This window comes from Rosa chinensis, chromosome 1 (assembly GCF_002994745.2).
Source record: "Rosa chinensis cultivar Old Blush chromosome 1, RchiOBHm-V2, whole genome shotgun sequence".
Taxonomy (NCBI): domain Eukaryota; kingdom Viridiplantae; phylum Streptophyta; class Magnoliopsida; order Rosales; family Rosaceae; genus Rosa; species Rosa chinensis.
Genome location: NC_037088.1, coordinates 46,301,627 through 46,437,831, shown reverse-complemented (window position 1 = coordinate 46,437,831; position 136,205 = coordinate 46,301,627). Strand labels below are relative to the sequence as shown.

At 37.7% G+C, this 136,205-nt stretch overlaps 10 protein-coding genes, 3 long non-coding RNA genes and 1 pseudogene across 29 annotated transcripts; 5 read left to right on the top strand and 9 right to left on the bottom strand.

Annotated features, from left to right (window-relative positions):
- Positions 1–7,083: 7,083 nt before the first annotated feature.
- On the bottom strand, positions 7,084–8,777 carry LOC121050980. The gene is made up of 3 exons (XR_005804612.1): positions 8,552–8,777; positions 7,420–8,213; positions 7,084–7,207 (listed from the first exon to the last, which is right to left on the bottom strand). It is a non-coding gene; the product is annotated as an uncharacterized LOC121050980 (long non-coding RNA).
- An 8,295-nt stretch (positions 8,778–17,072) lies between these two features.
- Positions 17,073–18,757, top strand: LOC112182289 (cytosolic sulfotransferase 15). Its single transcript, XM_024320726.2, has one exon. The coding sequence runs from the start codon at positions 17,620–17,622 to the stop codon at positions 18,628–18,630; it is 1,011 nt and encodes a 336-aa protein (XP_024176494.1). The 5' UTR covers positions 17,073–17,619; the 3' UTR covers positions 18,631–18,757.
- A 9,794-nt stretch (positions 18,758–28,551) lies between these two features.
- Positions 28,552–29,847, bottom strand: LOC112181945 (elicitor-responsive protein 3). The gene is made up of 5 exons (XM_024320350.2): positions 29,673–29,847; positions 29,414–29,479; positions 29,178–29,304; positions 28,952–29,078; positions 28,552–28,737 (listed from the first exon to the last, which is right to left on the bottom strand). The coding sequence occupies exons 1-5, from the start codon at positions 29,737–29,739 to the stop codon at positions 28,729–28,731; spliced, it is 396 nt and encodes a 131-aa protein (XP_024176118.1). The 5' UTR covers positions 29,740–29,847; the 3' UTR covers positions 28,552–28,728.
- A 16,482-nt stretch (positions 29,848–46,329) lies between these two features.
- Positions 46,330–48,226, top strand: LOC112189215. Of its 2 annotated transcripts, XR_005805383.1 has the most exons (5): positions 46,330–46,505; positions 46,587–46,678; positions 46,771–46,801; positions 47,622–47,710; positions 47,801–48,226. It is a non-coding gene; the product is annotated as an uncharacterized LOC112189215 (long non-coding RNA). The 2 variants fall into 2 exon arrangements; XR_002931783.2 differs by having other exon boundaries at positions 47,622–48,226.
- Positions 48,227–66,620: 18,394 nt separating this feature from the next.
- LOC121051274 lies at positions 66,621–70,971 on the top strand. The gene is made up of 5 exons (XM_040513464.1): positions 66,621–66,747; positions 67,706–67,991; positions 68,653–68,754; positions 70,251–70,355; positions 70,456–70,971. The coding sequence occupies exons 2-5, from the start codon at positions 67,908–67,910 to the stop codon at positions 70,771–70,773; spliced, it is 609 nt and encodes a 202-aa protein (XP_040369398.1). The 5' UTR covers positions 66,621–66,747; positions 67,706–67,907; the 3' UTR covers positions 70,774–70,971.
- Positions 70,972–71,651: 680 nt separating this feature from the next.
- LOC112180862 lies at positions 71,652–75,540 on the top strand. Of its 3 annotated transcripts, none has more exons than XM_024319430.2 (5): positions 71,652–71,760; positions 72,752–73,026; positions 74,079–74,180; positions 74,781–74,904; positions 75,255–75,540. In XM_024319430.2, the coding sequence occupies exons 2-5, from the start codon at positions 72,943–72,945 to the stop codon at positions 75,443–75,445; spliced, it is 501 nt and encodes a 166-aa protein (XP_024175198.1). In that variant the 5' UTR covers positions 71,652–71,760; positions 72,752–72,942; the 3' UTR covers positions 75,446–75,540. The 3 variants fall into 3 exon arrangements, with proteins under 3 accessions (XP_024175198.1, XP_040373041.1, XP_040373039.1); XM_040517107.1 differs by having other exon boundaries at positions 71,673–71,760; positions 72,763–73,026; XM_040517105.1 differs by having other exon boundaries at positions 71,722–71,760; positions 72,695–73,026.
- Positions 75,541–75,815: 275 nt separating this feature from the next.
- Positions 75,816–78,255, bottom strand: LOC112180838 (proline-rich protein HaeIII subfamily 1). Its single transcript, XM_024319401.2, has 5 exons — positions 78,104–78,255; positions 77,302–77,367; positions 77,081–77,210; positions 76,836–76,971; positions 75,816–76,621 (listed from the first exon to the last, which is right to left on the bottom strand). The coding sequence occupies exons 1-5, from the start codon at positions 78,168–78,170 to the stop codon at positions 76,040–76,042; spliced, it is 981 nt and encodes a 326-aa protein (XP_024175169.1). The 5' UTR covers positions 78,171–78,255; the 3' UTR covers positions 75,816–76,039.
- Positions 78,256–79,284: 1,029 nt separating this feature from the next.
- LOC112180881 (elicitor-responsive protein 3) lies at positions 79,285–81,144 on the bottom strand. Of its 2 annotated transcripts, none has more exons than XM_024319455.2 (5): positions 80,929–81,144; positions 80,208–80,273; positions 79,992–80,118; positions 79,735–79,867; positions 79,285–79,601 (listed from the first exon to the last, which is right to left on the bottom strand). In XM_024319455.2, the coding sequence occupies exons 1-5, from the start codon at positions 80,993–80,995 to the stop codon at positions 79,515–79,517; spliced, it is 480 nt and encodes a 159-aa protein (XP_024175223.1). In that variant the 5' UTR covers positions 80,996–81,144; the 3' UTR covers positions 79,285–79,514. The 2 variants fall into 2 exon arrangements, with proteins under 2 accessions (XP_024175223.1, XP_024175231.1); XM_024319463.2 differs by having other exon boundaries at positions 79,285–79,598; positions 80,929–81,139.
- A 996-nt stretch (positions 81,145–82,140) lies between these two features.
- Positions 82,141–84,958, bottom strand: LOC112180847 (16 kDa phloem protein 2). The gene is made up of 5 exons (XM_024319413.2): positions 84,712–84,958; positions 83,933–83,998; positions 83,684–83,813; positions 83,410–83,527; positions 82,141–82,693 (listed from the first exon to the last, which is right to left on the bottom strand). The coding sequence occupies exons 1-5, from the start codon at positions 84,776–84,778 to the stop codon at positions 82,352–82,354; spliced, it is 723 nt and encodes a 240-aa protein (XP_024175181.1). The 5' UTR covers positions 84,779–84,958; the 3' UTR covers positions 82,141–82,351.
- Positions 84,959–89,091: 4,133 nt separating this feature from the next.
- On the bottom strand, positions 89,092–94,309 carry LOC112183834. 13 transcript variants are annotated; one of them, XR_005804962.1, is made up of 11 exons: positions 93,833–94,309; positions 93,562–93,700; positions 93,243–93,308; positions 93,094–93,149; positions 92,291–92,391; positions 91,062–91,147; positions 90,204–90,316; positions 89,842–90,043; positions 89,685–89,751; positions 89,505–89,603; positions 89,092–89,407 (listed from the first exon to the last, which is right to left on the bottom strand). It is a non-coding gene; the product is annotated as an uncharacterized LOC112183834 (long non-coding RNA). The 13 variants fall into 13 exon arrangements; XR_005804963.1 differs by having other exon boundaries at positions 89,842–90,021; XR_002929975.2 differs by having other exon boundaries at positions 89,842–89,995; positions 93,833–94,308.
- A 3,150-nt stretch (positions 94,310–97,459) lies between these two features.
- On the bottom strand, positions 97,460–99,052 carry LOC112181751 (16 kDa phloem protein 2). The gene is made up of 5 exons (XM_024320151.2): positions 98,866–99,052; positions 98,431–98,496; positions 98,189–98,315; positions 97,940–98,066; positions 97,460–97,689 (listed from the first exon to the last, which is right to left on the bottom strand). The coding sequence occupies exons 1-5, from the start codon at positions 98,933–98,935 to the stop codon at positions 97,681–97,683; spliced, it is 399 nt and encodes a 132-aa protein (XP_024175919.1). The 5' UTR covers positions 98,936–99,052; the 3' UTR covers positions 97,460–97,680.
- A 2,062-nt stretch (positions 99,053–101,114) lies between these two features.
- LOC112181752 (elicitor-responsive protein 3) lies at positions 101,115–102,331 on the bottom strand. Its single transcript, XM_024320152.2, has 5 exons — positions 102,163–102,331; positions 101,912–101,977; positions 101,676–101,802; positions 101,454–101,580; positions 101,115–101,242 (listed from the first exon to the last, which is right to left on the bottom strand). Exons 1-5 carry the CDS (start codon positions 102,227–102,229, stop codon positions 101,234–101,236), a joined length of 396 nt encoding a protein of 131 aa, XP_024175920.1. The 5' UTR covers positions 102,230–102,331; the 3' UTR covers positions 101,115–101,233.
- Positions 102,332–113,260: 10,929 nt separating this feature from the next.
- LOC112181753 lies at positions 113,261–115,371 on the bottom strand (annotated as a pseudogene).
- Positions 115,372–118,255: 2,884 nt separating this feature from the next.
- Positions 118,256–121,587, top strand: LOC121049490 (transcription factor MYB3R-3-like). Its single transcript, XM_040507002.1, has 8 exons — positions 118,256–118,374; positions 118,688–118,742; positions 119,050–119,107; positions 119,330–119,424; positions 119,511–119,614; positions 119,735–119,863; positions 120,287–120,918; positions 120,993–121,587. The coding sequence occupies exons 1-8, from the start codon at positions 118,256–118,258 to the stop codon at positions 121,463–121,465; spliced, it is 1,665 nt and encodes a 554-aa protein (XP_040362936.1). The 3' UTR covers positions 121,466–121,587.
- The last annotated feature ends 14,618 nt before the right edge of the window (positions 121,588–136,205 follow it).

Below are 136,205 nucleotides of genomic sequence, written 5' to 3'. Positions count from 1 at the left end.
TACCCATTCTTGCCTTACCGAGTGACTTGGACTTTGTTTGGGCAATGAAATTCCGATGCCGAGTATCAGGAGTTGTTGGACTCGCATGCAGGTCTACTAGAATGCCTTCTGAACAAGTATTTCAACGAACGAACATGAGAGAAATATCAACATCTTTGAACAATTGGCAATTGTTCAAAGATGTTAAGAGTCATGCTAAACCAGCTTTGAACAATTGGCAATTGTTCAAAGATGTTGAGAGTCATGAAACATATAACTCAATTCAGCTTTGCAATTGTCAATTGCAAAGCTGAGTTGAGTTATATGTGACAATTGCAAAGCTGAGTTGAGTTATATGTTTCATGAATATTGTTTGAGAGTCATGCTAAACCATTCTTACAATCCTACTTTGCACGCCTTAACGACTACCCACATAGCTAAGCACACTCACTCATAGAGATTTTTTAGAGATCTAAAAGACCAAAAGAACTTTTGAATTTTTAAAAAATAATGATTACGATATAAAAAATTTCAAAAAAAAAAAAAGAAAAGGAATAATTGTATTGGGTGTTCTAAAAGCACTTGAAAATGATTTGAGAAGCATTTGACAAACGTTTCCTGTGTAACAATCTTTTTGCAAGATTTAAAAAGTTTTCGTAAGCAATTCATAAGCAATCTCAAACAATCAAACGTTCTCCATATATCTTATGCATATCTCGTGGTGCCACATACCCACTCGACCAAAGTGGAGGACATCTACAACTTAATATTAAGGGTCATCTAGGAGCTAAAGTAAAATTAAAATTACCTCACCCTTCCTACATACTTACAGGCTCCCTAGTATGAACCTTAGTCATTATCACTTTATCTACATTGGTCCTACGTACAAATGTAACATGTTTTTCATTACTAAGCTTGTGAAATGTGAAGTACTAGCTCCCAAACTTCATTCTCACTTGCCAAGACTCATAAAATTTTAGGGGAAATGATCATTTACCCAATTTTAGCTTAAAAATTGCCCACTTACCCAAACACTTTAAGAGTTTGCTCACTTACTCAAACACTCTTAAGAGATTATTTCCCTAATACCCAATTAAGTATTTTTTTAATTCATTTTTATTTATTTTTGGGACAATTTTGCCCTCTCCTTCTTTGTCACTTAAAGAAAGAAGTCATTAGAGACCTTGCTTGACTCTGGTGGCGGTCCGGTGACCGGACTCCGGCTACCGGTGACCGGAATCCGGCTACCGGACTGGTGACCGGATTCTAGCGTCTGAATTTATTAGCCCCTAATAATATTGAGTAACCATATTATTGTCCCCCAGTAATCATATTATTGCCCCCCAATACTCATATTATTGCTTCCAATAATCATATTATTGCCCTCCAGTGAATTGTATAAACTCCCAAAACTAAAATGAATACACTACAGGCACAATTGATCAATTTATATGCATATTATTGCCCCTCAATACTCATATTATTGCCTCCCAATAATCATATTATTGCCCCACAATAGACATGTATACTTAATAAAACTTTTTTTTTCATTCTTCTTTCTTCTTTCCGTGTAAGCCTTCTCCCAAATTTACCAAAAAAAAAAAAAAAATCTGAACCACGCCGTCCAACAAAGTGACGTCGTCCAAGCCCTGCCAGCGAAATCCAGACCCGATTTCGGCGTGGAGCTTTGAGCTTCCCGGACCTCTGATGAACAAAAAAAAAAAAAGTGCTCTGGGCACCCAGAAATTGCTCCACAATAGCGTCCAAATGGAGGAGCGTGGAGTTGACGCGCGACTGGGCGAGTTTGAGCTCGCAGACCTTGGCGCTGACGTGGTGGGCTAGGTCGCAGGTGGAGGAAACGTTGGAGAGGACGTGGTCGGCGTCGGACTTGACGATGTCGAGGATCTAGGAGGATTTATGGAGATTGGAGAGGTGCTTGTCGAGGTTAGAGCGCTAGGAGAGGAGGTGGTCGAGGTTGAGATCTAGGGCGCGTTGGTAGGCTATGCACTCATGGAGGAGGCGCGTCATGGATAAATGGGCCGCCGGAGCTGCCATGGCTGAGAGAGAGAGAGAGAGAGAGAGAGAGAGAGAGAGAGAGAGAGAGAGAGAGAGAGAGAGAGAGAGAGAGAGAGATATGAGTGTAATTTATAAATTAAAATGAGGGCAATACTGTTAAACACTGTTTGATTGGGTAAATGGGGTTAAAAAACTCTTAGTGGAGTAAGTGGATAATTTTTAGGCTAAAAATGGGTAAGTAGTCACGGCCCCAAAATTTTAAGCACCATTATCGTCAGGCATCCATTAAAAGTTGTGCAATCACAATGCCTTAAAAACATAGAGTGCTTCCCTAGAAAGATATTGGGCCTAGACCTGCTACGTAGAAAGGACGATCATGCTCAACCATCAAAGGCATACCTATTAGTCAACAAGAATTCCACCTCAATAGATATGTACGTTTAGAAACATAGGGAAAGATAAACACATTTTACAACCTTTTTATTTTTATTTTTTTTGAGTAAATCATCTCATATAATCATTCAAAACATCTCATGCCAAAATGACACATTACATACAATTCCACTGCTAGAGACAAAATAAAGCATATAAGAATCATCATTGTACGTAGGACAAAATTGGCAAGCATGTCGATGTTTAGTGAAAACTTGAAAAAAAAATTGATAAAAATAGTGGGAAAATGAGCTAAGGTTACACATAAAATAGAATTGACAAAAACTTGGACAATAATTTGGTATTATTTGTTTGGCTCCAAAACCAGTTGGCGTGCAAACTGTCTCTTTTGAGCGTGTGCGCAGGCGTGCCAGCACCGTGGGGTGCAATCGTCGGGGGAGTCCCTTTACTTGACTTCTTCTTCAAGCGTTGTGGGCAAGGAGAGCACCAACCTCGCCACAAGGTTCTTCTCTAGCCTTCCGAGAAAGGACTTCTTGCCTTACGAATAAGGACTTTGGACGTGATCTCTTCGCGTCACCGAATCGATACTCAACGTTGTAGGCTGAGCAGAGCAATCACTGGGAAGTTTGGAGAAAGCACGGGTTGTGCTAAAGCGTGACTTTAGCTTCGCTGGGTTGCGAGGGCGTTACCCTTGCTTCGCTGGTAGTATTGGTGGCAGTCGGCTCTTGGAGAGATTAGGACTGGAAGCACGGTCGCCGGGTTTCAACAAGGTTGAAGGTTTGCTCCGAGGAGGCTTTATAATCGCTGGGATTGATTGATTTGAGAGAGGTCTCTCCTTTGTCCTTTAACCCTGGTATTTATACACCTAGGGTTTCGACTGTTCCTTGCTATAGAAGGATTATTGATTGAAGTTTCCTATTCAATTTCTGCTACTAGCTTGATTCCAATAAGGTTTCGTTTTCCTTATGGATCACGGAATGGGCGAAGCTATACCCCAAACCCAAGTAGGCTTATTTTTGGGCCGCAGGTATCGGCCCATTGAGTTAAATCCACTCAAGGATCTTGCCAAAAATACTTTTGGGCTCAAACATTATTGATGTCTCATGTCCAATACGTTATGATCATTTGAAATTTTTAACGTGGCAGATACAATCAACATTTCACAAGTGTTTAAAAGTGATAGATGGATAAATTCAAGTGGGTATACATGAATAGGCTAAGGTTACACACAAGATAAAATTGACAAAAATGTGGACCAATAAACTAGTTTTATTGACGTGTCATGTTTAACGCATCAATATAATTCACTTTTCAAAAAATTTAATGTAGCAGACACAATCAACATATGAAAAGTGTCTAAAAGTGACAGATTGATAAATATATGTTGGTATAGATATGTGAATAGGCTCAGGTTACAGACAAGATGAAATTGACAAAAACATGGACCAATAAAACTGGTTTTATTGATGTGTCATGTCTAATGCATCAATATAATTTACCATTTGAAATTTTTAACAGATTAGACACAATCAACATTTAACAAGTCTCTAAAATTGTGTATTGATACGTGTATTAATAATACATAATAACAAAAAATTATGTTATATTTCTGTAATAAGCTTCTATTAGGTCTCATGTGCATTCATCTTTTTCATAGAGTTCGTATGCATAAGAATATTTGTTGTTGCAACTAATCCTGAGCTTTGTTTTATTTTATATCCGAAGCATGTCTCTCTTTGAATCACTAAGTTTTACAAAAAAAAAAAAAAAAAATTTCTTTTATTTTTCTTCACTTTTTCGCTCTCTTTTTTCTTATAAAAAAAACCCTAGGAAAGGAAAACGCAAACAGGGAGTCGCTCATGTCCAGCGGCGCGCCCTCACGGTGTCATCGTCGGACGGAATAGAAGGGACCTAGTGTCCTGGTGTAAGCGGTCTGGTGGGAGAAGCATTTGTGGGGAGTTGACGGTGCTCTCCAAAGGCGTGCAGGTGGGGTCGTTCTATCCTTCAGTGGCGCGCGGATGGCGTTGTGGTTGGAGGGATCAAAGGCTTCCAAGCGGTGGTGACTGGGTGGCGTCACTGGATTCCTCTGGTGTCCGACCCGATCAAGTTTCTTCGATCGGGTTTGGGTCATTGTGCTTGGATATGGGGAGGGGTGGCCCAGCTTGCTGGAATGGTTTGGGGGGGGGGGGGGGGGGGGGGGGGGGCTGGAGGGTCAGATAGCGCCTGCACGTCGTCAAGTTGGCAGCGAATGTTGAAGTGCGACAATGATGATGGGGATGCCTAGGTTCAAGGTGGCGGAGACTATATGTGTAGCAGGGATTAGCTAGCTTTTTCTCGGTGCAGACTAGTTGGTGGATCTGTGTTTTGATCCAATAGGATCGCAGCGCAAATCCATTGGAGATTGGGGTTTCAATTTCTGCAGCAACGATGGTTAGAGGAGGGTGGATGGCAATAGGTTGTTGGGCGGTGGGTATGGCGGCCCGCAGCATGGATGGGGGTTGGGCCAGGTTTATTGTTTGTTAAGCTCTTGGTGGTGGACAGTTTTTACTAGTTTTTAGGGTTTGGTTTCTTTTGTTTTGTTTTTGAGCAATAAGTCACTTTCAAGGTTTTGTTTTAAGTATTAGCTGTTGAGTCAAGGGCACTACAATTTTGGCATAGACAATCTTCTATTCGACTGTCTAGAGGTCGGTCCTGTTCTGGAGTTGGGTAAGCAACGGTGGCTAAAATGTCTGGCGGTGGCATACTGGCATAGACAATCATCTTTGACCTTCTAGTGGGATTGTTCCTGTTGATTTCGGGTGGAGGTGATGGCGATTTGGAGCATGTGTGGATTGACGTTGTTGACATTTAAGTGGCAATGGTTTTGGGTTTAATTTAGTCTCAGGTCTGACAGTCCAGCTTTTCACTTTGGTTGGGTTCGAAGTCACAACAAGTGTAGACTTGGTCGATCAAAGGCAGGTCATGAGGACTCTGGGTGAAGAGTTAGTGTTGACAAAGTTATATGTCAAGGATTCACTGCTCCTGCGCATATTGTCTTTGCCTTTTAATTGTAGTGCAAGTTCTAAGTCTGTAGTTGAGTCAGGGCCTTTTTTGGCTCCATCAGTCAGTCATTTTGGAGTTCCAGTGTGAAGTCCAGTGGCCATTTTTGTGTATGAGATGTTGCCAAAACCCATTGTATCTAGTTCATTATTAATGAAGTTTATTCTTGATCAAAAAAAAGTTTTACAAAAAAAATTTGCTTCAAATTAGTCCTATGAGGATCGATTTAGTTAGTGAGATCAATCAGATCAACGATCTACCAAATGTAAAAATGGTATTCCCATGAGGTGAACCTCCTCAAATGCCTCTGTAAGTATATGATTCATTTTAAAATAAATGATATACTTACAGAGGCATTCATCGTATTCTCCTTCAGTTTCTTTCCCCATCCTCTTCTTTTTTTCCAAGTCCATCATCAATTCATCATCTTCTTCTTTCATACTACAATTCCATCATCGTTTTCTAGTCATCCAGCATAAACCCTCGATTCAATTCAAACCTAAAACCCCCAATTTCCTGATTCAACTTCTTCTTCAATTTGATCAATTACCCTAATTTTCAATCTACCCCCAAGACCCAACTCAATTTCCTCCAAAAATTTGCAATCCTGCTCTTCCAATCAGACCCAGAATGTGAAAATCGAATCTTTTCTCTAATAATGGGCACAAAATGATGACGATAGAGATTGAGATGTCCTAAAGGAAGAGCTCCATGTTTCTAATTTCAATTAAGGACTGCAGATGGGGGAAAGTGTGATCGATATTGTGCTCGGAGGCGGAGATTAATTTCTAGATCTGGTTATTCCCCGAAATTGAGTTGAAATTCGAGCCAAAATTTCAATATACCAATCTGTCAATAACTGCCGGCAGCGGCTCAGTTTCAGTTGCATATTTGGGAAACTGACCAACATCAGTCGTTACCCGGTTGACAAAATTTTTCATCAGTTTTCAACCAGATCCTCCCTTATCATCGTTAGTTAATGCAATCCTCACCAACCCCACAAATTAAAGACAAAATCAATCACAAACAAAAAAGTACACCACTTAATAATTCACTTTCAGTGACTTCTTTTTTGAGTTAATTAGATCTAAGTCCAAAATTCATACAGATTATTAGATTTAGTCCGGTTGATTTTTTTTGTTATTCGCGGTCCTATGACTCAGCTGCCATGTTGGATTCTTTTCCATTTCTATTTTGCTGACTCAACACCGCCAATTTTCATTTTCGTGGATTCCAAATATACCCTTATTTAATACCGTAATAGCTGAAAATAGTATTTTTATATAGAGGTAACACATTCATGTCTAATCCAATTGAAATTATGACTGCCACAGTTAATTCCATAATTTGAGCGTCTACAATTATGATATAATTTATATATATATATATACACACACACACACGTACACACACATATATATGCTACATATGTAAAGATTTCAATCACTCCTTGAATTGAGGTAATCGTTTTATTATTCAGAATTAATTTTTGTCTACCATATAGAAAATTATAATGAAATAGCTTAATCCAAAGTATAATTGAGAGTGGACCGTCTGGAAAAATAGAACATTAGACACAAGTTTCAAACTCAGCAGAACAAAAAAACAAACACATCATCCGATTATGCCCAATTTCAAACTCAATAGATACCCAAACACCTAGACCAGAGGCATAACTGTACACCCGATGAATTCAGACAAGAAAGAACCCAGACCTTACCTCTGACAGTGGTACTTTCATCTTCAGAGTCAACTATAGCAAAAGCCAGGGGATATATACCTGTACATTAGACACAAGTTAAAAAAAAATTACGAAAAGTTGTCGATTTCAGCAGGGTCCATATATAAATTTGTCAAGAAGGAAGATTGGTTCTTTCATCTGTGTACGTAAATTTGGACTACATACAGTTTAGATAGAGGTAACACTGGCCAAAAAAATATAGGCAACAATGAGTGCACTACCTTAACAATAGATATGGAAAGTGTTTATACCTTGGTTACCATTATTCCCAGTTGCGCCCAGCAAATGTCCTTTGTATTTATTTTTTATATGGGATCCATCAAGACAAAGGAATGGTCTGCAAAATTTGTAACCTTCTATGGAGGCATGGTATGATATGAAGAGTCTGGTTTGTCTTCATCAATGCATCAACATACCATAGCAACTGAGTATACGACGATTCCTCATCGCCGTGAACTTGAATTTTTGCCAACTCTTTACCGTTCCATGCATTATAATAAGATATATCCAATCCATAGTTGTGCTTGAAATCTTTTACGATTTCAATAGGCTTCATCAATGGTTTGCTTCGAATTTGGTCTGCTACAACTGACGACACAATCTTTGAACCCATCAAAACACTTTTCCGGAGTCGAATTGTTAAGGTAGTGCACTCCTTGTTGCCTATATTTTTTTGTTACCTCTATCCTCTTTCTTCTTCTTCTGATCTAGGTTAATTTCTTCCCCCATGAGTGTTAAGCCAAACAACTCAGAGATGTCTTTGCTGGTTATAGTACCGGTGAACTCCCCAAAATTAAAACTTTTGTTTTGCTGGTTAAAACACTTCAAGAGAGCCACTATTTCCAAATCAGATTTTTTGCAAGCAGATTCTATTAATGTACCATTGTAATACGCCATAAACAAGCTCCCAAATGGTGTTCTCTGGATCAAAACTAGTTTCTCTTGTGTTATGTCTGCTCTAAGCTCATCCGTCATCACACGTCCAAACTTCAATAAATCACACCTGTACTCTAGATAGGGATACTCCTTCTTTGCCATAAATCACCTGCAAAACTTGAAAGTTAAATTGATCCATAATCGGATAAACATTTGATAAAGACCATATTGAAGAAAAGAAAACCTTTGATTACCAAAGCAACCTCTGTACCATGCAACAACATTAACAAAATACAAAATAGGTCATTGATTTCCACAAGACCCAATACACCCAAACTACTACCTTTGTTAGTGAAGCTACCTCTGCACCAGGCAAGAAGCAGAACAAAAAAACAAACACATCATCCGATTATGCCCAATTTCAAACTCAATAGATACCCAAACACCTAGACCAGAGGCATAACTGTACACCCGCTGAATTCAGACAAGAAAGAACCCAGACCTTACCTCTGACAGCGGTACCCAGATGAATTCCAAAAAGCCCTCCAGGGGAGGAACTAGGTGGGCGAGTAGGATTTGTTCTGCGGCCATCGTCAAATTAATTTCGAAACGTAAACCGACTAAGTAATTATTGTCCCGTAATCTCTTCTCCGAAATTGAAATCATAACGGTGGCTTGCAATTACGACGGAGATAGTTTACATTGATGATCAATGGGGTGGCCGGACGTTAGGAAGAAGGGAGATGGCGTGAAATCCTCTTTCCCAGTTTTTGGATATGTTATAAATCCCTAAATTAAAATGGCATGCTCTGTAAATTTCTGGATAAACATAGGTAGAGAATTTGCTTACCTGGCTAGTAGGCTGACTGGGTGGACCGCAAATAGTAAAAATTTTGTTAGTGGACTGCATCCAATATTGTAGGGTGGAAATGGACCTATAATCAATTAACTCTTTTTTTTTATAACTTACTATTCAGCGAGTGACATATTAAACAGTTATATTTCTCTCCCAGAAGAAGAAGAAGAAAAAACAACAATAACAATTTTAGCTACGGTAGAAGACCAAGTTTAAGGAAAACAATCTTCCTTATTTTAAAATATGGTGGTATTAGTTGGACTTCTAAATTTGATATTTAGACATTTTCTACTTATTAAACCTCCAATTCACTTTTTTTAATACTTTTTTTTTTTAAGGAAAGACGACAGACTATATTAAGTGATAACAAAAGGTTACATGGAGTAATGCAAAAGCATCGAAATAAAACAATAAGAAAAATGAGATGCACAGACGCATCTATAATAAAGGAAAAATAATAAAGGATAATCAGACGCACAGACGCATCTAGAATGAAAGGTGACCAGGATGTGACTTGATGTAGAACGACATCGCTGCACTGCACATGTCACAAAAGCAGTGTAAATGTAATAGTAACCGTAACAGTAACCGGTGATATGATCACCTAGGAGAGGTGATTCGCCTACCAAGAGTTTGAAAGTAACCGAGGGTGTCAGAAACTTGAAAATTAGCAAACGAACTCCTAAGAACCAGAACCAATACCATATCAATATGAGCAGGTGTCTCGGATCCAAGATCCGGATTTGTAAGCCACCAGGATCCCAAATACGGATCCAAATCTGGCCCGAGACCAAAGTCAAGTTTGCCAAAGCAACCTTGACAAAAGCCCAAGCCCATTTGAATCTGATTAAGGCACCCAAGCTCATGGACACCCTAGCATCAGCTCCTCTCCGGGCACAAGAGAGCCTCCGTACCCAAACACCACTGATCTGAGGAGCCTTACAGAAATCCTCATCCGAATTCCACCAGAGAAGGCTGATCCCACCCTCGTCACCACGACGCCAAACACTTTTACCAGCGCCCTCTTTGGCCTGGATCCTGTTACGAAACAGGATTGTGAAAATGCTCTGCCATAACCAATTCCCTCTCAGATTGGAGGGGCTCTGACTAGCCGAGCCTGAACCCGACAAGCCCATGGCAGCAGCTCTACGCCACCGCGATGGGCAAACTCGAGTTCCTCACCCAACCTCCTCGCCGCATCCCAAAACTTGATATCAATCGAGCCTGGCTTGGCCAGAATCTCGGCTCCGTCCCAACATCCTGGCCCATTTGAAAGCGCCCTCGCCTCCATCCGTGGGGGCGAACTCTAACAGAACCCGATCCAATCCTAGCTCAGACGAATCCGTGAACCGCCCAGGATCCCAAATCTTCCAATCACTAGCAAACACCAGTTCAGTTGGCAGCCGAACGGAGTTCAACCTCAAACCTCGAAGCAAACCAAATTGAGAAGGAGAAAGAGCTCCTGATCTCGACGTCAATGAGAGAAACAAAGAGACAGGAGGGACGGACTGAACTGTACTCGATAACTGCGACCCCATAGGAAGGGCCAGAATTTTTCTCCATCGAAGATGAAGGCAAGTGCAGAGAAGCTTGGCCATCACCGGCGCTCTCAAAAACTCTAGCAGAGAGGGTATTTTTACTTTTTTGAATACTTGAAAAGCTAAGTACATCTCCATAATTTTATCAAAACACCATTGAACAATTAAATATGGATCTTCAATAATTTTTTTTTTTAAATAAGGGCCGATACAGCTGCTCTCAAGTCTTGATTAATGAAACTGAAGAATACATGGGGAAAGAGACATGGTGCCTAAATCCCGGATTACAATATGCATCAAGAGAACTTCTTGAGATAATAGCAAGAGTAATCTCAACTAAAACAATGTATTCAAGCAAGCACCAATTAGCAAAGGGTGCTCTACTGACTGCTCCATTTATTTATTTATATCTATAATTCAACCACGGAGAATTTTGTAAGGGAGTTCCCTACATTTTTGGTGTACTTTCATCCAATGGCAGAACCAAAATTGATTCTTGGAGAGGCCAAAGAAGTAGACAATTATAAAGTAACAAAAATCCAATTAAATTATATATTTGTTTCTTTTTTGTTGCAATATGAATGGTTGTAAAAAAGATCTTTGTTTTCAGATAAATAATATATATTGATTAAATCTAATTAAAAAGAGTTGACCTTGGATCTTAATTAGTAATATCTACACCAAAATATTCAATGTCTTTTTTTTTTTTTTTTTGAAAAATGACTGGTGCGGCTGCCTTCAAGCCTTGATTAATGAATTTGTGAATTTGCATAATACAAGGGAGGACGCAGAGCCTAAACCCCATATTATAATAGCATAAAGAGAACATCCTGAATATTCAATGTATTTAGTTTAAGGAAATTTTAAATCAGATTGTTTTTATTTTACTTCTGTATCAAATTAGGAGATCATGTGTAGAAATTAATTAATTTTACTAAATTGTTTTGGGTAACTTATATTAATAGGGAAGTAAGAAGAGGGATTGTTTAATTTTTTTTTTTCTCTTTCTTTGTTTTTGTTTGTCTTTTCATATAAGTTGACAAAATCTAATAACAATTAAAAAAAATGGAGATCCAAATATCAAATTTATAGGTCCAACTAAAACCACCCTAATTAAAGTAGAGGTATATTATACAAATTTGAGAGGCTGTAATTGTGAGCTAGTGGCCAATGCTACTAGCCAAATACCTAATTTTGTTGAAGGAAATCACAATTTAGTGTGCATAGTCCAAACAAGTTTATGTATCCTAGTTGGAATAGTGGTAGAATCTTCTAGACATTCCTAGGAGAAATAAATTTCTCACATTTTTTGAGAAATTTTTCTATCCTACAGTAGAACCATGTCAGCATGCTAATATGATTTAACTTACCGGCCAGTAAAAAATTGACACCTAGATTCGTATTTAATATAATTAAAATACAATTGTTTTGTTATATTAGGAAAAGGCCTTTTTGCGTCTTTTGGTATTGGCTCCTACCTCTCAGATTTGCACCTCTTCACGATCCCCACCGTCTCAATATCGACCACTTCTGCAACTCTTTATACTAAGATTATGCAGGGAGTTGTTAACATGTAAAGCATTCCCAAATCTAAAACCATTAATTGATATTTTTATGCAGTTCTTTTGATCAAGTAGTCTGTCCAATTTCAAGGATGTAGTTTCAAGTTTTGGCTTTAAATTGTTTCATAAATTCATAGACTGTATTATTGAGATAGTGACATTTTTGGGTTAGTAGCAAGAGGTAAATCTATGGAATTCGAATCTTATTGATTGAATCAAGTTTGATTATTTTGTTTATCTCACCGATGAACACAAATCTTTGCCATCGAACTTCTCATCATTCTCCCATTCCCAGCCCTAGGCACTCCAACCCACTCTTTCATCTTCACTCTCCCTTTCCTCTTCACCTCTTCCCACCGCCTTTGGACCCACTGGCGAACGCACGTGAGGACGAATGGGGGTTGGTGCCCCCAGTGAACTTTTTTGGTTTACTAAGCAGCTTCATATATATGCTATGTTCATTGGCGTTTGCCCCCAGAGGAAAAGGAATATGCTGCCCCATGAATATTGTGTAATTTGCTGCCTCACAACAACTAAACAAAGAAAACTTACACATGCAAATATATGCAAAGTATTTGGCTTGTCTACGAGTCTGCAGGTCTTTCTCTTCTTAATTTTATATTTCTAATTTATGAGAGTTTCACATACTATTTACTAGGACACTAGGTGCATGATTTCATAATTAATCAATTTTGACTTTTTTTTTAAGAAGCACATGATGATTACTAACATTAAATTGTAACAAGGTTTTAAACATCTTCTATGCTAGCAATATCGAAAGATTCAAAAATTATGTTTCATTCATTGTAAATGTACCCGATTGAAAAATCAGAACTTTCATTTGCATCTTCCTCTCCCTAATCTACCCCTCTATGTACTTTTTGCGATCGTTTCAATACCACTTCTACAGCAAGCAAGATGCAAATTTTTCCAATAATTATCGCCCAAGACTCCAAATTGAAGGCGAGAACTGAAAAGATTCAGTTTTTACTAAGTGTTGGAAAACAGCAGCAATGAAAGATGTAGACTATCATTCTAGCATTTCTACAAATAAGCTTTTGTTCTCTTTTAATTGAAGCAGATGGTGTCTTGCAGCCATATTGTTAATATATGGCTTCATCATTATGATCAGACTAATGAGTTTCGGAGAAGAGAGAGAGATGATACCATCATTTTAGAAACTTTATTTTTGCTCTGGTAATAAGATCTAATACTCAGCTCCAGCACCCTACTTTTATTATTGTATTTGGACTAGATGGTTTCGGTTTGCTTGTCAGCTTGATTCCTCAAATAATCTACTTCCAGTTGTTTATGATATTAATTATTTGGGTGCTTTATTCGCAATTCATGTACTAAATGAAAATTGATCAATCTATTTGATATAAAATGTACTTATTGAAGTTTTGTTTTATTAATCGAAGTTTTATTTTATAGTCGTTTATTTTTTTTTACTGCCCCCATTGACATATTTTTATGCGTCCGCCACTGTTTGGACCTGCGACTTCATTTTCAGCTGCATCGCAGGCTTCATCGTGATCTTCCTCAACATCTTGCAGGACCAATTGGTCTTCTACATCAACCCCACTGATGCTATCTAGAAATACGTCCCTCGCAAGAGCAAGTTCCACCTTAAGAGAGACCATTCAAAGTGTTGTGTTGTCGAGAGAGCAGGTTCCAACATAATGATCTCGACGGAGATGGCGTTGTGTCGCCGTCTCCTCTAGACGTGGTAACTGTAAGAAGATGAAGGGAACCTAACAAGGTCTTTACCCAAAATAACTAAACAAAGAAATTTCAATTAACCTAAATACAAGGCTATGTGTCAAAATATCATTGGTAAGGCAAACCATGTCAGCAACTGACATGGTTTGACTGTAGGATAGAAAAATTTCTCATATTTTCTAGTCTGTATTAGAATATGATTGTAATACACAATAACAACTTGATGGGACAAGTTTTAATTTCCAGAGACTAAAGCAGTTCTTCATCTTGGCTTTAAGAGATTCTGCTGCTCCTTGTTTTAAGCCTGGGATTGCATCCCAGTCTACTCTTCCCATTTTTACAGTGCTTGAGTTGTCTCCTTTAAGTGCCCGGGCTCCCATTTACATTCCAGTACATTGGAAACGTCCCTGAGCTCCTTGGTTAAAGGTTAACACTGATGGGTCTTTTCAAGATGAAGATCACGGAGGCTTTGGTGGTGTTTTTAGGGATTGCAATGGTTATTTTAAGGATGCTTATGCTTCAAAGTCGCTAGGCAAGAGTGCTATTGAGGTAGAGTTGCTGGCTGTCATTAAAGCCATACAGATTGCCAAAGCTCGCCAGTGGGATAATATATGGCTGGAGACGGACTCTGCACTTGTCATCCATTATTTTAATTCACCTCATTTGATCCCTTGGAAGCTATGTGTGCCTTGGTTAAATTGCTTGCACACTGCAAAGCAATTCAACTTTAGGATTTCGCATGTCACATAGGTAATAGTTGGTGGGAGGCTCTTCCAGATTTTATTGCTGATATTTATGGTGGGGATCTTATTTCTTCAGTTTTCTATCGTGTTTCTTAGTTTCATTGTACATTTGTATTGTGTTCTGTGGCTGTATTGTTGGTTCTTTATTTTCTTTGTTGTTGGATTTTCAGGGTGTGGATTTAGCCTAGTCCTCCCTCCCTTCCTTTGTACTTTCTTTTCCATATTAATAAAATCTCGGCTAAGGGCAAGGAGTTAGCTCTTATGTCGCTTCTATAAAAAAAAAAAATAAATAAAAATAAAAAACTTCTCTTAAATCTCTCCTCTCTTCTTCTTCTTCTTCTTCTATTGTTCTAAAAAAAGAAGGCATTACCCACTATTTGTTTTGCCACGTTTTGAGTTATGTGCTCACAAGACATAAAACAGTGCACTGCGATTGTATCACGAATGGCCTGGTTTCATGGGTAATAAATAAAGAGTATTTCTAAATATATCTAACAAATATCCAAGTACACCTAGCAGATTTTTTACACCAAGTAAACGAAGGCATTACCCACGATTTGTTTTGCCACGTTTTGAGTTATGTGCTCACAAGACATAAAAAAGTGCACTGCGATTGTCTCACGAATGGCCTGGTTTCATGGGTAATAAATAAAGAGTATTTCTAAATATATCTAACAAATATCCAAGTACACCTAGCAGATTTTTTACACCAAGCAAAATCATAGATTTCTGACTGCGCCGAGCAAGTTTTCTCTAACATATCGATCTGGGATCTCGTAGCCGATGGATTTCTTGTTGGAGTTTCTCTGTTTCTACCCGTCTATTGGCTCTTCTTTCGTCATATATTTCTGCATATTCTTCTTTGGTTTTGAGTAAACAGTGTGAGCCCAGGCAATGGCGGATCCAGGATTGAAACCTTGGGCGGGCGTGGATTTCTTAAACACAAAAAAAAATATATATATATATATATATATTATGGAGAATCTCGACGGTGCAAGATAATTTTATTAATTTAAAAAAGCCACAATTTTATATGCCCAATGAAAATAAAAGAAAAAAGTACCTTGGAAAGCAGTAGATTTTAGCTACTCTAATAATGGACTCAAGCTTTTGCCATTCACTTTGTGTTCCAGTTCGTAGTTCCAATTCATAGTGCCATTCACAATTAAATAAACAAACAAAAAGAAGCCTCCTATTTGAAGCACAAAGTTGATTAGCACAACACTTTAATTAAGCCCAAACTTGACAGAGCATCGTTATACAACTTGATTAAACCCAAACTTGATTACTCATTAGCACAACAAAATTGCTGCGTTATACTTTAATTAAACCCACTGAAGAAGTGCAAATGAGCCTTAAAATTACACAAAAAACTAAAACCTCAAAAAGGTCTAAACTCTAAACTAAGAAACTAGCTTCATCCCACAATATAACTGCAAAGGGTATAAGGAATCGGTAACAATTTCACCATAATCAGACTAACAAGGTCAACCATATAAATTCCCTGCTAACCAATTACTCAAGTCTCAAATCATCTTTACCAATTACCTTTTTACCACACAGTACAAAACACCAAGTAGCAAAAAATGTCCAAAGCAACCAACTTTATCCACAAAAACTAAATCTTTACAAGACCCAATAACGCATATGCAACAGAAATGAATTAGGAGTTTAGGGTTGAGAACAACCTTGGGAGCGACGGTGGTGGACTGGTGACGGGCTAGCGGCCTTGACGATTAGGCAGCGAAAGGAGTGGTTCAATGACACTACAGTCTGCAGCTGGAGAACCAAACTTGCTGTTTGAGGGTCTAAGCCCTTCGAATGAGGCCAAGCTCCTGGTCGAGATAGCACAACAATTGTCAATTGATAAGTATTGAAATCAATTGCAGATTTGCAGAACAAGGAGACGGAGAGAATGCTGCATATCAGATTTTCAGAGCAAGAGAATTTGATGTCTTGATGTCTTCATCTCTGAGAGAAGTGGAGAAGGGCAGAGAAGGCGAGAGGAGGAGGACGACTGGAGGAGAGTGCCGAACTGGGCAGATTGAATAGCCCGAAGTCGTTTTTTGCTCTGGAGTCGGGAGAGTAGGGTACTTTGGGTGGCTTAAAAAATGTATACATCTAATTTGTTTTTTTTAGACCCAAAAATCTCGAACGGGCTGGAGCCCGCCCAAGCTTCTACTTGGATCCGCCAGTGAGCCCAGGCTTTATATATTTCTTCCAACTTGTTATGTCGATGTGGATGCGCCTTTGTTGATTTGTTGCTTGGATGACTCAAGTTCTTGGTCTATCCGTAGATCTAGAAGCATCGATGCCGATCTCATTGAAGGTTACTGTTTCTGCACTAACTGCACAAGACATCGTTTCTTCCTTCTTAACAGACTCCCAACAGAGATTTGTGGCTTGCCAAGACCCCAATAAAATCAATCTTTAGGTGCCAGTAAGCACCACTTCACATCGATCTCTTGGATGATAGAATCTGCATATATCGATCTTTTACCACTTTATTTGCTATTTTAGTTGACAATTTAATCATTGCCATATTTCCTTTTAGGATTTCAGCAGAAGAAAACTAATCGAATGGGATTGGTTCAAGGGATCAAACTAACATCATCAAATTTGGTCATTCAAGGGATCAAGATCTTCAGATCGAACTAATAAATGACAAAGGAACATAAATGTAAATGAAAATTAAAGACAGAAATAAATGGATGAATTAATATGGGAATATGAACAGCTTTCAGGTGGCAGAGTGGGTGGCCATGCTTGATAAATGTCGCTGTATTGTGGCGGAGCTCTATGCACACAAAATTTTGCAGCCAATAAAGGAAGTTCAAGCCGACATACTCGAATGAATGTTACATATATTTTGATGGACGATGCACGATTGAATGTCATTCATCCACTTTGTGCTTGTTAGTAAGGCAACGTCTTTGTCAAATTAATATAACATGACGAAATTCTTGTGTATAGAGAGAGCTGTAGAGCTGTTTTTTTTTTTTTCCTTCCCTCCTTTTCGTGAAGTTCAGTGCGTAGTTACCTAGAGCGTGCTGCTACCTTATTGACTATATATCCATGTGGGTGTCTCTGTGAGCTGATTTACAGGCCAGGTCTAGTTTCTAACTAGCTACCACTACCAGTTCAATATATTACTATGACTGAAAATCAGCCGCCTGACCATGAAGAAAAAAACCTCAGCAGTGAGTGTAAGGAACTCCTTTCTGTCCCCAAAGAAAGAGGCTGGATAACCCATCTGCGCCAATATCAATTCCAAGGTTTTTGGTGCCCATCAGCAGAAGTATTCCAAGCCGTAATCTCTTTCCAAAAGCACTTCCATGCTAAAGACTCCGACGTGGTTGTGGCCAGCCTACCCAAATCCGGCACAACATGGTTAAAAGCCTTGACTTTTGCTATTTTGAATCGACACCGTTTCGAAATACAGACCCATCCCTTGCTCACTTCCAACTCCCACAATCTTGTGCTATTTTTTGAGTTGGATCTCTATACAAGCAACCTAGTTCCTGATTTCTCATCCAAGTTTCCTGAGCCAAGACTCTTTGCGACCCATATTCCCTTTCCTTCTTTGGGTACAATTAAAGAGTCCAATTCAAAGATCATTTATGTTTGCAGAAATCCATTCGACTCATTTGTTTCTGCCTGGCATTTCGTTAACGAAGTCCGTCCGCAATCTTCATCTCCATTGTCGCTTGATGAGGCCTTTGATATGTATTGCCAAGGCATGAGTGCGTTTGGTCCATTTTGGGATCACATTTTGGGGTACTGGAAAGAGAGCTTGAAGAGACCTAACAATGTGTTATTCTTGAAGTACGAGGACATGAAGGAAGATGGTGTAGTTCACTTGAAGGCATTGGCTAAGTTTTTAGACTGCCCTTTCACTGAGGAGGAGGAGAGAAACGGTGTGATTGAAGCAATAGCAAAGCTCTGTTCTTTTGAGGCCATGAAAAAGTTGGAGATCAACAAAACTGGAACGTTTGTCATGAACTGGGAGAACAAGACCCTGTTCAGAAAAGCTGAGGTGGGAGATTGGGTTAACTATTTGACCCCTAAGATGGAGGAGAGAATGTCTAAAGTCATAGAAGAAAAGTTGGGTGGTTCAGGCTTGACTTTCAAAGTGATTCCCGAGCTAGCAGATCCTGTCCAGTAGAGCTAGTTCGGGGTCCCTTTTAACGTAGCTCTCTGGTTAATTTCACCATTGATATACCATCGCTTTTGTGTTTACTTTCCTGCAATGGGCTTTAGCATTTCAATTAATAAATGTATGGTTTCCTGCTTATAATGCTCTTGTTGTAAGTGTACGGTTTACCTTTCTGTTAAATAAATGTAATATTTCTTTCCAAATCGTGTGTAATGCCATTATAATGTAATATTTCCTGATTGCAATTGCGTAATGCCATTGAGCTAGGTTTCCAGGAATGGCACTTTTTTTTTTTTTTTGAGGGGAATGGAATCTGGTTCCAATATATTACGACGTCACAGCGTCAAGCTAGAAGGTTCCGAGAAACCACTCATAGTACAAATACAAGCACAATACAGACTGCGCAAAGCAGCCAAACTCCTACCAAACTGCACAAAGCAACCAAATTATTACTAGCCAAAACGAGAAAAAGAAAATGCAACAAGTAAAAAACTCATCACCTAACCAACCCTAAATCGAAGCAACTGACAGAACAAGCACTGACGGCTAAGACCTGTATGGTGTACATCACCACTTGTGAAATCAACACACAGCAACGATCAAGGCCAAAATAGGAGATGAGCCGAGCCAAGCTCAATTATTCGAAACAAGAAAATGGAAAAAACTACTACTCTCCCAAAAACCTAAACCAGGCCCGATCCAAGAAAAGAAAGGGAATAAGAGAATGGGCTGCCCAGCCAAACCACTAAGAGCGGCCCAGGCAGGCGGAGGCCCACTGGCCAAGGCCCATCTCTGACCCCTCTCCTTCCCAGACCCAACTGCTTCAGACTCCAAGAGAGCAGCCTCCATTCACCAGTCCGGCGGCCAGCCGTGGACCTCCACCATGGCCATGGTCAAGACTGGACTTCGATCAAACGGCCTGTGCAACCCCGCCGCCTCCTCGCTGCCGAGCTCGGCTGGATGGATCAGAAACAGGATCCAAACACCGTCTCAACCCGAAACCACGAACGGAGCCGAACACACCTGGAGCAAACAACGTCGTCGACCGCCCCTGCCCACGCCGCGATCAAAGACTGTCACCGCTTGGATCAAAGCCTGCCAACACGATCTGAGAAGCCACCAAACCAGGAGCCCCGCCGCACCCACGATCAGAGAAGCCTCCGATCGAAAACTTCTGCCGCACCCCACGATCGTCGCCAAGAACCCACCTCGCGCCGTCGCCGTACCTCGTCACGGTCGTCCACTTACCTGAGGGGAAAGCGCCGCCGCCACTCCACAAAACCTAGGTTTCCCCCGTCGAGGTCACTCCGCAAAACTCGGAGGCCTCCTTCTAGGAATGGCACTTTGATGACACACCTACAATAAAATTAAAAAAAAAAAAAAAGGTTCATTATCTTAAAATTTTTGCAACAAGATCGAAATCCCAATTGAAGACAAAAGAGTGAAGGATCTCAAATTGAAGATGAAAATGTTTGCTCAAAAGTTGGTCAGCCACTGGATTTGAGATTCTCCAGGCTAGTAAGCTAGTAATGTACAAGGATCTTTATTTTTCCCTTGTGTTAAACATTTTCCCATAATCCATTTTTTTACACATCTCGAAATCATTTAAATTTCTAGATCTAGAAAACTACTTTGAACGAGAATTTCAATCATTCTTTTGAAATGTATCGTACTTTTCTATGTAAAAGCTGTGACCCAGTCTATTTATTCATTACTTTGACATGAAATTTTATAAATTAACGTATGACTTGGTCAGCATATGGGTTGTGCGTATGTCTTTTGAATTTCATATATCTATATCCTATAAAATTATTGAATACGCTCACTTCTCATTCCGAATATATCATGTCATTTGTCTTCTTTGCACGGTAGAAAATACCCCAGATAAATTTTTATGGTGTTGATTCTCATAAAAACCTTGTATTATATATCATAAAAGAATCGTTGCTAATTAATTCTCAAAATCAATTTTAGTTCCCTTTGTTTACACCCAATGCACAACTATTGTTCTCACCCTTCTTTAAGGACCATGACAGAATAGCGCAATGCTCCATTCTTTGTTTGGTTGCTTTTGATATTGAAAGGCATATAGAAGCGAAATCACCCAAATCTTTTCTCTTTCTGGTTCATGTGGCTTGTTACCTTATCTGGCTACTGTCTATCAGGGAAGGATTCAAGACTCGGGGTGGGCTGGAAAATTTCATTTCCTTAACTAAAGTGATATCTATCGCAATGCCAATATTTAGTAGCATATTAGACCTATGTTATTGAGATGTTAAATAGATTACCAGAAAAGAAAATCATTTGAAATCATTTTTTATTGAATAGAAATAAATTTGAGAGAATATCATACCGAGAGAAGTATTATTTTCCAAAAAGAAAAAAAAAACACACACACATTAAACCTATTTAATAGAGGTATGAGTGGAAGAAAATAGGAAAAACTAATTAAACATATCGTATGGTATGAGGCTATGAGTGGAAGGAAATAGGAATAAGTAAAAGAAATAAAGAAGAAGAAGAAGAAGGAGAAGGAGGAGAAGGAATAAGTAAAAGAAATATGAGTGAGTGGAAGGCAATAGGAATAAGTAGAAGAAGAAGAACAACAACAACAAAGAGTAGGCGGAGAATGAATAAGTAAAAAGAATATGAGTGAGTGGAAGGCAATAGGAATAAGTTGAAGAAATATGAGTGGAAGGCAAAAGGAATGAGTAAAAGAAATAAAGAAGAAGAAGGAGAAGGAGGAGAAGGAATAAGTAAAAGAAACATGTGTGAGTGGAAGGCAATAGGAATAGGAATAGGAATAGGTATAAGTTGAAGAAGAAGAAGGAGGAATAAGTAAAAGAAATATGAGTGAGTGGAAGGCAATAGGAATAAGAATAGGAATAGGAATAAGTTGAAGAAGTCGAAGGAGGAATAAGTAAAAAAAAAAAATGTGTGAGTGAAAGGCAATAAGAATAAAAGAAATAAAGAAGGAGGAGGAGGAGGATGAATAAGTAAAGGGTCTTTTTAAATGTACTTAGCAAATATCTAAGTATACCCAGCAAATTTATAAATTTCTAACTACACCCAGCAAGTTTTCCTGTAATACTCTTTTCTTTCAAAACCCACTTAGAAATAGAAAAATGAAGTCTAATATCAATACCATTACTTCAGCCTGAATGGCATCTCACACAATTTGTTCAACAGTATCTTAATTTCATCTAGTTTAGTTGACAAAATAATGTTATAAGCTCCCAAGTAATATTTACTTCATTCTCACCATGATCTGAAGCTTTGATAAAACAAAAGAGAACTAAGATTGTATACATAAAAACTTGAATGGAGCACCTACATAAGTAAGCCACATTAGCCACATCACTATGAAGCTATCTTGTTTTGAAAGCTATAATCAACACTTGGTTGACACCGAAACCTCAGCAGGTTCATTGGAGGCTTTTCCAACTTGGCAGTATCATATTGCATGATAGCATCAGTACTATTCAAACGGGCGGATACAGAATCTTCAATTTCTTTAAGCCTCATCAGGATTGGTTCTGAATATGAGAGGTATATCAATTTTTTCCTACTAACAAAGTTGCAAAGGTAAGCAACACCCATATTTGTGAAATTTCGTTTTCTTCAAGAGAACATATCTTCCAATCCAAACTAGAAACCAAGCTATGCAGTTGAGTTAGGTTAAAGTCGAGATCAGTGAGAGAATTTTAAACCCCAGAAACATCATTCTTAATTGAATTTGAGAGACCATTTTGTTCCAACACTTTATCATCCAAATTCTAAATTCTTAACTGATGGGTGTACGTGTTTGGTTTACTTCCTCAGGATGTATGAGTTTTGCAGGGTGTGTGAATTTGCTGGGCTTAATTAAAGAAAAGGGTATGATAGGAAAAGTAGTCGGGTGCAGTTAGAGATTTACAAGTTTACTGGGTGTAAAAAATTTGCTAGATATACTTAGATATTTGCTGGGTACATTTAGAAAGAAGTAAAATAAATATGAGTGAGTGAAATGGTGTGTGATGGGTCCAAATCTATCATCTCTCTGTAGGGATAAAACAAACTCATATCAATCGTACATCTGAATTACCAAAATATATCTTTTACACTAATCCAATGGCGTTGCGTTGGCACAAAGCAATATTTAACTAACAAGTTCACGGCAAATGAGATGTCCGGTCTTGTGCGTTGAGCTAAGTACAATAATGCGTCTATTGTACTTAAGCATAGCACTTTTGCCTTTAGCACGTCTTTGTCATCATCCTTTGGACGAAGAGAATCCTTTTCAGGATCAAGACTACGGACGATCATGGGGTGCTTGAAGGCTTGACCTTGTCAAAATGCCTAAGCATCTATCAACACGATGCTCAAGTTCCAAACTGAGACATAATCGTGTTCTCCCAAAATCCTTCATCTCAAACTTAGATTTCAAGTGTTTAGCGGTTTCCCTTAACTCTTTAAGGGCTTCTAATGAAGATCATGTCCAACATGAAATGCGATAGAATCCAAAACTTGTTATGGAAACGCATGGGCATATCTATTCCCAATCAAGTAGTCACTTTAGTGAGCATTTCAACCTTATTGTAAACGTGCTCCGTGGTCTAGAGCCACTTGACTTGGGTAAATGAAGTTCACCATCAACCTTCATGTACATTCCATATCTAGATCCCCATAGAGATACGTAGTGACCACATTTATAAGCTGCATGTTCAGTTATTCAGAAACTACCAAACTGACAGGGTAGTGGAGTGCAATGACATCCATTACAAGAAAATATGTCTCATCGTAGTGGATTCCAGGAAGTTTTGTGAGAAGCCTTGTGCCATAAGGCGAGATTACCATATCTTTTTCTCATCACGCTTTCTAATGAAGACCCATTAGTCAACAGGATTTATGTCAGGTGGTGTTGGCATCACTAGCTCGAAAACCTTCCTCTTCATTAGAGAATCCAACTTAACCTGGATCACATCTTTTCATTTAGGCCAAATCTCTCTACATTGGCATTCATTCATCAACTGAGTGTGGTTCAATATCATCAGACTCAACAAACTCATGCGCAACAAAATACGCGATTACATAATCAATTATGATGGAGTTTCTATTTCACGTCTCATGTACACTAGTGTAATTTTCAAAGAGCTCTATATTCTCAAGAATAGGTTCTAACATTGAGGCGTCCCTCAACAATAACCATACTCCAAAAGATTCTCATGAGACGGATTTTGAGTGTTGATGATTAAAGGATTAGAATGTGCCAAAGTATTCTTCAAACCCATGGGCCTTCTACGCATCTTAGCTGGGGCTATGGCCTATAACGCCAGAGTGCCACTCTCTATGGCGTTGGCGCTATGCCTACCTCAGTGTAGGGTGGCGCTACGTCCTCTCGTAGGGACATCCTTCCTTACAAGCATGTTTGCAGCAAATATGTGTGATCTCGTCACTTTAATGGGGATCGAGATAAGACATAGTGGGGACAGACCATGACAATTCTTGTCCTTCCTGTTGAACATCCGTGTTCTGATCTCCCCTTAACGACGGGAAGACTATCTCATCAAAGTGACAATCCTCAAATCTAGAGGTAAGGAGATCGCCTTGCAAGGGCATTAAGTGGCGGACGATTGTTGGAGTCTCAAATCCAACTGAGTTGCTTATTCGTCTGTAAGAACCCATCATAGTGCGCTGTGGCAGCGCAATTGGCACCTAAATGGCTCACTTAAATGTGCGTAAGTACGAAGTACTTGTACCCAGTCACTAGCTGTAAAGCAGAGATAGATTGAGTAGCAGTGGGTGGTAGACGAATTGGCATAGCTGCATGCGATATTGCATCACCAAGAGAATATAGGGAGATTGGTGTGCATTATCAATATCCTGGCTACCATCGTAGTTGTTTCCATGAGACCATTTGATTGTGTACATGAGAATATGATGTCCAACATTAATCCCAGTGATATGCAATAACCATCGAAAGTCTTCGATGTAAACTCTCTAGCAATGTCAAATCCAATTGACTGAATATGATGATCTGGGGAGCGAGCCCGTTATCATATGATATATGCTAGGAGTGTAGCATAAGCAGCGTGTTTGCTTGTCAACCAACATCATGAGATTGTTTTATGAGATATTTAAAACATCCGCAAGTTGGTTGAACTAGTCCACAGAATCCCCACGAACTCTATGTAAGAACAGAATGAGTATTTTCATATCCTTTTCATGGGACGGTCTTAGTCCTAATTTCCCTAAGGAACATGCTTTGTAAAACGAGCGAGAGGCTTTAAAAGCAACCAATAAGGATTTTGGTTGGGCCTAAGCATCTGAAACACTATTTGATGTAAATTTGGTGATTGCAACATCACCTAGGGCACCATCACCAGGATGGATGCCATCCATAGCGTCATGGATAGGGACTATGCCAGCCCTAGGTTGGTGGTGGACGGCGGCGGTGCCAAAGTTAGCGGCGATGTTCACACTTAGTCCAGGAATCAACTTTTAATTCACGCTTCATTTCGCTCAAGAGAATGGATGTCTGTGTGAAGTCTTTAGTAGATGGATCATCATATCCTAAACAGGATGACTTATCCTGTCATGACAAAGCCAATATGTGTCTAAATCCAAGAGATCATCTCTCATAACTTTATCGGATTTAATAGCTTGAATATATAGTGACATAGAGTCTACTAGAGAGACACATAAATTTCTCTAAGATGCGCTTTTGTTTGCAATCATTAGAGGTATTGGAAAGGAACTCATTTCCGTTCTCTACATGCGATTTCGCATGGAATCAGTTGGCTATTCAAAGGTCAGATTTACCCTAGAAGCGTAGGGAGTTTCTGTGACAATAGCCAAGGTGCCTTTGGCAAGGGGAACTTGGGCTATTCCATGTCCTTGAATTAATACTGATGGCCCAGCCATCATAGTCACAAAGTAATATGCTCAGAATCAAAATGAAGTTATAATGAAAAGAACTGGAAATTTTATTAATAAGCTAATGGAGTACATCATTGTCTCTTAACCATTAAGAGAATCTAATCCAAATGCTAGCTAATACAAAACAAAGGTAGTCGTTTGACTTCTTTCGATAACTCCAAAATAAATATGACCAGGTGAGTAGAGAGATGTCGGTGGAGCAAGGCTCACTTAAGTATCACTTATCTCAAAACCTTCCTAAACATCATACTCATTTTGGATGAGCCTATGTGAAGAAAACTAAACCAATGGAATTTATTACAAAGTATATGGCAATTGCCTATTACATCTCTTGGAAAAATAAAGACTTAAACAGAATTGGTGATCTATTGATCCCAGCCAGATTTGTAATCTTCAACCCTTTACTCTAGATCATCTTCTTGATCTTCTTACTCCACATAGTGAGCTTCTCTTGCTTCACAATATGGTTTGTAGGCGGTGACAATTTCTTTACAAGCTCTACAAATGTGTGCCCAATGACCGGATAATCCACATCAAGAACATACATCTCTGTGTTCAGACTCCATTGATTGAGGCTCTTTGAAAGCGACATTTGGATGGCTCTTAGTGTTGGTGGCGCCACCAACATGGCCAAAGGCATTGCCTCCCTTTCTCTTTCTACGTTGACCTCTTCGGTTCCGTGTTCGTCTATTTTGGTGATTACCTTCCTCATTAGAGCTACAATATGGACTAGAATGTCCATAATTATCCCTAGATTGAGGGTTTCGCTCTTGGCCCCCTCCATCAGCGGCGCGACTATAATTGGACTCTAGAAGATGCTCTGTTCCCACGGTTCTCGAATTATAGTTCTTCACAAGGATGTTGTCATGCTTTTCAGAGACATTTATAGCTCCAATAAGCTCATGAAATCTTGTGATCCGTTCTGCAGTAACATCAATTTGATAGTTCTTTGCAACCATCAAAGCATAGACAGGGAAGGTAGAGAGAGTCATCTCAATCAACATCACATCTGTGATATCTTTTCCATTAAATTCCATCATGGATTTAATGTGAAGTGCTTCCGAGTTGTAGTCAATAACTGACTTGAAATCACAGAAGCGGAGACTATGTCATCTCACTTCTAGTTCAAGAAGCAGGGAGTCACAGTCGTCGCCAAATCTTTCTTTGAGTGAGATCCACAGCCTTCTGGGGTCTGTTTCATTCATATACTCATACTAGAGCGAATCATCCATATGATGAGTTATTAGGATGATGGCTTTCGCCTTATTTGCCTCTAAGGCTGCTCTATTTGCTTCCAAAGTTTGTGCCTGCTCAATAGTTAGCACGTCCTCACTAGGCTCGAGAATCGTATTCAGGATTCCATCAGCCTTGAGATGTTGGCGGACATCACCAACCCACTTGTGATATCCAGAGCCAATTGTTTCCAATAGAGCGAAGTCCAGTTTATTCAGGTTACTCATCTTGAAAGAGAACAAGAAAATAGGGTTAGTTTCGGAGCTTAAAAAGGTACCATGAAAAATTTATAAAATTTCTGAGCGTAGTCGCTCTAAAGAAATTATGAATTTCCTAGCATAATCGCTTCCAAGAAATTAGAGATTTCTGAGCGTAGTTGCTTCCAAGAAATTTGATTCCAAGAGGTATTGGATTAGATCGAAACAATGATGTAAGTGGTCGATCATAAATTCTCTCCAAACTCTAAGATTGGAGATCTCAACAGGTTCTGAGCTTGGAGTGAGCATGAACACCCACAGTTTAACTTCTAGTCTCCCCTATGAAAAAGAAGGGGGGGGGGGTAGAAGAAGGGAGGTTGCAAGTCCTCGAGAAAAAGAAGAAAAAATGAATAAAAACTCAAAAACGGGAACTTTTAGTAAAAATGACCTCGAAATATGTCTCCGAAAAATTTGGCTGGAAAAAGTCACCAGAAAAGTGGTAGGAAAAGTTGCCAGCGGTGGCCTGTTGCGGGAGTTGACGTGGAGTGCTAACGTGGCTTGATGACGTGGCGTGCTGACGTGTCGCCTAGGTGGGCCTGCTTCAGTGGGCCGCGGCTTGGGCTGCCTCCTTTTTTTTTTCTCTTTTCTTCTTCTGCTGGTTTTTTCTGCAGGATGTTGTGGTTGCCGGTTCAGTAACTTGTAGACTGGTTTTTGGGTTTCTTCTTCCAGTTCGTGAATCAGTGCTGCTGGAAAAGTTTGGTAGCAATCGGAGGTCTAGAAGGTGCTGAACCAGTAGAGTATTTGCTGCGGGTGGTTTGGAGCTTCCGATGGCCGGTTCGGTAGGTTTTCGGCTAGTTCTAGTTGTTCTGCCACCGGTTCTGAATTCCTGGGTCGAAGGCTTCAAGTTAAGTGGCGGAGGCAGAAAATGTTTCAAGGTTTTGTATTCGGATTTAGGGTTTTAGCTTCTTGAATCAGGGTTTGGCTATTTGTTTTAGGGTTAGGGTTTCATGCTAATAACGTGTTTAAGGAAAACTAAACTGGGAGAGAATTGAGCCTTACTTTTATTGATAATAGGGGCATCTTTATATAGAGGATTACAAGGTATAGAATCAGAGCTGTACAAAGAAAGATAATCGTACAATTAATCGGATATCTATGAATTTCTCCGAGAATATCTCTAATTCAAAACCCTATTACAACTAGATTAAGTAACCTAGAGTTTGGACCAGACACATATTCTGAATTTACTTGAACAACTCCAACAATGTCATTTAAAGTTTAGCAAAATTTAGACATTTTACTGTTTAGCGAAAACAAATTGTCCAATGTATTAAGATAGATTCCTGAGGGCTGGCTCACTTTGATAATATTTGTGATTGTACTGTTATGATTGATCAATGGGTTGCTTAGACTTGAACAGATTGATATGTTTTCTAGTTCCCTAATACTTTTGAATTAGCCAGCGAGCATATCAATCTATGTAAACAATCAGTATTAGGAAAATTGACTGATTTTTTTAATCCACCAAAAAGTCGATGCACATAGAGATCGATGGGTTTGAACACAGAGTACAGAACAACAATGACCAGTAAAATAATATTTTTATTCCTCTCTCAGCTAGAGGAAATGAGCATATCATACATTAATATTACAATGAGTGCCACAAGGTGGTTCTTAAAAAGTTGATGATTGTTTCCATCCACCGTATATAGCTCTCTCCTCAGCGGCACCAGTATATTGTCTAGAAGGAAAAGGTGCTTCAATAGTTCTGCAACAATGTATAAGACAGTCAGTCAAAAAAGCACTATAAGAATATAGGGTTTGTGCTTTGAATTTGCAATGTGATGTTCAATACAAAATGGGGTAGGCTTTAATTCTCATAAAAATAAAAGTTTATGGGAAAAATTGAAAGTGAATGATAGACAAACTACGTTGGAGGAATTAATTAGGAGTAGCGGTGAACTTTTGATTAGTGATAGTACCTGAGGATCAGGAGTAAAATTGAGTCCTATTTTGATTTCTCCGCGATATTTCTGGTGCTTGTTGACAACATTGTATGAAGTTGGTGGAAGGCTTCCATGAATGAACAATGCTGGGTCTAGAGGAATGCTGCAAGCAACCACATATAAAATTGATATCTAATTAACTACTTTCACGAACAAAATTACAGATGAATGAAAATATATGAGGTAATTAGTCGACACTCACGTTGCTTCTCCAACAAAATCATCTGCGGTAAAGGTACCTTTGTCCATTATTTTCAAACGAAGTTCGGACACATCATCAGTCACTGTGAATAAGAAGCTTTCATTCCATTCTGGGTTAGATCCTTGGCCTGCAAAAATGCATGTACAATATACTTCCAGCAGTCACACAACTGCACACATCAAATTTAACCCTTGAAGATCCAAAAGTTTAAAACAAATGGATTGCAATCGAGGTACCTTTGGCCACAGTGCTTATTTTCTCTTGGGTCTTCACAGAGAAAATGACATAGGGATCCATTTTAGCTGCCATAAAAGCATTTAACTCATGACATAAGCATATTCAGAGAATCTGAACGCAGAAAATTGCCCAAATTTGAAAGGAAGAGAGCATATATTATATTGTATTACCAAGTTCATTATGTTATATATGGATCTAAGTGTAAGCTTACTGAGAGAGAGAGAGAGAGAGAGAGAGAGAGAGAGCGAGCAAGCTTACTGAGAAAATCAGTGTTGTGGAGGTGTTTGGCATTAACAAGAATAACTTCAAGAGTCCCGTAACCCATGTTTGGATAGCGGAGATGAAAACCAAAGAAGATCGACGACTGTAATTTTACAGAAAGCTGAGAAAGAAAAGAGAGCAGTGAACGACTGACTTGGTTGCTGCAGTTTATATAGGCGAGGAGTTCACGAGGAATTCATTTGCCTGCTCTGACTCCTTTTAACAGGGATTTTCCACTTTCCGTTATACACGATGCCCGTTTCATTTCTTACTCTGACCAAAAATTTTGAACAATGAACTTTTTTTCTTACTTTTTGAATCCTTGTTTTTGTGAAACAATAAAGTAATGATTGAATTACATTTGCATCAGTTCTTCTAAATTTAACTATTGCCATAAAAGAAAATCAGTCAATTTTTTACACCTTTTTAAGTTTGTCTAATGACCGATGATATAGCATCAATGAGGCGGTGAGATGAATAAACAAAATTGTGTTTTAAATAACACATTAATAGGCGGCTAGTCTTTCTGATATAAGATACAATTTGTACATGGTTCGAAAGTAATATTATCAAACTGTCTTCCTAATTTGAAGTTTGAGTGTTTGACATTACAGTGCTAGATTGTCTTTGACACAAAAATGTTACTTTATAGGCATAATTGTCAAAGTACCCCCTAAACTTAGCAACAATTGTCAATTTACACTCCCAAAGTGCAATTCCAAAAATTAACACCCTAAACTTGACGAAAACTGCCGATTTGCAGCCACTCCGTCATATTTAACGTTTTCCATCCAAATATAAGTGGTAATATGATCATTTTATTTATTTCTTTAAATAATAAAAATAAATAAAAAACAATTTTTTAGAGGGAGATTCATGCCCTTCCTTCACTTATTTATTTATTTACTTTTATACAATTTTATCTACTTATTTACGAAATCGCCGCCGAAAACGACGGAAGTAGCATGCGTTTCTGAGACATCAACCGGCCACATACATAGAAAAAAAGATCTTGGATTGCATCCTCACCCCTAGCTAGGTGCACGATGGCTTCCTGCGCCGCCATCTTAGATAGAAACTCGATCAGTTTTCCCGCTAGAGAGAAAAGTCGACTTTTTTAATAAAAGAAATAAAATAATAATAAAATAAAATAAAATAAAATAAAATAAAATAAATGAATAAATAAAAGATTCTCATAAAAACCTTGTATTATCTATACTATTATTAAGAGAAGAGGTTTTGTTAGCCAAAATCAAAAATTTTGACAGAAATAACCTTAAGAGATTAAAATACTTTGAGAATTAATTAAATCACAAGGGCTATTACGACAATTACAAATTATATTTTTATTAATAAAAATAAACAAAATAAATCCCACAACCCACTAACTTCTCTTTGCAATAACAGTTTTCTTCCATTATCGTTTCTTTTTTATTTTCTGAAGAAAAAAAATTAAAAAAAAAATTACATGCACATGCAGAGCATGTGTGGAGCAAGGCTAGTATATAATAAGAGAATCGTTGCTAATTAATTCTAAAAACCAATTTTAGTTTCCTTTGTTTACGCCCAATGCACCAATTATTGTTCTCACCCTTCTTTAAGGAGCATGACAGAATAGCACAATGCTCCATTCTTTGTTTGATTGCTTTTGATATTGAAAGGCGTATAGCAGCGAAATCACCCAAATCTTTTCTCTTTCTGGTTCATGTGGCTTGTTACCCTATTTGGCTATTGTCTACCGGTGGAGGATTCAGGATTTAAACTTTGGGTAGGCTAGAAAATTTCATTTTCTTAACTAAAGTGATACATATCGCAATGTCAATATTTAACTAAAGTATATTAGACCTATTTTATTCAGATGTTAAATAGATTACCAGAAAAGAAAATTATTTGAAATCATTTTTCATTGAATAAAAATAAATTTGAGAGAATAACATACCGAGAGAAATATTATTTAAAAAAAAAAAAACATTAAACCTATTTAATAGAGGTATGAGTGAAAGATAATAGGAAAAAGTAATTAAATATATCGTATGGTATGAGGCTATGAGTGGAAGGCAATAGGAATAAGCAAAAGAAATAAAGAAGAAGAAGACGAAGGAGAAGGAGGAGAAGGAATAAATAAAAGAAATATGAGTGAGTGGAAGGCAATAGGAATAAGTAAAAGAAATAAAGAAGAAGAAGACGAAGGAGAAGGAGGAGAAGGAATAAGTAAAAGAAATATGAGTGAGTGGAAGGCAATAGGAATAAGTAAAAGAATTATGAGTGGAAGGCAATAGGAATGAGTAAAAGAAATAAAGAAGAAGAAGAAAGAGGCAGAGGAGGAGAAGGAATAAGTAAAAAAAAAAATGAGTGAGCGGAAGGCAATAAGAATAAGTAAAAGAACTCTTTATAAGGAGGAGGAGGAGGAATAAATAAATGGTCTTTCTAAATGTACCCAGCAAATATCTAAATATAGCCAGCAAATTTATAAATTTCTAACCACACCCAGCAAGTTTTCCTGTAATACCCTTTCCTTTCAAAACCCACTTAGAAACATAAAAATGAAGTCTAATATCAATACCATTACTACAGCCTTGATGGCATCTCACACAATTTGTTCGACAATATCTTAATTTCATCTAGTTCAGTTGACAAAATAATGTTATAAGATCCCAAGTAATATTTATGTCATTCTCACCATGATCCGAAGTTTCGATAAAACAAAGGAGAACTAAGATTGTATACATACAAACTTGAATGAATCACCGACATAAGTAAGCCACATTAGCCACATGGCTATGAAGCTATCTTGTTTTGAAAGCTACAATCAATACTTGGTTGACACTGAGACCTCAACAGGTTCATTGGACGCTTTCCAGCTTGGTAGTATCATCTTGCACGATAGCATCAGTACTATTCGAACGGGCGAACACAGAATCTTCAATTTCTTTCAGCCCCATCAGGCTTGGTTTTGAATATGAGAGGTATATAATTTTTTTTTTTTTTTTGCTAACAAAGCAGTGGCGGAGCCAATGAAGGATGAGTGGGGGCCACTACCCCTAGTGAAATCATAAATTTTGTTAATTGAGCTTCTTTTGGCCCCTATAGCTATCGATTAGGCATATATTAATAGTATGGGCATGCTAGACTTGCGTCTGTGTGAGTCAAAGTACTCCTCCAAATGGACCACTTTTCGTAACATTAAATTAAATAAGACTAAGAGCACCTCTAATAGTAAAAGCTATTTTTTTAGCTAAATCATCTAAAAGTTAAATTTAAGTAGTAAATTTCTAACTTTTCCTCCAGCAGTGTTGGCTAAACTAAAAAAATTGAACGTGGAGTGTTTAACTTTTTATTATTTTCTCTAAATTTAGCTAGAGATTTTAGCAAAAGCCAAATTTGACTTTCATATAGCTATTTTGCTAGAGTGCTAAACTATCTCAAATTAGCCAAATTTATAACTTTTTGTTGAAATAGATAGTCTGTTGGAGATGCTCTAAATGTACTTATTTGTTTGCGATACATTTTCTTCTACTTTTGCCTCATATGATCATTTCAGTTCCATTATTTTTCCATACTTCCTCAGAGGTTGTTTTTTCATAATCTTTTGTTCCTCTCATATAGAGTATACTCTTAATTTTACATTCTTTTCTAAAGACAATTTATAGGAAGAGAAACAGAGTGCAGAGGATGGACGGAGACTCCGTTGTTGATATTGGTTGTGAGAGGTGATGTTGTCCGATCTACTCATCTTCAATGAGATCAAGACATTGTCGGCCGGATGTGAATAAGGACTATTTTTTTTTTTTTTTGAGATTTAATTAATGAAACTGGTTTTGGAGTGGTGTATGGAGATTCTAATAATAACCCACATTTTTTTTTCTGAGATTTTATTCTTTTGTTAAGATTGAGTTACAAATTGAAGATATAGATGAATTTTATCCAAATCAGAGCTTGAAGAGACTAAGAATTAGATATTTGGAAAAAAAAGATTGATGTGGATTCTAAATTGAGGAAGAATGGAGAGAACAGAATAAAGACCATTAGAGAGAGAGATCTCTCTGAGTTCATAGGTAGTGGAGAGGTAGAAAAGGAAAGAAATTTTTTTGCCCCCGTTTATATATATTCCTACCTCCGCCATTGTAACAAAGTTGCAAAGTAGCAACACCCATATTTGCAAAATTCTGTTTTCTTCAAGAGAACATATCTTCCGATCCAAACCAGAAACCAAGCTATGCAGTTGAGACAGGTTAAAGTCGAGATCAGTGAGAGAATTTTAAACCCCAGAAACATCATTCTTAATTGAATTTGAGAGATCATTTTGTTCCAGCACTTTATCATCCAAATTCTAAATTCTTAATGCTGGGTGTACGTGTTTGGTTTACTTCCTTAGGATGTATGAGTTTTGTTGGGTGTGTGAATTTGCTGGGTATGATGGGAAAACTAGCTGAGTGTAGTTAGAGAATTATAAGTTTGCTGGGTGTAAAAAATTTGTTTAGTGTACTTACGTATTTGCTGGGTACACTTAGAAAGACTCATAAGTAAAATAACTATGAGTTAGGTATTTGCTGGGTACATTTAGAAAGACTCATAAGTAAAATAAATATGAGTGAGTGGAAGGCAATAGGAATAAGTAAACAAAAAAAGAAACATAAGAGGGCTTGAACTTGGGTTGCTTTGATGATAGCAAAGCCTGTCAGCCAACTGTGCAGGAACCTACATAATGTACATTACATATACTGAATCTCGAACCCACCCAATGGTTTAAGCCCACCCAGGTGGTATACGTAGATCCGGCCCTGCTGTCTACATGTGTTTTACACTTTTACTCTTCTCAAGTGAACTGAGAAAACAATGTAAACAAATTATGGATAAACATGGTCATCAAATATTTGCTATTTTTTTTATTAAAGAATCTAGCTTATTTTAGACTAACTATATATGTTGCCAAAAATCCATGAGCCGTGTTAAGAATGAACTCGTTTGGTTTTTACTAGGGCTGGGATTTGGAACCGTAAAACCGAAGGAACAGCACCGAACCGCACCGAAAGTCTCGGTTCGGTTCGGTTCTATGACATATGTGTTTGCAATTTTCTTGGTTCGGTTCTTGGTGTTGTTTTCACGGTTCGGTTCCGGTGCTTGTTTTTAAAACCTCCTTAGAACCGAAATATAGATGTCAGTGTATAATTGGATAATAAGGCTGAGCTTATTTATGTAAAATAGACCATTTCTCATGTGATCAGTCACTACTTGTATGCGATCAGAACCTTCCATTTTATCTCATAATCTCCTGTCCATTCAATCAAAACCTTAAAAATTTATCTCTTCCCTCTAACTCTCACTCTCTCAGTCTCTATCCTAGATCAGATCTGTCACGCCCCTGATTTTACACACATGAAAATCGATATATATAACCCCATAATTATATATGCGTGAACGTCCAGTCATCAATACAAAATACCTGGAATCTTTTTCCCTTTAACTTACACAGATATTGATGCCCTGAACCCTCAAAGTTAATATAAACTCGCTCCATAGAGTTATATATTACAATGCTTACGAAATAAATTGTCAACAACAAAAAAAAACGTAAATGCAGCTCAGAGTAACTATACAACGGAAGTCCTTAACAACGGTAAAGTCACAAAGATAGCTTCCTACCATAAAGCTGCACAGGCGTCACCTCAGCTTCAGCCACGATCTCCTCGACCTGCAGGATTAACCCCTACACCATTCCATTGAATAGTGCACCGGGTTCCACACAACAAACCCGGTAAGCTTATGAAGCTCGTATGAGTAACTCAAAACCAATTACACAAATTTCACAAAAGCCTTCTGCTCATAACCTCAATCCTAGCATCCAATTACACAAATTTAGGTCAAACAAGACTTCCTCAAGAAATGTTTAACGCCATCCTAACGCACTATGGCGAATTCCAACATCACACTCATTTCCCATTTCCCCCCCTAGGAGTTTTTGTCATCAACATGACATCAAAGGTGAAGAACAATGAATCACCTTCCTATCCTCACTACAGAGTACAGTTCATAACCGCTATGGCTCTTAATGTAAATCAAACCATCAATCAATACAATCAAGGAGAAATCAAGGAAATCACATATCAAAACAAGCAAAACAATTCATAGTAACCCCTGCATATAATTTAGTTCAGGAGGTCACATTAAGTCAAACAATTCAAGACAAGGTAGTCATCGAAGTCCCACACTCTGACGTCTGTAGGTAGCCCCAACCATCACAGCAGTCCTCTCGATCTTTGTTAACTTAATAACAATTCAGCTCCGCTACCGAGCAGTCATCACACTGATCATCGCACAGATTTCCACCGATCATCACCTAGATTTGCATCATCCTACTAATCATCACTTAGATTTCAAGGATCATCACATAGATTCACGCAGATATCGCCACTCATCGCCCAGATAGCGATCATCACATAGATTTCGTTGGTCATCACATAGATAGCGATCATCACATAGATTTCGCTGGTCATCACATAGATAGCGATCATCACATAGATTTCGCTGGTCATCACATAGATAGCGATCATCACATAGATTTCGCTGGTCATCACATAGATAGCGATCATCACATAGATTTCGCTGGTCATCACATAGATAGCGATCATCACATAGATTTCGCTGGTCATCACATAGATATTTCTATACAAGCTTTACATGACAATCATCACAAAGATTCACCATACTGATGTCATCGATTCATTACACAAATATTCTTACATAAGCTTTTCATGACAATCATCACAAAGATTCACCACGAAGTCACTAATACATGAATATATATGTATATATATATACCCCATAATATATATATAGACACACATAGTCATCCATTCATAAATGCCACTAATACCAACTATAGTCGTAGTTAACCTAATAACTCCAAGACAATAGGGTAGTCATGCTCATAACAAATATCGATCATATTCATAACAAATATTGATCCTGCTCATAACAAATATCAATCCTGTTCATAACAAATATCGATTCTACTCATAGCAAACATCGATCCTGCTCATAACACATATCGATCATACTCATAACAATTATCGTGAGATTTCCCCAACAAACGATAAAGGTAATTCGTTCACAAATGAACCTTGTGAGATTACTCACCTCGAAACTCCCGCTGCGTCTTCAATTCAGGACAAGGCAGCCAATCCACAAAATAGCCGTCCAAGGAGTACTACGTCACGTACCTAAGGAATTACAGCTCTCATTCAGTCAACGAATCACAAGGGGTTCGAAACCCTAAATCGAACCAAAGTTCCCAAGGTGACGCCAAATGAGGCGAAACCGCATCCGAGGCCTCCCAAAGTCCCCGGAATATGTCCACAATCGATGTGACCAAACCACAAGTCGATCGGACGCTCGAATCCTCAAGGATCGAATAAATCGATCGGTATGAAACGGCAAAAATCATAACAATTCCATACGAACTCCAAAATTTGCATATTATATATCGAAACGCTCGTATCAACGAGTAGAACATATATAATACCAAAACCAATTCCTTAAGTGGCCGGAACACCGCCGGAACGCCACCACAGACGGTGGTGCACCGCCGCCGGCCAAAAACTCATTATTTCACAAAACTCCCAACATCAAAAAGCTTCATCTAAGCATGCTTGTGAACTTTCATAACTGGATCGAAGTCAGAAAACAAGCTTAAGGGATCGAAAACTACCTCACAAGCCGTGAACAGTGATCCAATCCGAGTTGATCGAAGTTTCACGTGAATCGATCCAAACAACCACCAAGGATCGATCAGCGAAGCTATTCTGAGCTCAACCAAGGAATCGTTGAAGCCATGAAGTCGCCGGAGTTGTGTTTTCTGGCCGGGTCCGAAAACACAAGGCTGCACCGCCTTGCAGCGCCGCCGTGGAGAAGAATCGGCGATAGAGACCACCAGAGGGACGACCAGACGGAGTAGACGACCCTGCTGGTCAAGTTTCACGGCCGGAGACCGCCGCAGTTGGCCGGAAAAGTCGGGTCGGATCGGCCGGGTTCGGGTCGGGTCAGGCGGTTTTCTTCGATACTGAAGGTATCGACCGAGAGAGAAAAAGGGAGAGAAAAAAAATGAGTTTCCGGAAATGGAAGGAAATGAAAATAGTAAGTTTCTCCTTCGGGAAACTTCTATTTATACTAAAATGGAAATTCCTTCCAATGGCCATAACTTTCTCATACGAACTCCGATTCTCGCGTTCTACATATCCACGAACTCGTATCGACGCGCTCTACAACTTTCGTGAAGGAAGTTTTCGGAGAATCCCAACGTATAAAAAGTCAACCTTTTCAAACCCCCTAAAACCATACTTTTCGAATAAAAATTCGTCCGAAACACTTCCGCTCCGTCCACAAGCCACGAAATCGTCCAACTGTTATAAAATTAATTCCGGAAAATCCTCGGAAAATAATTACGAATTTCCGGGGCATCACAAGATCTGACTCTGACTCTCTCACTCTCTCAGCCGGTCAGATCCAGACGAGCGAGGCCAAGTATTCCAGACGAGCGCGAATAACCCAGACGAGCGCGACTAACCCAGAAACATCGCATCTGCGATTTGGTTGATGCAACTCCGCCTGGGATTTGGTTGATGATCCGTCTTCGATTTGGGCCATGGGTCAATGTAAGCTTTCAATCCTTTCATTTTTCTCGCTATACTCTCATCGCTTTGCAATTTCCCGTGAAATCTGACTACTTTTTCCTTTTCGTTTGAACCCAGTCTTGCAGTGAGTGCAGTCCAGCGACCATAGCATGTGGCCCTGTGATTTCGAGTGAAATTGTTAAGCTCCAGAGTCCATAGCCTGTGATGCCCATGAGCACTTCGATTGAAATTGGTAAGCTCCAGAATCCCTAGTGAAATTTGAGATTTGATGCCCTAGAGTTAATTCTGCTACTTTAATTTGTGTTATGTGCCAATTGGGTCTCTGGTTTATATAAATATATGTTCTTTGTATAGTTTTCGAGAAAAATTTAGTTTCTTGGAATTGTGATGATTATAAGTTTATAACTGAATGTGGTTTGAGCCACTGTGGTGGTTAATTCTGTTGATTGCATATTTGCATTGCTTATACTAATTATATTAAACTCTTACTGCTGATGCCGGGTTTTAACTATTTGAGTGGGCACAGTTAGGAAAATGGATACAGTTATTGACTATAATATATGAAAAGATACTGCTGCTCTGCAATTATATCTTCAGTGAATGCTTTCATTGTATACAACTATCTTAAATAGATTGGTCTTTAATTGTGGCTGTTTCCTGTCTGATTTCATCTTCATTATGCATTCATTTGTCAATTTCAAAGAGCAGTTTGCATGTGTTTGTCAATTTCAAAGAGCAGTTTTCATCTTCATTATACATTTCATGTGTCTCCCGCTGTTGATTTGTTTCCTTTACAACGGCAGGTTTGTGGGAAACTTGCTAAAAGGGCAGACTGTTGGTGTGATTGGAGCTGGTCGTACAGGGTCTGCATATGCCAGAATGATGGTAATTTCCTTGGTCCAACATCTTGAAGCTCTGGCTAGATAGATATGATCCTGGTTGCATGATATTTATGTTAGTCTAGCGATTAGCATACACTGACCTAGTAACAGGACCTTGAAGTTGAAAGTATTTGATGCTAATTCTTAATCTAGAGATACTTAGTTGGTATTGTGCAACCACATAACTGAGTCATAAGAAGATTTAGGAAACTATTGGTACCTATCCATGCTCCACTGCATTTAACGTGCAATCATTAACTACAATTCTATTCATAGTTGAACTTAATGCTTGGACAAATCACTTATATAATTTCGACTATGTGATGGATAAATCTACTAAATCAAATGCACACTATATTCAGTTCCGATCACAGTACTATTCTTAACTCTTTTTTGCACTTCTTTAATTACCTGGTCCACCATTTGGGTCGTTGTTTCCTTTCTTTGCTGATTCTTTACTGGCTCTCACTAATGATCCTATTCCTGATCACACTACTGCTGCATCTGGATCTGCACCAAGTGGCAGAGCAACCAAGAGTTCTGAAGCTTCGGCTTCAGCCCCTACAACCAAGAAGAAAAAGCAGAAAAAATTATCCAAATTGGACAGTCTATTGTTTATTTTTATTTGCTGCAATTTACTGGGAATGTGTATTATTTTGTTGCATTGTTTATTTTTATTTGCTGCAGTTTGCATTGTTCTGTAATCTGCTATTTTGCAGTTCTGCAGATTTTGAGTGTTGAGTGTTTGACAGTTTGAGAGTTTTGGGAGTTTGCAGGAAACTGCAATTTGTAGTTGTATTGCTGAGTGTTGAGTGTTGAGTGCTTGACAGTTTGAGAGTTTTGAGTGTTTGATGGTTTAACTTTAATGCTTTCATCAGTTTCATCTTTCATGCTTTCACAGTTTGGGGAATTGCTTATTTGATATGTTGATGTTGATTGTTGATTGTTGATTGTTGAATATGTAGATTGTAGATAATGTTGAGTTTGAATGCGTGAATAGATTGTGCAATATTGAATCATTTGAATGTATGTATGGAAATCAGGAAAACTGGAAACTAGAAACTAGAAACTGCTAAAAAAGCAGTGTTTCTATATGGAACCGAGTTTGGAACCGAAAAACCGAGCTTGGAACCGAACTGATATTGGAACCGAAAAACCGAGAAACCCACCCGAGAATGGTCGGTTCGGTTCTTGATAAAAAAAAATAGCAAACCCGAACCGAAAACACTTGTCGGTTCCGGATCCGGGTTCAGTCATTGAAACTACAAAACCGACCCGAGGCCAGCCCTAGTTTTTATGACATTGTTTCTGTGATATCAATCACTGAGGCAACCCCCACAACTTTAATCTCCAAATTCACAATGCGATAGAAGGTAGCACGAGCTAGATCAAGTTCCCAGTTTTATTCCGCTTGAACTCTGGAGTTAGGTTTTCTTCGGCTTGAACTCCGGAGCACGAGCAGTGTAGATCAAGTTCCCAGGATCCTGCGGTACTTCAGGTTTCTTCCGCTCTGCACTAGGATCCATCAAGTATCACCTCTGCATGCAAGTATGTCCGGTTTCAAAGAAATGTGATTAACGAAAACCAAAATAAATGAAAATCGTAAACAATGTAAACTATATATGCACTTATGCAGTACCAGATCGAGTTCATTCAGCTAGCAGTAGAATTAACAATTAAGTGTCTCTGCATAATGATGACATAGTCAATCCCACTTACCTTTAGCACCCATAAAACTTCAGTTGCGAGGATCATGCGCTGCAAAATTTCTAACCAATGTGTAATGGTACTTTCTCGTCTTCATCAAAGTGTAGAAAGCATCATATGTACGTTATTGACAAAATCCGTACACTAAACAAGAGATTTGAGAGTTGAAAATGTTGAGGCACCATTAGCTTTCTTTGCAGCAGCTTGCAACTTGCAGCTTGTATCCAATCTTCAAGCTGAGGAGGGGTGTTAGAGTTACTATTCCATTCAGTCATTTCTTTGTTACTGTACGTGGTAATCAGTTGTTGATTAAGCTGGTTATTTAGTTGTTAGCTATTTGTTAGTTTGTCAGCTGTATGCCACGTATAAGTCATCTGCAGCTCCTTAGCTAACTATAAGCATCTATACAAACTCATCTCTATCAGTAATGAAGCCCCATTTCTTCTTCGAATTTTTTGTTTTCTTTCATTTTCTCTCTATTTCCTTTAGTTCTTTCAGAAAACCACCATCAGCTTAATATATTTTCAAGGTTGATGCGAGTCATGAGTCTATGAGTCTACAACTGATGTTTAAGGTTCAAAAACATATCTCCATTTGTACAAGATGCATGAAATGAACACAATTCATAAATCAGATGAGATATTGTTTTTATGAGATCAAGGTCTCATAACCACGAACCAGATGTCCAACATAAAATACTTGGGCTAGGTTCTCAATATTGAGTTCTAATCCCTTACACCTCATAACGATCATGATACTGAAAAGAGCTAGCTAACTCTAATTTCCAGCTGATCTAACTCATAAATTAGAGCCATAAAGTTACAAATTGAGGTACCCGGCCGAATAATTTTAATCTACCTCCAACTTTATAATTTGGCAACAGGCTTATGATAGGATGTAGCAAAAGCAGTGAAAAATTGAAAACTGAGTTCCCAGTTTTCTAACTTGGGAATCTACTCGCTATCGAAGTTAGATTTCTCCATTCCACACTACAGATGCATCAACTATCACCTCCGCCAATAAGTAAGTCGCATTTCAACGATCAGCCATGAATGAAAAGTGCGAACAATGCAAACATTCATGCCACGATGACTAGGGTTTGAGATCGCAGATCTAGCACTCACTCATGAGTAAAATGTTCTTGTATCTAAAAGATACATATGAAAGTTCCTTTAAACATCTTTCCTTTGTGCAGTATTCCACCCACCTATTTGGGTATCTTTGATCATTTCCTGTGTTTAATAAAATTCTAAATGTAGCTAGAAGCTACATAGTAAGTGGTCAAACATATTATCTATACGTCTGTTGCCTCTGAAAATCACCTCGGCCTATACAACCGAGGGATCAAGGAACAAATGTCCTTCTCAATGAATAGAATGCTGAGCGTGCCAGCACACGGCCAGAAGGCCAAGTGTGCAACTGTAGGTGTAGTGGGTGTAAATCTGACTTATCAAGCAATTGTTAGCCGAGGAAGGAACTTATTCTCGACTGCAGTTCGATGCCTCTAGATTAAGGACTTGGTGGCTGAAGGTCGGGTGAGTTAGGTGCGGTTATGAGAATATGAGTACATATAAGATTAATAGCTACTATGCAACTACGAACAGTAAATAGCATGATCAAACAAGTAAAGCATAAAGACAATAAGGAGCAAATAAAAGATAAATAACAACAAAACTGAAATCTGGAATGGCTGAAAATTATCAACTATTGTTTGAAAGAAAACAAAGAGAACAATTCAAAATCGATACTAGGCTACAAGAAAGGTAAAGTAACTGAGATTGTAACTAGCAGAGCAAATAAACTAAGGAAACAGACGGAAATTCTACCTATGCAAAAGGTAAAACGAAATAAGAAAAGCTTGATGGATTGAGTTTCTGGAGTTGTGTCTGTTGTCTTCTGTCGATGCTTCTATTTATATCAGCTTCTTTGTGACTTGAACTGATCTCTTGACTCTTTGAAGTTGAGTGGAATTCGGCCTCCTCTTGGCTCAGTGACTCTATCTTGATTCGGCTTCAATACTTATCGTCGGCTGACTTGACGCTGGACTCTATCCGGATTGGCTTAGATGGACGTCATCAACAGCATGCAATTAATCTTGAAGTAGGCTATCGTGGATTGAACTCTCCTCATCGGCTGACAGGAACTTCAACTCGATTGAAATACTACTTGATCAAATTTCACCTTTATCACTTATCGGCCTCTCTGACAATCGGCCATTATCTTTCTAAGTTGAGTTCGGATTGGAAACCAATTAGAGTATTGGCCAATGGGCTTTTAGACAATAAACCAATGACTACGGGCCGGCCGATAACCAATGGCCTAACTTTCGAAACCCTCTATCGGCCTAGTTCTTATGTGACTTGTCTTGGACCAAAATGAATTGTCCAATTATTCATTGGCCAATATCTCTATCTATCGGCCCTCAATTACCTTTTGAGCGGCTCATTGTAACTAGAAATCAATCTAATTACGCACATTAGCTATGTCTGAGTGGACATGCAAATGTGGGTACAAACAACGTCTAGGATATATGATCCTATACTTGAACAAATAACTTACAGGCTGTACTCGCCATTTTGACTGCCTATATATCCCTTATGGAAACTTCTACTGCTAAGTTCTCACACCTCATATCTTATCTTTTTACCAATTTACCTTCTCGATTCCAATTGTAGAAACCATGCAGAATAGATTATAGGCCAGCCAACCTTCTGCCCAGCCACATAGGTCAACCCTCCAACGTCAAGACGTTCATGTCCCCATTCTTTCCCTTGTACGACCACACATTAGCCAAACACCACGCATTCATGGTTGTGGGCTTGTGGCCAGAAGGTGGCCAATACAGTGCAATGTGGCTAAACGGGGCACAACCTTGGAGGTCAGCCCTTCGACTCCTAGACATGCATAACTCCGTTCTTTCCCTCAGACCACCGCACATTCATGAGCGTGGGCTCGGGGTCAGAAAGAGACCAAAGCACTGCAGTCTATGTGACCAAACAAGACACAACGTTTGCACCTGCAGTGAGAATAGCTCTCATGAGCGTCAGCTCGTGGCCAAAAGGAGGGCAATAACACACTGCGGACAATGTAGCCAAATGGGACACAACTTTCGCACCTGCAGTCAGAACAGGTCTTGATTTTTTCATTTTATTCAAGTTCTGGTGTTTTTTTGTTCTTCAAAATTAGTTCCAGACCCTTGTTGAAGAGATAAAAGAGCAAGACAGGTTCATTTGAGCATGTTGTACATCAATCAACATGTTAAATAGAGTCATATCACTCACATGGCATAGATTCATAGCAGTTGATGAAATGAGATATGTTGCCCATGTTTGAAATGGATTGTTTGTCAATAATGTTAATACCTTGCTGCCAAATTGCAACATTTTTTTCTTCTGTAATTTACAATGTACTACGAGAAATACTACTCATACTCTCATAGCAGCTTCTATTGAAGTTTGAATTTTCTTCTACACTATCAAGCTTTCTTTTTTGGTTGAGAGTTGTAATATATGAGATTTGGCAAATGGTTTTTTTTTAATTAAGAGCACAGCTTTCATTAAACATGCTCAAGGGAGCCTTGTACAATCATGTTAGAGTACATCAGTGATGCATTCCGGTGGTTGATCAAACCATACACTAGCATGAGTAGCCTTAAAACCTACTGTTGCTAATCGATGTGCAACTCCATTAGAGGTTCTAGAAGTATGTCTAATTTGTACTCCTGCCAGTTGACTCCAGACTTGATGTATATCATCTATAATTCCTCCATTTGCTAGAAGACTATGATCCTGACACTGTATTTCAGAAAAGGCCTCAAGGCAATCATTGTATACCATTACATCATGTTCTTGGAGGGAGTGGAGCAAATCCAAGCCTTCTCTTAGTGCCAGCAACTCGCATTGCTTTGGGGAAGTAGTATGGGGTATAGGCCTCATGAAAGCAGCCTTGCAAAGTCCGTTGGCATCTTGCAGCACTCCACCAATGCCTCCTTGAGAATGATTTGGGAGAAAAGCTGCATCGACATTTAAGGTACGGCGCTTTTCTGCAGCGGGTGTCCACCTATTCTGTCTCGGTGCAGATGGTTTTTTATCAACACCATGTACTTTCTGAAAGTCTTCCGGCCAAGCAAAACTGCTTAGAATCAGGTCTGGAGTAGTTTGGATTTTGTTTTGCCACAAACAATTGTTCTGGTTTCTCCATAGCGCCCATATAATCATGAGGAGTTTCTCAAATACATCATACTTTAGTTGCATAGCTCTTTCCAACATCCATTCTTTAAAATCAAGAGAATCTAGAATATTGCCTTATAGGTTAAAAGGAGGAGCAAATAAAATGCTTTCTACAAGAGGGCACTTACAAAAAGTACAAGTGTGAGACTGACTCAACTTTAGAGTTACAAAGTAGGCAGTTTACCTCCCCGCCCTTGAGTAATAGCCACTTCTTGTTGGTAGCAAGTTATTGCATGCCCGCCATATGCAAATATGGACTTTGCCCGGAACCTTTGCCTTCCACAACTTTCTCCAAAGTTCCTTGAAAGGGTCACCATTTGCAGTGGAAGTTAAAACATTTGGAAGGACTTGTTATCTAGCTATCCAATATGCAGACTTGACGGAATAATAACCTCTTTTCTCCAGGCTCCAAATAAGTTTATCCGGGCAAGTTCTTCTACTTAAAGGTATACTCAAAATCCTGGCAGCAATATGTGATGGAAAGAGAGCATTTAATGAGGCTGGAATCCATTGCCTAGTATCCTCATTAATCAAGTCTTCTACAAACTGCATCTCGGTGTTTGGAGGCTTGTGAATCAAGAAAGGTGATGTCACTGGAAGCCACTTATCAGTCCATATATGCACCTGCTTTCCATCTCTAATTTTCCATTGCACTCCTGCTCTTAGAACTACCCTACCATTCAAGATGCTCCTCCAAGAGAAGGATGGAGAGTCTCCCACTTTCGCTTCCCAAAAGGAGCAATGTGGGAAATATCTTGCTCTGTATAACCGAGCAATCAACGACTGGGGTTTTGAGACTGTTGAGCAAAAATTGTAAATAAAATGTACTCAACACAATCTCACTCTATTTCATTAATGGAAATAGAGTTTTTATTATGTTAAGTTCATACCCATTCGAGATAAAAAGTATCCCTTAATTACAATCACATGTGTTAAGGGAAGACCCTTTGATTCCAAATACAAAGACAAAAATTCCACGGAGAGGAATGTGTTTGTTTGATTTTGTGGCTGCACCCAGAGTGTTTATTAGGCTGCCTACGTATCCCAGAAGGGATCAAGCCACTCGTAGTTCAGATTTTTGGGAAGGTTTGGATGCTTCGATGGGTAAATGACCCAGCTTATCTATCTATTAGACAAAATGAGCTCCAAAAAAAAAAAATATATATATATATATATATATGGTAGACGTCTTCTCTAACTTGGATGATTAGATAAGCTTCATATCCCTTTGAGAATATCTCTGGTGTGGCCATCAGCTTAGGATAGAGGTTGAATTGGAAATGGAGATTAATTCAGTCAGCCCATCTCGGAGACGAAGTCTCCATGTCCGGCCCTTATATATAAAGGGGGTCCCAGTCTTGATTGTGCACCTCACTCAACTGGGTAATGACTTCTTCTTCTTGAGCTTCTTTGGTTCGAAGAGAGATCTTTCTAACAATTAATTTGCTTGTTTTCATTTACCAGCACTCTATCCAAAGTTCAGGGCATTTCTGGAGTTTGCATAAGACCACTTACTTTGCTAGGATTGCATTTTGTGCTTCTCTTCCGAGCACTTGGTGAGTACTAGGATGGGCATTGTGACTTATTGTCCTGTAGCTACTACATGAATTTCGAGTGCTTAATTAACAATCTTGTTCTTTGTGTGCAGGAACAACAAACTGATCGTGGCTTCTCAAAAGGTGAGTCAGCGTTCAATCCTGCATTTCCATCGCTTCATGAAAAATGCAAAGCTTGGTTGCTTCTTATCATTCTTTATGTGCCACGAATGCCTCTTGATTTTTTGTCTTTAGCTCCCATTTGTGAACAAAGATGCAGCCCACCATAGTTGAATAATTGTGCTATTAATTATATGTGAGTTTTTGTCTTCATCTGTATTGTATATTGATCAGCTTTCCACACAAGATAAGATCACAAAGAGGTGAGCTTGCTGCTGCAACGCCACCGCTTTGATCTTTGTTTATTTTATATCAAGGCTCAAAGTTCAAATGCTTTCTCAACACCAGCGCTTGTCTTCTTCTTCTTTATTGCTTCAAACTTGTCTACCATGATAAATTATTGTATGCCTTAATATGCAGGTGACAACTCAAGCCACACATTAATCATCAAGGTAGATTAGTAGCCTTGCATTATGCTTTGAATATTGCTTTTGTTTTCTTTTGATTGAGAAGAGTCCACGTAATAGGCACTGGTGTTGAACTTGCATGTCATGAGAACTTGCAGCAACGAGCAACCTTTCTTGCTCAGCTTTTATATATCTATTTTTGTGGTTCTGCAAGGCACCTGGAGATAGCCATGTTCTTTGTCATCTAGTTTTCATTCAAAAAGAACAAAGTTGCAGCACACACATACTGACAACTATGGCTTCAAAGATTACTTTGTCATGAATGTCATCTTTTTCTTCCCTTTTTTAGACTGAGGAATTGAACATGATGAATCATTTTTGTAGCCATTCTTTATACTCTCCTTTTGATAGAGTCTTTATATATGTACATGTTGTAGGTGCAAGTGAAGGCAGGGACTTTGACAGCTAGTGCAGGCAGGAACTTTGACAGCAAAAGCCAAATCATCGCTAGGATTTGGTGGACAAGGTGAGTCCAAAGTTATCATAGAGAAGTGGGAAAGCTTCTACCTCACAGCTTGGTCTCAAGTCTCTGATTTATTTCCTCCTTGCTTGCAAGTTGCTAGAAGTACTTCCAAGAGAACATCAAGGGTGAGCGTTCCTCTCCAGACACGAATTTTGAAGATTTGTGTGGTTTGTCCTGCTTGGTCAATTCTTTGTTCGGCTTGTTTGCAAGGCCATATGTCTTTATCACAGTTAACAAAAGGCAGAAAGCAGGAGACTTTTGTAGGGACTGTTGTTGACTTTCAGAACAGATGACATGACACTCTACCGATTGGTCATATACTCGTTGATACACATGTATTGTATACGAGATTGTGTTTGAGCCCAAAATAAATATTTTTCCCGACATGGGGGACTCGACGAAATCTAGGCCAATATTCGGTGGCCCAAGCTATTTATTTCCGACAAGTTCGGAATATATTGTTTAGAGGCCAAATAAGGCCTACTTGGAGATCAAGCAATCGTGAGGCAAATCGTGATATTCATGGATTTACTAGTAATTATCAAGAGATGTGATGATTAATGGTGGTTTGCTTGGTTGTCAAGACTGTGCAAAACGGGAGCATAAAATATACAGGCTGTGTGTATGGCCGAGATTACGCGAGCGCGAGCAAGATGGGTTGATATATAATTGCCCATGCAATTAAGGTGGACATGGAATAAGGGAAGCCATGCAATTAATCATGCTTAATAGCAATCATCAATGCCCATGCAATTAAGGTGGACATGGAATAAGGGAAGCCATGCAATTAATCATGCTTAATAGCAATCATCAAGGAATATAGTTATATATATATATATTGCATGGATGGCTGGACGTACAACATAGAAGGACATAATTATATATCCTTATTAGTTGTAACCATATATATATATATATATATATATATATAAGAAGTGCGCGGAGGATCATATAGTATATATGGTGGGTATATACAATTAAACATGGCAGACAAGTTGTCCTCTTCTACTTCGAGGTAGTCCACGGCTCCACGCAATTAAGTCCAATAGTGGACCAATTAAGCAGAAAATCAAGGGCCTCCCACATACGTGGCAATCAGGGAATGAAGTTGGATGTACGTTAAATGGAAGGGACACCATCACCTCTTAATTGCAATAATATATATATATTCTTTCTGATTTGCATGCCGCCGCGAGCTACAAGAGTCCTCGCGAAGATATATATCAATATAGGATACGTACATATCCTACCACTGCATCCAAGAGGAAGATTACGTCTGAGACTCTAAGAGGCAATTAATCTCTGCCTATATTCTAGCGGTGACAGAGGCTAATAATATTAATTATCGCCTATGATAATATCAGAATTGTTAAGAGTTTTGATTTGATTCAAGGCCAATAACTGTGGCCTAAAAAATAGTATTTCATTCATATTTGGAAGGAGAATCTGCAGCAGCCTATATATAGGGGCTGAAGACGATACAGAAAAAGACCTCTCTCTCTAATCAATCAATCCCAGCGATTGCAAAGCCTCCCCGGAGCAAACCCTCAACCTTGTTGAAACCCGGTGACCGCCCGCCAGTCCTAGTCTCCTCGCGAGCCGACTGTCAGCCTCACCAGATCAACCCGGCGACCGTACTTCCAGTCCCAGTCTCCCCAGGAGCCGACTGCAAGCACAACCGCCACTGTTACTTCCAGCGAAGCAAGGGTAACGCCCTCGCAACCCAGCGAAGCTAAAGTCACGCTTTAGCAAACCCGTGCTTCTTTCAACTTCCCAGTGATTGCTCTGCTTAGTCTGCAACACTAAGTATCGATTCGGTGAACGCAAAGAGACCACAACCAAAGCCCTTATCCAGTAAGGCAGAAAGTCCTTTTCCGAAAGGCAAGAAAAGAACCCTGTGACGAGGTTGGTGCTCTCCTCGTCCACAGCGCTTGAAGAAGAAGTCAGGTCATGGGACTACCCCAACTACTGCACCCCGCGGTGCTGGCACGCCTGCGCAACCACTCGCCCAAAAGAGACTGTTTGCACACCAGCTGGTTTTGGAGCCAAACATTTTGGCACGCCCAGTGGGACAAAGCTAGAGTCTTTTGTATTCACCATCATTGGGATGCCAGAGGAAAATCTTTACCAAAGGAGATTCCTAAAGTGAAAAGATGGCCAATGTTGCCACCAATGACGACACTACGACAGAAGAGGCTTTTGTTTCGAAGCCTATCCCGGAAGGAGCGACCATTGAGGAAACACTCGCGATCCTCATGGAGAATGTCGAGAATCATCTCAAGAAGATGAAAACTGAGCTTGCCAGGGAAACCGCGAAGGCGAATCGACTCACACGCGAAATGGACGAGAATGCTCAGAAAGCTAAAGAGCTCGAGCAAAGGAAACAGCGCGATCGAGAAGCTGAACAACGCAATCGAGAGCTTACCCAGTGGAGGAAACAGGAAGACCAAGAGTGGGCAAGACAATATCAGCATATCCTGGATTGTATAGCGACCTCGCGCAAGGGAGATTCCAGCTTGACTACTCAAGTCGGTTCACAGCAAGGCGAATTGGAAAGCCAAAAATCTTCGCGCGAAGAGGTTGTTTCTGAGGTTGAATTGCCTACAGATGGCAATAAACCTAAATGCCTCATTGATGAGTCACGGCCTTACATAGAGGCTTTGCATGGAGAAGATGGTCAACAAGATTGTTCCTCTGACAATATAATTGTTTCAGAACAAATATATGATTTCTCCACTGATCAAGCCAAATACGTGGCTGTTAATCAGATGCATGGGGGGCATGATATTGTCCAGGTTCACCCCCTTAGTAATCAGAAGCAGCTGTATGATCAATTTAATTATGGTTATGCTGCTGGACGTCATCATGACCAGGGTAATCAAAGCCACAATCAACTTAATTATGAATTAAGTTGTTATATGGCTGCTGGACGTCCTCATCATGCAGAAGGTCAAGAGTGTGGTCCCCTTAATTATCAATTAAGGCATGGGCCACTTGATTATCAATTATGTTTTGGTCTTGAGAAGCCAATATGTGGCTTTGTTAATCAATTCAATTTGAAGATCTTCATATATGTTTCAAGGCCAGTCAGTGGCTTTGAAATTTGTAAAGAAGGATTCGGTGACCCCAAGTGCAGTCTTGACACAGAGCCAATCTATGATGAATATGATGATAATTATAATTTAATTATTGGTTCCAAAAATCATATGCAGCGGTTCAAATCCCGTGAACAAGTGGTCAAATACAGTAGCCAATCTGTGGCTTATTCTGAAGACACCATGTTCTATGACATGGTAGTTGGCGACAAAGCCGATCTTGGGACATCATCATCTCCAAAATTGCAATTGAGGATCTCGCTTCGTCAACCAACAAAGATACTTGGGGGGCAATACTCCTTCTACGAGCCAAATTTCGTCCAAGTTTTTAACGCGAAGTATCTTTGTTGCTTGCCTACAAGCTCTTACAAGAAGGATTTTCATGCTATAAATTTTAATACGTCGGAGGTTGGAGTGAAGCATAGATGGCCTCCCCCGTGGCCTTCTAGAGGTTAGCCAAACGCACTGATGCTAGCTTCTTTATTTGCTTTTAATTTTTAGTTTGCATCTTTCTTTAAAAAAAATAAAAAAATAAAAAAAATAGAAAAAGAGAGTTATGCGGCGCATAAGCAAGTGGCTGCCGCGAAGAGATGGCCGCGAGAGCGAGTGGCTGTGAGCAAGTGACCGCTAAGCAAGAGATGGTCGCGAGCGAAAGCAGATGACCGCGAAGACTGGCAGCAAGCGAGCGGCCGCGAAGAGATGGCCGCTAAGCGAGATGGTCGCGAGGACATCAGAGGCTGCGAAGCAAAATCTAGCAAGGAACACTTCGCAAGCACTGATCAAGTGAAGCGAGCGCTCGCAAGGAACATTGTCTCAAGAAGCAGAGCTCGCTGAATACAGGTGGCCTGTGCCTCGCCAGCGAGGTTCGATCCGGCGAAGCACTGCGCCAGAAATTTCCAACAAGCTATGCTCTAGCTGAGGTGAATTTGATCTATAGGGCCAGCGATTCGTCTTTAATGGACAGTATGCCAGTACAGTGGCAGAAGTCGAGACAGAGACAAGAGAAAGGGAGTTTCTCAATGCCATAGCAGCTTCAGAGAGAGAGTTATAATCCCGTCGGTGAGGAAAGTAGCAGATTGATATCCAGGGGACTCCATGTCCAGGCAAGATTAATCCACAGCTCCCACTGCGGCTGCGAGGAATCAAGCACAATCTCCAGGAAGTAACTTTTGTTTCATTGTTTGTACATTGTCTGGTGGTAAATTAATCTCCTGTGGGTTATTCAGTTGAGGTTTCGTCCAAAATCTGCGAATCTGAACTATGCATATATAGTGTTTGATGGAATGCCTGAGAGAGATTCAGCTTCATGGGCTTCTACGATTGCGGGGTATGCGATGCAGCGCCTAGCTGGAGGTGCATCAGAGTTGTTGGGTTGATAAAATTGTAGAACGCGGCACTCGTTTTCAATGCAGTTAAGCATGGTAGCAGCTAATTGTTTCTTCTCACCAAGGCAGAATTCTGAATTGCAACGAGGCGATGGAAAATATCTTTCCCAAGTATAGCAGCGATGGTATCATTGTGGTCGGGTTATAAACATCAAGTGTCTACAGAGAGCCTGTACAAGAGAAATATATGGTTCTCCTTTACGGGCATTCCTGAAAGTTTGGGGACTATGCAATGAAATGATCAAGATTGTATACTGGGGGGCAACACGAAATTCTGCAGTCTGCAATCTTCCGAAAGCAGGGGAGGGATTTCAAAGTTCTGTGCCATGATTTTAGTCAAGACTTGTTTGAAGCGTTTAGTGTCACTGGGGCCAAGACCTGTGGCCTTAAATTTTTCCATGTTTTACTTCTTAAGTGGCAGAACTTGGTTTATGCCAGAAAGTGTGGGACTAAGGCTTACCAAAAGTTTTAAGTTCTGCAAGGGACAATGCCAGAGATGATTGTATTGCCTTGCTGTTACTATAAAGTTCGAAAGCATTTTTCCATTAAAATGTCGGTATTGAAAACTCCTGCCAACATGGAAGTCTCACATGAAGTCTGCCTTTTTTGGCCAGCAAACCAGTTCCCAGGTTTTTTGTATCTGTTGCTCCATATTATATATGTTCTTTGTTATGGCTTGTCTAAATATAGTTGGGTATTATGCATACTTGGTATGTTACTGGGAGGAAATAACAAAGCCTGTGAAGAAGACATTGCCAGATGATCACGTTGGGAATTAGACCAGTCTTCACGTTTTCCATGCACTTTAATGCTGATGTGAGGCGAGTACATCGCAGCTTGTGGCCTGAGCATAAAATCATGTTGCTAGAAGAAAGTGTTTTCTCACTTTCTTTGGAAGGAGGCCTAAGTGATATAGCCCAGTATATTCAAATCCAAGCTTGGGGTTTTTAAATATATTTGGTGATTCACAGTTGTCCAAGAAGTCTAGTTTTTGCCTTGGAAATATTATACATAAACTAATAAGTGGCCTAGTTTGAGGCTGCTGCACGTCATGAGCCAGTTTAGCTAGACATGATGCTAGCTCCATTTGATCGCTGCATGTTCTGTGCATGGCTATTCATGGTTGATGAGTCTTCAATGCAAGACCACGTCACAACAGCTAGCATGGTTCTGTGCATGTCTTGGTTTGATTAACAAAGGACAGAGTTGGAGGTGCAATTTCCTATTGCCAAGTATTACCACAAATTGCGGTGAGCATTACATGGCTAAAATGCATGGGGGGCATCGTGTCGCTATCAAGACAGTATGCAACAATTCTCACGGCAGTGGCGAAATCAGAAGTCGTTTTTTTTAAGCAACTTAGAGCCAGCGAAGGGGCTTTGATTAATATTCGCCTGCAGTCCAGCAAAGTTGAATATTGAACGGTTCGTGAAGGAAATTTCTACTTTTTTGCCTTACATCTCACTTTGTGGTCGTTGACTCTAGTTGCAGCGAGGAGAACCGGGCCAATTCCCGGTGAAGGTTTGCTATCGAGGACTGAGCTCGCGAACCAAAACTACCATGGAAAGTTCTTGTGGCCTAAGTTTATTTGGAGATTACTTTATTAACTAAGCCAGCATGTGGTTGAAGTTGATAATTAATTATGTTACATGGTCTCCATCCTATCTTGAAGATTGCATTTGAAGCGGTGAGGAGATGGTGCATTCTGACAGTGTATATGTTAATCGTATAGCCAACATGGTGGCTTATATTAATAGTGTATGATGTTGCTACAGAGGATATGTGGGTTCATTGTTCACATATATAATTAAGAAGGAGCATGTGGCCGTGTAGTAAGAGTGGCCATGCATGCATTGTGATTCGTAATTGAAGCCATATGTGTCCCTCTACCTTGGCATAATTATCAACACCTACCGGCCTAAAAGCATCAAGGAGCAGGATGCTGACACCCACTCTTCATTGAAAGTTTGGTCATTGCGAAGAGTGCAGAAAGGACAATTAATTATAGTAGGAAGTTCGCGAGCGTTCATAGCCGAAGCTCATTCTCATCACCGCGAAGGGTCGCGAGTAGTTTGAAGACTTCACGAGGCAGAGAGTAAATGCAACAAGTAAAAATACTTCGCGAAGAACTTGCATCAAGTTTTTCATCCAAGTTGATGATACTTTCTGAAGCAATTCGAGAATTTATGGCGAGTACTTCATCTTTGCTTTTCATTTAAGCCAACTACAGTGGCTGTAGAACAACTTTATTGCAAGACTAGTGCTGATTCAAGACCTCTTCAGTCAAGACGGGGAACTTTGACTTCGAGGTCTGGGGGGCAATGTTTGAGCCCAAAATAAATATTTTTCCCGACATGGGGGACTCGACGAAATCTAGGCCAATATTCGGTGGCCCAAGCTATTTATTTCCGACAAGTTCGGAATATATTGTTTAGAGGCCAAATAAGGCCTACTTGGAGATCAAGCAATCGTGAGGCAAATCGTGATATTCATGGATTTACTAGTAATTATCAAGAGATGTGATGATTAATGGTGGTTTGCTTGGTTGTCAAGACTGTGCAAAACGGGAGCATAAAATATACAGGCTATGTGTATGGCCGAGATTACGCGAGCGCGAGCAAGATGGGTTGATATATAATTGCCCATGCAATTAAGGTGGACATGGAATAAGGGAAGCCATGCAATTAATCATGCTTAATAGCAATCATCAAGGAATATAGTTATATATATATATATATATATATATAACTATATATATATATATATAACTATATATATATTGCATGGATGGCTGGACGTACAACATAGAAGGACATAATTATATATCCTTATTAGTTGTAACCATATATATATATATATATATATATATATAAGAAGTGCGCGGAGGATCATATAGTATATATGATGGGTATATACAATTAAACATGGCAGACAAGTTGTCCTCTTCTACTTCGAGGTAGTCCACGGCTCCACGCAATTAAGTCCGATAGTGGACCAATTAAGCAGAAAATCAAGGGCCTCCCACATACGTGGCAATCAGGGAATGAAGTTGGATGTACGTCAAATGGAAGGGACACCATCACCTCTTAATTGCAATAATATATATATATATATATATATATATTCTTTCTGATTTGCATGCCGCCGCGAGCTACAAGAGTCCTCGCGAAAATATATATCAATATAGGATACGTACATATCCTACCACTGCATCCAAGAGGAAGATTACGTCTGAGACTCTAAGAGGCAATTAATCTCTGTCTATATTCTAGCGGTGACAGAGGCTAATAATATTAATTATCGCCTATGATAATATCAGAATTGTTAAGAGTTTTGATTTGATTCAAGGCCAATAACTGTGGCCTAAAAAATAGTATTTCATTCATATTTGGAAGGAGAATCTGCAGCAGCCTATATATAGGGGCTGAAGACGATACAGAAAAAGACCTCTCTCTCTAATCAATCAATCCCAGCGATTGCAAAGCCTCCCCGGAGCAAACCCTCAACCTTGTTGAAACCCGGTGACCGCCCGCCAGTCCTAGTCTCCTCGCGAGCCGACTGTCAGCCTCACCAGATCAACCCGGTGACCGTACTTCCAGTCCCAGTCTCCCCAGGAGCCGACTGCAAGCACAACCGCCACTGTTACTTCCAGCGAAGCAAGGGTAACGCCCTCGCAACCCAGCGAAGCTAAAGTCACGCTTTAGCAAACCCGTGCTTCTTTCAACTTCCCAGTGATTGCTCTGCTTAGTCTGCAACACTAAGTATCGATTCGGTGAACGCAAAGAGACCACAACCAAAGCCCTTATCCAGTAAGGCAGAAAGTCCTTTTCCGAAAGGCAAGAAAAGAACCTTGTGACGAGGTTGGTGCTCTCCTCGTCCACAGCGCTTGAAGAAGAAGTCAGGTCACGGGACTACCCCAACGACTGCACCCCGCTGTGCTGGCACGCCTGCGCAACCACTCGCCCAAAAGAGACTGTTTGCACACCAGCTGGTTTTGGAGCCAAACAGATTGCAACCGCTCGGGGATCTCCATAGCTCCATGGTGACACAAGTAAAAGAGACACTGCAAAAAAAAAACAAGAAGTAGCACTGGTAGGTCAGAAGGTCAGAGAGGCCTCCACCTTTTAGCGTCTACTTGTTGGCTCCTCCTTCGAACAAAGTTGCTGAATTCTTCTTCTCTGCTTTGCAGCAGGGCTTCACCTTTTTCTTGATGTGTTTTCTGTGTCCTTCACTCTAGCACTATGCTTGCTTTTATAGAGTGTACCCAAGGATAAGATTGAGTCTTGAATTTGAATTTCAAATTACTTTATCTCATGGCAGGTCATGTATGGCAAATAAATTCTGTTGCATTCAGTTTGAAACGAACCCCACAAAATCTGTATAACATGATTTGAATTTGGACATGAATGCCTCCAACTTTGACAAACCTCTTGCTTTGACCACTATTTGAATTTGATAGCTATCTTGATATTGAAAGATATTCAAACTAGAAGAGATGTCGTAGCTTGTGACTGTTGCATTTTTGTCATTATTATTATCTTTTTTATATTTCAACAGAGACAAGTCCCCTGCCCTGTTTTGCAAGCATGGCAAGGTTATATGCATAGATGTTTTTAAAACCCATACCTCCTTACTTTGTCAGACACATTCTTTCCCAATTGCGCCAATGAATTTTCGTCTTGTCATCTGTATCATACCAGAAGAAAGACACACAAAGTTGATGGACATCATCACATAAACTTTTTGGCAAGAGATAGCAATTCATACATTGGCATTGTCTGTGCCACAGCCTTGATTAAGATCTCATTTCTTGCACAACTTAGAATCTTGGACTTCTAGTTAATTAATTTCTTTGTTGCTTTCTCTTTGATATACTCAAATATTGCGGTTTTGGATTTTCCAACCCGAAGCAGTAGTCCCAGATACCTGTCATGTTCTTCCACTCGCTGCACTTCAAGAATAGAAGCTAAAAGATGTTGTTGTTCCAATGGGACAGTCTTACTAAAAACTATGCTACTCTTTTGGTAATTAACTTTCCAACCAGAAGCTTTCTCATACACATTCAGAATGGCACGAAAGTTGTAACATTCATCTGAGTTGGCTATACCAAATAACAGGCTATCATCTGCAAAAAATAAGTGATGTAGAGTGAGGGCCTGAGGACACATAGTAAGACCCGCTATTACATTATTTTTCACGGCACTAGTAATTAGTGCGGAAAGCCCCTCAACACACAAGATGAATAGATACGTTGACAATGGGTCACGTTGCCTTATTCCCCTAGTAGGCATAATTCTGGAGGTGGGCAATCCTTGGAAGAGAATAGCATAGCTTACACTTGTGACACATTTCATGATCACTTCAATCCATTGTCTGCAAAAACCCAATTTTGTTAATATGGCCCTAATGAAAGACCACTCAAGGAGATCATAAGCTTTACTGATATCTAGCTTAAGAGAAAAGAAACCTGTCTCCTGACGTGCAGCTTTTGTAGCAACTAACGTGTTATCAGAAATTAATCTTCCCGGCAAGTATGCACTCTGTAAGGGGGAGATGATGTCCGATAAGCATTGTTTTAACCGATTTGCAACAACTTTTGAACTGATTCTGCAAATCACATTGCAGAGGGCAATAGGCTTGAAGTGAGATGCTTCCTTTGGGTCTTTTATTTTCTGTATAAGACACAAGTAAGTGAAGTTGGATTGCTCCTAGAACTCACCCTTATCCAAGGAATTTCTCACTGCATTACAGACATCAAAACCAACCACAATCCAGTACTTTTGGTAAAAAAAAAAAATGCAAACATACCATCAAGCCGGGGCTTTTGGATGGATGCATTTGGAAGAGTGCTCTTTTGATCTCATCCTCGAAGTATGGTTGCATAAGAAAGTCATTCATTTCAACCGTAACCTTTGGGGATCGATGTTGCTGCTGCCACAGTTTGTATAGCTTCAGTATCACAGCCCTTAGAAGTGAAGACACTCTTAAAATAGGTTTGCAGCAAGCCTTGAACTTCAGCCGATTTAGTAGCCTATTGCCCTTGTGAATCAATCAAACCTTTTATCAAGTTTTTGCTTCTTCGGTTACTAGCCCGACAATGAAAATATGCTAAATTCTGATCCCCATCCTTTAGCCAAGTAGCTTTAGCTCTTTGTCACCAGTATTTTTCCTATTGAGTTAAGAGTTGACTATGCTTGATATGTAGCTGTCTCTGCTCTTCATACTGCTCTAGTGAAAAGGGAGCTCTCATAATGTCATTAAGCTTTTCTTGGATGACACGTAATTCAGTTCTCTACTTGTCAAACTCTTGAACATGCCACTGCATGAGTTCATGACTAGTAGCCCTTATTTTCTGATCCAACTGCTGCAAGGCATTACCGGTCAGTGGTTGGTACCATCTCCTATGTATGATGCTTCTGCATTTAGGGTCTTCATGCCATATTTCCTCAAAACGGAACAATCGTTAGGATTTTCGTTGCTTGTGTTTCTCCGCATTTACTTCAATAAGTAACGAGCAGTGGTCTAATTCTGAGGGATCAAGAGTTATGACTCTACTATATGGGAACCAATAACGCCATTGAGAGTTCTGAAAACCTCGATCCAAACATTCCTTGGTGAACTTATTACACCAATTGAATCTGCTACCCACATAGCCTAAGTCAATGAGGCCACAACTTGCCATTGTTTATCTGTAAGCTGTCATTGGTGCTTGGGCTCTAGGAGATCCTCCAGACTTGTCAGCTTGCTACAAGATTTCATTGAAATCACCTGCCATTAACCAGGGTAGGTTGCAATCTTCCCTGGCTAGGGTTTGTATTAGAGACCACGTCTGAGTCCTATCTCTTCTTTTTACAATCCCGTAAATTCCTGTATACCTCCATTTTCTTGGTTCATCGTTCTTTCCTATAACCACGTCAATATGGTGCGCGGACTTAGATCGCAATTCAGCATGCGTGTCATCATTCCAGAGTGGAGCCAAAGCCTGGGATTCAAATTGGTGTGGGAAGCAGATGTTATCCTTGGAACCCAAACCCCTGGTTAGACGATCAGTCCTTTTTTGTAAGGCTTTCTAACAAGAAGATCAGGGAAGGTTTGCGGCCTGTACCAAGTTGATTAAGTCACTTTGAGTTTCCGTGTTTACTATTCCTCTATAGTTCCATACTATAATCTTTCCTTGCAACATAACTGCCAGTTAGCGGCTCTGATGCCAGAGCTTTTATGGCGACACAAGGTGGGCAGTGCCTTAGGGTTTTCGAACGATTTGGCAAATGGTTTATGTGATATGGATAGGCTAAAAAGGAATGTGAATTTTAGAATGTTTGGCATTGTGCGTTTGTCAAAAATTGAATCCCTTTTTGTCTGAAAATATAGTTTATATTGGTCCAAATTTGGCTCGTTTTGGTAAGTGTTTTAGTGCATCCTCAAATATTAGATTGTGCATGCATGGAAATTGATGTTTTTTAAATGATACCGAATGGTTTGTCAGCTGAATGGGCATGTAGATGTTCAAAAATCAGAAAATTTATATTGCTATTGTTGCCACATATTGAATATGGTTGATCCTGGTCTAGATGAAGCTAGAATCATCAAACAATGCAAATAAGGCTTTTGGAAACCCATAATTGCATATGGCTTATTGGGTCTAAAACTATGCATTATGGTTTTGGTAAGAGAAAGAAATGGAACAGTGTTGTATCAATCCAAGTTTTTTTGTTACTTTGTATCAATTCTTTCAGCTTAGTACAATTTAGAAGTTTTTTATTATTATTTTTATGGTCTAATTTTATTTTACCTCCTTGACCTTTACACCTTAAATCAATTTTGCCTCTACACTTCTAATTTCAACACATGTACCCTTATGCTCTCCAATTTAATCAATTTTGTCCAATTATTAATTTTTTCATCAATTATTTTGGGAATTGAAAATGTGGCTCTATTGGAATTCCTTGTAGGATGACGATTAACTAACGTGGAATTTAAAATTATAGCGTAAATGACATGAATCTCAAATAAACACAATAATTGGCAAAAAAGCTAAGGATTAGACTAGATTGATTGTTGGCAAGTACAGGGGCACTAGTGATGAAATTAAAAGTGTAAGGGCACTTATGATTTAGGATATAAAGGTCAGGGATGTAAATTGAAAATTGCCCTATTTTTATTCCATCCTAGAAATCACAGTATAGTGTTCATAGGCTAGCGCGCACCAATGTAATGGTGGGTCGCTGCCAGACGAAGAAAGCCTCACAAACCCTAAACCATGGTAGAGGCCCGAGCGGCGTGTAGTTGATCAGATAAAGGTAAAGGCTAAATATTGTTTAGTCCTTGAACTTTTACCTAAAAAACACTTCAGTCCTTCGCCTTCTAATTTCACACGTTTAGTCCTTGTACTCTTCAATTTTTGACCAAGATGTCCATTTCGTTACTCTACGTTCAAAATCTATGTTAAATGCCTGACCTGTCAATACCTTCTCCACTGAAATGTCTATTATACCCTCAAAACATTTTTATTTTTATTTTTTAATATATATATATATATATATTTATATATTCTCTGTTTATCTTTTCTTCCTCCTCCTCTCTCTCCTCCTTCACCGACTCAATATCGTGCCCTCTTCTTCCTCCTCTCTCTTCTTGTTGTCCTCTACGCCCAGATCAAAGGCCTCGCTCCGCCTCATACCCCTCTCTCCCAATCCCAAGCTTCTCTCTACCACACCATCCAAGCCATCCCCAAAGAGTTCAGCAGAAGCCCAGAGTCGAATCCCCACCACCGTCTTCATTCAGCCTTTCATGACGATGACGGTGACAAGTATAGCGGCCGCCGTGGGAGGTGGTGGAGGAGAGAATTGGGTGCATGTGCTAGCGCAGCATATCGTGAAGAGCCTGGGTTGTTGAATTTGACAAGTAAGCTATTGGATCTTCTCCATCTTTGATAACCAGCTGTCGAATTTGATGAGTATGATAAGTAACGAATCGAAAGTGGAAGACGACCAATTCGAGGCAGCAGAGAAGGTGATTTTCTGGTGGGGGGCGAATCACAAAGTGATGAGGAGCGCGGTGCCTTGGGAGGATTCGCCGAACAAGTCGGCGGAGTATTTGTTTGTCGTAGATGAGATCTTCAGACCACCATGGTCGTGGTACTAATTTTTCTATTCTGATCTGATTTTAAAATTGGGTTTGTGAAATTGTGATTGTGTAGATTCATAGATGAGAAGAGTGGGGAGATACTGAATCTAGTGTTTGTTTGGGCCGGTGAGGGCTCCGAGTTGAAGGGGGATGTTCTGATTACTTTCCAAGGTGAAGATGTTTACCTAGGTCGAATCATCTTCTCTTCGGCCTCGATTTCAGGTTTGATTGGAGCTCCAAACAGCTGCTCCACCGTGTGGTCCAGCTCTATTTCACCTCCTTACTGCCCATGGTGGCTCAGAGTTTAGGGCGGCGAGGTTTCAGATGAGAGAGATTTGAGGGGTTAAGACTTGAGAGAGGTCCAACTAATCGAGTAAGTGAAAAAAAAAAAAACAATAAAGAAAAAAGAATAAATGTAAAAAGAAAAAAGTGAGGGTAAAATAGACATTTTGATGGAGAGTAACAGAGATTTTGAACGGAGGGTAACGGAATGGACTTATTAGTCCAAAATTGAATACTACAAGAACTAAACGTGTGAAATTAGAAGGCGAATGACTAAAGTGTTTTTTAGGTAAAAGTTCAAGGACTAAACAGTATTTAGCCCTAAAGGTAAATATAGCAGAGAGTTTAGACACATAATAAGAATAAGATTTTTATTTATTTATTTATTATTATTATTTTAAAAAAAACAACTTTTTTTGGATGCAACGATATAGCCAATAAATAACTATTGTGGAGCTCAGTACCATTTGCTCTAGTGACATAAGTCTCCCCTTTATAAGTGGGAGGTCGTGAGTTCGACTCATGATAGATTAGTTGTTGTATTTGATAAAAAAAAAAAGATTAATTTCAGTTTACCCCCCTGAGGTTTGGGGGTGTCATCATTTCATCCTCTCTACTTTCAATTTTCAATTTTGAATTTTTACCCCCCAAACTTTTCAATTTCAATCAGCCGTGTCCAATTTCTCATATTCCGTCCAAATTTAACGTTAAGTCAGACCCTTGAGGGCTAAAATGGTCATTTCAACATAAAAAATAAATAAAAAATTCTTCTGTTTTTTCGTTTTTATTTTTTATTTTTTATTTTTATTTATTTTGTCTTCAACCTATACACCACAAGTTATAATAGGTTGATAAAAACAAAAAAATACTCTAGATAGTTGAAAGACGCTCCTTGGTCTACCATATTTGTGATATATCTCCAATAAAGTGAAGAATTTTAAGATATATCCCCAATAAAGTGAAGAAATATTTGTGTAAAATCATTTTTGGTTTAAGATATTTGTGATATATCTCCAATAAAGTGAAGAATTTTAAGATATATCCCCAATAAAGTGAAGAAATATCTGTACAAAATGATTTTACACTTTATCTGTAAATATCTGTATATCCCCAATAAAGTGAAGAAATATCTGTGTAAAATCATTTTTTACAGATATTTATTTATAGATAAAGTGTAAAATTATTTTTTACAGATATTTCTTCACTTTATTGGGGATATATCCTAAGATTCTTCACTTTATAGGAGATATATCACAAATATCGTAGCGAGCGGCTTTCAACTACCTGGAGTATTTTTTTTGTTTTTATAAACCTATTATAACTTGTGGTGTATAGGTTGAAGAAGAAAAAAATGAAGAAACAGAAAAAAAAAAAAAAAAAAAAAAAAAAAAAAAAAAAAAAACAGAAATTTTTTTTTTTTTTTTTTTTTTTATGTTGAAATAACCATTTTGGCCCTCAAGAGTTAGACTTAATGTCCAATTTGGTCACGGAATAAGAGAAATTGGTCACGGCTGATTGAAATTGGAAAGTTTTGGGGGTAAAAATTCAAAATTGAAAGTATAGGGGGTGAAATGATGACACCCCCAAATCTCAGGGGGCTAAACTGAAATTAATAAAATAAAATAAAAAAACAACTATTATGGAAGAATATATATTGTTTAACTAAATGGTTTTTTAATGAGAATATCAAGAATAGGCCTCATTTGATATTTTTAGTTCCGTTTGACAAAATATGGCGAGCATGTCAACAGTTGGTGACAACTTGAAAGAAAAAACCTTCCTAAAAATAGTGGGAAAATGAGCTAAGGTTACACATAAAATAGAATTGACAAAAATGTGGACCAATAATTTGATGTTATTGATGTGTCCTGTCCAATGCATTATGATCATTTGAAATATTTTACGTGGCGGACACAATCAACATTTAACAAGTGTCTTAAAGTGATAACTGGATAAATACAAGTGGGTATACATACATGAATAGGCTAAGGTTACACAGAAGATGGAATTGACAAGAACGGAGACATAATTTGGTTTGTTGGCGTGTCATGTCTAACGAATCAATATAATTCACCTTTTAAAATTTTTAATATTGTGGCAAACACAATCAACATTTAACAAGTATCTAAAAGTGACTAATGGATAAATAAGGTATAGATATGTGAATAGGCTATGGTTATACACAAGGTGAAATTGGCAAAAATGTGGACCAATAAACTGGTTTCATTGGTGTATCATGTCCAACCTATTGATGTAATTAATGTACCATTTGAAATTTTTAACGTTTTAGACACAATCAACATTTGACAAGTGTCTAAAAGTGACAGATAGATAAATATGAGTGGATATTGATACGTGTGTTAATAATCTGTAGACACCAATGTCCAAAAAAAGTCCATCATAATTCTATATAATAAGCTTCTCTTACGTCTCATCTGCATTCATAATTTTCATAGATCGAGTTCGTCTGCATAACAATATTTGTTATTGCAATTGATCCTGAGCTATTTTGTTTTACATCCAAAGTATATGTCCCTCTTTGAATCACTTAGTTTTACGAAACATTTGTTTCAAAGCATTCTTATGAGGATTGATTTAGTTAGTGAGATCAATCGAATCAACGATTTACCAGACGTAAAGGTCCCTAGATACTGAGAGTCCATAGAGGCAACCTTCCCCCAGCCACACAGGTTAACCCTAGCTCTAACATCCTAACGTGCTTGTCCCCATTCTTTCCCTTGGATGACCACCTATGACCCAAAACACTACTCATTTATAGGCGCAGATTTGTGGCCAGAAGGTGGCCATACACTGGGGTCAATGTGGCCAAACGGGGCACAATAGAAGTACATGTAGGTCACCACTTCTTTCCCTCAGACCACCACACATTCATGAGCGTGGGCTCATGGTCAGGCACTGCGGTTGATGTGGTCAAACAGGACACAAATGTCACACCTGTAGTGCGAAGAGCTCTCATGTGCCCCGGCTCGTGGTCAGAAGGAGGCCAATACACAGCGGACAATGTGGCCAAACAAGACACAACCGTCGCACCTGCAGTCAGAACTGGTCTTGAGTTTTAGAACGGTTTTTCGGATATGGATAGGCTGAAAAAGAATGTAAATTTTTAGAATGTTTGGCAGTGTGTTCGTCACAAATTGAATACATTACCTTTTCGGTGAAAATACAGTTTATCTTTGTCCATATTTGGCTCGTATTGATAAATGTATTATTAGATTGTGCATGCATGGAAATTGATGTTTTATAAATGATACCAAATGGTTTCTCAGCTGAATGGGAATATGGATGTTCATATAATATTTGGCAACTTCATCAAAGAATGGAAATAAGCCAATTTTGAAACCCATATATAATTGCATAATGGCTACTTGGGTTTGAAACTATACAATATGGTTATGGTAAGAGGAAGAAATGGAAGAATATGTTGTATCAATATCAGTTACTTTGTTTGTACCAAAAAAAAAAAATCAGTTACTTTGTAGTGATATCTATTTCTTTTAGCTTAGTACAGAACACATTTAAGTAGTATATATATTTTTTTACACCATTCTAGAATTCCCAACATAGTGTTCAAATTTTAATTTTCATTAACATGTAATGGTGCAGCTTAATTGAAAATTTTGGTACACAGTTTTGTCATGAGTTAGGAAGGATCAGTTTGATTGACAGAACACATGCAAATCAAAACTCATAGGTACATACAAAAAGTCTAAAACCATAATTGGATCAAGTGAAAGAAGAATTTGATAATCTATTTCTTTATGCCTAAACCAAATTTTCACCAACGATCTCTATGCTTCTCGGAAATTCTACCATAATATCGGTTTTGGATATATAATTGTTAATGACATGGGTGAGGAAAACGTTTTTTTTTTTTTTTACATTGATTACATCAGTGTTATCTTCAATATATATTCCTAATGGGAGCTTCTATTTATACCTCTAAATTTGGCATTTGGACCTCCCCACTTAATAGACCTCCAACTTATTTTTACAAATAACCAATTTGCTATCTACACCTCTCTAATTTTCCTATAATGCCCATCGTCCAATAAAATCAAGAAAAGCCTTTTTCTTTTTTAGATTCTATTTATACTTTCAAAAATCAATAGTTAAACCTCCTTCAGTTTTTGCAGATTTAGAATTGCAACAAATTTTTTTTTTTTGAAGTTTATTCTTTATGTATGAGTAATAGAGGAATGGGCGCTAGCAACTGAAGGAATACCAATTTTTTTATGATCTTCAAGAGGAGCATCATGTTAAGTTAGTGATCATTCCGTTAATTTGATATGGGTGATGAGGTATTTCATAATATGTTGCTTCCAGATTTTGTATATGAGACCTATATGTGGAGTTATGTTTTGCGTCTTATGGCATGGAATGAATCTGTAGCTATTTTTTGCCTAGATCATGGTATAACTTCTCATGAATCTGGAGATTATGGATGATGGATGACTTTGGTGGAATTACGGGTTCTTGGATAAAGGAATTTTTTTTTTTTTTTGGAAGTTCATCCTTCATTTTACGTGGGAAGCAGTCAAATTCTGAAAATTTTGACTACGACGTTAAATAACGTTTGGCGATATATATTTTAGGGTTTACATTGGAGAACAAAGTTTTCCCCAAGTCGAAGACGAAGACTATTATCGTTCGTAGAGATAAGAAGAGATTTTTTTTTCTTTATTAATGTCTTTATTGGTAATTTGACATGAGTTGACAAAGTCAACTATTACTTCGAAAAAGAGAGAGGTCCAAATACCAATTTTGGAGGTATGAATAGAAGCTCTCATTCCTAATTCATATAGATAAACAAAAATGATTCACATTCAAAGAAGAAGAAAAATGACAACCTTTAAATAGTTATTTTCACTCTTATCTATACATCTCATGGGTGGAAAGCTTGGTAATTTTTTTTTATAATTGTAGGAATTCGCAAAAAAAGAAAAAGAAAAAGATTCCGTTTCGCAAAGCGCGGGAGTCGTTTTGGCGATAATAATTTACAAGAGATGAAACGATGTCGTTTGCCTCACTTTCCCAAATGGGAATAAGAGAAACACAGCAAAGCTAGGGATTTAAGCTCTGGCAATACGAAGAAGATGAAGAAATCCAAAGTCAGAAAGCTGAAGGCTTTCAGGTAAAACCTCTTCAATAATTTTGGTAGGCCAATAAGTTTTCCAGAAAGATTTGATTTTGTTAAACATTCTCTTTGCCATGGTTTAATTTGATGAGACTAACTTGTTAGATTCTTCAGAAATTTTATGCAGAAGAATATTATTTTGTGTGTATATATTGAAATTGATGATCTTTTAGTGTTGTTCAATTCATTTTTATTTATTGGGGTTTGTGGGTTTTGGCAATTTATGCCAATACAGTCACTATGAAATGATTTTTCCTTTGTTTTTGTTGCTTTTATATGATATTGGGTGTTAATTATTATCAGTTAGACCTTCAAAGAGGCTAAATGGTTATGAATCTCAATCAGTAGATTGCTAGCCATATGGGGAGTTTCGGATTTAAGTGTTTTTGTGTATCGGTGTGTGTATAAGAAAATGAAATGTGTATTGACATTGATGGATTGATTGCATTTTACTGTTTGTCGGTACTGATTAAGCTCTAGTAATTTTGTTATAAGCACAAAGTGTCTCTCAAGTGTTCTTCATGTGGTTAGTAACAAATGTGCATTTTCCGCTGTTTGCTTAGTTGGCATTGCACCACATACTTATTGAGACTATAAGTTGTTAAAATGGGATAGTTTCAAAGTCATAACTGGACATATTTATGGTTTACCTTTGCGAGATAGGAAAATATAAGCTTCAGATGTGCCTGAGCTAATTTGGTTTTAGGACAGACTCTGTTTACTATAGATGATACTTGTCTTGTTCATGATTATAAAAGGGACATTGGTTATCTAATCAAGATGATCTGTTAAGTGCTAAGGTGATGTGTTTTTGGTAGTGTTTTGCTCTTATCTGGAATTCATCCCGCCTTTTGGTCCGTTTCTTTCTAATGGTAAAATGCTTCTCTGTTTAGTTTGTCAGTTCCGTCCGTTCTATTTTTTTTTTCCTAAAAAGAATCATTTTCTTAAATGGCAGTTTCTTTTCGGCCACTCTGGTCAATAACGCTGAGAGGATGGGAACATGTGGGCTTTGGAGGCATCTTTTCTGTGTCAGGAATCCTCCCATTAATGCCTTGTTCTTATCTAACTTTTGGGGTTATAAGAACAACTCAAACGGAGAGGGAGTACAAGTGAGATATTTCTGAGAGCGCTGTTGAAGGAAAGCTTCATTTTGCACTATGGTGGATAAGAACGTACCACTCTCAATTCCTGAAGGCCAAGAGATTAAGATTGAAGTCCAATGGACTCAATCTGAAACCTCGGTAAATAAACACTAGAATCCCTGACCTTTTTCTATGTCTAGTATGTTGTAATCATTTCATTGGGTTTGAGTGGTAAAGATTTTTCATTTTAGTAAATCAGTGTTTCCTTCGCCAGCATGAGTTCCACTACTGCTATAATGGGTTTCCATTTTGGTGGTAGACTGACTTGACTGATTTAATTCTCACTTTGCACTTTATACCATATAAATTTGTGGTAATTGATTAATGAATCTATTTCAGTTCTCTTGTTATGATGTTATTGTTATTTAGTATTGGAAAAGTGATACTTCAGCACCATCAAAATTTTCACTATTGGCTTTATAAATTCAGAAGTGGATATTGTTTTTGGTGTTTGATTGACTTGGCATATTTGATTTGAAATACATCACATAAGATTTTATACTTGAAAATATGTAGTGTATTTGCTTCCTGAATCTCCGACTGTACATTAACTAAGGCTTTCGGGAGTGAAAAGGAATGTTAATAGTAGAGCTTTTAGGCTTACACTTATCTTCCTTTGCACTAAGTTTTCCATAGCATGTTCACTATATTTCAGTTGTGGTTTTCATAGATTTTTCTTTCAAGTCAACAAAATGATGAGATAAACTTTTACAACTTATTATTCCCCTGATAATGATGTTTTCATTTTTGGCTGTTGTAGGGCTACTGCTTTCCACCAAGTGGTTTCTGTTCCATAACATATGCAGATGTCTTGCGTTATGTTAACGATGACAAGGAAGCCAAGATTTCCAACTATTCAGCTGTGAGTTTGATCTTCTTCTTTCCTTTAATTCTGTAATTTATTTAGGCTAATTTGTTGTCATTGGCTAATATCTATGTTTTGAACTTGGGATGTATAACCTATTATGTGTCTAATAGATCATGAGTCCTGACTCCAAAATGTGCACCTAACATATGTTACCCTGGAGGCTTGATTTAAGAATTATTATTCCCAAAGAGAAGGGTTTTATTTTATTTATTGTATTTTTTCTATTTACTAAGAAATGAGTTTCAAACAGTGTGTTTTTGTATTGCGGATTGTGTTTCTCATGGTTAAATCCTTCATATTACCGTTCTTAAAATATCTGGAGAAGAGACTTGATGGCTTGGTCTTCTTTTGTTACTCAAGGGAACCTTTTCCAATCAATATATATTTACCTGCATTATTACATTAATTTACTCGATATATATGTATATTTGGATTTTAGATATAGATTTCGTATAACCTTGCTTTATCAATTTTGAACCATTATCCCTTTTCCTTCCATTGACTTGGACGCATGTGCTGTGCTTTTCAGTTGCCTCTCAAGTGCGTACTTAAACAAGTAAATATGGATGAATCACTTCCTATCAAATCATATAAACATAAAATATATAAGTAAGCTTCACAGCTACACTGCTCCAGAATCAGATCAATGAACCATTAGGGCTGTCACTTGGATTATGTCATCTCTTTCATGAATCAATGTTCTTGTATCTAGAAGTTGCATGATATGAAAATTCCCCTCACATCTTTGCTTTACAGAGTGATAACCCTTTCTTGTATCTTTTGGTTATAATTGGGAAGAAAACGATTGTCTCTGCTCAATAAAATATTACTTGTAGTTCGAACTTGCATAATATAAAAGTGTACTTCAAGCCTATTCTAGGAATATAGGTACATCCAGGATAAGTATGATCCAATACTTGAACAGATTACTTGCAGGCTCACCATTTGTCTACCTACATATCACCTCTATTAAAATCTTCCTGCTAATATGTTTCCCAATGTGAAAATTGCGGTAGAGTTGAAGACTAGCTTGTTTCTCGGATCAATTCTGCCGATGGGTATGTATATCCATTTACTCAGGAGGGTCATGGGCCCCCAACAATAGAATTTATGTTTGAAGGGGAACAAAAGGAATAAGAACCTTAAAATCTCAAGGCCCTTCCTCCTCCTCCTTTTTTTCCTTTCTTCCCTTTGTCTCAGTTTCAGGCAAAACCTAAAGCTAAGAAGCTTCGTTTGAGTGCTGTATGTAAGTGTTACAGCTGAATGAGTACTTCTGTTAGATTAGATTTATAGATGTTGCTGATGCACTTAGCAGATGAATCTGTGTTTTGTGAATCTGGAGTTTCTTTGTCCTTAACGAGATACAATATATAGATTTCAGTTCTTGTTTTACTATTTGTTTCTATTTGAAGTTTGAACTTTGACACAGAAAATTAACTTTTTTTCTTTTTTCTTTTTCTTCGTTTTTCAACTATCATCTTACTGTTCAGTTGCTGACTGGAGGTGTAAACAACCTGAGCAATCAATACTGCACTATTTGCAAAGAACCTGGGCATGATACTAATGTTTGTCCCCAACCCTTCATGCTAGATTGGGTACTGTCATTTACTGTCACTCCAGTTTTCAAAACTTTATACTCTCTGCTAGTTTTTAGTGTGTTGCCTGATCTTGTCACTTCCTTCTTGGAACTTTCAGCATGGGTTCGTGATCAATGGCATCCCAATTGTTCAGCGGCCGCCTTGGATCCCACCAATTGGTCTTCCACACATGCCAACTGTTCACCAGCACTGGGCAACTGTTAGACGCCGTCGCCGGGCAACCATTAGACGCGGACACATGCAAACTTTTGGACGCCCGTACATGCGAGTTTGTGCCCCTTCACTCCAGCGACCATTCATAGTCCGAGCACCTTCAACTGGCAGAGGCAGGACTGTGGCCAATAGGAGGCAACCAGAGTGCAGTCGTTGTGGCAGGGCTGGGCACAATATTCGCACCTGCGGTGAATCTGCCTGAAGCTCTTGGTTATAATAAACTTGTTTTGGAACTTATGTTTCCATGTTTATGTTCCTGCTGTCTGTTTTCCTTAGCTTCAAACTTCTAAACCTTTGGAACCTTTGAGTTTTCAATTCGAGTATGAATCGTTTGTTATTGGATGTTCTGGTTATTTTCTTATCTTAATTAAAATTTTCAGTTGCAGAGACCAGAAAGTTTACAATTTTATTAATTCTATGCAAGTTCTAGTTCATCATATTCCAAAGTTCTAACCGCTTTGCTTCCCAGAACGTAGCTTTGTTTCAGCATTGAAAATCTGCTATTGATACCACCTCTATTATGAAGAATTCCCTACAGCAGCATCTTCCTCACCTCTAACATGTTTCCATTCTTGATTAGAGCGTGGCCGAGAGTTGCAGAATTTTGGTTTCGATTCATATGCAGATTCAGGATACGAAATGCTTTCTCAGATAGGATGAAATGAATGGGAATGTGGATTCTTAGAATATCTGGCATTCTATTGCTCTCACACATTGAATACATTGTATCATTGTCCAGATAAAGCTGAGAATCATCAAATGGTGCAAAGACCAAGTTTGGAAATTATGGAAATTTGAAACCTTTACATAGCTAATGAGTACTTGTACCAACGAATACATTGTAAATATTATTTCCGGATTAATTTCGGCAAAAAGGAAAAGAAGAAAAAATTAAAATGACCCTTTGATAGACGAATTTTCATTGCCAAAATCCTTTAAGATAAACAACTAAATTTAAAAAAAAATTAAAAAAAAATAAAAAAAAAGAGAAAAAGGCTTCAGAGCGTTTTGCCAAGGTCAGGTCGTCGGTAAAAAGTAAAAACCTATGTCACGGAAAAACGTACGACGTCGTATTTGGCACTGACCTTTGTTAACTTGAGCAACTGGGGTCAGTTTGTTCAGAGAACTCAACTGGCAACATGAAGAAGAAGATGAAGATGTCCGAAGGCAAAAAGCTCAAGACTTTAAGGTACCCTCTATTAATATCAACCTTTTTTCAAATTGGGTACTTCAATTAATCCCTATATTCTTGTTGAGTCCAGATATGCTTGATTTCTTAGACCTTCAATGCCTTGTGCTTTATTGAGAAGAATGCTAGTTTGGGCTTATATGGAAAGATTGATGTTCTTGAACTGATTTTTCAATTTGATGTCCTTGAAATCCATTTCCAAATCAGAATCAAGTTTCCAAACGAATCATTAGTGTTGTTGATCAATTCATTGTTACTTACTAGGACAAGGAATGTTAGTTTGTGAGTTGAGGCAATTTTTATCAGCCGATCAATTGTGAAATGATTATATCTGTTTCGGGTTCCTTTTGTATGATGGCAGTTATTAATAAGTAGTTTACTAGCTATTCTTGAAAGCAGAGAAACGGCGAAGTTTGAACTGGAAATGTGTTTTGACATTGATGGATTGATTGGATTTATTGTTTTCAGGAATGATTAAACTACGCGTATCTAATAATTTTGTACTGGGGATGGAGTGTTTCTTTGTTATTTCTTTGTGTGGTTAATAGCCATTTAACTTTACAAATGTGCCTTGTTTTAGGTGTTTTGCTTGTTTGGTATTGCAGTACTTATTTCTTGAGACTCTAAAATCGAAAAGTTGAAAAGGGTCTTAAATGTGATAGTTTTAAAGTCATAACTGGACATGTTTATGGTTTACCTTGGGGAATAGGAAAATATAATTTACAAATTTCGGATGTCCCTGAGCCAAATTTCACTTGAGGGACACATTCTGTCTTCTCTAGATGATACATATCTCATGCTTATGGTGTGGATGTTGAGTATCTGATCAAGATGATATCTGAAATGCTAAGATGATTTGTTTCTGGTAATGCTATTTATCTTATCTGGAATGCATCCCACATTTTGAGCCATTTTATTGTTGTATATTTGTTAGGTTGTCATTTCCATTTCTGTTTACTCTTTGAAGAGAATAAGTTATCTTAATTTTCAGCGGCAATGCAGCCCCTCGTCTAAATACAGAGAGGATGGAAACACGTGGACGTGGAGGCATCTTTCCTCTTTTAAGAATCGACCCTTTAATGCCTCATTTCATAGGAAGTTTAGGGTTAAAAATCAATCGCAGAGGAAGTAGAAGGGAGAGATTTCTAAGAGCGCAGTCAAAGAAAAGAATCATTCTCGAATATGGAGGATAAGAACTCGTCAGGCCCAATTCCTGATGGCTGGGAGGTTAAGACTGAATGCCAGAAGGATGGATCTGAAATCCCGGTAATTAAACTTTGAGTTCTTCTGTATCTACTAATCATCTGATTCACTTCTAGTCGTGGAGAGTTTACTTCATAATAAATTAGTCTTTTCTTCACCTGCATGAGTGTCATTACTGCTGTAACAGGTTTCACTTTTGGTGGTCGATTAGCTATCTAATTTGATTCTCATTTTGTCGATTATATTATATGAAGTCATAGAAATTGAATAGCAAAATCTCATTTATTTCTCTAATTATTATCTTGTTGTGAACTTTGGCTAGCAACTCAGCATTGGAAAGTTGATTGCATGAGCTTCATAGATATGGAATTGGATTTTGGTTTTATTTTATATTTTCCTTTGGTTTTGAATTGAATTAGCTGATTTGACATTTTGAATTGTATTCTTGAAACATGCCTATTGGATTTGCTTCTTGACTATCCAGAGGTACAGTATTTGGTTGTTTTCTCGTAATCCTTTCCTTCTTAGATTGAAAAGGAATGAATCAGTATAGCTTTAAGGATATCTGCCTTTAATTCGCCTTTCAAAGGGCCTGTTAGACCTTTCAATAACGAAATTTGCTATATTCCTAAATTTGGTGGGCTTAATTGGAGTCTTTTAAGTATTGTATCATTTTCTCGCATGAGGCTTGGATTCTGAATCAGCCCTTTTATGACAATACATGACGGAAAATTTGCCTTCTGATTCTGTCATAAATATCAGAAGGAGATCTTTTATTCATGTCCTAGGAACTTGTTATCAGGGATTATCCATAAGAAAATGCATAAATGTTTTGAAATTTCCTTCTATGTCTTCTTTTGCATGTGCTTGCGAATTCATAAGCATATATGTTATGCATGCCCAATTCTTGACTTTGATAGTAAAATGAATTAATTGGTTTCAAGATCTTGACCACTTTATCTATTCAAAATTTAATATGTAATAGTTAGCGTAATTGGAATGAAGTACTAGTTTGTTGAAAACAACAAACGTTTATAGCCATAGTTTCGCACCCCTTCCCTTCAGTAGTTTACTTTCATTTCAGAACTTAATGTTTCAATGTTTGGTTGTTGTAGTTCTACTGGTGTCCCAGAAGTGGTCAGCATTTCTACACATATAAAGATATGATGCGATATGTAGAATATGCTCAGAAAAACCAGCTTTCGATCTACTCACCAGTAAGTTTTATCTTCTTTTTGCTTTTCCTTCTGTAATATTTTTAGCCTTGTTCATTTTCATTGGCTAATATTTAGACCAGGGATGTGAAAGCTAAACAACGTCCCTAATATCCTTTTAGTTATGCCCTCAGAAGTTGCTCCTAATAATCTTGTACTGGAGGCCTCATTTAAATAATCTTAATGAGAAGGGGGCCCATATGATAATAGATGGTTTGAAATATTGTGTTTTAGTTAGTCTTCAAATTTCAGGACAGGTAAGTTGGGGTTTTCTTGTGAAACTACAAACTTTTGTCTTGTGTATTTTGTTTCTTCATGATCAAAAGTCTGGTACATTGTAATTCTTGCAACCTTGAGAGCCTTCATTGTACTTAACGTATCTGGAAAATAAGCTTCCTTCATATTACCAGTTCTAATGTATTTTGGAGGAGAGACTTGCTGGCGTTCTTTTGTTAAAACTCTTACTGTAGTAAACCTCTCCTCAAATTAAATAATATGATCCTTTTTTTTTGGATAACTAAATAATATGATCCCTTTTGTAGTTTTATTTGTGGAAGGTCCTTGTGCATGCATTAGCTGACATTGATTTACACATGTATGTAGGATTTTCAGACCATGAAAATTAGAAAGAAAGCTAATTGGTCCCACAAGGGGAACAGAACTATAATTGCTCCTCGGAGAAGTCACTTTCTGGGGGAGAGTTCAAAGACACTGCCTTCTTATCGGGGTAAATTTCTGAACTATTTTTTGAGACCTTATTCTCTGTTTCTGTTGTAGAAAAATAATAGATCATCTCTAACATTATTGTTGGATTGACCTGCAAGGACCCTCTAGTTTGTTCTACAGCTTTCACATTGTCTTGCAATCAACCTCGAAGATTTTCTAGTTAAAGACCATGTGATACATGATACAAATAAAAATAAATTGGCTTTACTTTTAGATAACTTGTACCGTATTGGTGCCTTTCGATTGCTACAGAAGAAAAATAATTGCTTTTTGAAAAACCATAGTTCTTGGACAGTTGATTACTTGGTAGTGAATTTGTATTGCTTATAAGTTATAACTTATTAATTGCAGTAACTTTTCTAGAGGAAAGCTCCGACTTAGAGGAAAGGACTACCCTGTCTAACCCTGAGGTCAGTACTGAATCTACTAATACAGGGAAGGATATGGAAGCTAGTCAGGCTGGGATTGACAAGGAACCAGAAATTTTGAGCAGTGACCTTGAAGCATTGTTAATTGGGATTGAGAAATTAAGCCTTTGCTAATTGAAATTTAGATGAGTTTAACATTTTCTCCAATAATGATTAAACAATTTAAACCATACTGCCATTTGGTATGTTTCCTTTCACTTTTTAAGATATATGCTTTTTTCCAGTATTTCTTAATTCCGGAGGTTTATTTGAATGTGTTTTTTATGCCTGAATGGGACAATGGAGGTGTGATTGAAACTTGGAAGAAAACTGATATTTCATTTTCAATATTGGATATTTGGATGTACTTGGATGCAAATTTAATCAAATGAATTAGATTTACAACATGCATAACTGGTTCGACTGAATAATCACCATGACATAAACGATAAAAGCATATGACTATCGTATTATGGATGATATTGTGCAGTAGACATGGAAGATCTGTATGTAAATTAAGCAAACCAACATGTATATAGTCATAATTGTTTTGGAGTACATTGTATACAACAAGGTGGTAGAGCAAATACAAAACAAAATACATCAGTACAATAGACTCATTATTTCAGTCCATGAAACAAGTTGAGGAGCACATATATAGGATCGAACACAACACACACCAAAAGGAACCTCCAATCCAGTATTACTGTATTCTCAAACATTGCATGATCACAAGTTTATAACTGGGTAGAATCCATCCATCCTATCTCTCCTCGTCGAAAGAGGAGTGTTTCCATCCACCGGGTCTCTCCTCCCATAAGGTGGTTCATTCCTTCCACCATGTCTCTCCTCCCCGAAAGGTGGCCTCTCCTCCCCGTAAGGTGGTCTCTCTTCCCCATAAGGTGGTTCATTCCTTCCATCATGTCTCTCCTCCCCGAAAGGTGGCCTCTCCTCCCCGTAAGGTGGTCTCTCCTCCCCGTAAGGTGGCCTCTCCCCCCCAAAAGGTGGCCTCTCCTCCCCATAAGGTGGCCTCTCCTGCCTGTAAGGCGGCCTCTCCTCTCCGAAAGGTGGGCCCTCCTGCCTGTAAGGCGGTCTCTCCTCCCCAAAAGGCGGTCTCTCCGCCCCATAAGGCGGTCTCTCCTCACCGTAAGGTGGTCTCTCCTCCCCATAAGGTGGTTCATTCCTTCCACCTAGTCCCACCTCCCCAGAAGGTTGTTCTTTCCATCCACCCGGTATGTCCTCCCCATGAGATGATTGTTTCCATCCACCAGAGCCCTCCTCACCATGTTCTCCAGATTCAAAATCGCTTCTCTACAACATTGAATACAATCCAGTCAAAATGCATTAACAATGTACATGGAAAAATGCTTAGCACAACCACCATAAAATTAAATACATTACTACAACTATCCAATGTGGCAAGGGATGATCCTAGTGCCTTTTTATATCAAACATACAGGTTCTGAAACAATTCAAAGCAAATGAGCAGAAAATGAAGAGAAGGAGCATTTGAACTTTTGATTACCCCGGGCTCAAAACCAGACTCAGGAGTGAAAGTGAGTCCAAGTTTAACCCCACCATGAAATTCCTTCTCCTTATTGACAATGTTGTATGTAGTTGGGTTAACAGTTCCTTTGACAAAAGCTGGCAGCAAAGGAATGCTGTATATGAGGCCATATATAAACAAGTTAGACATCTAACTGCACTTCATATATATATAGACTTTGCAGCAGGGACGGAACAGAACAGAACCAGTTAATTAGTACTCACGTTGCTTCTCCAACAAAATCATCGGCACTGAAGTTATCTTTGTCCATTATTGTCAGATGGAGTTCCTTGACTTCATCGTCCGAGATTGTGAACAGAAAGGATTCATTCCATTCTGGGTTAGATCCTTTCCCTGCATGCAATACCACAATTCTATTGGAGTGCTGCACACACAAATTCAAGCCAAAGTCGACTCAAGTTCAAATGTATGACTAAAAGTGTACCTGTGAGCACAGTGCTTTTCTTCTCTTGGGTCTTCACAGTTAAAACAGCATAGGGGGATATTTTAGCTGCTCATAAAGCAATCAAACCCAAGTTATACATACATAGTTAGCATACTTAATCTACTGCAAACAAATATAGAAAAGGAAGAACAACATATTGATACTAAATAGATCTAAATTATATCTTTGACTTCAAAAGACTTAAAGAAATCTTGGAGCTAGCTAGAATACAAATTAACGGAATGGAAAATTGAAAATCAACTAGTTACTCATTACTTGGAGATACCCATCAGAAAGAATAAAATAAACTATGATGATGTCACTAGATCAGTTAAAATATGATTAAACCCAAATCTTTACATTATATAATGAAGAAATCAATGAGATAGAGTGATAGACATAAAGATCATATTGGTGGGGAAAACCACCAGTCAAAAGTAGATCTTTCTGCATTTCCTAAACTGGTATGGATCTATGAAAAGGGATCAAAAGCATTGATCAATCTTAATCTTTGGGCTACTTGAAGATTCAACTTTGTTCACTCACAAAGCATACTTATATACATGAATTATTGGTACATACACCTGAGAAAAATATGGTCATAATTACGCTTTCCATGTTGAAAAAAGCTAGGAAACAGTTCAGATCCACTTCTGGGTGAAGCAGAAAAAGAAAGTTCAGAAACCCAGAAATCATTTTTCATGTGTTATGTGTTTCCACAGTTATTATAGAGCAATTATCAGTAAAACATAAAAGTGATAGATCAAAGATACAAGAACAACACACAGATGGAGATAGTTACCGAGAAAATCATTGTTGTCGAGGCCTCTGGCATCAACAAGAACAACTTCAAGTGTTCCTCGAGGCATGCTTGGATGAGATCAAAATGAAACTCACAGAAACTGTATGAGAGAATGATCATTTGCCTGCTGGCTATTTAAAGACAATTTTTTTACCAGCTTATAGTTACTAGTTTCCAGTACTTACAGTTTACCATGCATGTCTGAATAGTGAAAATTCTTTAACGGGGTTGATCATTGATGGGCTCCATAATAGGACATGTTGTTTTCAACTTTAAAAGCCTTGCGCTCCATAGCCATTTCCATATTGAAATGGAAGGGATATTCTGTAATCCGTGTGTATCACATTCAATCCTTCATACGTGGGAAAAAATCTTATCTAGAAAGTGAAAATATCACATCAGAGACGAACGTGGCGAGAGCACCAATATTTTGTGGCACTAGTGATGCGTCCACTTTGTTGGAAATAGGCTCCATGTTCAAATCAGATTTTGACATCTTCTGCAAATGAATTAATAATGAAATACCAGGCTAAGAAGAATGTGTCAACCGATAATATAATCTCATGGAGCCTTGTAATTTTTTTTGAAGAAGAGCACTTATCTAGTTATCTTTAGACCCACAGTAAGAGCTTTAGCATTAATAAATACCTTGTGTTTTTAGATGTTTACGTGTATAAAAGCATTGTAAGAGTATTTGGTCAGGTGTTGTGGTAGTATATGATCCTCACTCCCTTGTCTCAATGCACTGGTTTGCTTGCAAAGTTGCAAGGTACAGAACATTCTTGGCACCGTAACTCCAAATGCAGCTGCCATGACTGTGGCTTCTGGAAAGGAGGCAAACTCGTACTGTCGAAGCCAAGAAAAGTTGTGCAGGGCAGATCAGAGCAAAGCAATGATCGATATGAAAGAGTAGCATTCTATTCTACTACAGATATTTTGATGAGATAGGCTTGTAAGCTTGTTCTCTATCTGCCCAGATGCTACAACACATATATATGAGGTATGAGAATCCGAACCACCAGCTTGCTGTAAGCTGCTTTGAAAAGTCTCAAACTTATAAATTGAAGTTGTTTCATTTTTGTTACCAAACATGAAAAACCAATGTGATTGAATTAGTTGTCAGTCTTAGATCACCATAAAATTATTATGCTATGGATATACCGGTAGAGAGCATTGACAAGTAGATGATGAATGATCTGTTCGTAAGTAATTTGAAACAACTAACTTCATTGTTTTAAGTAGAGACTGGGTACAATAAGGAGGTAAAGCATGTATGAAACAATTTAATCAGTAAAGTAGATTAATTATTTCAAGTTTATCAAACAACTTGAGGCAAATGTACAGGACAACACCAGGCAGCTAAATGAACATCACTTAAGGTCATCCTGAATTCAATGATTGTTATCCACCCTTACTCCTCGCCATAAGCAGATTGTTTCCATCCACCATAGCTCTCCTCTGTTTCAGCGCCCTCTCCAGAACGATACTCACTTCTCTGCAGTAAATAATACAAAAGGCATTAACAATGAAAGCTTGATTTTAATTGGGATGTTTAACACAACTACCATTAAAATCGAATATTTGATATGAAAGATGTGGAAAAATCAAAAACTCATGATAAGTCATGATACCTCTTCAGGCTCAGCCTCAGGAGTGAATTTGAGTCCAACTTTAATTCCTCCACGATATTCCTTCTCCTGATTAACAACATTGTATGCAGTTGGCAAAAGGCTTCCTTCTTCAAAAACTGGCTCTAGAGAAATGCTGTATGAACCAATATATAAACAAGTTACACAGCTTAACTACTTTCACCAGAAACAGAACGAAACAAGGTGCAAATCAGTACTTGCAATTAAGCAGAAATGACCAAAAGAGGGGGAATACTCACATTGCTTCTCCAACATAATCATCTGCGCTGAAGTTGTCCTTCTCCATTATTTTCAAGTGAAGGTCAGCAGAATCGTCCGAGATAGTGAATAGAAAAGTCTCATTCCATTCTGGGTTAGATCCTTGAGCTGCAAATATGTACAACTTTACTTTAATTACACCAATATAATTCATAGTTCACCCAAAGGTTAAACAAATTAGATATCTAGAAGCGTACCTGAAACCACAGTGCTTTTCTTCTCTTGGGTATTTACAGTCAAAAGGACATAGGGGTCCATGTCAGCTGTTCACAAAACACTGAACTCATGAAATGCACACATAATGGACATATTGGTCAGAAATATAATGCAGACACGTTCATAAAGAGGGCATCCAATTCATATCTATTCTCTCTACGATCTATAAATAGTCATGTCCCAAAAGAAGAACTAGCTCTACATACGTTAGTGAATCAGCTTAGCTACTTATGACCAGAATAATGTTGTCACTAAATCATGTCCTTTGTTATAGATGCCAATAGTGGATCAATTCCAATATGAATAAAGTTTAAACCCAAATACTCACATATCCAAAAGGAAGAAACAAACGAACTAGACAAAAAGATATTTTCTGCATTCTAAAGTAATCTATGGATCTGCCAAAAAGGATCAAGAACTTTCAGTAATTATTCATTTTGGTGGTACTGCATCAAAGATTCAACCTTTCACATTCACAAAACACACACACGAAAGTCAAAAGAGCCAGCAAAGCCTTTAGAGTTTAGATCCAATTTTGGGTGAAGCAGAAAGCAACCCAGAAATCATTTCTCCTGTGCTATATGTTTCCACAATAAACACCAAACAATGATAGCAGAAGTCCAAGTTATAGATCGGAGATTCATAATCTACACACACCCAGAAACAAACAGAGACAGAAAGAGGAGGGAGAGAGATAGTTACCCATAAAGTCATTGTTGTCGAGGCCTTTGGCATCAACAAGAAGAACTTCAAGTGTCCCAATAGGCATGATTGGATCGGATGTAAGATGAAATCCACAGAGAAGGGAGAAGATGCAGGAGGAGTAGTCTACACGTAGTGCTTCAGTTCTCAAAGCTGGAACGACTTTGGAAGAATGACCCGAGTATCTGATATCATTTTGCCTGCTGGGCTACTATTTAAAAGCATTTCTTAGTTTCTTACACAGTTACCGGTTACCTATTTGAATAGTGAAAACTCTTGGCCGTCGTTTTCACATGGAAATTGAATATTCTGCAAGTCTTTTTCTTGCATGTACAGACACACATCTTGTACGCGGCAAGCGCGCCAATATTTGGTGGCATTTGTCACCATTTTGTGGAAAAACCGAAAAAGGTTCCATCTTCCATGTTCATAGTTTGAAACTATGTCTAACTTAATGAACAAGGTTTTAGTAGTGTGATTTGTTAATTATCTAACCTTTTTTTCAGTGTGAACTGCCATTTTACATAATTGATTTAAATATACAAAACTTCCCTTTGAATTGTTGACAACAACTTACTATGATATTAAGAAAATTAAAAAATGTTACAAAATGTATAGAATGAGTTTTAAATGTGTGTGAATAACGACACTATTATAGTGTGTGTGTGTTTGTAGAAATGCAATTCATGGTAATAAACTAATAAAGTACTCAAGCTAAGAAGAATATGCAACTATGATATGGAATTGTAAGTGTCCCATAACATTGTGAACTCAATAAGAATTCGACTCTCATCTTTTTCTTAATAAAAAAAAAAGATTAAAAATTTAAAAAAAAAAAAGAAAAAAAAAAAGCCTCATCACTGCATTGATATTGTTCAAACTTAATCACTTATTATATATTAGATGTTGACTCGATAGACCTCAATGAAATTGGTAGTAAACCATCAGTTCTAATTTTTTTTTCCTATCACTTTCTTGATATGGATTTTTACTCTCCAATAGTCTTTATATTTTCCCTTTTGGAAGTTTATTATGTATTTCTTCTACCTTATTTGCTAAGCAAACTTCACCTGGGATTAGATTTTAGTCGTTGTGAGCTTTTGTTTTGAAATCCAAGTATAATGTGGGTCCAAACAATTTTCGTGATTTCATCTGTACCATTGGAGTAGTCTATACTTGTTGTGATGATCATAAAGGAAATTGATTAGAAAGTAAAGCAAATATAAAGCAATCACCATTAAGAAAATTGACCGACAACCAGTCCATACACAAATTGAGAGATGCATCTGTTTGTATGTAAAAGTAAACCATAAAGGATAGGGACCTCAAAGATGATCACTAATCCTCCTTATTCTTGCACTGATCAGGCTAGCTAGTAACTGAACTTCATACATTACCCTGTAAAAAACCAAGGTCATGATCCTCAATCTCGGTACGATGATTCTTTGTATCCACCATAGCTTTCCTCCTCCTTCTCATACCTAGATGACTCTCTCCGTCCACCACTCCTTCCCCTGGAATCACCATAGCCTCCCCCGCAGTCATCATCATCATACCTCTCCCTAGAGTCACCATGGCCGCCCCTCCTAGAGTCATCATGACCATACCTCTCCCTAGAGTCACCATGGTTCCTCCTTGAGTCATCACCGTAGCTCCCCTGATAGTCATCACCATACCTCTCCTCCCTGGAATCGCCATGTCTCCTCCTAGAGCCACCATGACTCCCCCCATATTCATCACAGTCGACTGCACGATGGCTAGTTCTCTGCACAATGAATTGAACAGGAGTATAAAGGCATTAACAACCGAAGTGTAAAATTGGTTTAACTGTGATCTTGTTCAACACAACAAGGATATGAGAAGGTACTAACAATGAGCTGATAAACTTATATGGAGCCCTATGGTGAAGGCAAGAGGTAACTAAGATATCTAGAACGACCTAAAAGGGGACCTCCAACACAAAATTTGATATAGCATCTCTGATAGTAAAGAGTTACACTTGGGTTTTCATTTTACTTCTTGGCACCCCAAATACCTGTTCACCATATATTGCATTGATACTATTACTTTGGACAGACCTAAATGTCAAACTGTAATATTCTGACAGAACCACTTCAGTGATGTGAACTTTGGCCTATCAGTCTTCTTTATGGGGAAGGACTTCTAGTATGGTGAGGGGCTTTGACCTTTTCTTATGCAAATTAAAAACAATATTAAAGCGGTCAATAGTGTTGGTCTCACGGTCTCACCAATGCCCTTTTCGGCATATTCCATTGGTCAAATTTAGCTAAAATGAGCATTACATTATTGAGATTATAAAATTTGAAGAGAAAAAGAAATAAAAAATTGAAAGACCATCACTGAATGACCAACAATTCACGACTCTAGAGTTTTAATACTCATAAACACTAGAACATGCACCTTAGATAATGGAAAAAAAGTGCATTGTATTTTGATAATAGTAATTAAGATTATTATTACCTCAGGGGAGAAAACGAGTCCAACTGTAATCTCTCCATGATATTCCTTTTCCGCATTGACAACATTGTATTTAGATGGTGCTATGTTTCCTTTCATGAACACTGATTCTAAAGGAATGCTGCATCATGTAAATATAGATTTCATATGTTACACTCAATCTCATAGGGATCGAGCAGTTTAGAGTCATATCCAGAAATTTCCTGACCAGGTTAGCTATGTTTTTTAGTGATCTTACACATGTTACATACAGGAACAAAGAAAGAGAGGTACTCACGTTGCTTCTCCAACAAAATCATCTGCGCTGAAGGTATCTTTGTCCATTATTTTTAAGTTGAGTTCGGTAACATCATCCGATGAGACCGTGAATTGAAAAGTTTCATTCCATTCTGGTTCAGATCCTTGCCCTGCAAGTATGTAATTTTACATCGGTCAGTTAGATAATTTATTGAAAACAGCGATCTCACCCAAAAGTTAAGACAAATAATGCTGAGAGAAACAATATGGAAGATGGCTAGAAGGGTACCTTCTACCACAGTGCTTTTCTTCTCTTGAGTCCGTAAGGTTAAAATGACATAGGGATCCATTTTACCTGTTCATAAAGCATCCAAATCATAACATGGATAATTAGCCGTCATATTGGTCAGAAATCAAATTTTGATTGCAAACAAATTAAAAAAGAATCATCTACATCTAGTTTTGTCCTCAACTTCGATAGACCATGCTTCACGGGATGAGGTTGAATGTTTTCTTGGCAACAAATCCAAAACATGTTATGTTGCAAGACTGAATTTGGGTCATATTCAAGTAACAAACACTCAAATCGATCACTTAGATTCTATACACATGTGATATTACATTATTACCCGGCAATGGAGCATTTTTGTCCTGTTTTTTTTTTTTTTATATTTTTAATATTGCTCTGGAAGAGTGGCACCAAGACTGACTATTTATCAAACATACTACTGAAATATGAATCTGCTAGCTAAAACATAGATCCCTCTTCAAAATATTTAGATCCAGCTACCCACGTATCAAAATCAATAACGAAGAAATTAGAAATTCAGCTTCACACAATTATGTGCACACAAAGACATGTATATTAGTATATACAAACACAATCACAAGAGAAAATTGGCATGAATCACGTAAATAATGTCAAAGAATAGTTTAGATTTCAGATCCCCAAACATTGGCAAAGCAGAAAGCAATAATACATTATGCACCCTAATGATCATTTCTCATGTAGATGTACGTGTGCACACAATTTACAGAGCATTGTTATTATATATAGACCAAAGTTACCGAAAAAATCATCGTCTTCAAGGTCTTTGGCCCCAACCAGAAGGACTTCAAGCGTTCCATAAGGCATGTTTGCAGGATCGAATGAGAATGAAAATTCAGACAGACAGACAGGAGGAAGGAAAGAAGAGAAATGGACAATTCTACAACTGTTGGAGTTTTTGCATTTATATTAAGTTTAACAGAGGTCGAGGACGACTCTAGAGAGAGAAAGGCTCTCACCAGATACACACTTACCAAGCCAAGCACTGTCTTATAATAGGGCTTGACTGGTTCAATTAGTTCGGTTTCCACGATATGACGCGTGATTTCTTCATCCTCGGTGTACGGTGATGTTAGGAATTTGGGATCAGAAAGAAATCAGATTTCTGATTTTTGTATGACGCCAAGTAAGAAAAATAATATACATTAACTTTATAGGTATCCTTGTGATTCTTTTCCTTTTCAAGTTCATTCAAGATTGAAGAAACTATTTTTCTTTTTCAAATAATTTAATCACTAGCCTCTTACCACACGCGTGAGCGTGTGTCAATTGACATTTTTTACTTTTTTTTTTTATATTTTATTTGTGTCTATAATATGTTATGTATAAAAAAAAGAGTTTGTTTTAGTAATTTCTCTAAAAAAATGTTTATTTTTTATGAAATTATAACTTTTTCTTTCTTCAAAAAAAAAAAAGGTTAACTTTTTGTTTAATAAGTAATTCTTTTATTAGCAAATTACCACTACCTACACTTTTTTTTCATAAATTACCATAAGCAGGCCTGTTTTTATAAATTCCCATGAGCTAGTGTGTAGGGCCCATGCGCAAGGTATTATACATTGCTGTCAGATTTCTTTCATTTTTGAATTATTTCTATTGACAAGTAAATTACGAATCTGCCCTTATGGGTTTGATAATGCGAATCAACACTGCTGAATGTCAGTAGCATTATGAAAAAATAATATTTCTAGAAACACTACATTTGAATAATAATTCCAAAAACTATTTATACATATTACAATATGAAACTTGAACACTGCTGAATGTCAGTAGCATTATGAAAAAATAATATTTCTAGAAACAATACATTTGAATAATAATTCCAAAAACTATTTATACATATTACAATATGAAACTTGAACACTATATCATTTATCTCTGGTTTTGCTGCTTTCACATACAAGTTGCTTTGAATTTCACATCTTCTCATGGTGAAGAAGTTTCTCCAGCAGAATTTTCAAGAGTACTGACCCTCAGTAGTATACTAGCCCTATCAGTAGTGTATTGATCCCCAGTAGTATACTGACCCCCAGTAGTATATTATGGCCTTCTTGCATTTGCTCACATCAACATTGCTTTCATTAGCTCCATCCTGCAAGTCAACCGGCAACACAGAACATAAGGGATGACAAAACACAAAACTAAAGCATTACACAATACCAACAATCCCATCAGAAACTAACATAAACACAAAACTAAAGCTACTGACCCTCAATACAAAACTAATAATCATACTATAGCTACTGAACACACAATCCGTTATAGCTTACCCATGCCAAAACCTGTGACAACATGAGGTTGAAGGTACTAACTCTCAGAATTTCTCAACCAAAATTTCTCAGCTAAAACTACAAATTTCTCAACCAAAATTTCTCAGCTAAACCTCTATCATATCGCACCTGTCATCACTCTTTCCCTCCAATCTCTACTTCCAATTGCGATCTAAATTTGAGCAGACGACAATCACAAATAACAAGAGATGTCACTTGCACTCTCAATCAAGCAATTCAGTAAAGAATCATCTTTTCACCTAAATTTAACCCCAAAAAAAAAAAAAAAAAAAACCTAAACTCATGAGCAAAGAATCATCTTTTCACCTAAATCCAAACCCCCTTAAAATCTCATGCTTATTTCCACTATCAGTATGAGCCCACAAATACAATACACGCTAATCTGCTTACTCAAAAAGTCTCTAACTTTTCCAATCCCACAAAAATTCTGCTTACCAGAATCAGATTCAAAACCAAACCCACTAAACCAGCAGCTAAATCCACAAAATTTCCAACAAATCAAGCAAAAACAAACCGAGATCTACAAGCGAATCGCACCAATACACAAATCACTAGAGCAAATCAATTCTGAGAAAGCAAGAAAATTCAAAGATTTGAGGAATTGATGAGCAAACGTACCAACTAGAGTGGTTGGGTTCAGTGGCCCCTGAGATTTGAAAGCTTTGGGCTTTTGCTGATAGAAGAAGCGGCTTTCGGTTTTTTCACAGCCTCGCTTCGCCGCTCACTTGGTCGGTTGCTTCGTCGCCTAGCTTCGTTGGCTGCTTCGCCGCTCACTTGGCCGGCTGCTTCGTCTCCTAGCTTCGCTGGAGCTTCGTCGCCTAGCTTGGCTAGCTGCTTCGCCGCTCACTTGGTCAGCTGCTTCGTCGGAGCTTGGCGGGCTGCTTCGTCACCTAGCTTCGCCTGAGCCCTAGATCAATTTAGGGGGGATCTAGATTTTGGGACGGTTTTGATTTTGGGATCTGGATTTTGGATCGGTTCTAATTTTGGGAGAGTGGCATGTTTGGTAATTTTTGTAATATTTGAGTGTTTTTCTTTAGGATGGGCTAACAGGGTGTTGCAATTGTTGGCCGCATGGGATATTAGTTTTAGACTTTGCTATTGGTAATTAATAGTGTCATTTTGTAGTTATTGGTAAAAAGCTCTTTTTTTATTTAAAATGCCAACTCCAAAAAAAAAAAAAAAAAAACTGCTATTGCAGTTAACAAAACAACAAAACGGCTAAGATCTTTTTTTTTGTAATTTCTTCAATTCAATTTGCTATTATATTTACTATTTTAGCCTTCATGTGTTAAATTATAAATTTTTAAACTATTATCAAAGAAGGGTAAATTGTGGGTTTTTGAAAATTTAACCATAAGCCTCATTGGCTTAATTAATACTGATGACAGATATGTAAAAACATGTCCAACTACGTCTATTTTTAATCCAAAACAGAGTGTGACATATTACCTGGTACCTACTACCTATTCAAATAGGCTCGAAGGTATCACTTCGTGATTTTTTTTTTTTTTTGAAAAGGCAGAGGTACTACCCTAGGTGGGTGCCTCATTATTATTAATAGGAAGAGAAACCATTTACATATATTTATATATGTAGAACAATGACAAGAAGATACATGTTATGCGTACCTATACATGTGTGTATCTGTGTGTGTGAAAAATTCATCGATCGTTAGAAAAATATATGATAATGGAATTGTTAAAAAAAAATTAAAAAAAAAAAGGTGGTAATGAAACTTACAAAAAAAATTAGTGTCCTCGAGGTCGTTGGCACCAACAAGGACTTCAAGCGTTTCAGGAGGCATGTTTGCAGGATCGAATGAAAACGAAGATTAACAGACAGAAGAAAGTAAGGAAAGCACTACTAGAATTTTTGCCTTTTACATCGGCCAAAAACCGATGTTAAAAAAAAAATCATCCGATGTCTTAGTGGGTGATGTTAAAGATCACGAACAAAAAGACATCGGTCAAAAACCGATGTCCAGATCCACAATAGACATCGAATAAGCTTATGGAACCGATGTAAAACAATTATTATGATAACATATTAGTGTGTTTAGATATTGTTAAACCTTCATATTTTGGCATTTAATGCTTAATGAAGTATAGGTCCAATAGCATAGATATTCATTTTAACATCATTACTGATATTAGAAACGATGTTTATTATGGTATCAGACATCAGATTATTTTCATTTTGCCTGCCGTTTATGAGGTTCACACATATTTTCCATATATCCTACTATTTAAGATTCAATCTACATTCCTTAATATATAATAAACGATGTGCATTATTATAATAAACATCGTTTCCTTTTATGCAGCGATGTCCACTTTACTATTAGACATCGTTTTCCAAATTGTAAATCGATGTCTAGATTGATTCTGCACATCGTTTCTCAAATTGTGAATCGATGTCTACATTCATTCCGGACATCGTTTCCCAAATTGTGAATCGATGTCCAGATTGATTCCAGACATCGTTTCCCAAATTGTGAATCGATGTCCGCATTGATTCCAGACATCGTTTCCCAAATTGTAAATCGATGTCAACATTGATTCCATACATTGTTCCCTGTAGTTTACATCGACGTCTATTAGTTTTTTAAACATTGCTTCTTACTGAATACGTCGTTATCCATGAAAAATGAGACATCGATTTTAGTTTCGAAACTGATGTATTATCTCTTTCTAGACATCGTTTTGTAGTTTAACACTGATTTGAAACAGACACATATACATCATATCTTTTATATGAGATGATGTCCAAGAAATTAATTATAGCTGCTAAAATGCTTGTAATCCACATTCAACAACATGACTTTCTGAATTAATTGAATATGGGGCATTGCATTAATTTCTGTCGAACAGCAGAATTGTTAATAGTTTCAAAAATAGGCAAAAACACCCCAACCTACATCAAGGCTAGCCCAAAATAGACCATTGCAATAACTATATGCAGTTTAGTTCACCTGCAACTGTACAACGTTCTACTTCAAAATGATTCTACAAAATCTAGCTAGCCTTACTCAAAATCACTTTGGTAGAGTCAGCATCTATAGCAAAGTCTGCAAATAGTCAGCTACTTCAATGCGGACCTCGTCAAGTTCATCTTGGGTGTATACTTTCCGAGTCATCACTGCCCACTATGAATATATTCAATAACATAAGTCATAATCTGCCCACATAAGTCATAATCTGCCCACTATAACTAAACCAAAGTTTCCATCATAATGCATATACCTTGGTCGGAAATGAAAGCGTGTCATCATTTATAATGTCCTTCATGTATCGCATTACACAATAGCCACACTCAACTCCACCCGGTTGTTTAGGTACGCCCTGTTTATTCACATTATTGAATTAGAAAGTTCATACTAAATAGAATATTGTAACTTAATCAACCACATATATCATACTAACCGGAAGTAGTTTCAATTTCGGCACCTTGTTAGTCCTACCCGTTTCAGCATTGAAACTTTTAATTGCACTGCACAACCAAACAATGTCATTATCTAGCAGAAAATAACTTAGTTATAGATAATTGAAAATAAAAAACCAAGGACATGCATGTGCTAACTTTATCACAGAGTTCCCCCATGCTTGGTAATGGATTGATTTTCCCAAAGGGTCCAAGATGTAGATTTCATCCTCCCATATGATTGTCAATATCCAATGTTCCCTACATTATTAATGTAGCCCACATAATGTATTCCCAACTAAACAAACTGCAGCTGACCACCAAAAGAGATGAAGAATTCTACATTATTATCCAATGTTCCCTACATTATTATCCAAGATTTATCCATTGCTGAAATTTAAAAAAATGTAAAAAAAAAAAAATTTAAAATTAATAAAGTCATGGCATCAAACCAAACTGAAAACTTCAAGAATTCATAAACTTCAAGCACAGACCAAAGTGTATAAAGTTGGATTGCTTACCTGAACACTTGGATTTATCTTGAAGTGATTGTTGAAACTGAATGCTCCTCAAATTTTAGACCCTCTGTTGTACGCTTCAATTGTTCAGACACTTCCTCTACAAGGACGCTCTCCTGCCAACATATTAAAGTTTAGAAAAAGTAGCAGCCTTTAAATAATACGGATATAAGTCTGAATTAAAGCAATTGGCAGATAACTGCAGAATTTAAGAACTATAGTATATTTGTTTCAAGCAATCTGATACCAATGGACTGGCAAACACGGGTAAACATCATTGAAGGAATTGCACAAGGACTTCTCTATCTTCATAAGCATTCTAGAGTTAGAGTCATACACAGAGATCTGAAAGCTAGTAACATTCTACTTGATGAAAATATGAACCCTAACATATATATACTGATATACATATACAAATTTTTCTGAATATTCCTCTTTCTAAGCTTGATATAATAGTTTATGCAGTGGTTACATGTCTCCTGAATATGCCATGAGGGGCATTTTGTCTGAAAAGTCTGATGTTTACAGTTTTGGAGTTCTACTGTTTACAGTTTTACAGTTTTACAGTTTTTTTTCATCTAATGGTCTCTGCCTTATCGAACTTGTAAGTTGTAATGATAATTATAAACTTAGCAGTCAGTCAATTTCTAATAGATTAGAAAAACTCACATACTTGCATCACAAACTAATGTTTCAGGCCTGGGAATTGTGGAAACAAGACCAGACCCTAGAGATAAAGGACACATCACTTGACTCTGGTTCCAAAGAGGAAGTTTTGAAATTTATTCAGGTTGGTCTCTTATGTGTTCAAGAGTATGCAGAAGATAGAGCTACCATGTAAGAAGTAATATCAATGCTTACAAGTGATGTCACACCTTTGTCCGATCCAAAGCAACCTGCATACACTATTTCAAGAAGTGAAGCAGCTGGCTCAACGCTTACGTTACCTGATACAAGTTCAAATACAGCTTCAGTAAATAATGAATCCATGACTATGATGGAAGGTAGATAAGTATGCTACTTAATGCTTGTAGAGACTGCTGCAACAAAATAATAGGTCCTTTCATTTGATAAGTTCTGATCCCCATGAGTTTCATGGACCAGAGAGAATGCAGTCCAAATAACAGTCGTAGTAATAAAAAATTTGGTAATCACTTTTCTTAACATTCTGAGCAAACTCAACTACAAAGAAGGCACCACCTACACTCATGGATCTAGCGTCCTTATAACTTGAAGTGTAGTGCCCCATTTTCTAATTTTATTTTTGATTAGAGATCAATGAAGTTGTCTTGATAAGATCGAGGGTAACAGAAATAAGAAAGAAAAGCAACATCACCCGAACTCGATTGTGTTTTTTCAAAGATACATCATTTCCTTTCCATTTCCAAGTTCACCCAAAGTTACAGTCAAAGCACAGGACTGGTTATCACCTATTCCCTATAACTGTACAAGGGATTACTTAAAAAGTTACATCTAATAGAAAAAAATACCAAAGCCATACAACCAAAAGAAATAATCAAACCCGTGTTTCAAGCAATCTGATACAAAGCCATACAACCAAAAGAAATAATCGAACCCTCAACCAGGACCAGTAGGACAACCCCAGTTCTGACCTACCTCAAATAAACCCAAAAAACACAACAGATACTATTCTAAAACAACTTTCCTAAAAGACCAAGTTTAAGCCAGATTTCAAGAAGCAATAGGTAAAGAACAAAAACAGAACCAATCCATAAACTGATTAATCAAAACAATCGATACCCATATCAGTACTCATCTCAAAGCTTCAAACTTTACCATCAAAGCCATCAATGAAGCACAAACACAAAAGCATGCACCTTCCTTGAAGCAAATCACATCAATAATGTGAAGCTTTTTAGTTGATAAACAAGCAAAATTTGAGATTGGCAGACCACTACTGGACATGTATGCTACATTTGGTGAAATGGGTCCAACAAAGTTTGGAAATTTAAGCTTATGGTTTAGTTTGAGACCCAAAATTTGCAAAAACCGAAACCTAAAACTCAACAAAATCCCAAAAATTTCCCAAATCAGTGACAAAAAATGACAAGAATTGAGAAAGAGCGAACCAGAGATAAAGAATGCCTAGAAAGCTCCAGTTACACGGTAATGCAAGCTTCGAACTTTGCCCAGCTGAATGAAGAATAACTCTGTAGATGAAACACAATTCCTTGGAAGCAAAATAAGAAACAAAAGCTCAGAATGTAATCACACTTTCTAAATGGAAATCATATCTAAACAGAGTTCATTGATCTTTAATATTATTGTCTAATGGAACTCATATCTAAATGGAAATCATCAATCTCAGAATGTTATCTTCATTTGGTCATATTTGTTTCAGAAACAGAATAACTAAAAAGGAAAAAAAAAAGAAAAAGAAAAAAGAACTCATGAATCCAGTATTTTCAACTCAAAATCATAAACATTACCATTTACTAAACAACAAAAAAGATCAATGAGATTAAAAATTACATACACCATTTATATACAAAAACAGTGGATGGAAGTCATGAAACAGAAGCCATCATTCAATGTTTGCTCTTTGCAAGATATACAGAGAGGTTTCATTATAGAAAAGGTCACAACTTTAGTCTAATTAAGGTTATCCGGAATGGCATGGTCCTTAAGGTAACTAATGTCAATTCATCTATCCACCCAAACAGAAATAGACTTGTAAAATTAAGTACTATAGCACGCTTTGTAACAAAAGGTTTGAGTGGTTGACTGGCAGTTTTGCCAATATATATTTCACTACTGAGATTTTTTATAAGGTTCATATAGGGATCCCCGTTTTGAAATGTATCACTTCCCTATAATACAAAAGGAGAAAGTTAGGAGGAGCCATAAGAGGTAGAGATAGAAGAGACTATACCCTGTCCCCGCAAAGAAGGTTAAAGGAAATATGAGCTCCCAATCATTATAGTCATGCTGCAAAAATTAAACCCAATTACCAAACACAGTAGATCGAAGAAAGACTGCAGAAATTTCAGAGAGGCTTGTACTTGGAAATTAATCACATACCAAACAGATAAGGCATCCTCAGCCATAGTTGCATCACTCAAGTATCCAGTCATCAATATTAGGATTCTGAAATACCAAATAGAGACATGGCTTATGATAAAATAAAGAAAGACCCAAAAAAACATTCAAAACAAATTATGATATCAAACACAGATCTGCTACTTTTACAACTTGAGAACCAATTTTTACTTGAATACCATCTGTAAAGAACTTGTCTTCAGCAAATGTTGTAACTCGTGTCAAACATGTAAGACCAAACCAAGCACATAACAGTTGACTTAACCAATACATCAATCGCAATAGTTAACTTGACCAATACCTTCAATTACAGAAATGTATATGCCTTATAGTAATGGATACACCATCTTTAACAGAAGGGTACAACTTGGCTTTATCCTCAACTACAAAGTCATGAATCTCTGCCGAAAACTCCACACCTGCTGGACGGCCACCAACAACTACAAAATGCAAAATTCGAAGAACCAAGACAATCAAACTACTTGATCAATCATGAAGAAATTAACAAAGAATCAAAATTCAACCTATTGGGAAATTTAAGATTCAATCACCAAGAAATTGAATTAGTTTACCTTCGGGTTGGACTGCCCGGGCTGATGATTTCCCTGAGGATTTGTTTGCGATTCGAAATCCCTTCTTCTTCTTCTTCTTCCTCTACCCAGGTCACTCGGCTCTCTTCGCTCTCTCTCAGAAGTTTACAGAAGAATGCCAAACTGTAATTGAGGAAAGTAGAAAGAGCAAAAGCCTCACTCCACAACAGTAACCGGGCAACTGAGCTTTAGTATATAGTGCTTGGATTCGAAGAACCAAGATGATGAAGAGGAGGAATATAGCGAAGAGGAGGCGTAGAACGAAGAGGAGGAACAAGAGCTGGCCTGACTCGAAAAAGATGGAGGATGAGGTGTCGAGTTCTGCTTGGATTCGAAGAACCAAGAGGATGAAGAGGAGGAATAGAGCGAGGAGTCGGTGTAGAGGCTGTCGAATAGGAACTAGGAAGAATAGAGGCTGTCGAATAGAGGCTGTCGAATAGTTAGGGCAACTGGGCAAGTCAATTTTAGTCCAAATTTGTCTAAGTGTGGGAAACAACTTTTCATCCCCGCGTTTTCTCTCTAAAAATTTTAACTTAGCCGCTCTGCGTTTTCGCCAAAATTTAAATCAAACCTTAGACATCAGTCAACAGTAAATATCGATGTCAGTAATATACATAGAAATCGATATTTGAGAAATCGATGTTAATTACATTGTTTTACATCGCGTGAATTCCTCACCGATGTAATTGTCATGATGTAAAAGGCCAAAATTCTAGTAGTGAAGAAAGAAAGAAGAGGAATAGACAAGTACGACTGTTGGAGTTTTTTTAATTTGTATTAAGTTTATAGCGAGGTCAGGACGACTCTAGAGATAAAGAGCATTTCTTTCTTCAGCAGACATGCACTTACCAAGCCAAGCACTATCTCCTATCTCCTATATTTTTGAGTGCTCCCGTCACTCCACGTGGCTCATGTGACAGACCGCACTGATTGGTCCACGTCATTGTTGATTGTATTTTCCTTTTATGTTGGAACTTGAAACCTAACGCCGTCAACTAAGAACCCACTTCACAATATTGGAATTATGAACATGATCTGAAAGTTCTTCCACTGACTTATGTGCAAAGCTGGAATTTTCAACTTGGCCAGAGAAATTGGGAGATTCAAAGAAGCATAAGAAATTATACAAAGCTAGATTGTTCTTGAATTTCTCCTTCCCAACATTTAATTTTCATCCATTGATCTGATCTCATATAATTTTTTTTTTGAAAAATATCTAATCTTCGTGCAGTTGGAGCTTATTGCTTGGCTGTAGTTTGAATATTGGATGTATTCCCTTGGGATTATTCATTGGCAATTTCATAACGACCAAAAGCCTAGTTCTCTCCCACCTTCGGTTGGATGTTCCCAATTTTTTTTTTTTTTGTCAATCTGATTCCTCCTGGCATAAGCCAGAGAAGCAAGTCTACGATTTTCTTCACTCTCTCAATTGAAAGGACAAGATTCTTGGTATTCATCCATTTTAAAAGGGCCAAATCCCAATTCTCTCTCTCCTAGCCTTGATGGATCATTCCCAGTTGAATCTCAGTTCGAAGCTTTATATTAGGGCTGGGATTTTTGAACCGAAAATCCGAGAAACCGACCCGAAATGGTCTATTCGGCGCGGTTCGGCGCGGTTCTTGATCTGAGATTTCTGGTTCCATACAGAAACCGACCCGAGAAAGCTGGTATCGGTTCGGTCCCGGTTTCCGGTGTCTTTCATCCCTAAGAACCGATGTACTAAAACACACGTTTTCAGAGGCTGCCGTGCTTCCCCGACACCGGCCAAGTCCTCCACCTCCACCATAGGAGCTGCCGTCAAGGTCGCCGCTGCTGCACCAAAATCGAAGGCCAAGGCCAAGCCCGAAGCAGACGCCGAACCGATCAACCCCAAGAGAAACGTGAATAGGAACATCGGCATTCTGAAGCCAACAAGAGGGAGATCATTCGCAATAACCAGCTGAAGGAGTTGTTTGAACGTTGAAGGGAAGGAATGGGTCAACTTTTTGGAGATTGGGAAGTTACTTTCGCATCATTTTGTGAAGGCCAAGTGAATGGGAATCATCTTTTGGTTATTATATTGTGTAAAAGTAGGAAAGGGTCTGCACCCTTCTTTTGAGACCGCAAGTAGGGGTTTTTTAATTGCCCACTAGCCCATGCTTTTTAACCCAAAAACAATAAACAAATACCCGACAATAAAAAAACTCACTTCTACATCCTGAATCGGGATTTCCAGTTCATCTTCATCACTTCCCCAATTTCCAGTTCCAGTTTCTTCTTCCCCCAGATTCTTCCCCAATCTAGATAGCTTTGCTGTTTTCTTACTCTGTAAAGGAACCGGTTACAAGCTATAACCGAACCGAAAAATACGGTTCTAGTTCCAAAACGGTTCCGGCAAAAAAAAGGGATGACACCGAACCGGAAAAAATATATCGGTTTCGGTTTCGGTTCCGGCAAAAAATGCCAAAAACAGAACCGATCCCAGCCCTACTTTATATTATGACTAGAGATAACGTCGTTATGATTGTTTTAACAAAGAAAAAATAAGAATGACGTGGACCAATCAGAGTGTTCCGTCACATATGCCGCGTGGAATGACGAGAGCACTAAAAAAATTCTCCTTATTATAGGGGTTGACGGGTTCAATTAGTTCAGGTTCATTTTCATCCTCGATGATGTTAGGAACTTAAGATCAAATCAAGAAATCACATTTCTAATTTTTGTATGTTGGCAACATTGAATAATTAATACTATGCATTAGTTTCATTTCCTTTGTTCTTTTTTCCTTTTCAGGTAATATGAGGTATGGAATTTTTTTTCCTTTTCAGAAAATATTAATGCGGTATTTTAAGAGTTATGAAAAAAAAAGACATCAAATTTAAACAATACAACTAGCACAAAGAGAAAGAAAGAACAAATCAATGAAAAATAAAAGTTAGGGAGACCAACCTTATCTCGTCGACATTGGTCATGAATGAAATGAGGAGGCTCGTCTCATCAAGTCAGTGCAGACAACGATAAACCGGTAATAACAAGAGCATATGTCTGCCACTTGATTTGTGATTTTTTTTATCGAGATCACACGGTTCCTCAAAAACTTCCTAGGCTCAGAGACTAATTTGTGCCAAGGGATCATGTCAGAACTCTTCCTCCCCTCTGGCCACCAAGAATATATTGGGATTTAACTCCAACAAGAGTCAGTGGGATTCGAACCCGGGTGTGGGGTTCCACACCTGGAGGCTCTTACCAACTCGACCACCTGTGATGGTTATATGTTTGTGTTCTTTAGTTTTAGGGAAAACTAGTTGCTAAGCCCCTGCGGTAGAGAGAGAGAGAGAGAGAGAGAGAGAGAGAGAGAGAGAGAGAGAGAGAGAGAGAGAGATGACAGATCCTGCAACATACACAGCAAAATCTTCCTATTACTATTCAAAAAGTAATGAACAATGTTTTGAGATTTGCCTTTTAGTATATATAGAGTATATTAACTAACATTATTTGCACCAAAAAGTTTAAGAGAACTGCAAGAGCCTTATTGATCGAGGCTTATTATTTGCAGCGCAAAAATCGTCCCAGCCCGACCTGAACAACCAGAATTAGCAAACTTGAATTTATTTCAATCCACCAGACAAGTCGAGCCAAACATAGATCGATCCATTATTCAAACACAGTACAAAACCAAATTGTCTAATATTTAATAAAGCTCTTTATTCTTCTAGGCCAATACCACCAGGCCGGTAGCTAAATTCAACATCATACATTATCACACTGTTCCCCAATTCTTAGATAGTTGTTGTTTCCCTCCACCATAGCTCTCCTCCGCACCAGCATATTCTCTGGGAAACAGAGGTGCTTCAATATCTCTGCAACAACGAATACAGTCCATTAATTGATGACATATATCAGCAAAGAACTAAAGTAATGTAGTGTTTGTGCTTTAAATGTGTGGCTCCACATGAGCACATAGAATGTGGTAGAGCATTTAACATCCATATCAAAGAACTAAAAGTTGATTCTTACAAGAAAATATTGAAAACTAATGATAATGATCAATGAAAAACTATCTAGAGAAAATTAAGAAGCAGCGAACTTGGATAAGTGATCAGATAATACCTCAGGATCAGGAGTGAAATTGAGCCCAATTGTGATCTCTCCACGGTACTTCTGGTGCTTGCTGACAACATTGTATGAAGTTGGTGGAATGCTTCCTTCAGTGAACAATTGTGGCTCTAGAGGAATGCTGCAAACAGCCAAAGATAAGTTAGACGTACATCTGATTAATATATAACATGAACTACAATGTCCTTCACCAATAAATTACAGATGAATGCATATGGATCAAAAGAGACAGTTAATACTTACGTTGCTTCTCCAACAAAATCATCTGCGGTGAAGGTGTCTTTGTCCATTATTTTCAAACGGAGTTCGGTCACATCATCTGTCACTGTAAATAAAAAATTTTCATTCCATTCCGGGTTGGTTCCTTCCCCTGCAAAAATGCATATACATAAAATACACCTTATTGAAATTTGCACACACCAACTTTAACCCTTAGTTGAAACCCAAAAGGTTAAAACAAATGGCTAGAAAGCCTAGAACTATACCTTGAGCCACAGTGCTTGTTTTCTCTTGGGTCTTGACAGTGAAAATGACATAAGGATCCATTTTGGCTGTAAAATCAAGCATTGAACCCATGTCATACATACATTAGCAATTTCAGCGAAATCTAACGCAGACACATTTGAAAGAAAGAAAAAAAAAATCATATATATTAGCATCATATATATCAATCATTTTTGGCCTTATTTCTGGGCTCACAGACACAACCAATTAACCACACACTTGGCATATAACAGATATGAACAGATATGGCCATCAAGCCTGCAATTAGTTAACACTTAACAATATTCATCTGATATATATAGCGCAAGAAATTACTCAGATGAGTCAGATCTACAGATGGTTAAGCAGTAAACAGCCATGCATGCGAGCCAGAATTCGATCATTTTTCAATTCTAAAGAGATCGAGAGGTCATTACTGAGAAAACTAGCAGTGTCGTAGAGGTCCTTGGCATCCACGAGAACAACTTCAAGCGTCCCGTAAGGCATGTTTGGATCGGATGAAACTCAAAGAAGACGACTGAAAATTTCACAGAAAGCTAAGGAAGAGAAGAAAGCAGTGAACGACTGAGTTGGTGGAGTTTTTTTTGGGGGGGGGGGGGGGTTGGGTTTATATTGGCGAGGAGTTCTCGAGGAAATGCATAACAGCTCCCAACCCCGTTCACGTGTGGAACGGAGCCGTTCCATTTCCGTTATATGAGATGCCAAGTACAGAGGATAGAGTTTATGGTTAAATTACATTTTGCTCCCCCTATGTCTTTGATTGGGTTTTATTTTGTCATGGAACTTTAAATTTTAATAAAAAATTAGGAGCATTCTCACAAAAGAAAAAATTACAGATGAGATATTTTGGTTAACGTGAATTCGTGATTTTTCTTTGAGTGGAACAATATAGTTGAAAGGATGTATTGGGACTCTTGAGATAGGTAGAGCTTTTGTAGCCCAGTAACAAAGGGTGGTTCTCATGGTCAGAGTTTGGGTCCTATCGACCCGTGAAATCTATAACCATTGGTTCTACATTAGGAGTATGAATTGGTCATCTTCTCTTATTGAAGTAGTTGGGATTTAACAGAGTCATTTACAGTCCCCACCGTTGTAACATTTTGAATTAATGGAATTTCTTCTTTTCTAATAAAGAAAGTTGAAAATGTAACAATTTCGTACCTATGACCATTAAATAACTATGTGACTTCAATAAGACCAAAAATTGAAGTTTTTTTGCTTGATCAATAAACAACTCATATATAACAACTAGTCTATTGTGAGTCGAATTCACGACCTCTCATTTATAAAAGGAAAACTTATACCTTTAGACCAAATGAAATTGAAGTTTGCCTTTCGATAACATATTATATGAGTTTTTTTTTTTTTTGAATTTTGGGGTACAATTTGTGCGATAGTCTAGGTATATCGGTTATAGTAGAAGAGACAGTTTGTAAATCTGTATTTTTTATTTTTTTGTAATCTTAAAAAAAAAAAAAAAAAAAACAAGAAAACATTACATTATATACCATGAAATCAAAGTATAGAACTACTCAATCAGACACACCCAAAAATTGATCATTTTTAAGAGATAACACTGGGGAAAAAAAAAATCCTACAATTTGTTTGTATGAGGATCCTAATCAAAATTTTCCATCATATTTCCACATCATCTCCCATATTCGAAGCTCAGCATGATCCTGCACTGTACCTTAACATATAAATAAGAGTACTTTATAAGAGATGTTCAGATTCTGTGGTTAAGATTCGAAGCTTGCAATATGTAGTCCTATTGTCTCCCGTAAGAAAACGCCCTATGTATAGCATGCATTATGAAATCTAAGAGCAAGTTCACCCGTAGTCAAGAAAAGGCAAAGTCGAGAAGTCAAGAATTCGACCAGTCAAGTTACTATTCACTGCCACTGGACATGGGTTTCCACCCGTTTTTTTCTTGACCAGTCAAAACTGTTCATCGATTTTAACTGTTCATATAGCTTAAAGAACTGTTGGAATCAAATTTCTCCTCATACAGCGGCTGCTAGACATGTGGCGCAGTACCATTCGTCCCTGTCTGGCACTACAGGACAAAATCGTGACGCCCACGCAGAAAGGCAGCTCCTGCTTCTTCCGTGCAGTCCACTCTCTTCTCCAGCGCGTCTGGTAAGGTGGAGTCAGTGGCTGACGTCAGCCACGTGGGAGGCGGGCCGAGCTGGAGCATTTGCTTGACTAGTTAGGAGTTTAGTCAGGGCCTTGCCCTTTTGTTTCGCCTTGGTCATGAAAAGGCAAGACTTGCCTGGTCAAAGATGGGCCGGTGGAAGCAAAAAAAAGAGCTAGCCCAGTCAACACATCATCATTCCCTCATTTTCCCCGGGCAAAGTGATACCGATGGACTTGCTCTAATGCGAGTAATTGTTTGCACTTCGCCGGTTTTTCTACAATTAAGTTTCAACACCTATGTTTTATCTCCACAAGTACCGTCAATAAGTGAGTAAAAAATTGTGAGTAAATGTGAAATCTAAGTAAACAATCAGTATTAGGAAAATTGACTGATTTTTTCAATCCACCAAAAAGTCGATGCACATAGAGAACGATGGGTTTGAAGTTTGAACACAAAGTACAGAACTTCAATGACTAGTAAAATAATATTTTTATTCTTCTCTCAGCTAGAGGAACTGAGCATATCATACATTATTAAACTGAGTGCCACAAGGTGGTTCTTAAAAAGTTGATGATTGTTTCCATGCATCCACCATATATAGCTCTCTCTCAGCAGCACCAGTATACTGTCTAGAATGAAAAGGTGCTTCAATAGTTCTGCAACAATGTATACGGCAGTCAGTAAAAAAATAAGCACTATAAGAATGTAGGGATTGTGCTTTGAATTTGCAATGTGTGTTAAATACAAAATGGGGTAGGCTTTAATTCATTTCTATGTGAATAATTGAAAGTGAATGATAGAAAAATTAAACTAGGCAGGAGGAAATTAATTAACCTAAGTTGGAGAACTTTTGATTAGTGATAGTACCTGAGGATCAGGAGTGAAATTGAGTCCTATTTTGATTTCTCCGCAATATTTCTGGTGCTTGTTGACAACATTGTATGAAGTTGGTGGAAGGCTTCCATGAACGAACAATGCTGGGTCTAGAGGAATGCTGCAACCAACCACAGATAAATTTGATATCTAATTAATTACTTTCACCAACAAAATTCCAGATGAATGAATATGAGAAAATTAGTTGACACTGACGTTGCTTCTCCAACAAAATCATCTGCGGTGAAGGTATCTTTGTCCATTATTTTCAAACGAAGTTCGGACACATCATCAGTCACTGTGAATAAGAAACTTTCATTCCATTCTGGGTTAGATCCTTGGCCTGCAAAAATGCATGTACAATATACTTCCAGCAGTCACACAACAGCACACACCAAACTTAACCCTTGGAGGCCCAAAAGTTTAAAACAAATGGATTGCAATCGAGGTACCTTTGGCCACAGTGCTTATTTTCTCTTGGGTCTTCACAGAGAAAATGACATAGGGATCCATTTTAGCTGCCATGTAAAAGCATTTAACTCATGACATAATAAGTATATTCAGAGAATCTGAACACAGAAAATTGCCCAAATTTGAAAGAAAGAGAGCATATATTATATTATGTTACCAAGTTGATCATTATGTTATGAATCTAAGTGTAAGCTTACTGAGAGAGAGAGAGAGAGCGAGCGAGCGAGCTTACTGAGAAAACCAGTGTTGTGGAGGTGTTTGGCATCAACAAGAACAACTTCAAGAGTCCCGTAGGCCATGTTTGGATAGCGGAGATGAAAACCAAAGAAGACGACTGTAATTTTACAGAAAGCTGAGAAAGGAAAGAGAGCAGTGAACGACTGTCTTGGTTGCTGCAGTTTATATAGGCGAGGAGTTCACGAGGAATTCATTTGCCTGCTCTGACTCCTTTTAATGAAAAAACTACAAGAATCTTTGCCTGTTTCCAACCCCATCTGATCTAGGTTCACGTGTTACAACCTTACAGGGATTTTCTAATTTCCGTTATACACGATCAGTGGCGGACGCAGAAATTTTTGTGAGTGGGGGCAAAAAAACAAGGTTGAACAAATAAATATAAAATACTACAATGAATGAAGCATAATTTTTCAATCTTTCGATATTGATACTATTTTCAATGAATACATATTTTAACTTCCTAGCAGATAAAATGACTTGAAATTAATATATTTTTTGATACATAATTTTTTTCTTTTAAATCAAATAAGGGACACATAATTTATTTCCATCTATTTACTGTAAAATACACTCGCTATATTTCCTAACCAAAAAAAAAAAAACAAAATCAGTGTGCATTAAAAAGAAACACACCGGACACAAGCAATCCAACCTTCTTGTATAAAAACCAAACAATGTAAGAGATTTTTTTTTTTTTTTTTAAGAATAATAAAAGATATTTCAAAGTAATTCAAACCAGTCATGAAGATTGGATTGCTCGTGTAAGTTTCCATAGGAATCAGGCTAGCACGTACTCTAAGCTAGCTAGCTAGCCTAGTCCTTGATGAAGTTTCTTTTTCATTTGTTGTTGGAAGAGGCGTGCCTTGTGGAGTTGTGGGTATTAATCTAATGCTTTGTTCAATTTGAACTTGGTAATGCAGAAAAAGCAGCTAACTTTCCCGTGTAAGATTATAAAAGCCAAATGCTTGAACACATTTACACGTGTAATTAAGTTTCTTTAGTTTAATCGTTGTCAGGCAGCAGATTACACTTCCTCTGGGGGCAGGGTAGCATAATCTCTGGGGGCAAACCAATGAACATAACATATATATATGAAGCTGCTGCGCAAATGAAAAAAATCCACTGGGGCAGCTGCCCCCACTTGTCCCAACGTGCGTCCGCCAGTGTACACGATGCCCATTTCATTTCTCACTCTGACCAAAAATTTTGAACAATGAACTTTTTCTTATTTTTTAAATCCTTGTTTTTTGAAACAATAAAGTTAATGATTGAATTGTTAAAGTAAATCCAGAGTATGTTTCTAGCCCAAATTATAAATTACTTGTTCTAGTTGAAATAGGATTTATATTAGAGATATTCTCGGAGAATCTTAGGAGATATCTAATCAATGTACGATTATGTTTCCATATACAACTCTATCTCTATGCTTGTAATCCTCTATATAAAGAGGTCTCTATTATCAATGAAAGCACGACTAAATTCTCTCCCAATTTCAGTTTTCCTTAAACGTTATCAGCACAAAGCCCTAACCCTGAAACAAATAGCCAAACCCTGATTCAAGAAGCAAAAACCCTAAATCTGAATACAAAACCTTGAAACTCTTTTGGCCTCGCCGCACATCTTGAAGCCCTCATTCCCAAGAGTCCAGAACCGGCGGCACCACCTTAAGAACCGGCCGGAAACCTACTGAGCCGGCCACCGGAACCTCCAAACCACCCGCAGCAAATATCTCACCCGTTCACCACCTTCCAGACTTCCAATTGCTAACAAATTTTTATAGAAGCAGCGTCTAGATCCCAACATCCGAGAACAGGAAAAAAATTTCCCGGAACCGGCCAATTAGTCCCCAAACCAGCCAAAAGTTCTGGCTGCACCTTGAACCGGCAGAAAAGAAAGAAGAAGAAAGAGAGAAGAAAGGAAGGCCTAGCCCAGAAGAAGAAAGGAACAGGCCCAGAAGCCCGTTGACGTTAGCCCTAAGACCCGCTGCCACGTCAGCACAAGGACCCACTGCCACATCAGCATCAGTGCCAACCACTTTTCCGGCAACTTTCCGGCCACTTTTCGGGCGATTTTTCCTACCACTTTTTCCAGTGACCTATTTCGAGGTTTTTTTCTTTCTAAAAGTTGATATTTTTTAGAATTTTTACATTCAATTTCTCTTCTTTTTCGAGGACTTGCAACATCCCTTCTTCTACCCCCCCCCCCCCCTTTCTTCATCATAGGGGAGACCTAATTAAGCCGAACTGTGGGAGTTCGTGCTCACTCCAAACTTGGAGCTTGTTGAGATCTCCAAACTTAGAGTTTGCAGAGAATTTATGATCGACCACTTACGTCATTGTTTCGATCTAATCCAATACCTCTTGGAATTGAATTATTTGGAAGCGATTACGCTAAGAAATTTGTAATTTCTTGGAAGCGATTACGCTCAGGAATTTTATATGTTTTCGTGGTAGCTTTTTACGCTCTGAAACTAACCCCTTTTCTTGTTCTCTTTCAGGATGAGTAACCTAAATAAATTGGATTTTGCTCCATTGGGAACAACTGGCTCTGGATATCACATGTGGGTTCGTGATGTACGCTAGCATCTCAAAGTCGATGGAATCCTGGATACGATTCTCAAGCCTAGCCAGGACGTGTTAACTGTTGAGCAAGCTCAAGCTTTGGAAGCAAATAGAGTAGCCTTGGAGGCAAATAAGGCGAAAGCCATCATTCTACTGACTCGTCATATGGATAATTCGCTCCAGTACGAGTGTATAAATGAAGAAGACCCCAGAAGGCTATGGGTCTCACTCAAAGAAAGATTTGGCAACGTCCATGACCCCCTACTTCCTGACCTAAAAGTGAGATGACTTAGCCTCCGCTTCTGTGATTTCAAGTTAGTTCTTGACTACAACTCGGAAGCATTTCGCATTAAATTCTTAAAGAAATTCTGTGGTAAAGAGATCACAAATGCGATGTTGATTGAGAAGACTCTCTCTACCTTTCTCGTCTCTGCATTGATGGTTGCTAAGAACTATCGAATCGATGTCACTGCAGGACGGATCACAAGGTTTCATGAGCTCATTAGAGCTATGAATGTCGCTGAAAAGCATGACAACATCCTTGTGAAGAACTATAATTCGAGATCCATGGAAACAGAGCATATTCCGAAATCTAATTATAGTCACGCCTCTAAGAGAGGGGGCCAAGAGCGAAACCCTAATCTTAGGGATACTTCTAGACACTCTAGTCCATATAATCACTCTACTTGGGAAGGTAACCACCAAAATAGGAGAACACGGAACCGAAGAGGTCAACGTGAAAAGAGAGAGGGAGGCAATGCCTCTGGCCATGTTAGTGGCGCCACCAACACTAAGAGCCATCTAAGTGATGCTTTCAAAGTGCCTCAATCAATGGAGTTTGAGCAAAGAGATGTATGTTCTCCATGTGGAGTATCCGGTCATTGGGCACACATTTGTAGAGCTCGTGAAAAAATTGTCAACGCCTACAAAGCATATTGTGAAGCAAGAGAAGCTCACGATGTGAAACAAGAAGATCAAGATGATGATCTAGAGTGAAGGGTTAAATACTACAAATCTGGCTGGGATCAATAGATCGCCAATTATGTTTAAGTCTTTATTTTTCCAAGAGATGTAATAGGCAATTGCCATATATTTTTGTAGTAAATGCCAATGGTTTAGTCTTTCTTCAAAGAAGGCTCACCTAAAGTAAGTGTGATATGTAGGAAGGTTATGAGATTAGTGGTACTTAAGCGAGCCTTGCTCCATCGACATCTCTCTACTCACCTGGTCACATTTATTTTAGAATTACCGAAAGAAGTTAGACGACTATCATTGTTTTGCATTAGCTAGCATTTTGGATTAGAGTTTCTTTGGTCAAAGAGACAATGATGTAACTTTGTTGGCTTATGAATAAAATTTTGAGTTCTTTTCATTATGACTCTATTTTGATTATGTGCCTATGACTTTGTGACTACGATGGCTACGATGCCTGGGCCATCAGTATTAATTCGAGAACATGGAATAGCCCAAGTTCCACTTGTCAAATGGCACCTTGATTACTGTCACAGAAACTCTCTACGCTCTTAGGGCAAATCGTACCCTATGAATAGCCAACGGATTCCATGTGAAAACTCATGTAGAGAACGGAAATGAGTTCCTTTGCAATGCCTCTAACGATTGCGAACAAAGGCGCATCATAGAGAAGTTTATGTGTCTCTCTAGTGGACTCTATATTACTATTTGAGCTATTAATCCAATAAAAGTTATGAGGGAAGATCTCTTGGATGTAGACACATATTGGCTTTGTCACGACAGGATAGATCATCCTAGTCATGATATGATGATCAATCTACAAAAGACTTCACATTGACATCTTTTCTCTCGAGCGAAACGAAGCATGAATCAAAAGTTGATTCCTAGACTAAGTGTGACCGACGCTGCTGCCTCCGTCCACCACCAGCCTAGGGCTGGAGTAGTCCCTATCTATGACGCCATGGATGGCGTCCATCATGATGATGACGCCTCTGGTGATGTTGCAATCACCAACTTTGCTTCAAATAGCATTTCAGACGCTTAGGTCTAACCAAAATCCTCATTGGTTGCTTCTAAAGCCTCTCTCTCGTTTTACAAAACCTGCTCTTTAGGAAAATTAGGATTGAGACCGTCCTATGCAAAGGATATGAAAATACTCATTATGTTCCTACATAGAATCCATGGGGATTCTGTAGACTGATTCATCCAACCTGCAGACGTTTAAATATCTCATGATGTTGGTTGACACGCAAACACGCTGGTCACGTGTTGTGCCATTGTTCACTTGTAATGCTGTTTATGCTACACTCCTACCACATATCATACAACAACGGGGTCACTCCTCGAATCATCCTATTCAGTCAATTGGATTTGACTATGCTAGAGAGTTTACATCGAAGACTTTCTATGGTTATTGCATTAGGGAATGATGTTGGACATCATACCTCATGTACACACCCAAATTAATGGTCTCGCGAAAATGTCTACGATGGTAGTCCAGACATTGGTAATGCGCACCAATCTCTTTATATCCGCTTGGGGTGATGCAATATTGCATGCAGCTATGCTAATTCATCTACGACCCACCGCCACTCAATCTACCTCTACATTACAACTAGTGACTGGGTACAAGTATCGTACTTACGCATCTTTGAGTGTGCTATTTATGTGCCAATTGCGCTGCCACAACGCTCTATGATGGGTTCTTATAGACGAATGGGCAACTACATTGGATTTGAGACTCCAACAATTATCTGCCACTTAATGCCCTTGCAAGGCGATCTATAGAGCTCTTTGGAAATTACACTAGTGTACATGAGAAGTGGGATAGAAAATCCATCATAATTGATGATGTAGTTGCGCATTTCGTTGCGCATGAGTTTGTTGAGTCTGATGATATCGAACCACGCTCCGTTGATGAATGAATGCCAACGTAGAGAAATTTGGCCTAAATGGAAAGATGCGATCCAGGTTAAGTTGAATTCTCTAAAGAAGAGGAAGATTTTTTGAGCCGGTGATGCCAACACCTCCTAAACATAAAACCTATTGACTAATGGGTCTTCGTTAGAAAGCGTGATGAGAAAAAAGATATGGTAATATCGCCTTATGGCACAAGGCTTCTCACAAAACGGCCTGGAATGCACTACAATGAGACATATTCTCTCGTAATGGATGTCATTGCACTCCACTACCCTGTTAGTTTGGAAGTTTCCAAATAACTAAATATGCAGCTTACAAATGTGATCAACACGTATCTCTATGGGGATCTAGATATGGAATATACATGAAGGTTCATGGTGGACTTCATTTACGCAAGTCAAGTGGCTCTAGACCACGGAACGAGTTTGCAATAAGGTTGAAACGCTCACTAAAGTCACTACTTGATTGGGAAGGGATATGCCCGCGCATTTCCATAACAAGTTTCGGATTCTATCGCGGTTCATGTTGGACATGATCTTCATTAGAAGCCCTTAAAGAGTTAAGGGAAACCGTTGAACACTTGAAATCCGAGTTTGAGATGAAGGATTTTGGGAGAACACGATTATGTCTCAGTTTGGAACTTGAGCATCGTGTTGATAGATGCTTAGGCATTTTGACAAGGCCAAGCTTTCAAGCACCCCCATGATCGTCACTAGTCTTGATCCTGAAAATGATTTTCTTTGTTCAAAGGATGATGACGAAGATGTGCTAGAGGCAAGAGTGCCTTACTTGAGTACAATAGGCGCATTATTGTACTTAGTTCAATGCACAAGACCAGACATCTCATTTGCAGTGAACTTGTTAGCTAAAGTATAGCTCTGCGCCAACGCGACTCCATTGGATTGGTGTAAAAGATATCTTTCGATACTAGAGATGTACAACTGATATGGGCTTGTTTTATCCCTACAAAGAGATGATAGACTTGGACCCATCACACACCAGGAACGTCACCAACACTGGCCTGCGTCCTATATCCCCATCCCAAAACAACATGTGTTTTGGAAGGTTTTGCTGATGTTGGGTGTCTCTCTGACCCACACAAAGGTTATTCCCAAACTGGTTAAGTGTTCACCATGGGTAAAGACCGTGATATCTTGGAGGTTTACAAAATAGACCCTAGTCGCTATATCTTCAAACAATGCAGAGATTATTGCTCTTCACGAAGTGGTTCGTGAATCTATTTGGATTGGATCCATAATTACGCATGTTCGAACAATTGTGGTTTGAAGTCTAACACAGATGAGCCTACGAGCATTTAGGATAATGCTGCTTGTTTTGAACAAATGAAGCAAGGTTACATCAAAAGCGACATCACCAAGGATAATCAGCAACAACAAACTCTCCTCAAGATAAAAGTGAACTAGGTTCAATCTGAGGACAATACGGCAGACTTGCTCACTAAGTCATTGCCTAAATTCTACTTTCGAGAAACATGTTGGTAGCATTGTTTGCGGAAGTTATCCGAACTCTCGTGACCGTTGTCATCAGGGGGAGATGCAGACATCAGGGGGAGATGTCTACATGTATGGTCTCGAAACGTGAAGGGTGTGTTGTGCTCTTTTTCCCCTTCGACCGAGGTTATTTTTGTCCCACAAGGTTTTTTTTACTCGACAAGGTTTTTAATGAGGCAACGAGAGGAGCACCACGTTTGGGCGACACAATAAGGAGTGTTCAAGTAAATCCAAAATATGTGTCTGGCCCAAACTCTAAATTACTTGTTCTAGTTGAAATAGGGTTTATATTAGAGATATTCTCGAAGAATCTTAGGAGATATCCAATCAATGTACGATTATGTTTCCATGTACAACTCTATCTTTATGCTTGTAATCTTTTATATAAAGAGGTACCTATTATCAATGAAAGCACGATTCAATTCTATCCCAATTTCATTTTTCCTTAAACATGAATTACATTTTTGTCTGAGTTCTTCTAAATTTAACTATTGCCAAAAAAATAAAATTCAGTCGAACATTTTAAATGTGTAGCCATTTTACACCTAGCCTTTTAATCAAGTTTGCCTATTGACCGATGATGTAACATTAATGAGACGGTGAAATGGTTTCTATTGGAACCTCCAAATTTACTCACTTGACATCTATGCTTTTTACACCTCCTATCAAATTTTCAAATACTAAATTCACTCATTAAACCTCACTAAAGTTCCTCAAATAACCTCACTCATATAATTAATTTACAAACAAACAAAGATCTTTATAATAAAAAAAACTTAGTCATTTCAATGATTTAATTACTCTATAAATCTTAATTACATCTCTATTCCTTAATCAGATAACATAAATCTCTTATCCAATAAAAAAAAAATCAAACACAAGGTATTGAGTTTTAAAAATTGATAAAAATAAAATAACATGAACTATTATGTGATTTTTTTTATTTACTTTTTCTTTTTTAGCTGTTCAAAAAAAAAAGATTAATAATTTTTTCTTAATGTTTCTCTATTTTCTGTACCTCATGATTAATTATTTAAATATTTTTTATTTGCTAGTTTTTTTTTTCTTCTTCTTTTTACAAATATAATAGATAGATTTAGATTTAGGGCATAATACAATTTATTTTGTTCTGCCGGACTAATATGCATATCATACATTTTTATCTTAATCATAGTTTTATTTCTTAATATATATATATATATATATATATATATGAATGTTTTAATGAGTACGTAGTGAAATTGGAAAATGAAAATAGATAGGGAAAATAATAAAGAATGCAATCTAATATTATTGAATTGGAAAGTCTAGAGAAAATAAATATAACCATTTTTTGGGTATAATTATTGTCCCTAATAGTCATTTTATAGTAGGTTATATATGTCATTTAATAATTCATAACAGAGTGAGGTCAAATGAGCAGATTTGGAGGTCCCAATAGAAACTCTCCAAACAAAATTAAGTTTCAAATAACACATTTATAGGTGGCTAGTCTTTCTGATACAAGATACAATTTGTCCAAGGTCCAAAAGTAATATTACCAAACTGTCTTCCTAATTGGAAGTTTGACATTACGGTGCTAGATTGTCTGTGAACAAATATTTTACTTTATAGGCATAAATGTCAAAATACCCCCTAAATTTGGCAATAATTGTCAATTTACACTCCAAACTTGCAATTGCAAAAATTAATGCCTTAAAAAACTTAACAAAAACTGCCGATTTGCACCCCCCTCAGTCAAATTAACGTCTTCCATCCAAATATGAGGGGTAATATGATCATTTTATTTATTTTTTTGAATAATAAAAATAAACGAAAAATAATTTTTTAGAGGGAGATTCATGCCCTTCCATCTACTTATTTATTTATTTTTATACAATTTTATCTAAGTAGATACTCATTCACTTCACAACATTTTCTTCTTTTCCTTTTTTTTTTTTTTTTTGCAAAATTATGTCAACATTTTATTATTTTCAATATGAAAAATTAAGTGGAGAAATAGAAATTTAGCACTGAACCGAATTCTCTTTTTTTTTTTTTTTGCACTTACAATATATAGACAATCTTTATGAACCAATTCGGTTTATAAAGATTGTCTATTTGGTCTATAAAGATTGTCTATTGTAGGTGCAAATAAAAAATAATTCATCAATTCAGTTCAGTGCTAAGTTTTTATTTCTCCACTTAATTTTTCAAAAAGGAAGGAGCCATTGGTTGCTTAGTTAGGTCTATTTAGAATAATGTCTTTGCTCTAAATCGTTTGTTCCCCAACATTTTTAATTTCATCACGCGTGCTCCTATGCTTACTAATTTCAATTAATCTTGTCTAACCCTTGGCTTTTTTTGTCAACTATTGTGTAATGTGTTTTGAAATTGTACTCATATACGATATAATTTTGCATGTCATATTAGTGAACCGATGTCATCATACAAGGGAGCCCATTAGAGTCACATTTTTAATTTACAAAATACTTGACAAGAAAATGAATTATTGGACATGATTGATGAAATTGGAGAGCACATGGTTATATGTGAGGAAATTAAAAGTGCAGGACCACAACTGATTTAACATGTAAATGTTAGAGAGGTAAAATGAAATTTTCTTTAAAAAAAAAGAATTACAACAACAAAAGACAAAAACTTATGCATCTAGGCGGCAGTGGCAGAACCATAACCATAAATTTTACTTTTGGGGGGAGGGGGGGGTCGAGTCTAACAATAGAGGACTAGATTTAGAATTTTCAATTATTTATTTTAGTTAACTATATGTTAGATTTAGCCCTATTTGTAGTTTATTTTTCATTTACAAGTTTATTAAAATTTAATTTAATATCCATTACAATAGTGAAATGATACTCATATATTTTTTTTTTTAGGGTAACGGAACGAATCCATTGATATAAAATCATATGACCACACTCAGTCAAGCTTGGTAGATCAAGAGATCCCCAAATTACACAATACCTGCTCAGCTAAATGCGACTAAAACCGAAGGGAAAACTAACAAAAGTTTGCATAACCATACTTATTGCAACTAACCCAAAAAACTAAAGCCTAAAAGACAAACCAAAGAGAACTGTGAACTGATAGCACTACAAACCCAAAGTAGAAGCCCTGCCTTGACCATACTCATATTTATGAATAAAGAATTGAGTAAAACAGTGATGATAGAAATCATTTAGAGGGCTATAATTTCAAAAAAAAAAAAATTCTAGGGCTATATCTATAAAATCTTATAAAATCATATTTTTTTAAAAAATTGAGAATGAAAAAAGTTGGGAATGGAAATTTAGTTCTCCACCATCATAATAGCAAACTCGCAATAGAGAAGAGGCACAAAATTGACATAAAGTTTCTCACATTCAAAACTATTATAATATTTTTCGGTCTTTTTGCTAATAAAAATCTATTTTACTGATTAAAAAAGAAAAGAAAAAATTTATATATTTTTTTATTGATTTGACAAATTGTTAATTATTTTTCGTTAACCAATTCAATTCAAAAAATACTATGTAAAATAGTAGGCATATGGACATTCACCTTTCGATCTGTTTATTTTTCTCTTTATCTCACCTATCAAGTACGTGGTAGTGTGAGATTGGCTTTTTGGGGGGGCCGGGGCCGTGTATAGCAATAAAATGATTTTTAAAGCTTTTATTACTACAACACATGGTATTGCACGACATCTGTCAAAATCTTTTTTTGGGAGGGGGGAACCCGTCGGACCTGATTGTAGTTCCGGCTGTTCTGCCCCAAGGCCCCCCTACGTAGACCAGTTCGTGAAATTGTTGCTGTATTGAGTTGTTCGTTTAAGAATAATGGTTAAGGGGCACTTATAATGTATTAATGCTTACAAAGACCGTTAAACCGAGTATCTATTGGTCCTAGAGCATTTTAACACATATCTTGAAGGTTCTATTCTCCACCACTTGGATTGGGGATGCTCAAGGGCTCAAGGCTAATTAAAGCTTGCATGTATAATTACTTTTTTTATATATGTTACTCCATCGATGGCTACAATGAGAGTCGACAAATTATTGAAATGTATTTGATTAATAAATGCTTTTTCTTTTGGAAGAGATTATAAATATAAACAGAAAGTATAGATAAAAGAATATGGAAAGGAAAATGCACCTTAGATGCAGTGTAAAGTAAGGTAGTAAAATTGACTCATTACTTCTGTGTATACCAAACAAATTGATATATATTGGTCTAAAACACATGCAGAAGTATGTCTAACGCCAATTAAAAGTTAACTTCCACTTAACGAGGTTTCAAGCTCATTATTCTCTCAGGCCAATACCATATATGTGATCATCATTCACGATTATACTGTATATCATCACAAGGTCATAAGGTCATTCTTAGAAAGTTGATTCTTTCCATCCACCATAATCCTCAACACCCCCATAGTGTCCTGAACAGAAGCTGTTCGTCTGCAACGACAAATAGCATCGACCGAGTTGATTAAAGGAGCTAAAATGAGGTGTTAAGTTGCTTCAACTTTTGAGTGAGTGATCATATATGTACCTCCGGCTCAGGAGAGAAATTGAGTCCAATTTTGATCTCCCCATGATATTCCTGGTCCTTGTTGACAACGTTGTACGCAGTTGGTGGAACAATTCCTACATTGAACACTGGCTCTCAAGAAATGCTGCGCGCAAGCCGCCATGGATAAATCATGTTAACTGAGCTAGATGTCGATCTACGCATGTTACATGTAAGAGAGATGAAATCAAGGACAAAAGGAATTTACTCACGTTGCTTCTCCAACATAATCATCAGCGGTAAAGGCGTCTTCATCCATTATTTTCAAATGAAGTTCCGAAACATCATTGGTGACGGTGAACAAGAAGCTTTCATTCCATGCTGGTTCAGATCCTTGCCCTGCATATAAGTACAATTTTTAGTTTTTTACTCAACTCATGGAGTGTGCACAAAGAATGAGAAATTAATTACTAGAAGAGTGTATAAATACCTTTGGCAACAGTGCTTTTCTTCTCTTGGGTCTTCAAAGTGAAAATGACATAGGGGATCCATTTTAGCTGCTATGAATCAAGCAGTCAACATATGTCAATAAGCATGTTCAAGGATATCTATGATAGACTTGGGAAAAGAACATCATATATGTATCAGGAAATCAATAAATCTAATTAAGCATCAATGGACTAAAACTCTAAAAGTGGCTTAGAAAATGCATGCAGTACGTTAACCCTGGTGTTTAACAATGGATGTTCATCGATAAGAATTGTGTCAGATAAGCATCAGATCATGATAAAACTACATCTATAAATAAGATTTGTGTCATATCATATATTTATATTGGAGAAATGGTTGTTCATCATTGTGCAAATCGATGGAAAGAGGGACTGAGGGCGCTACAAACCGGGTGGGCTACCTAATTAGTATATAGACTTGGATGTAGAGTTTTTTGTTCTTTAATTTACTTTCTTTTTGACATGCAAAAACAAATCAATGCATTTCGAGATAAAATCTCACACTACTACGCTTTCTCTCAAGTTGATAATTTAGTGTAACCATGAAGTCCAAGACAAGTGATGACAGAGCATATATATGATTGACTCAATTGCTGAGTACGTGGTGACTAAAAATTGTGTTGAGATCGAGTTGAGACCATAGACATTAGCCCCAAAATCAAATTCTTTTGGTTATCGGTTTCTTTCCAAAAGTGGTTGGATTTCTACGAATTACAAGATACATTCACTCAAATGCCCGCACATCAAAAAGTAAAAGAAATCAATATATGAGACTGGTATGAAAAATATATAGCAGCACTGAAAGCTTGAAACTACTATGGAACGATGAAGATGGATTAAAAAATTGAAAGATTTCCATCAGTTCTTTATTTTCGGGGTACTGACCATATATATCGAAGATATATAATTCTTTCACTCGCAGAACAGATCCACAGAAACATACACATGCATATATGTACAGCCATGAGAAGACGAGCTCATATATCCGAAAATTAACCGATATACAAGGAAACTAAATCTACAGATAGCTAAGCTGAAAAAGCCATGCTACCAAGAAATCATTTCATGTATATATGTTTTTCACAATATGAGAGAGAGAGAGGAGTATTACAGAGAAAATCAGTGTTGTGGAGGCCTTTAGCATTAACAAGAACAACTTCAAGCGTCCCATAAGCCATGTTTGGCTGGAATGGAATTGAGTCAATTGACACTTGACAGAAACAAACAGAGAGAAGAAGGAAAGGTGGTGATGAGCAAGTGCAGTGCTTTCTCAGCTGTCTATTTATGAAGAGCATCTTACCAACCCCTTCTGGTTCTAATTGACGTGGAACTCTGTTGGACTTCCATTAAACGACATCTCGTTTTCATTGCTTCGTCACTCTAATTTGGTCACTCTTGGTTTATTCCAATTTAAATATTTTATTTTTCTTTTGTTATGTCAAATGCATTTTTCGACAGAAATTACACAAATAATGTTAAGGTTCATGACCTTTTAACTCGAGTAACATCTTGACTGACCTTTTACTTACCTGCACGTTTAAAACTATATAGCACCTTTACTAACATGGGTACAAAAAATAATTAAGGGAAAGGAACTCTAAGGACACTTCCTCCACATTTACTAAACGAAGTAGAATCAACCCAAATTAAAGAAGAAAAAAGACCAATAAAGTTGGTCAAGACGTCAGTTTTGGGTGTGGATGGGGGTGGGGGTTGGGCTTCATACCTTTTCCTCCGAGGAATTGAAACGATTCCTATATTTAATCAAAATTACAAGATTTTCTTATCCTTTCCTACCAATGAAACAAGTCCAGAAACTATTGTCCTCCTCATAAGAGGTTTAGTACTTGCTTTAGGCCTATAAATAAGGGCTTTAGTGATGCCTCACGCACAACATACACAATCACTTGCGCTGTTCAACCTTTGAGTTGAAAACCTGTAATTGGGTGAGGTCTGATTCAAGTATCCTTATAGGGCAAGGTCTGCTTCGTGTACACACAATCGATAAAGACTACCTAGCCTTATCACCATTGATCTTTGTCAAAGTTGAAATTATATATAGTTGATGGAGTTAGAGAGGAAGAACTTGAACAAGATCTTACCATACCGTTTTGTAGCTGTCGTGTATTAACGACTTGCCCGTAAATATGTTTAAAGTTCTTGTCAATATCATGCCCACGAAAAGTAATTGTGGGTCACAAATTGTAACAGAACTTTTAGCATATTTAAATCTGAATCGTTAAGTCACGACAGTTCCAAAACAATATGGTAGGATATTATTCAAGAGGAACTTCCTCTTTTTTCTTAACTCGATCAACAATGAGTGTCGAGTGTTGAGTAATAGTTTATTAATTCTTGAATGGTCTTTATAAATTTAGTAACATTATATTTTTCTCTCGCGCAACAATATTTGCACAAATTCGTATGACTTCTAACATATGTTTAATTTGAACGGCTTAAATGAATTGCAACATACATCACATATTAGTATTCTGTAAGTTAAAGTTACTCCAGCTCATTCCGCCTAGTAACGCAGTATCCAGCTTCATGCATATGTAGCAAAAAATGGATAAATCTTAATTGTGAGGTGTGAGATGTCATTGTTTAATTCAATTTTAAACCTGTGATTACGAATATGGCAATTCCTTAAAGTGATAAGAATTCTGGTAATGGAAAGAAGACAAAACCAATCGATTTTCTAAATAATTTTTCGTTGTACAAAGGATCACTTAGATTAAGCAAGAGCACTAAATATGTAAAAAGATTTTTATCAATTGGAGGAAAACGTTGGACTTGAAACCAGTCACTCAACCATACGTTAGTTGGCATATTTTGAAAATTTTAACTTTAGATTTTTGTTTCTATGAATTTGCTAGAAGGAATAACACTAAGGTTTGTACCAGGAGGAATAACCCAAGGGCAGATTTGATGCACCAATATATTATCAACATGTAACAACAATGTAAAATTTAATGTCTATTCTTTGTGTATCTCAAGTATTTCATCGACTGCTAGAATTCACTATAAGGTGTTATTCACTAGTGGAGTTTAGCAATAATAGAGGTTTCTTCTCCCCGGTGCATGCTATTCAATTCAGCATTGCGTGCTCAACTTTCTTTGATTTTACTCTTTTTCGGGGGTTAGATCTCCTTTTGTACGTAGTAGTTATCAACATTTTTTATGGTTGTAAATTATTTAAACCTTTAAATGATATACAAAACATATCATTAAATCTTAAAAAGTTATTAAGTCGCTTTGGAGTCTTGGACTACCACGTTGTGTCATCCGGAACAATCTGATTAGTATCAAGCGGTCTTATTTTGTTGCTACTTCATATAACTAGTGTTGTTATTGTGTTTTCAAACAACACAACCTAATATCAGCTTTCAAACCGTTCTAACTTGTGAAAAAGCCAAAGGCTTTAACCAGACAGGTAAAGAAAACCCAGTAAAAAAATCTTAATTTTTTTTTTTGGTGAGCAAAAAACTTAAATTTTTAGCTGAAAACATTCTTGCTTTTTCTTTAACAAAAAATTTAAAAGACCTTTGGGCCTGTGAGTTTCCGAACATACCTCCCTCTAAAGGATTTTCCTTTTACGTTGCACATGACAGGGTTTTCAAAGATTCAAAGCAATCTTACCTCAACTATATTCCTGTTCTGGACTCTCCTTCCCACAACCCCTGTCTTCCCGCGAAAACTCTCTCTCTCTCTCTCTCTCACCCCGCAAAACTTATCTTTCACGCCAAATCATTCATCAATGGTTTTCTCCAAACACCACCTCACCGCCTCTGTTTCCACATTAAAACCCGCCAACTCATATTTCGCCTGGTTTTTCTTTTCCTTCTAATTTTGGCATTTTTTTTTAGCCGTTACAGTGTTCTCTATAATCATGAAAGCGTTTTCATAAAACAAACTCTTTTGGGGTTCTTAACGCATGCGTTGAATTTGCCTTTGATGTTTTGTTTCCTTCACTCTATCGGATCCCGTGTATTGACCCATTAAAATCACTAAAGATTGAAGCTTTCGATCTTAATATATTTACTTCGCCAGTTGGGGTTGTGAATTGAGAGCTAAATTATAGTTGGTATTCATTGGAATTTCGATTTCTTAGAGAAGAAAAGAGAATCATGGTGCAAGTCAAAGAATGTGATCCTAACATGGAAAAGGGGGTTTTACTTTCTTTGAGTCCTCCGGTATCGGATAGCAGTGGAGATAACACAGCTCTCAAGCCAGCCTCTGCTCAACTGTTCGTACTTGACTTTTATGTTTGCATTCTGAACTCTACTTGTGTTGGATAATTTTCATTATATAAATTAGAGTTTCTTTTATGCAAATTATATGCCTTTCTGTTTCTGAGTAGTTTTTCTTAAATTTTAGGTCTAGGGTTTTGTGTTACTATCTTTCATAATGTTGAATTTAAGAATACCTGTGGCTTCTTTGAATTCAAGAATCTGATCTGAAAAATTGAGCATTATCATATTTTTGTTCTGTAGTAGTAGTAATAGTGAATTTGAGTTCTGAAATGACTTGGATGTTGTTGACTTTGAGTGCTTTTTTAGGAGAATGACAGGCCCTACGAGACGATCAACAAAGGGAGGCTGGACAGAGGAAGAGGTAAGTACAGGATGTTGTATGGTTTGTTCGATTACTGATTAGTGAAAGCATAGTTGTTTGGAGGAAAAAGAAAGTGGATTGGATCGAGGCCAGAGTTATGTTAGTTCCTCAGTTGTTTGATTTCAATTTTCAGGAGTTTAAGCACAAAAAAAATTTCCTTGTATAACTTCTAGCTTTGTGGATGTAGGGCAAAAGTAGTAATGTAATTGGATTATTTTGGTGTGTGTATATGTGGGAGAGGAGCTTTACTGTTTTCTGGACTTTCAAGTTTGGTGGAACATTGATGATATTATCCTCTTGATTACAGGATAGAATTCTAGCAGATGCTGTCGAGAAGCACAATGGCAAGAACTGGAAAAGGATTGGTGTGTATCTGCACCAGACTTTTGTTCTTTTCACATTATCATTATGCTTTGCTTTTGAAGCTGCAATTGCTTTGTGACTAAATTTGCGAGAACTAAGCTCTTAGATACAAAGCAAAAGCTCTTTGGTTTTTTGTATTGGTTATGTCTTAATGTCTGAGCTTGAAGGATCAAGGATGTTGTGTAGGGCCATGTTGCTTTAACAAACTTATAAATTCCTTGCAGCTGAATGTGTTCGTGGCAGAACAGATGTTCAGTGCCTTCATCGCTGGCAGAAAGTCCTCTCACCTGATCTTGTTAAAGGATTTTGGTCTAAGGAGGTGAGTTAGATTCATATTACCTCTCTTTAAAAGCGGAGTTTCTGCTAGTGATTTATTGTGACTATATTTTGTGCTGCATCTTGCAGGAAGATGATCTAATAATTGAGTTAGTCGCAAAGCAGGGGAATAAGAAATGGTCTGAAATAGCAAAGTCCTTGCCAGGCCGTATAGGCAAGCAATGTCGAGAGAGGTTTGCTTTCCATGTTAATTCATGTAGTTTCTTTTAGAGAGAAACATTTGTCTCTTTCTTTTAGTTTTCCACTTCAGAAGGAATACACATTGAATGAAGCTTAGAATTGATTTTGTTCAGGTGGCACAACCATTTAAATCCAGATATAAAAAGAACTGCATGGACAAATGAAGAAGAAAAGATTCTAATTGAGTCGCATAAAGCCTATGGGAACAAATGGGCTGAAATAGCAAAGCTTCTGCCTGGAAGGTTAGAATTTGTTACATTTTGTTATCAAATGGAGAAACTAACAGCTAGATAGTATAGTGCTATTTAATTCCTTTGTTATATACATAGTATCATGGTAAATTTAACCGGCTCATCATATACATGCTAAGTTTGGTCCCAATTTGCTGATTTCATTATTTACTCTTTGAAGGTGGCATGACCTTCTAACTAACTACTAGTACTGAAGGTGTTTCGTTTCAGTGAATATTTAATGCAGAGTTGATAGGTTGATGATAAACCTCAAGTTTAAATCATATACCTGGTAAACACATAAATGAAGAGTGACTGAAGTTAACTGTATTCATTTGGGATTTTAATGTGTTAATTATACGAGTAGTAGTGCTGTTTTTTGTTAATTGCGCTATGAAGGACCATATTTTGATTATCTACTTAACGGATGTGCAGGACAGAAAATTCAATAAAGAACCACTGGAACTGCTCAGTTAAGAAAAAATTAGAGCTACGCTCATTCCATATATCTAATATGGAAAGTCATAAAATAAAAGCAGGAGTCAGAAAGACAGAGGCGGTAAGACAAAGTCTTGATCGGATAGCCAACTTCGATAAAAATGTGGAAACTTGTTCAATTAATCTTGATCTGGTTCTTGGAACTCCTAAAGGAAGGGAGATCCAGATAAAATCTTTGGACAAAGGAAATCGCGGTTGGCTTACAAAAGGAGCTGGTGCAGATAATATGATCAAATCATCACCTAGTAACCTTTATTACGATAGAGCTGCAGCTGCATATGGTCTAAATGTTGAACAACGGAAAGAAATTTATCATAACTATGGCAGGTTGAGAGACTCGCATTATTTATCTGCTAAACAATCAATCAAAGCTTGCACTACTTCTTCCTGTGATCTTTGGGGTTTTCCCTATTTTCATGGAAAGAATCATAAACCCAATCACCCTATGAGTTTGTTGAATAATTGCTCAGATTCTTTTGACTACAATAGAGGAGCTGGAAATTTTCTCAAGAAACCAGATCGTCCTATTACAGTTGAGAGATTACATGAATCTTGTAAAGTATCACAAGGTATGTATGCTTAAAATTAATTAGATGTCCTAAAACTAAGTAGCCATAATCTAACAAATTCATTTTTTATGAAGCTTATGAGGAAACTAAAGATGCTGGTGGAGCTACTGAGCATTCAGAGGCTTCAAACCCTGGTTGCTTGTGCTATAGGCCACTCCAACAAGAGGATTTGAACTATTTTTTAAAAAATGGTGAATTCCCAAGCACAGATAGTTACATCCAGACAGCATTTAGTTCAGTTTCCTTATGCACCCCACCAAGCCAAGACAGAGGAATATCTGTTGATTGTAATGATCCAGATTCCACATTGAGAAGTGCAGCAAGGACTTTTAAGAGTTCGCCATCTATCCTAAGAAAACGAAGACATCCAATTTCCAGACAAAGTCTCAACTCAGAGCATCACTATGTCATCTCAGAAGAAATTAGCAATAACTCCAGAAACAGCCTCAACATTCTAAGTCCATGTGGTGAGACAAAATTCCATTGCATGGCTCGATCAAATGTCAAAAAACTTTTCCTCTCTCCTCAAAAGTCTCAGAAGCTTTAGCTTCTTATCTGCTGGTGTGAATTGTGGTTGAGTGACTTGGCATGGTAATTTTGTTCAAGTCTTATCAGAATGTTTTGTCTAGACACCATGCAGCGCGTTCATCAGACAGCTTTTAACCTGTTGATATTGGTGAGCATCGCTTCTACAATCTTATTATACTTTGAGAATTCTTCAGGAAAACGTAAACATGAAATCCTACATTTTTTTCCTTAGGCTTGTAGAAACATGTCATGTTGAATTCTAAATGTGATATAAATTAGAAAGTGCAATCTCCTGGCACAAAATGTTGTTATTAATAGTCAAATTACCTGAAAATAATTGGTTTCTAAATTGCTAGTTTTGTAGTTTAAATGTTAAACACTTAAGTATTAGTATACATATATATGAAAGACGTCAGCTTTAGCTAATTAATCAAAAGTGAAAGGGCTTGAATCCCTTATCTTTGAGACGACTACTCTTAGGCCTTGGTATATATAAAGTCAGTTGACAGCAGATTGGTAGATACAAGTTATAACACAAATCTCACAGGAAAGCCAAAAAGAAGGCTTTCACCAAGTTGAGCCCATAAATAGAACAAGGAGAGCAAATAATCCATGCAACAGCTACATTTGGACGATTCCTGCCTTAGGACCCCTACTGTGATATTAGCTGATTAGCTGCATACTACACATTTCGAACCACAAAATGCTAATGACGAAACAAGCCTTTATCAAGCATACCACGATGACCTAGTTCATAGTTACATACTGTTTGACACGAAAAATCCTGTGCGGTACAAACTGTCTCTTTTGAATGCGCGAGCGTGCCAGCACTGTGGGGTGCAGTCGTCGGGGCGTCCCTTGACCTGACTTCTTGATCAAGCATTGTGGACGAGGAGAGCACCAACCTCGTCACAAGGCTCTTTTCTTGCCTTCTGAGAAAGATCTTCTTGCCTTACGGATAAGGACTTTGGTTGTGATCTCTTGTGTTCACCGAATCGATCGATACTTAGTGTTGTAGACTAAGCAGAGCAATCACTGGGAAGTTGGAGAAAGCACGGGTTTTTCTAAAGCGTGACTTTAGCTTTGCTGGATTGCGAGGGCGTTACCATTGCTTCGCTGGTAGTATTGGTGGCAGTAGCACTAACAGTTGGCTCTTGGAGAGACTAGGACTGGAAGCACGGTTGCCGGGTTGGTTTGGTGGCGCTGACAGTCGGCTCTCGAGGAGACTGGGACTAGAACGTGGTCACCGGTAAGAGAGGTTGCTCTGGGGAGGCTTTGATAATCGTAGAGATTAATTGGAGAGAGAGTTGTGTTTTGTTGTGTCGTCTTTAGCCTCTATATATAGGCTGCCCATAGATTCTCCTTCCAAATATGAATGAAATATTATATTTTAAGCCACAGTATATTGGCCTTGAATCAAATCAAAACTCTTAATAGTTTTGATAACTATCGTATGCAATAATTAATAATTATCCGCCTCTGTTGCCGCTAGAATATAGGCAAAGGTTACTTGCCTCTTAGAGTCTCAGACGTAATCTTCCTCTTAGCAACATAATTGCTCCAAGGACTGATTCTTGGATATTGCCTTCGCGAGCACTACGTAGCTTGCGGCATGCAGTATCCCTTGTTTGTTGCAATTAAGGATAATTGCATCCTCCCATATACTGACTATTTGCATGGGAAAGCATTGATTGGCTGGTGGCCCACCTTAATTGCATATATATATATATATATGTATACATCTCTTTGTGACTTCGCAAGGTATCTTCACGAGGACTCCCTTCAACAGCCTTTAATTATGCATATATATGTGTAGCCCCACGTAATGAGCCATGCATGGATAATTATACATGCATAACAAGATTACGTATATCATATAATAATCCTTGATGATTGCAAGCAAGGTGATTGCATTCTTCTTTCCTCTCCCACGTCCAACTACCATCAATTGCATGGGAAAGCTTATCTGGGCCCACCTTGATACTTAATTGATCAACCAATGACCTTAATTGCATGAGAAGTGTATATATATATGGCTAACTCGATCTTCGCGAGCACTACGTAGCTCGTCCACGCTCGTGTCCTTAATTATCTTCGCGAGCAATCTTTAATTGTAATATATATCTTCAGTTGCAAGTCCACGCCATTTATTCCTTAAGCAATAAGAAACCATGCTTGCACTCCACATTCTTCCCTCCTGCTCAATCTTGGTAATCAAGCAAATCATCATATTTAATTATCAAATATTTAATAATTAATTGTAAATCGATGAATATCCAGATTCGCTTCAAAATTTCTTGGTCTTCAAGTAGGCTTTATTTAGCCTCTAAACAATGTATTCCGAACTTGTCGCAAATAAATAGCTTGGGCCACCGATATTGGCTCGATCTTCTTCGAGTCTCCCTTATCGGGAAAAAATGTTATTTTGGGTTCAAACACATACAAAACCAATCTCCACTTCCATAATAAAAGAGTTACATGCCGGGTATTTGAAGCATCAACAGTGGCTTTTCTTCACAAGCTGCATGTTAATATATCAACTCTATAAGATATGAAGCTGGCATATCTATAAGCTATTCGATAAGCAATTCTTTTCTCCTTTGCTTTCTGCCCTAACCTTCATCTTTGCAATTTGATTTGCAGATAACTACTGAGGATCGGTGGCATCGGTTTTGCAGACTCTTTATGTACCATAACTAGTGAAGTTAACAGAGGGCTCGAGTTATAAATTAAGTGTAGTTTTTGGAAACTGGGCATAACAGATATGTTGACAGTGGCCCCTAGTCAAGATTTTATGGGACACTGGACAAGTATTAGAGTAGATTAGTACATATTGAATGCTTAACAAGTCTACTCTACTTATTTATGTTGATAAATTTTTTTCGGTCTGTAGTCTTCGTACGTACATATATAACACAGTCACAGCGTACTACTGCAAACACAACCTCATACACAACTGATTCTATCTTAAAGTTCAGTTGATCCAATCATCATCGTGGAAGCTGTTAGACTGTATCTTCAGCCGCAATGCCAGTCATGGGAAAAAAGCTGTAACAACACAAATGAAGGGAGACTTGATGTAAATGAAGCAAGGGTCCTTGTTCAAATAGAACTAGAAAAACATAAATTGGGAAAGTAATTTGGTCTCTGAATTTTCGTGGTTTTTTCCGTTTATTTCTTTTTCTCTTTCTTCACTTACCAGTCAAGTCTTCTGAAATATTTTCCAAACGATACATACTAGGGAATGGACAACACTTCTATGGTGGTCGGTCAGAAGGAGTATCCCTGATTTCCCTAATCATAACATATAGTCAACCAACGAAAGAAGGTGATGCTCACCGATATCAACAAGTTAAAAGCTGAGGTGGCTAGTATCCATAGAAGCTAGTATTGGCTGGTATTGGACTACTAGTTTTGTTAATTAGTTAAATTATGTTTTCTAGTATTATTAGAAAAAAGGAATATTTTGGGTTCCTCTATAAAAATCATAGTCTTTTGTTTGAAGAGAACTTTTACAACGACCTCCAGGGAAGGTACATAATTTTGATCTGATCTGATCTTTAGTTCTCGTTGTTCTGAAATTTTCAATGCTCTTGTTTTCCTATAAAGGGTGATTCTATTTGAACCCAGCAAATTTCTTAATATACCCAGCAATTAAAAAATTGTCCAGTATTTTCCAATTTGGTCTTCGTTATATTACACCTAGCACACGAACCCACAACGCCACAAGTATAGCGGTTGCTATTGTTTACCGACGACGACTTGGAACAAAAGAAACCACCGACGACGACCTTTGAACTGAAAATGGCTTCCACCGAGATCTTATCATTTAGAGTTTGCTTAGGCTAAAAGATTCTATTGTTTTATTGCATTGTCGAGATGATCTGCATATGGTGGAATATGTTTTGGAAGCAGCACCACAGGAATATGCAGAGAAAAGAGATGTTCATGCACCAGAGATCATAGTTGACCACACTGTCTATCTTCCACCCATCATAATCCCCATGGTAATTCCTGTTCTCAAGAGCCTTAGAGATGCTCAGCTTGCTACTGTGTTTACTGGGTTTAATTAAACAAAGGGTTGCTGGGTTTATTTAAACAAGGGTAAAACGGGAAATATATAATAATATTTAGAATGTTGGGTGTATTTAGATATTTGTTAGGTACATTTAGAAAGACTCTTTCCTTTATTTTTAGTTTTCTCCTCCCCACCCCCCACTTTGCCATAGTATATTGTTATAATGAACTTTGAATCCTGTATTCTAATTAGATATACTGTGTCCATGTCCCATATCTCAGAAGCTGTATTAGCTAGAACCCATATTCTTAGTTCCTCTTCGAATCGTTTTCTCTTTGAATTTGGTTTAAACCTACAAACTAACTAGCAAAACGCTATTATTCTTTAATAATTTGAAGAAATATCTTGGAGTTATTAAGGAGTAGTAGGGTTTGCTCGTCAGTTTGTACGTTTTATATTATTAGGAGTATCTCATGTTTTTAGCATCATTAGCGTTTGTAGTCGTACTTTCAAGGAAGGAATAGAAGGGATAGAAGTTCTGTTATCAAAAATTTCTTGATTTGATTTTGGGTCAGTTTAGTCTTTTTGTTTTTTTGGCCGTGAGTACTGAGTACTAGACCAATGCTGCAATGCGCATGTTGATAATTAGTGTGATCGATCTTGAGGAATGGTGTATTAGAGATTCATGAGGATCCTTTAAGAAAGTCCTATGATTCTTTAAGAAAAAAAAAAAAGGGGCCTCTATAATATTTTAGGGCTCAAATCTTGACTAATGATAAAAAAGAAACGAGGACGCGCGTTGAGTCCGTTAATTTATGCACAATAATGACTGGCTTTATATTCTGTGGTTTGATTGCATATCTTTGATGATCATCTTTGTGAAGTAATTGAGGTGGATATATGATAGTTATTTCTTTTTTGCTCTGCAACAGGTAATTGATTAGAAATATCAGTAATTTTTTCTGTTAACACATGTAGTTGTTGTACCTCTATATAAAGATATACCACCTATAGTTGTACGTTGTACGTCTATTTAACTTCTACGTGTATGGTGTTTGGTCCTAGCTAGGGTTTCTGTTGTCCTGATGTAGGTGAAGGTCATCATATGAAGAGCCCAATTACCTATAGGTAAGTAATGTAGTCCATCCTTTTCGATCCATTGGATTCTCTTTCTTGTTCGTTTGCTCAATATGTTCGTGGAAATTTTCATGGCGTACTGTTTAGATGTATATATACATGATGACCATGTTTAAAATTTGTTAATTTCCACAAAGCTTCAGAGGGTATCCTTATAATGAGCGTTTATGACTTTGACGAATTCTGTTGACTTGATTTCTTAATACCAGGTCTTCGTTCATTTATTCTTGGGATTTCTTCTTAACTAAACTTAATTTAACTGCTTGCCAGTAATCCATTTCGGCTGGTTGCTATGATAGTGCCTTGTGAAGTTATTTGGAAATTAAAAAGTATGCATGGGTATATTAGAGTTTGATCGAGGAAATCTTTATTGAAATTAAAAAAAAAAAAAGACTTAGTTGCTTGTGTTTCTAAAACTTTCATAGTGTTTTGTTTTTGTTTTTGATTTTTTTTTTCTCGAAAGGGATAACTTTCATAGTGTTTAGAAAACTTAGAAAAGACTTGAATTGGGTTGGGGATGATTAATGTAGGCAATGTTATGATAGTCTAGAGAAGGAAAAGTTCTTCTCCCCTTTATAACAAACAAGTATTTAATGGTTTTCTGAGATAATATATTAGCTTTAATTGCCAATTCAAAGAAAATTGAGCACCTAATAAGATGGTAGCACGGATACATTTTCGTCTTGAACTAACTTGCTATAAAATTGTAACTTGGTGTTAATGTTTACTCTTTTAAATACTGCATGCATGCTTCATGCTTCTCAAATTCTCATGGTTGATTAATAGATTCTAAGTTGTCTTGACAAGAGTTGATAAAAAAAAAAAAAAAAAAAAGTTGTCTTGACAAGCTTAAGCAAGAATGAAGCTAGGTTAGTATCTTTTTCGGCCAGAAGCTTAGTATTGGCTACAAACGTCAACCTTTTTGCCACTAAGTGCGTAATGAATATGACCGACTGACTCAGGACAAGACAAGCCCACCACTTCCAATGTACGTCCTAGGACAAGCCCAATTTACCCGCGAAAAACCTAAGCTTTACATGCACATGTATTTATATCTACCTAAATAATACCTACTAGGAACGAATCCCACGCGATGTTGCAGGGCAAAAAGCTATAGTGTTTCGTGAATTGATTAACAAAAATAACTAGGTTATGTCTAAATGAAATGAAAGATACGTGAAATGAAGTGGTTTGAAATTATTTATAAGTTAGGTTTGTAAGCATTAAAGTCACCCTCAAGTATAATTCACTATGCCAAAAAGGCCTTCAGACGACATAAGTTTTGTTTTATGTCGTCTGAGTTTTTCAGACGACATAATTTTTTTTTCTGTCGTCTGAATATACACTAAAACCATACTGGTTTAATTTGGAAAAATGGTGAGCATTCAGACAACACATTTGTGTAGTTGTAGAAGGTGGTGATTTCCTATCTCAAATTTGGATAAATGGTGAGCATTCAGACAACACATTTATGTAGTTGTAGAAGGTGGTGATTTCCTATCTCAAATTTGGAGGGATATCCAAAAATTGATTTGGTACTTTTCCCTCTCAAATAACCAAGCCCTAGTTGACTAGAAAATATTGTGACATTCAGACAACATTTAAATGTTGTCCGAGTGTGGAGCTTCTTTTAAAATTTTCTAATTATTTTGACCTGTGCTTATAGAGATCGACCTCGACCCTTCACCCATTCTCTCTCCTTCTCACTCGGGCTCTCTCAGCTCGACCTAGAAACCGTGAGGAAAACTCAAACACGAGCCCTCTCTCCTTCTCACTCAGCTCTCTCAGATCTCGATTCTCACTCTCTCGATTCTTTGTTGGCTAAGATTGAACTTCTTCATCATATTTCTATCAAATCTGGCCACTTCAGTAGAAGATCTACCAACTCTCTTCTCCTTCTCTCTCGTGTCTTTCCAAACCCTACTCTCCCTCTCCCTCTCCCTCTGTCTGTGTCTCCGAATATCACATTCTCTCTCTACAATCCTCTCCGTCTCTCTCTGAAATTGACGGAGATGAAGTCTATCTGCGCCACAATTTCTTACGGGAGACGATGGAGCCGCCCCAGTAGGATCTGGCAAGCCTCCGTGAAAGCATATAGCCGCCAAGGAGAACGAGTCTCCGCCTTCAGATCTCCTCTATATGGCCTTGGATTCGAAGCCTTCGCTAGCGGCCAAGTTGAATAGTCTGTTGCCGCCACGGCCTTGAGATGCTTCCTGAGAACTCCGTCCATGGAGCCTTTGGAGAAAGTTGAGAACTTTGGCCGTCTTGCTCATTGGTTTTTTTCTCTGGCCAAATCAAGGTACAATTTTATTCACTTACACTGTGAATCTAGGGTTCTATGGTTGAGTTTTTCATTTTTTGATCACTAATTTGGGCGATCTATGGTTATTTGTTTATTATACTTGAAAGTTCTTCAATTCTTCCCATGCTTTTCTTTATCAATTTTGATGCGATTGTTCTGGGTTTTCTGGGTTGTGTTTGAGGGTTCGTGTGTATTGCTATTGATCAAAACAGAGCTTTAACTATCTATAGTATCTGTAATGGGTTTGCTTTCCATTGTTTAGTTTCGTTTTAGTTTTAGTTTTAGCAGCACTGCATAACTGGGTTTGAGTCTCTATATTTTCATATCTGTCTTGATATTGGTTTACGGAAAGTTAAGAATTGAGATGGGTATTTGATGGGTTTGGGCTGAGTGTGAGTATTTCTTGAGATTGAAATACATATGCATTTGTTCTGATCCTTTTGTCTTTGCTGATTCATCTAGAATAGCACAAAAGACTCAATCAGCAAGCTAGTGTCAGACTCAATTTTCAGTAGATTTACTAGACTGCACTGGTAATCTTCTCGCTCTGTAGTGAAATCCATACGTTTCTGAAAAAAAGATAGTGCTACTGTCTACATTTTGGTTTAAATGCTTTTCAGTTTCTGAGTTCATTCTCGACGAGGTATGCGTAATTTAATCAAATGTATAATCGAGAAAAAGAATTAGAATACATATGAGTTGCTCATATGGACCTAACTCTTCATAGTCTTTTCATGTCTTTTTGTTTAATTGTATTCTCATTAACATGGGAAGGTGATTAACTAGGAGACTCGGTCTATCAAATTTCTTTTGCCTTCTTATGGTCTCAGATTCTTCTTAGTGGGTTCTGAATGGGAAAACTTAAGACCACAAATTAAGCATCTTATTTGAGCCGAGCAGGTTTAGGTGTGTGTGTGTGTATTACAGAAATTAAGATGCTTGTAACATATATAAATGTATATAGAAGTATTGGCTGTATTGGCTGTGTGCTTGCCTTGGATGAAATTTGAATGATTAGCTTTTTCCTTGTGCTGTATGGAGTTCTTGTGTTATGTTCAGTCATAGCTTTCTACATTTTTTGCCTGCTTTTCTTCTTGTGATGCAACTCAGTTAGCAAGAACTAAATTAATGCAATTCTGATTCACAAAAAGCATTAGACTTTGTGAGTTTCCAAGGATTAGTCTCTGACTTTTCTGTTTCACATCTCTGATTGCATATTTCTTTGGTCATGATCATTATTTCTTTGGTCTTTTAATTGTCTTAGACATTGATTTTAGGTAGCAGAAGAGCTTTACCAATCTGGTATAAACTGGATGTTGTGAGTGCTGGAAAGAATTTTACACAGATCAGGAAGGCAATTACGGCGAGATTTTTCTTCCATGATGCTAGAAAGGACCCTCACGAGGGGTATAGAACCTTAGTGGAGAACCAGCCAGTTTATATCCATCCAAGCAGTGCGCTCTTCCAGAGACAACCAGATTGGATCATCTACCATGAGTTGGTTATGACTACGAAGGAGTATATGCGTGAGGTAACCGTCGTTGATCCCAAATGGCTTGTGGAACTAGCACCCAGGTTCTTCAAAGTGGCTGACCCTACCAAGATGAGTAAGCGCAAGCATCAAGAGCGTATTGAACCGCTATATGACAGATACCATGAACCAAACTCTTGGCGTATCCATTTTGGGGTCGAAGAAGAAATCACAGCTCCAGCAGTCTCCATCTGGCTCTCTATTTGGAAACATATTTGCCTCTGCACATCTGGTGCAGAGGAGAGAGAAACAAAGGCCCATTTCTTTTGCAAGGGGAAGAAATTCAATTCCATAAAGTTCCAGTGTTGTTTATTTCTTCACAACCGCTTCTGTTTCAACTCATGAAAAAATCTTCCAAAACCTTTTGCACCATATCAGATTGGAGATTGAACGAGGTCTGTTTACTTACATAATAACAATGATTTTATCCTTTATTGACATATACCTCCTTTTTTTTTTTTTTTGAGGTTTTATTTTGGTACTAATTTTCTTTGACTTCGGTATATCTTTTATTGTTATGCTGTTCAATTAAAGTATCTAGAATATACTTTTTTCATGCCTACAACTGTGTTTGATGGGTGGCTTCAGTGGGCTGCTGACATCCTACAGTACAGTTCCAAGTCCAGGTTCATTGTTGTTTTAATTTCCTGAAGAGGTTAGTATTGGGAACCAGGGAATTTGATTAGAGGATTTAGAGAAGTTGAGAAGATTTCTTATATCTGTCTTTTGTCAGAATGGTCATTTGATAATTGCTTTTCAAGTCTGTTGCGCCAAGCTAACCTAGGTCTTTCTGGGACCTAAACACTACTTATAATAGGAATTCTTTATGGAAAATGGTTGACAGGTTAGTCTGTATTCAACTGTATATTTACTTTTATTGTAGGTGTTCAGATTGCTTTTTGATGTTTACAGCAAAGAATGGAGTACTTAATTGTTTTAGGTTCCATAATTCTTGAGCTGCTTAAGGCTCGTTAAGTTAATGGAAACAATATTATTCAGTAACTTATTGGTATAGTTGGTTCACATGGAGAGGCAAAACAGAGTTATAAATCGTTCTGGATGACCTTTGCTTTCTTATGTTTGGGAGTGGAGGGTTATGGTGAATTAATCAACACTTGGTTGTTTGAATAACTTTTATTTTGATGCTTATTATTTATCATATACACGAAACGTCTCCTGCGTGTTTGAACTTTGAACCATTATGAGTGTTTGGTTAAAAGTTCAAATATGTGCTTTATATTACCTCAAAACAAACCTATATTTTTCTTCAGGTCCCTAAAAACTGCAGTTTTTCTTCATCGATGTCAGGAAGGTCCCGCCCAGCTGCTTTAGCGGTGTCTTTCTCATGTTGGTGTGAGGCTTTGAGCTTTGACTAGTTTCACTTTGCTCTGAAAGTGAAGGGCCGCTGGACATTCTTTTGAGGTTTGTTAGAGGCTAATTTTCTAGTGACTTCTTTTCCCCTCTCGAGTCTGCGCCATCTTGGTTGCAAGAATAGTGAATTTTATAATTTGCAGTTAAGTTGTGTTTCAAGATCTACCATTTACTTTGTATGGATGCGGTTTTTGTATACAAAATGCTCTGTTTTTGTATCACAGTTTTGTTAAAAGAAGTAAATTATTTTGGATATATGGCCAAGTAGGGTACCTAGCCATACTTAATGGTATATAGTGTCATTATATGATGAACTAGATTTACATAGTTGATCAGAAGTTGGGATTTTTTGTCTAATTCTTCAAGTCAATTACCAGCCTTAAAGTACTAATTCGGGTATTGCTGTTTTACCTCCACAAATGCAAATGTTTATGGGTTTAGTTATGCAATATGAAGTTTTCACTGAAAAGGGTTGTGACAGGAAGCAAATTAGTAAACCTGTATTGGTGATTGTAGCTTAGCTTTTTGGTTTTAGATAACCTCGGAAATGAGCTAGCTTTCAGCATTCTTTTTGGTCTTTCTATCATCCATCTTCCCCTAGATTTACTTAGTAATTCCTACAGTACCTCAAAACCTTCAGATAAGCACTTGTAATTGTAAAAGGCATGTTAGGCTATGTTAGTTTTGACTTGTGTAGCAACTGCAGCTTATTTAGGCTTTAAGGAAAATGGAATTGTCTTCAGAAATCGAAGACAATTTAGGTAATTCAGCTTTTCTTTTACTTGTATTGTTCTCTTTACAGATGAGGACCGAGTTCTAGCAACTGTGAGGGTTCAGCCATCTCATGGTTAACTAACGGCATTTGTGGAACATCCTAGAATGAGCAGGCTGATCCCCAACTTCTTTTCCATTCAAATGGTAATTTATTTTCCACCCACTTTATTAACTGATCAGTAAAACTATACATTTCTACCTTAGTTATACCATGCTGGCCTTAATTTTCACTACATGCATATGGTTCTACCCTAGAGGCACATGATTTTGAATACAGGTATCTTAGATTTTAGTCTTATGAGGTGTTAGTGGAGCTTATTGAGATGTGGTTACGTCTTCTGAAAATACTGGTTCTTCCCTAACTTTATGTCTTTTATATGTCTGTAACTTGTCTGAGTTTCTTTTTACGTACCATTTGGCTGTACTTGTTTGAAATTGTTTTTGGTTTTGGTTATGTTTGTTGAAGTTCGCTGCAATTAGTAGATTTTTGTGCTTTGTTTTGGTTGTTAGGTGTAGTTTGCTGAAACTATTTTTGGTTTTGGTTATGTTCGTTGGAGTCTGCTATTTAGTTTTGGTTTTGGTTAGTACTGACTCTTGAGTTTAAAGAGTCATTTTTGTCAGAACCTGCTGGGTTTTTTTTTGTTTTGCTTAGGTGGTGTTTTGTCTATAGCATCACCTCAGTTATTTCCTTTTACTGAAACTACACGTGTGAAAGTTTATCTAATTATATTTAGTGTGGCTATACTAACTCATAGTTTAATAACATCAATAGCTCAGAGTATGTGATAGTTATCTAGACATAAATGTACTAAAAGCACTAGCAAATATAACTTCATTCTATGTGCATATTATCTGCAGGGTTATGCATATATACTCACGCAGCCCGGAATACCTTCCGTTTTCTATGACCACTTCTATGATTCGGGTGATTCAATTCATGATCAGATTGTGAAACTGGTACAGCAGTGTAGCTAGGTAGTTCCTGTATTAACTTGTGTCTAGTAGATTCTTCATTCATTAAGCATTTGGACTTGTCTGCAGATTCAGATTAGTAGATATGGGACATTTTGAACTGATCGATGCTCATGATTAGGTTGTGTACATAAGACAATGGTGGATTAATAGAAATTGCAATGAATGATTTTGGATGTGGGTTTCATACTTTCATGAATGGGCAATTTTAATTTCCAGAATGCATGCATACCAATTGTAACAGGGGACTACTAATATGTGTTATCTCAAATTGCAAGCTACAACAAAAGCACACCAAAATGTGTGGTTGCAGCTGCACAAAAACAACACAAAACCCAATTGGAATTCTATTGTCCTTTTGGCATTGGTACAATAGAAAATTGCAAGCTACAACAAAAGCACACCAAAATGTGTGGTTGCAGCTAAACAAAAACAACACAAAAATCAAATAGAAGTTTATTGTCTTTTTGGCATTGGGACGACAGAAAATTGTAGTCTAAAGGGCAAAACAACAACATAAGTTAGACGAAAGTGTTGGCTAAAAAGTATAATAACAACAAATAAGTGTGGTTGGAATCAATCACAGACAATATAAAAAGACCTCATAAAAGACCTTTCACACAATACTTAAGTGTCGTATGTATGTACCCTAGAACGACACTTAATTGTTCTCTGATGCTCTTTACGACCACATATAATTGTCGTTTAAAGTAAATTAGCACAACCTTTAAATGTTGTTGTATGAGAGAAGACACTACATAAGAGTCTTCATATTTCTTATTTAAGGGCATTCACACCACATAAATAAGTCTTGCAAATATGCTTCATACAATAGTATTTAAAAAATACTGTGGTTGTTTTGTTTATCAGACAATACAAAACTGTTGTTTAAATGCTTTTAAAGAAACAGATCACAATGTTCCCAAAATGCAAAACTCATCAGACGACACAAGACTTTTATTTTTTTATGTCGTCTGAAAAATCAGACGACAGAACACTTCTGTCGTCTGATGCCCCCAAGAGACGACACCGTACTAGACGACACATTTTTGTTCGTTCAGACGACAGAACAGTTATGTCGTCTGATGCACTTTTTGGTATAGTGATTGTTAAGTTATAGAATAAGAGGATTAAGTAAGAATGTCGAACCCACGAGGATTAGCAAATCTTTTCCTAGCTAGGGAAAATTCACAAAACCAAAGCTCATTACAAGTTGGGACAAGTGAATGATGTTATGCACAAATGGATAGTGAATGTTTGTTTGTTTGAGTGATTGATTGATTAACTAAACTAAATGCAAGGAAAGTAAACTAAGCATATTTAAGCTAAAGTTATAGAAAAATGGATGAGAGTTGAGGTTTGGATTGTCTACCACTAACCTCCCTTAGTGCAACAATGCAATTGAATATAAATGATACTAAACCTATTGTCCAATTACCCTCTTAGCATCCGGATAAGATGGCACTCCTTTGATTTTATTAACTCTAACTGGATAAGTCTATAATTAACTACCTAGAGACAAATTCAATTACCGGATAGGTCTCAATCATTTGCCCCTAAATGCATAAAGCTTAGAGTTTAGATAACTAAGCAAGCAAACTAGTCCTATCTCTAGTTGATTTTAGCTCACTACCCTCACATGCACACATGGTGTGCTTTCATGCTTCCTTTGCCTAAATCTCTTAGCAAAAACTTCATATCATGACAAAAACATTAACTCAAATTAATTATGTCTAAGTAAATGCATTCAACTTTTGATTTAGCATGTGAAGGTGACAACATGAATCTCATCTAATCATAAACAAAAATATCAATTACAAGCAAGGTTGGCTAAGGCTTTCAACCCTAACCCTAACAAGTTCAATACTTACTCATAACTAAATAAATGATCTTCATCATACTACAATACATCAAGTAATTAGAGAGAGATAGAGAGTGAGAAGTGGTTATTGATGGTGGTGAAAGTGGTGGTGGAGATGGGTCTCCCATGTCATGGTGTGATGTTGTGGTGGTTGTCTCCTCCTCCTTGCTCCTCAAGCTCCTTAATGATGTAGAGATAATTAATCCTTGAGTAACTAGTGATGGTTTGTGGTGTTGAAGTGGTTGTGGAATTGATGGGTGGCAGAAGTGGTGGTGGAGATGGAGTTTGGTGTTTGGATTTAAAGGAGGTGGAGTTGTAGAGAGAAAATGGAGCTAAAGTGAAGTGAGAATTGATGAATGGTTGAATAGATGATGAAGATAAGGTCCTTGGCCTCTTTTGAACAGCTATGTTAGGATACAAAAGATGGAAGAGATGCTCTTACACCATAGTCCTAAATTGGTCCCAAAATCCATGCAAAGCTCCGAAAGGACAATGTGTGGGGAGAGATTTGAATTTCAAATGGTAGAAAATTCCCATAACTATGGTCCTCCTTAGCTGGACTAGAGGTCCTCCATGAGTGGCGGCTCGTCGGAAAAGTCGATATCCAATTTTCTTCCAATTTCCATGTCTTCTTCTCCTAGCTTCAAATCTCCGCATTTCAAGCTTCAAATGGTCATTTTATTCTCAATACATGGTTTCCTTACAAATAAAAGGAAATGGATTAAAGAGGGTAAAATAACTTGGAAGAGAAATCAATTTCCATAATTTTGGGGCACAAATGCATAAGTAATTT

Excerpts from the sequence above, each read along its gene's own strand:
- LOC112182289 (XM_024320726.2), top strand. The coding sequence starts at position 17,620 with ATGACTGAAAATCAGCCGCCTGACCATGAAGAAAAAAACCTCAGCAGT.
- LOC112181945 (XM_024320350.2), bottom strand. The coding sequence starts at position 29,739 with ATGGGTTACGGGACTCTTGAAGTTATTCTTGTTAATGCCAAACACCTC. Across the intron at positions 29,480-29,672 it reads CCACAACACTGATTTTCTCA|CTAAAATGGATCCCTATGTC; the intron begins GTAAGCTTGCTC and ends CTTTTATGGCAG. Across the intron at positions 29,305-29,413 it reads AATAAGCACTGTGGCCAAAG|GCCAAGGATCTAACCCAGAA; the intron begins GTACCTCGATTG and ends GCATTTTTGCAG.
- LOC121051274 (XM_040513464.1), top strand. The coding sequence starts at position 67,908 with ATGGTGGATAAGAACGTACCACTCTCAATTCCTGAAGGCCAAGAGATT. Across the intron at positions 67,992-68,652 it reads GGACTCAATCTGAAACCTCG|GGCTACTGCTTTCCACCAAG; the intron begins GTAAATAAACAC and ends TGGCTGTTGTAG. Across the intron at positions 70,356-70,455 it reads AACCCTTCATGCTAGATTGG|CATGGGTTCGTGATCAATGG; the intron begins GTACTGTCATTT and ends TGGAACTTTCAG.
- LOC112180862 (XM_024319430.2), top strand. The coding sequence starts at position 72,943 with ATGGAGGATAAGAACTCGTCAGGCCCAATTCCTGATGGCTGGGAGGTT. Across the intron at positions 73,027-74,078 it reads AGGATGGATCTGAAATCCCG|TTCTACTGGTGTCCCAGAAG; the intron begins GTAATTAAACTT and ends TGGTTGTTGTAG. Across the intron at positions 74,905-75,254 it reads GACACTGCCTTCTTATCGGG|TAACTTTTCTAGAGGAAAGC; the intron begins GTAAATTTCTGA and ends TATTAATTGCAG.
- LOC112180838 (XM_024319401.2), bottom strand. The coding sequence starts at position 78,170 with ATGCCTCGAGGAACACTTGAAGTTGTTCTTGTTGATGCCAGAGGCCTC. Across the intron at positions 77,211-77,301 it reads GAAAAGCACTGTGCTCACAG|GGAAAGGATCTAACCCAGAA; the intron begins GTACACTTTTAG and ends TATTGCATGCAG. Across the intron at positions 76,622-76,835 it reads AGTCTGGTTTTGAGCCCGGG|AGAAGCGATTTTGAATCTGG; the intron begins GTAATCAAAAGT and ends TCAATGTTGTAG.
- LOC112180881 (XM_024319455.2), bottom strand. The coding sequence starts at position 80,995 with ATGCCTATTGGGACACTTGAAGTTCTTCTTGTTGATGCCAAAGGCCTC. Across the intron at positions 80,119-80,207 it reads GAAAAGCACTGTGGTTTCAG|CTCAAGGATCTAACCCAGAA; the intron begins GTACGCTTCTAG and ends ACATATTTGCAG. Across the intron at positions 79,868-79,991 it reads GATTATGTTGGAGAAGCAAT|CATTTCTCTAGAGCCAGTTT; the intron begins GTGAGTATTCCC and ends TGGTTCATACAG.
- LOC112180847 (XM_024319413.2), bottom strand. The coding sequence starts at position 84,778 with ATGCCTTATGGAACGCTTGAAGTCCTTCTGGTTGGGGCCAAAGACCTT. Across the intron at positions 83,999-84,711 it reads TGAAGACGATGATTTTTTCG|GTAAAATGGATCCCTATGTC; the intron begins GTAACTTTGGTC and ends CTTTATGAACAG. Across the intron at positions 83,814-83,932 it reads GAAAAGCACTGTGGTAGAAG|GGCAAGGATCTGAACCAGAA; the intron begins GTACCCTTCTAG and ends ACATACTTGCAG.
- LOC112181751 (XM_024320151.2), bottom strand. The coding sequence starts at position 98,935 with ATGCCTTACGGGACGCTTGAAGTTGTTCTCGTGGATGCCAAGGACCTC. Across the intron at positions 98,316-98,430 it reads AACAAGCACTGTGGCTCAAG|GGGAAGGAACCAACCCGGAA; the intron begins GTATAGTTCTAG and ends GCATTTTTGCAG. Across the intron at positions 98,067-98,188 it reads GATTTTGTTGGAGAAGCAAC|CATTCCTCTAGAGCCACAAT; the intron begins GTAAGTATTAAC and ends GGCTGTTTGCAG.
- LOC112181752 (XM_024320152.2), bottom strand. The coding sequence starts at position 102,229 with ATGGCCTACGGGACTCTTGAAGTTGTTCTTGTTGATGCCAAACACCTC. Across the intron at positions 101,803-101,911 it reads AATAAGCACTGTGGCCAAAG|GCCAAGGATCTAACCCAGAA; the intron begins GTACCTCGATTG and ends GCATTTTTGCAG. Across the intron at positions 101,581-101,675 it reads GATTTTGTTGGAGAAGCAAC|CATTCCTCTAGACCCAGCAT; the intron begins GTCAGTGTCAAC and ends GGTTGGTTGCAG.
- LOC121049490 (XM_040507002.1), top strand. The coding sequence starts at position 118,256 with ATGGTGCAAGTCAAAGAATGTGATCCTAACATGGAAAAGGGGGTTTTA. Across the intron at positions 118,375-118,687 it reads AAGCCAGCCTCTGCTCAACT|GAGAATGACAGGCCCTACGA; the intron begins GTTCGTACTTGA and ends GTGCTTTTTTAG. Across the intron at positions 119,425-119,510 it reads AAGGATTTTGGTCTAAGGAG|GAAGATGATCTAATAATTGA; the intron begins GTGAGTTAGATT and ends TGCATCTTGCAG.